This window comes from Trichomycterus rosablanca, chromosome 20, assembly GCF_030014385.1.
Source record: "Trichomycterus rosablanca isolate fTriRos1 chromosome 20, fTriRos1.hap1, whole genome shotgun sequence".
NCBI lineage: Eukaryota > Metazoa > Chordata > Actinopteri > Siluriformes > Trichomycteridae > Trichomycterus > Trichomycterus rosablanca.
In genome coordinates, this window is record NC_086007.1 from 23,273,684 (window position 1) to 23,403,103 (window position 129,420).

The 129,420-nt window shown below is 38.5% G+C and overlaps 6 protein-coding genes across 12 annotated transcripts; 5 read left to right on the forward strand and 1 right to left on the reverse strand.

The window, feature by feature from the left end:
- The first annotated feature begins 5,156 nt into the window (after nt 1–5,156).
- Nucleotides 5,157–13,583, forward strand: dhx40 (DEAH (Asp-Glu-Ala-His) box polypeptide 40). Of its 2 annotated transcripts, none has more exons than XM_063016365.1 (16): nt 5,157–5,419; nt 7,022–7,167; nt 7,460–7,579; nt 7,693–7,920; nt 8,237–8,303; nt 8,646–8,777; nt 9,733–9,832; nt 9,957–10,043; nt 10,137–10,319; nt 10,430–10,510; nt 11,399–11,556; nt 11,647–11,761; nt 11,841–11,949; nt 12,230–12,394; nt 12,482–12,710; nt 13,021–13,583. In XM_063016365.1, the coding sequence occupies exons 1-16, from the start codon at nt 5,245–5,247 to the stop codon at nt 13,137–13,139; spliced, it is 2,214 nt and encodes a 737-aa protein (XP_062872435.1). In that variant the 5' UTR covers nt 5,157–5,244; the 3' UTR covers nt 13,140–13,583. The 2 variants fall into 2 exon arrangements, with proteins under 2 accessions (XP_062872435.1, XP_062872436.1); XM_063016366.1 differs by having other exon boundaries at nt 12,233–12,394.
- A 1,791-nt stretch (nt 13,584–15,374) lies between these two features.
- On the forward strand, nt 15,375–47,809 carry cltcb (clathrin, heavy chain b (Hc)). The gene is made up of 32 exons (XM_063017217.1): nt 15,375–15,782; nt 19,504–19,711; nt 24,943–25,211; nt 26,743–26,904; nt 26,995–27,108; nt 27,298–27,471; nt 30,702–30,899; nt 30,978–31,178; nt 31,296–31,448; nt 32,314–32,436; nt 32,550–32,687; nt 32,784–32,948; nt 33,448–33,628; nt 33,713–33,876; nt 34,475–34,600; nt 34,687–34,829; nt 34,917–35,151; nt 35,712–35,834; nt 35,955–36,100; nt 36,823–37,006; nt 37,153–37,345; nt 38,110–38,267; nt 38,358–38,522; nt 38,666–38,773; nt 38,879–39,046; nt 39,773–39,922; nt 40,027–40,158; nt 40,272–40,382; nt 40,870–41,040; nt 41,488–41,709; nt 45,953–46,028; nt 46,646–47,809. Exons 1-32 carry the CDS (start codon nt 15,741–15,743, stop codon nt 46,774–46,776), a joined length of 5,034 nt encoding a protein of 1,677 aa, XP_062873287.1. The 5' UTR covers nt 15,375–15,740; the 3' UTR covers nt 46,777–47,809.
- Nucleotides 47,810–52,746: 4,937 nt separating this feature from the next.
- Nucleotides 52,747–86,673, forward strand: vmp1 (vacuole membrane protein 1). 2 transcript variants are annotated; one of them, XM_063016594.1, is made up of 12 exons: nt 52,747–52,786; nt 54,708–54,823; nt 55,670–55,802; nt 57,463–57,553; nt 57,780–57,890; nt 63,976–64,143; nt 64,901–65,032; nt 69,949–70,029; nt 73,008–73,124; nt 77,708–77,769; nt 84,625–84,727; nt 85,788–86,673. In XM_063016594.1, exons 2-12 carry the CDS (start codon nt 54,745–54,747, stop codon nt 85,929–85,931), a joined length of 1,221 nt encoding a protein of 406 aa, XP_062872664.1. In that variant the 5' UTR covers nt 52,747–52,786; nt 54,708–54,744; the 3' UTR covers nt 85,932–86,673. The 2 variants fall into 2 exon arrangements, with proteins under 2 accessions (XP_062872664.1, XP_062872665.1); XM_063016595.1 differs by lacking the exon at nt 69,949–70,029.
- A 1,813-nt stretch (nt 86,674–88,486) lies between these two features.
- Nucleotides 88,487–93,371, reverse strand: tubd1 (tubulin, delta 1). The gene is made up of 8 exons (XM_063016434.1): nt 93,007–93,371; nt 91,738–91,885; nt 91,372–91,588; nt 91,049–91,280; nt 90,430–90,594; nt 90,149–90,278; nt 89,643–89,825; nt 88,487–89,546 (listed from the first exon to the last, which is right to left on the reverse strand). The coding sequence occupies exons 1-8, from the start codon at nt 93,155–93,157 to the stop codon at nt 89,444–89,446; spliced, it is 1,329 nt and encodes a 442-aa protein (XP_062872504.1). The 5' UTR covers nt 93,158–93,371; the 3' UTR covers nt 88,487–89,443.
- A 2,312-nt stretch (nt 93,372–95,683) lies between these two features.
- On the forward strand, nt 95,684–102,676 carry rps6kb1b (ribosomal protein S6 kinase b, polypeptide 1b). The gene is made up of 15 exons (XM_063016705.1): nt 95,684–95,843; nt 97,840–97,883; nt 98,211–98,331; nt 98,418–98,486; nt 98,576–98,723; nt 99,501–99,558; nt 99,795–99,895; nt 100,146–100,236; nt 100,343–100,433; nt 100,541–100,648; nt 100,752–100,814; nt 101,027–101,104; nt 101,211–101,318; nt 101,409–101,521; nt 101,672–102,676. The coding sequence occupies exons 1-15, from the start codon at nt 95,775–95,777 to the stop codon at nt 101,916–101,918; spliced, it is 1,509 nt and encodes a 502-aa protein (XP_062872775.1). The 5' UTR covers nt 95,684–95,774; the 3' UTR covers nt 101,919–102,676.
- Nucleotides 102,677–104,998: 2,322 nt separating this feature from the next.
- snx19b (sorting nexin 19b) lies at nt 104,999–119,023 on the forward strand. 5 transcript variants are annotated; one of them, XM_063016797.1, is made up of 11 exons: nt 104,999–106,654; nt 107,016–107,154; nt 107,250–107,350; nt 107,548–107,667; nt 107,894–108,015; nt 108,115–108,208; nt 108,508–108,682; nt 109,075–109,204; nt 114,527–114,711; nt 114,887–114,974; nt 116,734–119,023. In XM_063016797.1, exons 1-11 carry the CDS (start codon nt 104,999–105,001, stop codon nt 116,855–116,857), a joined length of 2,934 nt encoding a protein of 977 aa, XP_062872867.1. In that variant the 3' UTR covers nt 116,858–119,023. The 5 variants fall into 5 exon arrangements, with proteins under 5 accessions (XP_062872867.1, XP_062872868.1, XP_062872872.1 ...); XM_063016798.1 differs by having other exon boundaries at nt 109,078–109,204; XM_063016802.1 differs by lacking the exons at nt 114,527–114,711; nt 114,887–114,974; nt 116,734–119,023 and adding exons at nt 110,367–110,453; nt 110,543–111,381.
- The last annotated feature ends 10,397 nt before the right edge of the window (nt 119,024–129,420 follow it).

Below are 129,420 nucleotides of genomic sequence, written 5' to 3' on the forward strand. Positions count from 1 at the left end.
AGTATTAATTTGTTTTCTGCAAAGGTTTGTAATGGATCAGCAAATAGGAAACTAATGTATTATTGTATAAATGTAAGGTATGGTTATACAGTAGTCAATGGAATGAGTGTAAAGATGCCTGGGGTATGAGTGTATTGGAGTCTGGGTATACAGGGGCGAAGAAATCACACTTACTGTAACATTTAGCTGTGTGTTTCCTCTTATGACCTTTATGTGGCTAAAACATATATGAGGTTTTTTTTCTAACAGTAAAAGTGCTTGTTGTTTTTCTGCACAACTGAGCCAATCAGATCTATATACACACACGTCAAACAATGTTAGTCATTTTCCAGTAGACAGAGAAGTAAAAACAGGAACTGATAAAATTACATATTAAAAACAGATGCAATAATCAAAGCTTTTGTCTGGTTTGATCTCAGACTGTTGTAAAAACTACCAAAAAAGGAAGATACCCCCAGTACAGTCTTACCACATTTTTCCACATTCCACAAAGATGAAAAATACTTCACTGCATGCCAAAGGTTTGCTTTAAAGGGAGCCAAAAAGACATTTACCTTTGACCATCCATACTGGACACCTTTTCTTTTCTACTTGATATCCTGTTTATGAACGTCACAAATAGGAGTGAAGACCCATCCTTGATGAAAAACAGTACGGCTGTGGGAGAAGGGATGTTTTGAGGCAGAGAGAGACGGAAGGGTAGGAAAGTGAAGGAAAGAGTTGGATAGATGTAGTGAGGGAGGACTTGCAGATGGTTGGTGTGATAGAGGAGGATGTTTTGGACAGGCCAAGATAGAGATCCTTAACGGGCGCAGCTGCAAGAAGCAGTCAGATATGTCCTTGAAACCTGGGTTTCATCTTCACCTCTTTGAGGAGTCATATTGTCTGTGTGGGGTTTCTCCCAAAAAAGTACCATAACAAATAATTTTATGAACAAATGCTTAAATTATTTAAATTATTTAAATTAAATTTTATTAAATGGAAAAGCAGATTTGACATAATTTGCTGGTTTGTAATCTATCTGTGTAAGCTACATAAAGCTACCATGCAAATTATTTTCAATTTAATTCCAGTGCAGTGTGTATTTATGTATTTCTATTTATGATAATCTGTTTCTAAAACTAAAATGTCTGGAAGCTAAAGTAAAAAGAAATTTGAACACTGAAGCATCATATGGTCATATGGTGAAAATTAGAGGACCTGCGTTAACAATTTCATGCTGAATGATCTTTTATTTAGATTCCTCTGGACACCAGAATCTCTCCTTTCTGCAATGAATCAAACAAGAACACAATACAGTGAAGTCGATTTGAGGTAGAAATTTGAGGTAAATTAGTCAATTAAAAGCGTTAGACCATGTTTGCTGCAGCGTGAAACATGGAGTTACACATATTTACCTGCAGGTGGCAAAGCACTTACTTAGGCCTGTATTTTTTGTAAGCACAGAAAGGAATTGCACTATTTTACTGCATGTGCTTGCTTAGCTGCATGTTTAACATAAAAACTGCATATAGATACAATTTAAACATGGACTAGTTTGCATGACCATTGTTGAGTTGTAATGATTTAATACTATGAGTTTTAATTTAGGTAATATTACACAGTGCGCATAAAACTGACTTGAATTGTTTTAAGGTTGGTCTCAGTGATTATACTCAGTGCTTTGAAAAAGATTTCAGCACCCATCCTTGGTTTTCCAAACAGTGGCATATTGTATGCGGAGAGCCACACTAAGCTCCATGTGACTCTTGCCCACCCGACCAGGTTCCAGCCCCTTTTCTTAAGACACACTTTCTCAGTAAGGCCATGGTTGTGCCAGTTGTGCCTGTTGAATGCACATCTAAAATTTTAGCTGTAAGGTCTGCGCATTAACGTAAACTTTGACGTTGGACGAATGTGGATCAAAAACTTTTTCTTTCTCTAATAAAAATCATATAAGATCATATATTCACTTCGATTACAGGTCCTCAGGCACTAAGCTCCTTTGCAAACTTCTGCATCACAATGCAAGTAAACCTAAAAAATAAAACATTATATAAAAGGCATACATGCATATGAATGATAATAATTTAGTTCTAAATAATGTAACAACAAGCACATGAGAGATTTACAGCTTTAAACATGTCCCCTGTTTCCACAAAAGTGAACATGTCAATTCAGCATCTTGTGAAGTTTGGGATATTTCAGTTCATCACCACGGTGAACCTGTAGGATTTCAACACTGTAACCGTCTACTTGAAGAGGACAGCTGGTGGGGAAAAAGTAAATATGGTAAGAAATTCCTTATGTGACCTTTGAAGTGAAAAGTTAACATACATGTTGTGAAGGAAAGTCTTGGGACTTCAATAATTCCTGCAACAACTCTCTCTAGCAGTAAATGTTTGTAACACAACATTACAAACTTGACAGGTGTCTGTTGGGTTGCAAATATATGTTTATTAAATTTAAGTTTATTAAACCTCCAACTTCAGCTGTACGACAATACAGTGGTACATGCCATTCACAATATGTAATTCACACGTAAATCTAAACTGATAAAGAATGCTGTACATTTTTTACATCAAAAAATTCATTTCCTCCCTCCCTCTGCCCTGGTATCAGCTGAAGAATGTGAATATTTTTCTAGCCTCAGCCATCTGACACTGTCCAAATTTCTTTGCTCCCTAAACCCCTTCTCTTGTCTTAATCAAAAACAGAACATCTTTACTCACCATTATGTCCTTCATATTGGCAGACAAATACTGTCTATCTTCTTTTTCTCATTTTCCCTTAAACCTGAATAAGACCAAGTATGTTATTAGTTGTTGATTAGTTGTTATTGGATGTGGACTGAGGTGTGCACCATGTCTGTTTAGGGCGCAAAGAATGCCACCCTTTACATCACCATGGAGAGAGCCCAACCTTCTAAAGCTAACAGTGTCTCAAGACCAGAGTTCACATGAAAGACTCATGACTAATGTCTGATAACGGCTTAACACAGTGGTTCTTTACTTCAGCATCCAGATTTTACAGATTTAGAAGTACATTAAATGTATCTAAGAGTCCAATTATTCACACATTTGGTTTAAATAAAAGTATGACAAACTCTCTGGCTAATTTGCTTATTAATTTGCTCATTTTTACAGACAATTTTTTTGTTTTAAAACAGTCAAAGTAGGGTTTAGTAACACTTTAAATGCTGTTCCAACTTTTCTGGAATTACAATTTGTAGTTTGTCAGATGAAAAAAGGGTCTAAGTTACACTGTGTTTCTAAGAATTTGGGTGTGGCATTAACAGACACATGGTTTTGTTAAATATATACTTTTAACCAGGTTTTTACCATACACTTTGACTATATCATAAACTTCTGTATTGGAGAAAAACTGTTTCTCCTCCTTCATGAAGACCAAAGGTAATAAAACAGTTGGCAGTAATTCAAGAGTGTAAATTCTTTCTAGAAACACTGATCACTGTACCCCCTGTAAAGCAAATTCCATCTGTACTCGTCATCTGGGTCAGGACTAGGAGTGGCCCAACACTCACTAAGCTCGAGCACAAGTTCTTTATCTTCACGCTTCAGAACAAACACCTCCACATAGACCGGCTCTCCCAGAACGTGCAGTACTGGTGCTTCATGGCTTTTATAAAAGCTTCTGAAGGAAGAGTTTAAAAAAACGTATTACCCACATCATCTCAAAATATTTAAACTATTTTTCAGCCCTACTAAAATGTTCAAAATCATATTCGGCTTTTAGATTTGCTGCATTAATATCTAGAACTAATAATTAGTTAATAAAAAATAAATACTGAATACAGACCTGTGGCAAATCTCATCTAAACCCGCAGAACTCTCTTGTTCTACTGAACAGAAACATTAGCAGATTTAGGAGTCCTGATTTTAAGATTTTAAGTATCGCTGCTTGTATTGGCCAGTGTATACATACAAAACACAGTCAGTCTGGAAAAATAAAAACTTACGTTAATTACATTAATCCATCTTAAAGAGCATATAGTTAAGTAAGTACTTATGTCACTGGACCAGATGTGACCTCATAAAGAGAATACACATCTTTAAAACATTTGATGATAAATGTAGCCAAGAAATGCTTTGTTTTCTTTGGCAGTTGTAGCCTAGTGGTTAAGGTACCAGACTAGTAATCGAAAGGTCGCTGGTTCAAGCCCCACCACTGCCAGGTTGCCAGTGTTGGGCCCTTGAGCAAGGCCCTTAACCCTCAATTGCTTAGACAATATACTGTCACACTAATGTAGGTCGCTCTGGATAACATTATGTACCAATACAAGTAGTGCTGCATTTATTGGAATGCATACCACTGCAATCACTGCTATTAAGTGCTCTTCAAGCTGTTTTTGAGGCTGTGAACTGAGATTCCTATCACATGGTTCTATATAAATAATATAATATTTGAATAATATAAAGACAGAGCATTGTTCATTATGTTTTTGCACTTTAAAGTAAAGAATTATTTTATTATTATGACTGGTATGAATAAGTGGTTGGTCAGGACCCCCAAAGGACCACCACAGAGCAGGTATTATTTAGGTGGTGGATCATCCTCAGCACTGCAGTGATGCTGACATGGTGGTGGTGTGTTAGTGTGTGTGGTATAAGTGAATCAGACACAGCAGTGCTGCTGGAGTTTTTAAATACCGTGTCCACTCACTGTCCACTCTATTAGACATTCCTACCTAGTTGGTCCACCTTGTAGACACCTCATCTATTACTGCTGTTTGAGTTGGTCATCTTCTAGACCTCCATCAGTGGTCACAGGACACTGACCACGGGGCGCTGTTGGCTGGATATTTTTAGTTGGTGGACTATTCTTAGTGAGGTGTTTAAAAACTCCAGCAGCGCTGCGGTGTCTTATTCATTCATACCAGCACAACACACACTAACACACCACCACCATGTCAGTGTCACTGCTGTGCTCTGAATGATCCACCACCTAAATAATACCTGCTCTGTGAAGAAACAAGGAGGTGGTTTTAATGTTATGGCTGATCGGTGTATCTTATGTAGTACTGTATAATACATAATAAAGGTTGTATCACCTCCTCTCCACTAGTCGGTAAAGCTGCACCACTCGGGTAATGGCTGTTTCTGTGGTGGAAGTCACGTGACGTGCATTGACACATGACTGAAGAAAATACAACATGGAGAGACTTTGTCTGGTTCATTCTGAATAATTAATCTAATTTATATTCCCTCAATTGTTGTCAAACTCACCATTAATACCAGTTAGAAAATGTCGGAGTTGGAGAAAAGCGGTTGGAGTGATAATGGAGAATCCACACAGCTGCCCATCACTCAGTACAGAGAGAAACTAATTACAGCTGTAAAGCAAAACCAGTTTCTGGTTGTAACTGGTGAAACTGGCAGCGGCAAAACCACCCAGTTACCCCAGTATCTGTATCAAGCTGGTAAGCTACTTTCCAGCAAACACAACTAAGTAGTCTCTATGTGTTATTACCGCTATTATTGTACATTTGTAACGTTACAAAGTCAAAATCTGTAACTTCATGTAGTAATTCTACAAGAAATCTGTTTCATAACGTGCCAGCCTGCTTCTCTAGCTCAACATTGTAAAATCCTTCAATTATGTCAATAATTTTATAATCTGGAATGTTGTACCATATGTTAGTCAAGTGAAAAACGGAATAAAAGTATTATTTTTAAGTGTTATATCCTTAGAAGTACTTAACAGCCAAATAAATAAATAAACAGTGAAGATATATTCAACCAAGACACCTATATTATCACTTAACTACAGTATTACTATCTCCAGTATCTGCAAAGTAAAAAAAGTGTTAGCTTTTAGCCTAACTTTTAGCCTTGTTTTACCTGACAAAATGTTATTTACATTTAAAAGTAAAAATAACGTAAAGGTGAAGTTAAAAGCACCAACCAATTTACAACTTAAAATGTGTGTGTTTGCTGCGTTATAAGATATAGTTAAAACAGTTTTAGGATTTGTAACATACTGGTTTATTTACATTTCCAGCATTTAGCAGACTCTTTTATTTAAAGCGACTTACAGTAGTGTGACAGTATTGTCTAAGCAATTGAGGCTTAAGGGCCTTGCTCAAGGGCCCAACAGTGGCAACCTGGCAGTGGTGGGGTTTGAACCAGTGATCTATCAATTACTAGTCCAATACCTTAACCACTGGACGGCACGGTGGCTAAGTGGGTTGCACTGTCGCCTCACAGCAAGAAGGTCCTGGGTTCGATCCCCAGGTGGGGTGGTCCGGTCCGGTCCGGGTCCTTTCTGTGTGGAGTTTGCATGTTCTCCCTGTGTCTGCGTGGGTTTACTCCGGGGGCTCCGGTTTCCCTCCCACAGTCCAAAGACATACAGCTGCGGTGAATTGGAGATGCTAAATTGTCCATGACTGTGTTTGATATAATCTTGTGAACTGATGAATCTTGTGTAATGAGTAACTACCGCTTCTGTCATTAATGTAACCAAAAGTGTAAAACATGACGTTAAAATCCTAATAAACAAACAAACCTTAACCCCTAGACAACTACTACTACTATTACTGTTCTATGTCATATAGTAAAAGCCACCTCATTTAGCACAACATTATTTGTCCCAAATGTACTACTAATAAATATTATTTTTACAAACTTATTGTAGGATTATGTGACTATTCTTACAGACATGTAGTAAAAACTTGTGGCTTGTCACTAGCTACATTTAGTCACGATAGCTACATCTTAGCACAGCTATCACCATCTCTAACTGTAAAGATATAAAAATTAATGTGTATACTCACAGTCTAAGCTTTAGTAAGTATTATGTTATCTAATAGTGTTTAGGATTGACAGCACTAAGTTTTTGAAATAAAAATAACAATCCAGTTTGTTTTAGTCTAGATAATTCAACAATTATCATTAGTGTTATGTTTTAATAATTAAATGTGGCTCATCAGGACAAATACAGCTGCAATGTTTAAAATGTTTGTAAGAAGTTTTGTCTGTTGTTATTGGGAATTCAATTCACAAATAAATGCATTTGTGTTTAGGTTTGTGTAAAGGTGGGAAAATCGGTGTCACACAGCCACGGAGAGTAGCAGCCATCACTGTAGCTCAGAGAGTTTCTCAAGAGTTGGGAGTCACTTTAGGACATCAGGTCGGATACCAAGTACGCTTTGATGACTGCACTACTCAGGTAAGGAAAAAAGTATTCTCACAGCATGTAAACATAGTATCTTTGAGCTGAATCTGGCATCTACGGCAGAATTTCAAGCATTTATCAAAGTACATTTATTTATTTTAGTTCAGTGTCCTATATAATAATAAACTGACATTAATATACTTACGACCACCTAAGGACTGTGTCGTAACCCACCTTAACAACCTTTACATGAACAAATTGTCTTCCTTTTTATCAACTTTTGTTTGCTTTCTAAAACTGTATGCTTATCAAATTCCTCTTGTAATTAGTGACTTTTTCTGCTTAGGACACTGTGATTAAGTACATGACAGATGGCTGCATGCTGAGAGAAATCCTCACAGACACGAGCTTAACACAATACAGCATTGTGATCCTTGATGAAGTTCATGAAAGAAGCCTTAACACGGTAAACATATCCATTAAAGCGTTTCTGATTTAAAGTGCTTCTGATTTTTAGTTCCATTCTAAGACTTTGGATGTGTTTGTGTGGTCCTCAACTTTTTTGTTTTTGTTTTCCAGGATATCTTGCTTGGACTGCTGAAAAAGACGCCATCTCGGGCCTCCCATGGTCGCAAGAGTCCTCTGAAAGTGGTGGTGATGTCTGCTACCCTGGAAACAGACAAGATTAGTGCCTTTTTTGGACAATGTCCTGTATTTGTTATCCCAGGAAGAACCTACCCTGTGAAAGAGCTATTCTGCAATATGATTGGGCCAAAGGAAAAAGAAGGTTCTGCATATGTTAAGGCGGTGAGTTGGAAATTGATCCTGAGGTTTTGAAAGCTGGTTATTCACACACACACACACACACACACACACACACACACACACACACACACAAATCTTATTCTTTAAAATGTATGTGAAATACAAGTTAAAACAAAAATAGTGGTTGATTAATCTAGTATGACAAACACAATGCAAAAAATTCAATACAGGTGAAAACGAATGTACGAATCTCTGCTTTCTTTTTCATTAACATTTCAAATACTAACCCTAAAAAAACCTGGTAACATATACGTTTTAATAAAATGTTTGATGAAAGGTCCTCTCGTTGCCTCTGTAGGTTGTAAAGATGGCTTTAGATGTTCACACTAATGAATCATCTGGAGATATTCTCGTATTTCTGACAGGTAAGCAGGGATGTTTGTGTTATGTTCAACTACTTAGAGCAGGTACTAAAAGGTTTATTGTGATTTGTACTGCAATCCAATGTGTTTTAACCAGTACTGCTTTTTTTTGGCAATCGTATTTTGCTGATCTGATACAAACATACTGTTAGTAATTATATCGTTATACAAAGTAAAGTGTTTATCTGATCAAATTCATATCATATCAGGTTTATTCACAACACTCAATGTACAATGATATATAAATTGTATCAAACACCAGCTGGGTGGTGATAAATCAGCACTTGTCTTTATTTTTTCAGTAGTTGTAATATGTATAATGTATTGATTTTATGTGTTTTTCAGGTCAGTCTGAGATTGAGAAAGCCTGTGACATGCTCTTTGAAAAAGCTGAGTCTATAGATTATCGTTACGATGTGTACGATCGAACAGTGGAAGGTCTTCTCATTCTGCCCTTATATGGATCCATGCCAACAGGTAGCTTTACTCAGAATTAGCCTTTAACCTGGTGATTAGTGTAATGTTTTGGGGGATGTGACAAATATTAGTTTTAAGGCAGGGTGGCTGATTAGGATTATATTAAAATAATTATATAAACTGATATGTATCAGCCACACTCATTGCTAACTGGTGTGTTTAATGAATTATACTGAGTACATTTTATACACATATATTTGTGGCAGTGGTTAGGGGAAGACCGTGTCCTGTTCTAGCTGCATGACATGGTTTGATAGGTTTGGTGTGAAGGAATTTCAGTGGTCTACACAGGCTATGATTCTTATTGAACACAGTGCCTGACCTTGCAGATGATTTATTGACTGAATGACCACACAGTCCCCACAGACACACTCTGTATTCTTGTGTAAAGCTTTCCTAGAAGAGTAAAGGAACTGGAAAAAGGGCCTTAATAATTCAGGATGGGATGACCACATACATTTGGCCAAATATTGTGGAGTTGGGGGTACAATCAGGGATGGTCATAAGTTTTCAATATAAGATTTAAAAGATAGAAAAAGCTGTTTAATATGGTTCCATTTGCCATAACATGTATGTATATAAGATTTTGTATTCATAACTATACATTAATCATTTTGTGGTCTACAAGACCTGATCATGTAAGAAAAGATTCTAGTGGCTAATTGTGCAAGTTTAAGAGCAGACAACCTCTTTCTTTTAGCTGACACATCAGTATCACAGCGTTTGTCACCTTAAATGTTAACCTCCACTGAACTTCTTTAATAAGTAACGATGAGCGATCTTCACACATGGCTATGCATTGCTGTTTATGCTTCATTAATGCATTGTTTTTATAGAATTTTATTTTATTATCTAATGAAAATGTCCCTACTAAACATTAGATATGCAACTGATATGGCTGATCTGTGTATAACCATCCAGTGAGATGATTTTTTCATGTTTCCTCTATTTACAGATCAGCAAAAGCAGATATTTCAACCTGCTCCTGCAGGAGTGAGGAAATGTGTTGTGGCAACCAACATAGCAGCGACTTCCCTCACCATTAATGGAGTCAAGTAAATTACAACAAAACTCTTAATACATCTGATAGCAAATGATGTAATGTCCTTATACATATAGGGTATATTAACGCATGCAACAATTACTGTGATTACTAACTGGTTTCTGTTTGTATTTCAGATTTATAGTTGACAGTGGATTTGTGAAACAGCTAAATCACAACTCGAACGTTGGCTTGGACATCCTAGACGTGGTGCCGATATCAAAGTAAGAGATAAGTCAAGCCGGTCTCGATACACAATGGCTTTGTAATTCATATATTAGATTTTTTTTTTTCCTCATGGCTGTGTTACCGTGCAGAAGTGAGGCTCAACAACGAGCAGGCAGAGCTGGAAGAACCTCACCAGGGAAGTGCTTCAGGATCTACAGCAAGGAATTTTGGGAGAAATGCATGCCTGAATACACCGTTCCAGAGATACAGCGCACCAGTCTGACTTCTGTTATCCTCACACTCAAATGCCTTGGAGTTCATGATGTCATCAGGTATTGCTTTATTTGAGTTTCAGCTGAGGTTGGTTGTTGTTGCTTGTTCTTTGTGAATCTATATCTGGGAATCTATATGTCTATAATCTATATTGTGCTTTATTGTATAGGTTTCCTTACCTGGATCGTCCAGAGGAAAGATTTATCTTGACTGCATTGAAGCAGCTCTACCAGTTTGATGCAATTGACAGGTGAGTGACATTGTTTAAATTTTTTTTTTCATATAATAATTTTCACAGACTGGTCAGGCTTGGGGTGGTCCAGTGTCACTCGGCACCATTGGACACAAGGCAGGACTACACCCTGGACAGGGTGCCAATAGTGTTCCACCTGTAGCCAGTCCACCTGTGTTTGGGTGGTGGAACAAAACTAGTATTAGGGGGAAACTCATGCAGGCATAAGGGGAACGTGTGTTTACTTTTTACAGATGAGCTACACTCATTCTAAAGTTACTTTAAAATTCTAATTTTGTTTTAGGATGGTGGAAATAAGAATTGAATGGTTGATGACATTTGACATGTTCTGAATCATGAATTGATCTTGTCACTAAGATATTGCAAACAAAAATGCATTTATCTAAATTGAATTGTTGTGATAAGCAGTTTTACATGAATCCCTTGAGGCTGGTCAGCTTTGCATAACAGCATTTATGGTCTGGGGAAAGTCATTGGAAAAGTAGGTTATAAACGGTGCTCATTTCAGCAGATTACACATGAGATTCCACATTGAATTAACTATATGGCCATGTATGGGCTTCTTGGACATAACATTCTAAAACTATGACCCAATTAATTTGAAATAAAGTAGGGGTGTTCACATCCTTTGGTCATATATTGTACTTCATGACTGGCTATGAATTGCATCATTAAAAGTGGTGTTCACATTGTTCGCAGTTTGCTTTAGACAGTCTAGGCAGATCGTTTTTTTGTAGTTCTCTCAAATTCCCTCAGGCATCTGTGCCACTTGAGTGCCCCATTAAAACAATATGTACATTTATTTAAATGGTTTTCTATCAAAAAGATGCAAACATGTTGTGTGTAAACACTCTAATTCATCTAATATATCTTTCTTGGACAAAGGAAAGGTAATGTGACCAGCCTGGGAAGACTGATGGTGGAGTTTCCTCTTCCTCCAGGACTTTCTCGTGCTCTGCTGAAATCTGCTGCTCTCGGCTGTGAGGAGTTAATGCTCCCTGTGGCAGCCATGCTGTCAGTGGAAAACATTTTCATCCGCCCAGGTAACCTTACTGACAAAAACTCAGATTACAGTGATCACAAAATGTTTTTTGGCTCATGAATGTAAATTGATTAACATACTGTCCTTTCAGGTCTTCCGGAAAAACAGAAAAAAGCCGAGAACATTCACAGAGAGCTAAGTGCTTCTGCAGGCAGCTCTAATGATTTTCTTATGCTTCTTTGCATTTTTCAAAAATGTAAAACAAGGTAAGTCTGTAAGGTTTACTTTTATTTTTGAAGAGTAACACTATAACTTTATCAGTATGTGTCTGACCCTTATTTGTAGTGACAATCCATCCAATTGGTGTAAAGATCACTGGATCCATTGGCGGGCGCTCAAGTCAGCCTTTAGTGTCGAAACTCAACTGCGAGAGATCCTTCTCCGTCTCAAACAGGTATTCTATTAATTTTGGATAAAAATTCACAAAGTTTTAAAGTTTTGTTCCACTGCTAGTGCAGACATTAGAAGTGATGGTTGCAGCTGAAATTGGGTGAGATCTGGCCTTGCCTTTTTGAGTAGCCCCAATTAGAATCGAACCTGGGTCACAGTGGTGGTGGGCTGGCATGATAGACTACTGCACCACCCAGTAGCAATCCTAATTTTATCTGCAATTAGGTGAACTCTGTGGTCTCTTTTGTTGTTTTATTTTACATTCATACTTCTTTTGTTTTTAGCAGAAAGATTTTCCACATGAGGCATTTAAGGGCAACAGTAGTGAACTTCTCCGGCAGTGTCTCTGCCAGGGTTATTTTCCCAATGTGGCGAGAAGGTCTTTGGGAAAATCATTCTGCACTATGGATGGACATGGCTCTACAGTTAATATTCACCCATCATCCTCTGTAAGGAATTTTTACAGACTTGCTCTTTAAGTTGTAGTGATTATATCTAATTTTTGACTAATCACTGTAATTATGTCTTTTTCTCAGCTTTTTGGGCAGGAGGCCCAGCTAGACTGGATCATTTTCCATGATGTCTTGGTCACGTCTCGAGTTTATGTGAGAACTGTGTGCCCAATCCGATATGAGTGGGTCAAGGACCTCCTCCCAAAACTGCACGAGATAGATGTTTATGATCTGAGCAGCGTTGCTAGAGAGGAAGTAACCGATGAGGAGATGGCACAATGGGAAAAGAAAAGAGCAGCACAAAGACAAACAGGTATACTTTTCAGAAACATAGACTGAGTTCCAGGTGGTTTACTGCTTCCTATTTAAATGCATGACAAAGGATAAATAAGCTCACCTGGTGCATATAAATAGTGGTCAGCATCCAAACCAGAATTCACTGCTGAAATCCTTACTGGACAGGACAAGTATCTGAAAAGATTTTTGTGTTGGGGATTTTAATAATGATTATTAGAATATGTATATTGGATGTGTAATCGGCTTGATATAGACTTAATTGGAATTTAATCATTACCTGTTTTAAACGCCTTTTTTATGGTACTACTTTGTTTCTCATCTAACAGATACCAGTGAAGATGCATCAAGAAAGCTTGAGAAGAGAAATGATGAAAGCTCAATCTCAGAAGCCCGGGCTCGATATTTACAACGGAAACAGAACCGACTTCAGACAAAAGATTTATGAACAGTGACCACTATTTTTATTAATAGAATCTAAATTTTTAAAATAATTTCTTTAATATTTAAAGTTGTTTTAATATTTTATTTATATTTTTTACTCTTACGCTTGGGTGGCGCAGTGGTAAGGTGTGCTAAAGTACTACTGCTGAAATCTAGGGATCCCGGGTTTGAATCTCAGTGGTGCTATCGGCTGGTTGGGCGTCTGTTAGGACACGTATGGCTAATGTCCAAGAGGGGATGTGGAGGCCAAAACAGATTAGCTCTTGGGAGGTGCACTTGTCAGTGTGCTCTCAGTACTGGTCCCAAGCCTAGATAAAAATAGGAGGTTTGTATCAGGAAGAAGATCTGGTGTAAAATTGTGCCAGTATGCAGAACAGATCTGCTGTGGTGTTTTTTAACTCTTAAAATTTTGGATACTTTTTTTCTTAATAAAGCTGTTTGTAAATAGTGTTTGTAGTTTTTATAACATTCTATTTTACAACAATTTATTCAATTTATAACCTGTTTAACCTCTATGTATCAAAACAATACATTGATTAGAATAAAGTGGAAGAAGTTAGAGAAATCAATGAATAAACTGATTGATATTACTGGATTTTTGAAATAATATGAAGCAGGTAGTTTGGAAAGAGAATCTATACATATTCACATTCATTGAATGGGGGTCTGACTTAGTAAGTGGCAACAAAAAAATAGCGCCATTATAGTTTTTTTAGTATGCAAATGTAGAAATATACCAGATTGTAAATGTACTAAAGACTCAAACATAGTATTGTCCTTTTCTCTTAATTGGGACACTTGCATGTCATTGCTGGGTGAAGAATAGTGCTCCAACTAAACATATAAATCCAACAGTGTCCAGTGGTTAGAAAGTGTCCACTAATAAAAGACTGGAAAAAAACACACTGTGCTTGTAATAGCAGGTTATAGTAGGATTTGAAAGTTTCAACAGCACTGCTGCACCTGATGCAATAATACTAGAACGACATACACCACCATGTTATTGTCATTGCAGTGCCTAGAAGGGTCCACCACCCTATGGGGTCCTGTTTGATTGATAAATGGTGTACAGGGGGGATGAAGCATATAGAGAAACAGATGGACCACAAATTGTAATTAAATAGCCACAAAGTTATGTATGGTAAGGCAGTGGTAGCTTAGTGGTTAAGGTACTGGACTAGTAATCAAAAGGTTCCCAGTCCAAGCCCCACTGCTGCCAAGTTGCCACTGTTGGGCCCTTGAGCAAGGCCCTTAACTCTCAATTGCTTAGATTGTATACTGTCACAATTGCAAGTCATCTGCTAAATGCCGAAAATGTAAATACCAGAACAACATACAACACCATGTCATTGCAGTGCCTAGATGGGTCCACCACCCTATGGGGTCCGGTTTGATTGATAAATGGGGTACATTTACATTTTCGGCATTTATCAGACACCTTTATCCAAAGCTACTTACAATACAGTTACAGTATACAGTCTAAGCAACTGAGGGTTAAGGGCCTTGCTCAAGGGCCCAACAGCAGCAACCTTTGGATTACTAGTCCTGTGCCTTAACCACTAGGCTACGGCTTGCCCTGTACACGGGTACATGGGGTGATGAAGCGTACAGAGAAACAGATAAACTACAAATTGTAATTAAATAGCCAAGTTCTGTGTGGTCGTTTAGCTTCTAAAATGATGAATGTATGTACAGGATAGTGCTCAGTGAGTATCTAAAAATAGATACACGTTTTTAGTGTATTTTAATCAATTGTTATTAACACCAGTATACGACCTAAATTTGTATATGTGTTTAAAGTAAATTATTTATTGTAAGTTCAAGAACATTTTGTATTGTTTTACAATTGAAATATTTACTGCTGTTTTGGGAATGAATCAGAGTGAATCAAGTTGAAAACCGCATACTTGCGTCCTAAATAGTATGAATATAGAAGAGGCGCTAGTAATACGGCACTATACTATGTAGTATGTGAGTGTGCTAGTACGCCACTTTAGACGCAGCGGCGATTTTGAGTGCTTGCAAGTTCACCGGAAGTGACGTTCATGTGATATGCTGAATGATGTGGCAAAAATATAAAAGAGCATTTAAATAGTTTGATTTTTATTAGATTAAAGAGCCTGAATTCAGGATTTAAAGTTTCATGTATTAATTCTGTATTAAATAATTGTTCTTTGCACTGGTGAGAATGTCAGAAATGTTTCGTCCTTGGTGGCTTTGACGCTTCCGTGTTGCGCTGAGCTGAGTATCGACTTGCGCCGCCATTGCGGGTCTGAGCGCTTCAGTACCGAGTCCGTCTAATTCCAGTCCGATCGGCGGAGAGCAGCAGCAACAACAACAACAACAGCAGCAGGCGGGCGTCAGATCCCGGGGACACAACAACAGCACCCGCGCTCGGATAATCACATCCACAAGCAGCCTGCGTTTGTGTGGGATCCGTCCTTGTGTGCTGTAGCGCTCGGTGTTTTGTCGCTGATCAGCGGGGTGTGAGTGCGCTGTGTGTCCGAGCGGGAGGTCGAGCTAGCTTAGCTTAGCTTAGCTTAGCTTTAGCTTTAGCTTTAGCTTTCTGCTCTCAAGCCTCCGGTCAGAGAGCTAATCGCTCACCATGGCTCAGATATTACCGATCCGCTTTCAGGAGCACCTGCAGGTAAGACTAATGTTATTAACTACTGTTTAATAAATACAAAGGTGGGAATCTGATGGAAAGTTCCAGGGCTGTGTGTTAGATCCGAATATGCTAGCTTATCTGCCTAGCCCGGTGCTAGTTCACTCCTGCTTGAATGTGTGTATATATATATATATATATATCACGATTATTCGGCTTAACAGTCATATAAACACTTATCTATTGTATTCTGTGTGTTAAAGAATAGATGTGCTTTAGAAATAATATTAAATAAACAGAACATTCGAGAGTTTTACTTTCTAACCTAGATTATACACCTGGCTGCCTTTAAATGTAGAAAATTGTCTTTATATTTATGTCTGATTCTTCGTTATAAACACGAATAATTGACCGACTATTTACCTTAAATATATTTCGACCTTAAATATACAGAAATGCCACTAAATATAAACTACATTTAAACAAAACGAATGAATGGGAGACCTGGACCGAAATGCACCAACTCGACAAGGAAACTGGTTACTCGACTTCTTTTAGGATCACAAATGTCGCAATCGATTATGATTAATTTAAAGATAAAACACGAATCCGAAATAAAACATTTGTTTACTTTATTTAATTGATTTGAAATGCACATTTATAATCTGTAGGATCCATTGAGTATGATTTCATTTAGTATTCGAGTTCTTTCTAACGAGCATGAATCGAATAACTGTCGAATCAATGCTGAACTTTAAGTGCTATTATTAATAAACCCATGTTACCTTAATATTCAATTAGGAAATAGGAAAACTGTAATTTATCACCCTGTCAAATGTCTAGCTTGATTATTTATCATCAAGGTTAATCGTGATCAGGACCAAAAGATGATTCATGATTCATCAGTGCAGGTCTGTGCTTTTTAAAGGCTTGTGTCTATTTAACACCCTACATCAATCTCTAAAATACATCCAGATCAGATCCGGATTCAATCATTCATTACACATGTAAACACAAAGAACTGAATTTGATCCTCATCTAGATATGATCATGTCTGTTGGTTAGCCTGTTATGTTGGATTTTCTAGATTCATTGCTGGTGTTCAGTTAGGTTCAGTTTAATAATCATATGACAAGAATTCTGCATTATTATTTGAATTCACCAGTCTGGGGCTTGGCATTGTAAGGTTATATTTCTTCAGATTACAGAAAACTCAAAATCTTTGAAACTCAACATCCTTCGTCGAGAAATTTCTACCCTTAAGCGCAACGTTTTCCGTGAACTCAACATGTTCAGTTTGTTTTTTAAAAATTTCTTTCAAATGAACAATGAACAGTCGCTTTGTTCAGTGCTCGGCTTGAGCGGTGCGGAAAAAAACGCCATCAAAGTGTTAATATGAAACGAATCTGCATTTGTGTGGAATAACTGTCAAATCCAGTCTGAAAGCTCCACGTGTACCTGTGTTTATCTGGATTTTCCTCACTGTTTCACTTTTAAACTTGTTACAGCTCGGGGTTCTGGGAAATTGTAAGAATGAGCTTTTTATTTCAGTGTTTTTATATTATATTTGTGTTATTTTCAGTGTATAAGCGTCAAAAACAACCCTATTATTTTACATAAGCCTAAAGTATATGCAGTTCCACCGGACCATGGAACGCATTAACAGGTTTCCCCTACATACTTATGGGAAAAATACCTTGAAAATTAACGCCTTTTAAACTCAACTCCAGTCCCAGAACCAATTGACGTTGAGTTTCAAGGTACCGCTGTTACGTTTTAAATAAAAGAACAGGATTGTTTTTGGTTGAATAATTTCTGAATAAATCCTAGCAGCCAAATAAACATGCCACCAAAGTGTCTAAGGCAAAAAAAGAAAGTGGGAACCTGTACAGTTTAATGCAGCATCATTAATTGATAAGAAATATGATTGTACGACTTGTGGCAACTCGATTGTTGCATTAGATTATTAGAAATTAACAATAAACACAAATAGAAATGTAGGAATCAAATTAAGAAAACAGTGTTTCTATTCTTTACAGTTATCTTTGACTAAACGCTGAATATTAATACCTATATTCTCACATAATGTCAAATCTACATGCAACAGAAGGAATGAGAACTTTGTCATTAAATATGATTAGTGTAGTTTATTACTCAGTACATTTAGCCGTATATGAATGCAGAGATCTGAATTGGAGAAACATATTCAACACAAGCAAGATAGCTAAAAGATAAGCTAAGCTGACTAGCACTATTTCTTGAATGACTATTTCAGTCTGATAATAATAGCTAGCCAGCCTCAGGATCGTGCATATCACTGTAAGTAAATGGCTGCCTGACATCAGTTATGTTGTATTATTAGATACAGTATATGACCAATAGCATGTTGACTACTCATCACTGAGTTCAGGTGGTTCAGCCACACCCGTTGCTAACAGGTGCATTCTTTATTAATACCCATGGTATTGGAATTGGGTGTTCAATCTGCTCATAATTATTTGTCTTTATACTTTGAGTTTCAAAGCTGTACTTAAAACAGAAAGAAAAGAATATGCATATTTTAGTACCACCGTAACAGCTTCAGTGTGGTGCTGTTCTTTTTAAAGATGTTTCCTCAAATACTCTTTTGGTGCTGGTGATGAGGAGCGCTTTCTGACCATCCAAAATCTCCCACTGATGTTCAGCTGAGTTGAGATCTGTTGACTTTCAAGGCCACAGTAAATGATTCACCTCATTTTTATACTCATTAAACCATCCAATGACCCTCTGCGTCCTCTGGATGTGAGAACTGTCTTCTTGGAAGAGTTGCCATGTGATCAGAATAACCACTAGTCGTAGTCTGACCATGTGATCGGTCAGAATAACCTAGAATTGACTTGCAGGGATCCTTTTATTGAAGGGGACACATGGAAGCAAAGCCAGCAAAATTCCATCCATAGTGTAACAGCCCAGGACCACTCTTGTTGTTTGGGGTCAGTCATTTACGCCTGTTCCATTTTTGGGGTCTTTGCCATGGCTGAACCAATATCTGACCTTCACTAATCGACAGTTAACTGCTTTAACAGTTAAAAGTGAACAGTTGTATGCCAGATGCCCTTACTGCGTACATGCAACCCTCATTTTATCCGGGCTTGGGACCAGCACTGAGACAAGTGCACCTCCCATTGCTTAGGCTGTTTGCCTGCCCACAGACATAGCCATTCGTGATTGTAGGACCCAACCAGATCTCAGCAGTAGTAAGCTGTCGCACCTGAGCACCTCACAAAGTCGAAATACATCATGTGGGATTTTTTAATACATCCACTGGAATACCTGACTGTAGCTGTCCCTGAATATCAGTACTTAATATCAGATCAGTACATCCCTAGAAATTGCAATGAATGTCAAGTCAATGTCATATTCCCAACACCTTATGTTTAATAGTGTTCCGTTTTAAAAAGCCGTTCTGACCCTGCTATCTTAACCACACCTCACATCTGCAGAGGTGTGGCAGGACGAGATATGTAGGTGGTGGCTTATTTATTCAAATGCACATTACACATTTCTTAGCAATAATCCCTCTTTCCTGTTCTGTGCTTTAATTGTGTCGACAGTTCACTTCAGATTTAAGCAAAAATATTAGCAAACATTCCTGCCCGTTTTTTCCTCTCACTGAATTCAGCTGATGTTAGCAGAATGTGCCAGAGCCTGAACGTAAGACTTTTCCATCCTTTCCTCTGGCTTTGTCTTGATGTCCCCCCCCCCCCCCCCCCCGTGTCCTCAGCTCCAGAACCTGGGCATAAACCCAGCGAACATCGGCTTCAGCACGCTCACCATGGAGTCCGACAAGTTCATCTGCGTGCGGGAGAAAGTGGGCGAGCAAGCTCAGGTAGTCATCATCGACTTGAGTGACCCCAACTCGCCCATTCGCCGGCCCATCTCGGCTGATAGCGCCATCATGAACCCAGCCAGCAAAGTCATCGCCCTGAAAGGTACGCCACATTCCACCAGAGTTTACACACGTGCATGACTGCATCAGTTTTTGCATCACTTCTGTGATTTGGGTCTGTATTAAATTTTAGCATAACGTATTGTACTCGTCTACCATGTTTTGTGTACTCTAGTTGTATAGCGTTTATATTTAAATACTGTCCATTTTTACTTCACATTTCTGTCCATAATCACTACCGTACCAATTTTATTTGTAAACACATTAGTATTTAACACTTGTTTGCCACTTGCAGTAATTATAATAATTATAGTAGCAAAATGCCAATTGGAATTGTCTTGCTATCATAAATGCTTTGTCTGTTTTTATTCTTTTTTTTGTTCCTTACTGCTTTCTTATGTTTGCAGACGGTGAGTTCAATTTCATATATTCTGAGTTGTTGGGTTTTATGTGAAATGTGTGAGCTTTTTATGTTTGTTGGTGAGGGGGGAAAATTGTAGTTTCCGCAATTAGCAAAATCATTTTCTTTATTTTTCTCCTTTTTTGGGCTGAATGTTACGGCATGTTATTCCTGTCCTGCAGGGGTGTCAGCATAGAGTATGTCGCAGTTTTGGCAACATAGTTTAGACCACCAGCTTAGCCTAAAGTATTCTGTACATAAATAGTGAACATACTGCTTAAGATTAATAATAATGCTAGAAATATTTACATGCCCAGGGCGAAATTTCTTACCTGACGAGAACACATTTAACCTCAGTAGCATTTAAAATGTCAGGGGAGCGGCGCTGAGGTGGCACAGGGCTAAAAAAACGCCAGCTTATTACCAACCTCATCAGTTCAGATGTCAGTTCTGCTATCGACTGGCTGGGCGTCTACACAGAACGATTGGCTGTGTCTGAGGGAGGACAGGTCGAAGGGATTCCTCATTGCTGCTGCAGTTGCGGCCTTTGCTAGCTGGTTGATGGTGCCTGCGCAGAGACTGGGAATAATAAAGAGTGCGAGTGCTTATCCCTGTGTGAACTTGCCTTGTGCAGATAAAAAGATGCAGTTGGCAAAACACACATTGGAGGGTGTGTTACATCTGACCCTCCTCAGTCTGCAGCAGTAGAGGAGATACAGCTTGATTAGATTGGGAGTAAAAGGGATAAATGCATAAATACAATAAAAAAAGCATAAAATCATGAGTCAAATTAAATATGCGTATAATGAAGTAGATCTGTAAAGATGCTTCATGGTACAAAACGTGTAAATTATGAAGACAATTAAATAACTATCAGGTATGTTAGTCATCACATCTGGAATCATTTTATGTAGTAACTGGATGTTTTATTACATCTCATCAGCTGATTAGTCATGTGACTAGCACTTGTCTTTTAAGGCTAGACCCTGTATATAGAAATGCATTTCCCAGTTTAATTCCTTTAGGTGTTTTGATTTTGTACCCTGCACATACTGTCATTTTTGATCTTTGATCTTTAAATGAATTACCTCGCTACTGTGCTTGCATGAGAAACAAGAATGAGATGTAATTAAGTATTTGGTTCTAATTGCTTCACATTACTTGTATACTTCTATTACAAAAGTATATTAAATAATTTGACTGTACATTACTAGGTAAGACAAAGACAGACACACAGTCCTGCACCCACCTATAGCAAACATTGCCCTGCTGTCTAATTCAGCTTATCAGAACTAAGACAGAATACTGGTTCATAAGACCTCAATGCCATAGACTTAAAATATAGCAACACCCCTGGTTCTATACACTATGTGGCTTAAAGTATAGCTGAGGGCAGGGCTCTGTTCAGGACACTGAAGGTTCTCCACACCAAACTTATCAAACCATGTCTTGATGGATCTTGATTTGCTAGAACAGATCTGGGCCTTTGCCATACTGTTTACGCAAAGTTGGAAGCATATCATGCATTTTCTGATTCATTGTTTTTATTGGACACTTGGGTGGCACAGTGGTAATTTATGGTAACCCACAAACGTTGTGATCCAGGTTTCGAATCCCTAGAGACATGATTGGCGGGACTGGTGTTTACCTGTCAGGGGCAGGTGCTAGTCTGCAGCTCGCCTCTGTCTGCATGCATAGGTTTGGAGCAAGCCACAGAAGAATTGGAATAGGGAATTGGAAATAAAAAATGGGGTGGGCAGGCTACAAAAAAATAATTTTCTTGTCCTTGTATTTACAGTTAATTTGGCCATTTGAACTTTAATGTATTCATGGGTACATTTTATACAAAATTTATTGTTTCATTAAAATATCTTCGCATTTAAAATAATTTCTGCTGCTTTGTTGCTTTGTAATTCAAGTCTGTTTGCTTTAACCTTTTTACAAGCAGTTTGGGTCCTTTCTGTGTGGAGTTTGCATGTTCTCCCTGTGTTTGCTTGGGTTTCCTCTGAGAGCTCCGGTTTCCTCTCACAGTCCAAAGACGTGAAGTCAGGTTAACTAGAGATACTAAACTGTCCATGTCTGTGTTTGACATTAAACTTAAACTGATGAATCATGTGTATCCAGTAACACATTATTTACACTGATTAGAACCAAAACATTAGAACCACCCCTTAATATGTGCATGCCAATGCCTATTTCGTAATAACTGCATGTGTTGGTCAGGAATATATAAAATTTTGCACTGATTGTAGTTCCTTGTGTTTATTACATTAAAAATGAAGTTGTTAGGCACTTGGTTGGCACAGCAGTCTAATGCGTTACCCCACCGCTGCAGAGACCCAAGTTAAATTCTAAAATGTGCCATCAGGCTGGTTGGGCACTCCTTTGACACAGTTGGTCATGTCTAAGCGATTCACCTACGTATTGCTTCAACATGCAGACAGAAGTGGTCAAGGGATACATTTTTTAAGGATTCGGTTGATGCGTGTTAGACGGGGCGTGCCCTTGCCTGCGGCTCTGCTCGGCCAGCGTGGGTGTTGTGCATGCTGTAGATAAATCACAGCATGTAATCGGAAATGACTAAATTAGAAGGGGGGGGCAGATAGGGGAGAAAGGACAGCTCATGTAGTGATCTTGGCAGTAATGTAGGACAGTTATTATAAATAAAATGAGCAGAAGTTTAATTAGAGTGTATTTTTAATAAGGTCCTATTTTTTATATTTAAGCCTAGTCAAAATATCCAAATTATTTTGGAAGGAAATGCTTTTGGACTGATGCTTAATAGTTTCATTTACAATTTAGATGTTTAGCATGTTCCTCATTTATGATCTGAATTAATTATACATCAGTGGTTTGTTTTATCTGACTACAGGGGTGCAGAATTCGGCTTAACACTGCTACATAAATCACTTTTAATGTTCATGGACATGCATATCAAATTGAAATAATTTTCACATCCTGCTGCCTGATTGGTCAAAATTAAATTAAATCAATACTGGCAGTTCTACATTAATGGGACAGACAATATGACAAACACCAGGCGCAACAGCTTCCAAAAAAATGAAATGATATGATAGCTGTTATTAAGGCCTGGCGGATTAAAATATAAAGTCGACTGTATCTTGTGCATCACTAGTTTGTTGATCTAAAGCTCGCATGGAATTATGCAACAACACATTTAAGCTTCTTTTCAAAAAAAATATTTTCCATCACGTCGGCTTGCAAATTTACTTGCCCTTTTAGCACCACCTGTGTCCGTTTCTTTTATTCTTAAATTTATTACCCTACAAACTTTTAGGCTTGGGTTACCCTGTCATTGTATGTTTGTACATACGCGATAGGCCATCGATTGTCCACCCAAATTAAGTGCTTAAATGAAAATGTCTGTGGTTTTTTGGGGACGCAAATTTCACCCTTCAAATTCACCCTCTCAATTCTATCGCCACCCCAACATGTTGATTGACAGATCAAGAACGCTAGTCTGTTATTTTGCCAGATGTCTGTCTTATTTACAACATCTGTGGCAATGCATGGACATTTGTTTCAATGAACATACACTATATGGCCAAAAGTATGTAGACACCCCTTTTAGTTATTAAATTCAGGTGTCTTAATCAAACCCAGAAGTTTGGAAAAGGTGATCCAACATGACTGCTCCATAAACATGTGGTTTGATGAGTCTTGACTTCAACTTCAAGGCAGTCCTTCTCATCCAGCATCAGTGCTTGACTAAATAGGCGCAATAGGCTCCAAAAACCTGAGAAACCCTTTCTAGATGGGTGCTCTGTGACTTATAACTGCAAAAGAAGCGGGGAACTCTGGCGTCTACATACTTTTGGCCATGTAGAGCACATACAAGTCATGACATTTGTTTTTATATACACTATATGGCCAAAAGTGTGCACACCTGACCATAAGCTTTTTAGACACTTGATAACCAAACCATCAGCCATAAGCTATGACTATGATTTTGGCATCTTCCCACTTGCCACAATCATCGCCAATCATGTGTAGATGCCCAGCCGGCCAACAGCTAGTCTTAAAATTGGAACCCGAATCTCTGCGGTGGACTGTCGTCATACGTCCCTGCACCATCTGAGCACCATGCAGACCAAACTTGCTAGTCATCTTGACATGAGAGGTGGTCGGTATACTGTCGTTTTCTCCTGTATACTGGCACATGATGCAAAATATCCATATCATTTTTGTGAACGTGAAAGTAAAAAAAAAAAAAAAACGTCACTCACGATGTACTGAGTTTGTACACCTAGCTGGTGCATGCACACCAAGTGTGGGCTCAAATCATCAGTCTGAAATCAACCCTCAGCTGGTAAAGAGAAATTCATAATGTATTTTTAACTGATAACATCAATCAAACAATGATGTAACATCCCTTATTTGAGCCGAGTAATCAGGAAGGGTGTTGACATGTAACGTCATGTCTTCCTGCCCTGTGAATAGTGAATGACATTAAACATTCAATAGATTGTGTTGCACAAATTTGCACAGACATTTAAATAGACTGCAAAAAAAAATTGGAGAACTCACAGATTTATGTCATAGCAGGAAAATGTAAATCCCGCCGTGTCCCGCATCATTAGAATGTGACAGGAAACAGGTCTGTTGGGTGTCTTTAAATGTTGTCAGTGTTTGGTCTTGAGTTCCTTCCTTTGTATCTCCTCTGCTTGTCTGAAGTCATGCTGTGTTTGCAGTTTGTCATGACTTCTTGGACCGTTTCTTTTAAAGCAGCATTCCGCACTAAACTTCTGTCTTGTGTGTTATGATGCATGTATTAAACTTAGTTATTTTATTAATTTATTTATTCATCCCCTTTCACCTTCGCTCAATTCTGCTCGTGTTTTTTTGAATTGCAGCCGCGAAAACCCTGCAGATTTTTAACATCGAAATGAAGAGCAAGATGAAGGCTCACACCATGACTGACGATGTGACGTTCTGGAAGTGGATCTCCCTCAACACCGTAGCGCTGGTGACTGATAACGCCGTCTACCATTGGAGCATGGAAGGAGATTCGCAGCCCGTTAAAGTCTTCGACCGACACTCGAGCTTGGCCGGCTGTCAGATTATTAACTACCGCACTGACGCCAAACAGAAATGGCTTCTTCTCATCGGCATTTCTGCACAGGTAAGACTCGATTTCAGTTGGTTTTTTAAGCATTTGTCTCCTTTTTCCAATTCGCCACACTGGCTGAGATAGCTCGTTGGTCTAGCAACTTCAACTGCCCCATATAGTGTAAAGTTGCAAGCAGCTTCTTTTACACTAGCCAGCAGTGAATTTTGGTCCTTTGTTTGGACAGTCCACCTCTTTTCCTCTGGGGACAGTGGTAGCCTAGTGGGTAGAGCTTTGGGCTATTAGTCTTTCGGCTATCAGGAAGATTATCAGTTAAAATCCAGGCTCTGCTATGCAGCCACTGTTGGGCCCTTGAGCAAGGCCCTTAACCCTGTCTGCTCCAGGGGCACTGTGCAAGCTGACCCTGCGCTCTGACTCCAGCTTCCAAACAAGCTGGGATATGTGAAAAAAGAATTTTGTTGTACTGTACACCTGCATCTTTTTGGTCCTGTCGGAAGATCCAAGCATGACCCGGTTTGAGCTTCTTAGTCACATCAGTATGCTGTCATTGCTTTGTGATGGTTGGCTGCACAGACGGGTCAGCTTTCTCCAATGCCCTCTTGTCTCGTGTTGCCTGCATCAGACTAGCCCCCTGAATACGCAATCCATGTCTTGTTGTTGCCAATCCAGCTTGCTCTTGGTCTTCTGAGTCCTTCCACAAGTCCTGTCATAACACTGCCTTCAGTGATGTCATGTGGGCACCTCTTCATGTGCCAAAAGTGACGTAACTTGTGGGACTCCATGAGATTTGATGCTGTTCTATTTTTATATATAATACCTCCTGGTAATTCATGAAGTCCAGGATGCCTTGCATCCTATCAAGATTTGTCAGATTTTTTTATCCTTTATAATATGTAGAAGTTGGGATTAAATTCCTTTCTGTAAAACCACTTAAACAGTTTATTTTTTTACCCTGTTATTTATTTTTGTTTTTTTTAGGATTTTAATATCCTACATTTGTAATGCCAAAATAATTCAGTGGTTATTAACCTTGGTTGGTTGTTTAATTTTTATTTTGGAGATATGATATAACTTGTATGATATAACCTGTTCCAATATTTAGATATATTATCATAGTAATTTGTTGTTATACATTACATATAATGTGGGTTTACTCCGGGTGCTCCGGTTTCCTCCCACAGTTTAAAGACATGCAGGTGAGGTGACTTGAATGTGTAAAATTGTCCATGACTGTGTTTGATATAACCTTGTGAACTGATGAATCTTGTGTAACCAGTAACTACCTTTTCTGTCGTGGATGTAACCAAAGACTGTAAAACATGACATTAAAAACCCTAATAAAACAAACAAATGTTACATATAATAAATATGTAATAACTAAATATTTAATATATACTACCATATAACGTAGTAAAATATAATTAGTTATATATTTTTTTTTTTGGAGCAATGATAACTGCTTCTTCTGTAATCAGTAATATTTATTAGTGTATATATCTCGATTTGTTTCCATCACATGATTCCACATCATTCTCTTGTTTTTTATAATGTAAAGATCTTCTGAGTTTTGTATTTTTCCTCTTAGCAAAACCGCGTGGTTGGAGCGATGCAGCTTTACTCCGTAGATAGAAAAGTCTCTCAGCCGATTGAAGGCCACGCCGCAGGCTTCGCCCAGTTCAAAATGGAGGGAAACGCTGAAGAATCCACACTCTTCTGCTTTGCCGTGCGCGGTCAAGCTGGAGGAAAGGTCTGCCTGCTTTCCCTCGATTACTAATACAAAAAAGCACCTGTGTAGTGACTTTTATTTAAAGTAAAATTTTATTTTCTTTATTTCTAGCTGCACATTATTGAAGTTGGAACCCCTCCGACTGGGAATCAGCCTTTTCCTAAGAAGGCCGTGGACGTCTTCTTCCCACCCGAGGCTCAGAACGACTTCCCAGTTGCTATGCAGGTACTTTTTCGTACTTTGTTTTTGCGTTGTCGACTCTCTGGGTTTTATTGCAGGATGTTGAATGATGTTCTTACAGGATGTCGATGCTTTACAAATGTAGCAAAACGCAGCATTCGTGACGTGTCCTTAGCAGCCAGCGCTGAGTGATGTTTCTCTTCTAAAATGCTGCTGCCTCTCTCTATCGTTTAGATCAGCCCCAAGCAGGATGTCGTCTTTCTCATCACCAAATACGGCTACATCCACCTGTACGACCTCGAAACTGGCACCTGCATATACATGAACCGGATCAGTGGAGAGACCATCTTTGTCACGGCTCCACATGAAGCAACTTCTGGCATCATTGGGGTCAACAGGAAGGGACAGGTAATGATTGATGTTTGTATTGTGACCAAAAGGTATGTGGATGCCTGACCATACGCTAACTGGACATCCCGTTCCAATTCTAATACCATAAAATATAGTGATGCTTGCACGCCATTGGTGTGTCTGTGGAAATTTGTGCCTATTAAGTAAAAAAAAAAGCATTTGTAAGTACTGTGAAGGTTTTCCAATTCATCCCAAAGATTTACAATGGGCTCGAGGTCAGCACACTGTGCAGACTTAAAGGGTCTGTTTGAAAACCAAATGAGCTGCCTTGCTGCCTACTGCCTACCTGGGGAGCTGCCTAAGTAGAGAAGATTCTAATAAGACATCGAACTTGTAAGGCAGGTTATTTAGACGCACTACTTAGACAGCGATTACATCACCACAGTGTTCGCTTACTAAGCTAACACAGTTAGCCTCAGGCCATTCAAACCAATGGGCTGAGGCAGCACAACCCGCTAGCATTCCAAAAACGGTTAAATTGTCACTGATGAGCCTGAATTCACAAATAACTGACACTTGTGCACCTTTATACAAATTAAAAATCAATGAGAATTTATCTACATTTAAAAAGAACTCTGTTGGTTGCTTCGCATTCGTCTGCCATATTTGTAATTTTTTGTGAGAAATGTTGTGCCGCACTGAATGCTGGGATTGTCTTCACCACTATGGAAGCACACAGAGCCTCATTATTCAGTCAGTTTATCGTTTAAAATAAGGCTCCTTACTAGGCAGCATTTTAAGGTATCTAAGAATTCAGACAGCCTTCTTCTCAGGAGCGTAGGATGACACACAAAGGCGTCTATGTAGAGCTCACTAGGTTTTCGGACAGAACCAGAGAGATCATAGACTGGTTTTTATGTAACTGGTGGTAAAAGGTGTAGCTGAGACATATAAACTCGGTAATAATAATAATTTAGAGGTGTATTCACATACTTTTGGCCGGGTAGTGTGTTAGTTCACATTAACTGATACAGCAAACTCTCTACACAACACCCCTGTTTTCCATGCTGATACTGAGGACAGACCTGGATGTGTTCTCGTGTTTAGTGTAACTCGATGCTACCAGGTGATGAATAATTTTATAGCTCTGGCTCCAGTGCATGAAATATGCAGTGAATGAGAAGAAAGATGATCACTCTTCTTTGTCACTTGGTGTTCTCATTAAGTCTACACTCATGCTAGTCTGTTTTGCTTAACTGCGTTAACCCTTAGGACTCATATGTCCTTTCATAGTTCATCGACCTTTTTATCGTGGTCAGATTGGCTGTCGGTCTGATTCCACTGGGAAACACTGAGTGCAAGGGAAGGATAACCTGGACAGGGCATTATTCAGTGACTGCCCGTCACTGTGCGGGGCTTGCGTAACAGACCGCTGCATCACCCCAGCACCAGAAATGCCCATTGGATCCTTTAACGATATTCAGCCTGGCTGATTCACCTTGTCGTAAAAGCTAGTAGTAGCCTGTAGCTGTGAGCTCACTGGCTTTGCTCTGTGATAAGAAAGACAAACATGTCAAATCTTTCACCCAGACATTCTACACTAGTCATTGTCTCTGTGTCCTGATGTATAGATAAGGGCAGTTTGCTGCCCAGTGACGTCAAACAAGAAAAGCTCAGGAATGCAATCATCAGCTCTGGTCTGTGATCCACACTGATGTTACCAACTTTCCTTTATTTTCAGGAAGCATTCATTCAGCCACTGCTTCATTCTGTTCAAAATAATAGTTGACAAGAGTTACCTTTTTTCAGCATTATTGGCAAACCAGGGTGGCACGGTGGCTAGGTGGGTAGTACTGTAGCCTCACAGCAAAAATGTCCTGGGTTCATTAAAAATAATTATTAGCAAACGAAGCTAAAAAAAAGGACTTGTGTCGGAAAGTGTAACCCGAATGAGCCAAAAAGAAAAGCAGAAAGGTTAAGACTGAAGAAATAAATAAACTCTCTTTTTTTATTTTATTTATCTAAAGATCTGACATTATCCATCATATTCCTTCATTAATAATAGCTAAACGTGGTTGTCATCCTTTATTAGGCTAAGTCCTGTGGTTTGGAAATTTAAAATGTAGGACTTTGGATACCTACATGGTGAGGAAAATGCAACCCAAGTAACGGCATGTAAGCAAGCTGCTTTGAACAGATCACATGATTGGTGGGAAACAATAAATCAAATAAAAAATAGGTAAAGACACAATACAATTGAGTGAATTATCTATAATATAAAGTCACATGGCCAAAATTCTCTGAACGTTAGAAAGTCGTGTGGTTTAATCCTTTCATTCGCTCTCAGTCTCCCATGCTTCTACACAATGACCTTGAAACCCTGATGACTTAGAAATACCAGCGGTTTTGGCTGCACATGCCTGTCAGGCTTCAGCGTCGTGCAGGCTGGTGACGGCTGCTAATCTTCTTAATGCTGTCGGCTCGCTCCGGGCTTGTTGAAAAGATGGTGCTTGCTTTTTCTGCACGCTCTGTTATGTAACAGTTTTTTTTGTACCTCACTGATGACGTGAACCATGTCAGCTCAGCATGGACAGTCAGACAGAGGTAAATGTGTGTGAGCCGTTCTCAGTGTGTGTGGGAACCCAATGTTGGCAGGTGATTTGCTGCCACAGATTAGTGGCTACAGATCCAGCTCTTCTTGATTATATGGGGGTTGTGAGGGCAGTGGATTCACAACTGGGATTTGGGAATGAATAGATTGGGAGATTTCAAGCCGATTACACTTATACATGACTTGTATAAACCAATTACTGTTAGTTTAATCAGATTGAGATTACTGGAATTAAGATATTTAAAGTATGCTGTCTAGGTGACCATCTGAATAATCAGGTTCCTTCTCAAACTTGACCCCTAATGAGATTATAAGTGGGAATGGAAATGCTGCCGTTCAGATTTAAGTCCCATACTTTGTAGCCACCTTACATTAATTGCACGGGTGTTTTGAATTCAGTGTGTGAACTACCCCCACTTTGACGTTTTAAAGATGAGACCTTGTATTTAGCCATGATAATAGCCATAGCAGCTGACATGGAGTTAAGAATCAAACAAACAAACGTTTATGCCGTAACTCACTGCTGCCGGTAGTTCCTACTCTTATACCTTTGTTTTTGTTAAGAAATCAAGCTTTCATGGTCCAAAAAAATCTACAGTGCTCCTGCTGTAGTCTTGTCTATTCTGGCACGACCTTCCCTCTCCATTGAACACCACCTGCCTGTCTGTTTGTTCAGGTGCTGTCTGTGTGTGTGGAGGAGGAAAACATCATCCCCTACATCACCAGCGTGCTCCAGAACCCCGACCTGGCCCTGCGCATGGCCGTACGCAACAACCTGGCCGGCGCTGAGGAGCTCTTCGCACGCAAGTTCAACACACTCTTCGCAGGGGGCAACTACTCAGAGGCCGCCAAAGTGGCCGCCAACGCACCAAAGGTCCGACTTGACTCCTTGACCCCGAGCTCACAGCTTGGCTTTGCGGAGTCCTTACTCTCTGTCTTTTCTGCTCCTCAGGGCATCCTGCGCACCCCGGACACTATCAGACGTTTCCAGAGCGTGCCGGCTCAGCCAGGTCAGACCTCTCCACTGCTGCAGTACTTCGGCATCCTGCTGGATCAGGGACAGCTGAACAAGTTCGAGTCACTGGAGCTGTGCAGGCCAGTTCTACAGCAGGGTCGCAAGCAGCTACTGGAGAAGTGGCTGAAGGAGGACAAGGTACAAGTTGGCTGTCATCTGTTGGCTGTGTTTCAGTACTTAGAACCAGCATGTTGTCATTAAATTTATAGTATTTATTTATTTTATATGATTTCACTGATTGTCTGTGTCTTCCAGCTGGAATGTTCAGAAGAGCTGGGTGATTTGGTGAAGTCCGTAGACCCGACACTTGCTCTCAGCGTCTACCTAAGAGCAAACGTCCCCAGCAAAGTAATCCAGTGCTTCGCAGAAACCGGCCAGTTCCAGAAAATTGTACTGTACGCAAAAAAGGTGGGTTTACTGTCCCTACACTTCAAGAGCTACTGTTTCAGCACATGTATAGTTATATAAAATCTCATGAAAATAAAATTATGAACACTACTACTGGCCATTTTAGTATTCTATTATGCCAGAGCTAAATGTGAGCCTCTGTTTTAATACATAACCAGCCAACTTGTACAAGGTCTATCCAGCACCACTATCTCAGCCTGAATAATAATGGCTTTCCAGTATACCCTTGCTCATTGGTATACGCGGATCATTTTTGATCAGCAGTTGTTAATTCAGAACAAGCACCACTGAAAGTGGACTGTGTTCTCATCTCTGTAGTACACAAGCTAAACCAGTGACAGCGCCCTCAAGTGGATTAAACTGTAATGAGTAGTGGTTTATTATTGAATTTACATACTGTATATGAACATGCTTGCCTTCTCAGCTGTGCTATCAACTGGTTGGGCCATTAGGGGGTCTCAGTGCTGGTCCCAAGCCCAGATAAAATAAGGAGGGTTAAGTCAGGAAGAACTCTGGTGTAAAAACTGTACCAAGAATTCCGACCAAAATGATCCGCTGTGGCTACTTCTTAATATGGTTTCAGCTGCAAGTCGGCTGCTCAGGCCCAGTGCTACACAACATATTACATTATTTTTTATTATATTATTATTTGGGACAGTGGTAGCCTAGAGGATAGAGCTCTGGGCTATCAGTCGAAAGGTTGAAAGTTCTATTCACTGTAGGGCTCTTGAGTAAAGCCCTTAACCCTCTCGGTTCCAGGGGCCTTGTACGATGGCTGACCCTGCACACAATGTAATATTATCTACATCTTAGTATTTTTTTCCCCCCTATATTTATATTGCATGATGTTTTCCTCTGGCTGCAGGTTGGCTACACTCCAGACTGGATCTTCCTGCTTCGAAACGTGATGCGGATCAGTCCAGAACAGGGTCTTCAGTTCTCCCAGATGCTGGTTCAGGATGAGGAGCCGCTGGCTGACATCACCCAGGTGACCATCAATCATGCATTCATACTTCTTTCCAGTCAAAAGCTCTTACTTCTGTTTCATTGTATTGAGTGAATTGTTTGTTAACAGATTTACATCCTTTTATTCCCACTCAGATTGTGGACGTGTTCATGGAGTATAACCTGATTCAGCAGTGCACCTCATTTCTGCTGGATGCCCTGAAGAACAACCGTCCCACTGAGGGTCCTCTGCAGACTCGCCTGCTGGAGATGAACCTCATGCACGCACCTCAGGTCACTCTTAGCTTGTTTCCTCAAATCTATGAACTGCTCAGTAGAGTGACACTGATTCAGGTTTGTTAATGTGGTGGTTTTTTTTCTTGCTTCCAGGTGGCCGATGCCATTCTGGGGAACCAGATGTTCACCCATTACGACAGAGCACATGTGGCACAGCTGTGCGAGAAGGCCGGATTGTTGCAGAGAGCCCTGGAGCATTACACTGACCTGTATGACATCAAACGCGCAGTGGTGCACACCCACCTGCTCAACCCTGAGGTACTGAATCATGAATCACTGAATCATGAATCATTCATTGAATCGAACATAGTAAAGGACAGAAATCAAGGGCGGCTCTGTGGATAGCACAGTCAACTTACTGCAAGAAGGTCCTGGGTTTGATTCCCAGGTGAAACAGTCTGGGTCCTTTCTGTGTGGTTTGCATGTTCTCCCCGTGTCTGTGTGGGTTTTGAGCTCCGGTTTCTTCCAACCAAAGTGTGTAAAACAGGATGTTAAAATCCTAATAAATGAATAAATACGGACAGAAAGTTGGGAAAAAGTGGAACAAGAGTCTGTGCTTACCACGTGGGACTGTTAATTGGATATTTATCACATCCCAGTATAGAAATAAAACAGCTTTGTCCAAATACATGCTTTGATAAGCAAGATGGACACACAGGACCACTGAAGGAAGTCTTTTTAATTGACTGATTCTTGTTTTATATATTTTGATGTATCCAGTTTGTGCTTAAATACGTTTTTCATGTCCGATCTGCAGTGGCTGGTGAACTTCTTCGGCTCGCTGTCAGTGGAGGACTCTCTGGAGTGCCTGAGAGCCATGCTGTCCGCCAACATTCGTCAGAACCTGCAGATCTGCGTCCAGGTGGCCTCCAAATACCATGAGCAGCTCACCACACAGTCCCTCACCGAGCTCTTCGAGTCCTTCAAGAGCTTCGAAGGTAAGGCTTAGCCTGTTTCACTGACAGATGGACAGAAGGACGTTGGTAGGAATACAGATTAATGGTTGAGTGAATGCTTTGCAGGTCTGTTCTACTTCCTCGGCTCCATTGTAAACTTCAGCCAGGATCCAGAGGTTCATTTCAAGTACATCCAGGCAGCTTGTAAAACCGGGCAGATTAAGGAGGTGGAGAGGATCTGCAGAGAGAGTAACTGCTATGATGCCGATCGTGTGAAGAATTTCCTGAAGGTATGTGGCAGGTTCCTTTCCATGATGGGTTCCAAACTTAACGTTTCGGAGTAAGCACGTGCTAGCCTGCAGGCCTCCTCGGCCAGCAGGAGTGTCATGTCGAGATGCTTCTGTCTAAAAAAACTGATACCTACTAACTGCACTGCGCTCATGCAGGCTGTGGAGAAGTGCAGGCTAGCACGTGCTTCCTCCAGCACATCTATAGACGTGTCAAAGTCCTTATTATCGTTAACATGACAGCCTGACTGCTGGAAAGTAAACAATAGGCAGTAAAGATTCCTCTGTCTTAGAACTACTGTGTTAAAGCTGTTTGTGTACTTTCCAGTAGTGAGGTTAAGTAGTTGATAAATAGTTTGGGGAGCAGTTCAGCATCATTCATTTGATTTTCAGCATTTAGCACTTTTTATCCAGAATGATTTACAGTACAGTGACAGTATACTGTCTAAGTAATTGAGGGTTAAGGGCCTTGCTCAAGGGCCCAACAGTGACAACCTGCCAGTGATGGGGCTTAAACCAGTGAACTTTTGATTACTAGTCCAGTACCTTAACCATTTTATCTGGACTATATAGGCCTGATTCTGTCTTTTTCCATATGCAGGAAGCCAAACTGACCGATCAGCTGCCTCTCATCATTGTGTGTGACCGCTTCGACTTCGTCCACGACCTGGTCCTTTATCTGTACCGCAACAACCTGCAGAAGTACATCGAGATTTACGTGCAGAAGGTGAGCTCCATAACACATCCATATCTTTAACGTGCGCGTGCACCATCATGCCTGAAGCTTTAAATAAACGCTGGCTCGTGTGACAGGTCAACCCAAGCCGTCTTCCAGTGGTAATCGGTGGCCTGTTGGACGTGGACTGCTCCGAGGATGTCATAAAGAACCTGATCCTGGTGGTCCGAGGCCAGTTCTCCACCGACGAGCTGGTGGCTGAGGTGGAGAAGAGGAACAGGTTTGCATTTCATTGATCCTCTAGGGCTAAATGTTCTGCATCAGCTCTGCATCCAGAACTCACTAAACTAATCTTTGATGGTGCCAGACTGAAGCTGCTGCTGCCCTGGCTGGAGGCACGTATCCATGAGGGCTGTGAGGAACCTGCTACCCACAATGCCCTGGCTAAGATCTACATTGACAGCAACAACAACCCTGAGCGATTCCTCAGAGAGAACCCTTACTACGACAGCCGTGTGGTGGGCAAGTACTGCGAGAAGAGGGATCCACATCTGGCCTGTGTGGCTTACGAGAGAGGCCAGTGTGACCAGGAGCTCATAAATGTAAGTGGGGCAGCGTGATATTCTACCAGCACACCAGCGCTGGAATTCTGAACTCCCCGGTTCGAATCTCAGCTCTGCTACCTGGTGGCTGGGCACCATCTAGTCGGCACAATTGGCGGTGCCTGCAGCTGACAAAATTGGCCATCAAGTCTGCTGGGTGGCACAAGACTGGACTAATAAAGTGGGTGGGGTCTTCAAACGCTGTGCAAGGACCCTGGTTAGACTGAGGCTCCTGTGCAGAAGTGGAGGAGCCTCATGTTCGAATTCAGAGTGGCACAGGCGAAAAATAAAGAAGGTGGCGAAGGACTGTGCATGCATCAGAGGGGGTGTAGAGTGGGCGAATATACCCTCCTCTAGCGCAATACGGATCCCCAGCAGTGGAAGACTAATTGGCTACTCTTAATTTGGGAGAAAAAGGCAGAAAATGCATAAATGAATAGAAAACAAAAACAAAAAACAACTGGGGTAAGCCTAAAGTGGGGGAAGGGGGTAAAAGTAGAATTTATTTTTATTTATTTATTTTTTCTTAAAACTAAATCTAAAAATTCTCCGGTTCCCAGGTGTGCAATGAGAACTCCCTGTTCAAGAGTCTGTCTCGATATCTGGTGCGCCGTAAGGACCCCGAGCTGTGGGCCAGTGTTCTGCTGGAGAGCAACCCCTACAGAAGGCCACTGATTGATCAGGTATGTGAGAACGTCTCTGTCCGAGCTGTATTTATATTTCGGCTTCTTACGAACTACACAGAGTCCTTGAAGGGTTTTTTAGAATGTGTTCCCGGTCTTAAACGACTCTTTTCTTTACAGGTGGTGCAGACTGCTCTGTCTGAGACTCAGGATCCAGAGGAGGTCTCTGTTACAGTCAAAGCCTTCATGACCGCTGATCTGCCCAATGAGCTCATCGAGCTTCTGGAGAAGATCGTCCTGGACAACTCTGTTTTCAGTGAGCACAGGTTAGAGAAACTGTCGCTGCTTTGGTTTTGACAGCCCCCTTCACCTGTCTCCCAATTTAGTCATTTCTAGTTCCTGATTGTCAAAACCACTTGCCACTTGCACAACCTTCAGTCAGAGCAAGGAGAGCTGGATTACCACACGCTCCCTCTGACACGTGTTCTGTCTATGGCCGTTTTTTATCACCTTCCAGTCTTGGGTTCCAGTCTTACTAAGCTCCATGTCACAATTTTGCTGATAAATTGATCACCGTCCAGTTCCCAATTCCAGTTCTCAACATGATTTCTGTGGAGCGCTATGTTTACAGCTGCCAAGCACTTTATTTCACCAGACAGTATTGCTGCATTGCTATTGAACCAGCAAAAACGTGACTCCCCATCTGGCGCCGCCTCCATCAGACATGACACACCGATGCTGGTGTAGCCCAGGTAAATGCTGCACTGTGCAAATTCAAATACCGAGGCGCCATCACGAGCGGCAAAGGAACGCTGAGAAAGTAGTGTGGTCCTCCAAATGTGTACTGGCTGGCGGGTGTAAATAAGTGTCTTGTGGCGTCAGGCTTGCCTACTTCTCATGTTGGGGGTTCTCAAACACACTGCATTTTATTTAAATAGCTGTTTAATGCCTAGAGATGTTCATGCTAAAGTCAGGGTTTTTATGTATCAGTAGTTAGCTAAATTAGCTGGATGTGACCTCATTGTTTGCTCTTTTGGTTGATCCTCAGGAACCTGCAGAACCTTCTGATTTTAACAGCCATCAAAGCTGACCGCACTCGTGTGATGGAGTACATCAATCGCTTGGATAACTACGACGCCCCCGACATCGCCAACATCGCCATTAGCAATGAGCTCTTTGAGGAGGCTTTTGCCATCTTTAGAAAGTTTGATGTCAACACATCTGCAGTGCAGGTCAGTCCCGAGGAACCAACTTCTAGATGGACAGATGAATGAATACATGGATATATACAGTAGATAGGTGGATGGATGGATAGATAGGTGGATAGTTAGATAGGTCTTCATCTCAGATGCTCAAATCATATTTTTTCCCTTGATAGGTTCTGATTGAACACATCGGCAATCTGGACAGAGCTTACGAGTTTGCTGAGCGCTGCAATGAACCTGCTGTGTGGAGCCAGTTGGCTAAAGCTCAGCTGCAGAAAGGCTTGGTGAAGGAAGCTATCGATTCTTACATCAAGGCTGACGATCCTTCAGCTTACATGGAAGTGGGCCATGCTGCTGCCCAAAGCGGTACATTGAATGAAGAATTAGATCAGTAGACCTTTCTTGTAACAATATGTTATTGCATGCAGTTTGTAGAAGAACATTCCTAGAACATCAGTCATGTTGTGGTCTGACCTTGGCTTTTTAGCCCTGATAAGGCACCATGCTTTATTTTTGAAGCATCACTAGTTCAATTTGGGTTCCCTGAGATCTGGCCATCCAGGACTGGAAGTGCGGATGCCTGCTCAACCTACTTAAGGGCCTTCCCCAGACTACTGCCACACAGTTAAAAGCATTGTACAGAATTTTGACCTATTGACTTCCACTTTCGGCCATTTGGTCTTGTTCATGCCACTCCATTGATTCATGAGTTGGGTCCAAGATCATATTTCACAGACGCAGTGATGTCATTGGTCCAGTTTTTTCACTCCCTCAATCCAGAGAGATTTATTTCATTTCTAAATTGTATATTTACTTTTTAAATTCTGAACAGCCCAGCCATTGGGAAGGTGCATTTGCCAGTGCGCTCTCAGTGCTGGTCCTAAGCCCGGATAATAGGGCAGCATTAGGACGGCCATCCGGTGTAAAAACTGGGCCCCAATGACCTCTAAAAGTTTACAAAAGAAGCTGAAATAAAAAGTAATGAACCTGCTATTTGAAATTGTTATGGGGAGCACAATTTCACAATTGGTTTGTTCCAATACTGCAAGTCTAATAAGCATCCAATTCCACCATTGTACTGGTAGATGTTGCACGTCTTACATGTCCATTATTATCTTGTACCCCTGCAGGAAACTGGGAGGATTTGGTGAAATTCTTGTTGATGGCACGCAAGAAGGCTCGCGAGTCCTACGTGGAGACCGAGCTGATCTTTGCTCTGGCCAAAACCAACCGCCTGGCTGAACTGGAGGAGTTTATTAACGGCCCGAACAACGCTCACATCCAGCAGGTACGAATCTAAAGCCAGCTTGTTGGTTTTATCAGCGTACAGATGTGATGTGCTACGTTGTGATACATGCATTACGTTCTCTTTTTATAGGTCGGCGATCGATGCTACGATGAGAAGATGTACGAAGCGGCTAAGCTACTGTACAACAACGTGTCTAACTTTGGCCGCCTGGCTTCCACTCTGGTGCACCTTGGGGAGTACCAGGCTGCTGTGGACGGAGCCCGCAAAGCTAACAGCACACGAACCTGGAAGGAGGTGAGATCACACCTCAAACTGTTTGCAATGTAGCATTTTTGCAACGTCCATAAAAATGAACAGTTGTTACGCCTGTCTTGGTGTACCATGTGGTTTAATGTTCATTTTGCTAGACGTTTTAGTGAATTGCTGTCTTCTTGCAGGTCTGCTTTGCTTGTGTGGATGGAAATGAATTCCGTCTGGCCCAGATGTGTGGTTTACATATCGTCGTCCATGCTGACGAACTGGAAGAGCTGATCAACTACTACCAGGTGACTTCAAAAACTGCTCATCTCATCTCATGTCTAGTATTTTTGGAACACTGTTGTATATGACAGTGTCGCAGTGCTGACTAATGATGGTCATTTCTTTAACAGGATCGTGGCTACTTTGAGGAGCTGATCACCATGCTTGAAGCTGCTCTGGGACTGGAACGTGCTCACATGGGCATGTTCACCGAACTGGCCATCCTGTATTCTAAGTTCAAACCCCAGAAGATGAGGGAGCACCTGGAGCTCTTCTGGTCCAGAGTTAACATTCCCAAGGTAAAACAGTTCAGGAATCCAATAAATTTGGAAGCAAACTATGACCTAAAGTATTTAGACACTTGACCATGAACATCTTATCCCGGAGCCATAGTTATTAATATTGAGTTGGTGCCCCCCATGGCAGCCAGTACTCTTCCAGAAAGGCTTTTCACTAAACTTTGGGGCGTGTCTTTAGTCTTAAAAGCGTTAGTGAGGTCAGTCACTGTTGTTGGACGTGAAGGTCTGGCTTTTAATTGACCTTCCAATTCATCCCAAAGGTCTTCAGTAGGGTTGAGATCAGAGCCCTGTGCTTGCCATTGTAGTTCCTATACACCAGCCTTGTTGAGTCATATCTTTAGTGACCTGTTATTGTACACATGTGGAGAGGAAAGGGCCTTCCCCAAACTGTCGGCACACAAGTCACATTGATGTGAGGCTACTATAACCCTTCGGTGGCTCAGGGGGTAGCACTGTCACCTCGCAGCAAGAAGGTCCTGGGTTCGATCCCCCAGGTGGAGTGGTCCAGGTCCTTTCTGTGTGGAGTTTGCATGTTCTCCCACAGTCCAAAGACATGCAAGTGAGGTGAATTAGAGTGTTTGATATTAAACTTGAACTGATGAATCTTATGTAACCAGTAACTAACTGTCATGTCATGAAAGTAATAAATAAACAAATAAACTGTGAACCTGTTGTAGACCTAGATACCAGCAGTGATGCTCAGTCTTGTTTTGACGTGTGTTCCAGGTCTTGAGGGCGGCAGAACAAGCTCACCTGTGGGCCGAGCTGGTCTTCCTGTACGACAAGTATGAGGAATACGATAATGCCATCATCACCATGATGAACCACCCAGCAGATGCCTGGAAGGAGAGCCAGTTCAAAGATATTGTGACCAAGGTACTCTTCTACTGATGCATCTTGCCAACATGTAGATGTAGATTATATATGCATTATTTTTTTCTTTTGATGAACCTTATTCATGGTCTGTTTACATGTTTCAGGTGGCCAATGTGGAGCTGTATTACAAAGCCATCCAGTTCTATCTGGAGTTCAAGCCTCTGTTACTGAACGACTTGCTGATAGTGCTGTCTCCAAGGCTCGATCACACACGCGCCGTCAACTTCTTCAGCAAGGCACGTTAAAGCCTCTGCTCAGTTTGACTTCCGTTTTATCTATGGATGAAAGGATTTAAGGTAAAAGAGAATATTTTTCTAATAAATTTTTGTATTTTTTATGAATTTCTTAGGTAAAGCAGTTGCCCCTGGTTAAACCGTATCTGCGATCTGTACAGAGCCACAACAACAAATCGGTCAATGAAGCACTGAACAATCTCTTCATTGTTGAGGAGGATTACCAGGTAGGTAGTTTTTCAGTCTGTTCCATACATACTGAATCTTAAAATCATCTTAAAAATGAGGGTCAAAGGGCATCTGGGTGGCACAGTGGTTGGCGCTAGCCCACCCTCACAGAGGGAACAGTTGGCTGTGCCTGTGGGAGAGTGGGGCAGCAGGGTTTCTCCTCATTGCTGCAAGTGTGACCTCTGCACGCTCTCTGTCAGGATACGGCTCTCTGTAAGAATGCACCGCTTCCTGTTGGGACTTTCCTCAGCCAGCAGAGGAATTGCAATTGGGAATTAGGAGAATTGGGTAGGTGGAGGGAGGAAGCAGGTTGTGTGTTTGTGAATGAAATCAACTCCTAAGGCCTGGAATTGGGTTCTGTGATTGATTCTTTACCTAAACAAAGCAAAGAGTAAAGAAGAATTGGGTCAATACTACGTTTTCTAAAATAGGTTTGAAAATGCTGCTCTTACAAGTTTCTTCTGCGTCTGTCTAATTTACCCACAGGCCCTGCGCACGTCCATCGACGCCTACGACAACTTCGATAACATCTCGCTGGCTCAGAGCCTGGAGAAGCACGAGCTCATCGAGTTCAGGAGAATTGCTGCCTACCTTTTCAAAGGAAACAACCGCTGGAAGCAAAGTGTGGAACTCTGCAAGAAGGACAAACTCTACAAGGTTTCTGTTCACTACACAGACGATAAGATTCAAACATTGTGTCTGAGTGTTGCTGCTACTCGTGTATGTGGTTAAGTACTTGTTACAGATGACACATTAGCTAAGCATTAGCACTGTTAGCAAAATCCAAGCGCATGAAGAGTAAAAAGTCGTTTAGAAAGTAGACAAAAACTGAACAAGAAAGACTATGTTATGATCCTTTATATATAATAAAAAAAGAAATTACTAAACGATCCTGGCATGAATGAAACCAATGTGTTGACATGCCGTTAAACCAGTAAACAAACAAACAAACTTGCTTAGTAGCTTTTCTGCTAACAGTGCTAACTTACAGTAATTCCCTGTGGAATGGGGTGGCTGGAAGCTGTTTCACATCGGGCACTGTTTGTCAAAGATAGTTTGAAACCTGTCTGCACCACATCATCTGATCTTGTGCGTCTACCACAGGATGCCATGCAGTACGCCTCCGAGTCGAAGGACATCGAGCTGGCAGAGGAGCTGCTGCAGTGGTTCCTGCAGGAGAACAAGAAGGAATGCTTCGCCGCCTGCCTCTTCACCTGCTACGATCTGCTGAGGCCCGACGTGGTGCTGGAGACGGCCTGGAGGCACAACATCATGGACTTCTCCATGCCTTACTTCATCCAGGTCATGAGGGAGTACCTCAGCAAGGTGAGCCCCCACACTGCGTCTCCGTGGTGTCACACGAGCGTGGTCCATTATGTTCATGCCTTAGGGCGCATTCACATGAGAAGCGGCAAAACAAGAGATTTTTGCGTTTGCCGTGGTGCTCGAAGTTCACCTGATTGAACTTTGTTCCAGTTTGCCGCTGACCTTTTCAAAGCGCCTCCAATGAGACGAACTGTTTGATATGGTGCGGTAAAAGCGACTCCGGTCGTACGAACAACACTTAACGTGAACAATAAAGCTTAACGTGACTTATTGTACTAAAACACCGACCAAGGAATTTATTTACTAAAGATAACATATGACCATTTAATGATTGAGAGAGGTTTAGTGTTCCTGTGTTCTTTAAATACATTAAACCTCATTTAGCTTTTTTAATGATAAGCATTTTAGACTCTCGGAAAAGCTGATTCCTGCTATTTCTCAGCATCCTGAGTTATAACACAAGTTTAAAAGTGAAACAGAGAGAAAATCCAGCTAAACATAGATTTATATGGATGCTTTCAGAGTAGTTTTGATGGTTATTTCATGTTTTGCACCGAGGCTTGTGGTTTTGCCGCTTCTCATGTGAATGCGCGCTTAGGGTTGTGTGATGCAAAGGTCAACCAGGTAACGGGAGTCAGTTTTGATTTGGCCCAATAGTAGAGAAGATGCTTTATGATACATGATTCATTACTCTCAGAACTAATTCAGTTCCATGATCCCATCACTCACTCTGCCCATGAACACTCTGCCTGTTCTGTTTCATCATTGCTTTGCCATTACAGTCTTATGACAGTATAGATCTTATTATATATACTCAGACAGACAGAGTGAGCGAGCGCTGGTGGTGTAGCAATAAATTATGCTAGCCCACTAGAATCCCCAGTCGTCCTATTAGCCAGTCGGGCGTCTACATCCAGACATGATCGGCTTTGTCTGGCTCAGGACTTTGATTCGCAATTGATTCGCGTGTAGTCTGGGTTGAATTGCTCCCAGTGATTCCAGGGCAAGTGTACCCACCGCGACCCTGACGAGTATATTTACAGAGAAAAGGCAGAATTCCTTTGTCATATTCCCAAAAATGTGCATTCTGATTCGTGACTGGATATTTACAGATCATTAGCTGTTCTTTTGTTAAGCTGATTTATCCTTGGTATGATTTTCAGCTATTGATTTGTAATAACGCTACTGCTGATTTCTGCAATGATTCTTTTCTTCTTGCATTTTTAATGCTGGACTGTCAAGTCTGCTTTATTTTCTCAAGCTGCTACTCTTAAATTCCCTTTCAGGTTGATGCAATTAAGGAAAAGGTGAAGGCTGCCTCTTATTTCTTTTTTAACCCAAGTAGTTTTGGAGGACTGAAGCTACAGAAATCTGCATGAGTTGTTTTCCCCCCTTGCCATTATCACTCTGCTGCTTTTAAACACACCTTGACTAGATTTTTCTCCTGTAGAGCACTGACCTCGTGTCTAACAGACGCTTCAGTAGAGAGCAACTCTCAACCTGTAGAGCTAAAAGAGCTAGCCTAGCGTTAACATTCACTGAACTGCAGTCTAATATCGGCGCTGCATGCCGCTACTATTAAGTCTGATGGGTTGATGGTGAGTCGTCAGTTCCGATTTGCACCGTTTGGCTAGAAGTATGTGGACACCAGACACCTGACCATTGGCATGTTGGATAGCCAATTCCAAAACTTTGGTCATTACTATGTAGTCACTCTTGGACAGGCATTTCTTTAGATTTTGCATGTGCGCCTATTTAGCCAAAAGTGCATTTTTGATATCAGGTACTGATATTAGATGAGAGCCTGGCTTGCAGTAGATGGACAATGAGGGCTCTTTGCAGGCCATTCGAGTTCCTCCAAAGCAGCCTTGTCATACCATTTGCTTAGTTCATGGAGGTCATGGAACTTTTAGAATTTTATCCACTGCAATAGTGTGGCCTAAACAGTTAGAATGGGTGTCCACATAAGTTTGACCATAAGGTGTTTATTGTTTTTGGCTCAATGAGTTTAATAATCGATCGACTATGCTTAGAGTTTCTCTACAGATCGTAATGAGACTGCATTACCAGTGATTCAGCTGTGAGGTTAGGCTAGCCATGAAAATAATGACCACACTTTCAAAATTCTTCATGCTGAGTGTGTTTACATGTCAACAATTGTCTGATAACTGTCAGAATTCAAATAAAATTCAATTAAAATGAAATAAACCAATACTTTAGGTCTCTCAGTCTACAGGAGTTGGTGCATGCAGCAATGCTTTTGGTTTAGTTTTTTCCACTAGAGGTGGTAGCACTTTGAAATCTGATCATTTTGAATCCAGCCACAACCCCCCCCCCCCCTTCCCCCCCTCTTTCCTCTCTATCTAGTCATGTCCATGTCCCCAGTTGTAACCTCCTCTGCTGCTGCAAAGCACCACACGAGAGAACCGTAGACTATCATGTGCCCCCTCCAACAGGCACACAGCTGCTGACTCCTTCTGCCAGAGACACACACTACTATCCATGAATGAACGTCCCTATACAGATGTTCCTCTCTCAGCCAGTTGGGTCTGCCAGACAGCTGGGATTTGAGCCTGAGATCTGGTGGTAGGTTGGTGCCTACCAAGCATTTAAGTAAAGCCCAACATCTACTGCGATGATGTGCTGCCTATCAATTACTCAACTATGACTTGGACCAGCTGAGCTTTTAAACATTATTAAGATTATTAAGCCACATGTAAACACACCCACTAAATCGGAAGCACTAAACCATTTAGAATCTCCAGTAAGAAGAAAGTGTGGTCCCTCAGGTGCGTTAAAGCTACTAATAAGTATGTAGAGATTTTGACACGCATGTTTGTTTTGTTGTTGTTGCAGTATTAGTATTAGCATCCTTGAAACAGAACATTGCTGTTGGCTTTGCCTGCTTCTGGAAGCCGTGAATGGCTGTATGAATCCATCACTCACCCCGTCACTCTTCTCTCTTCTATTCTGCCACTCTTTCATGCACAACTTCTCAACTAAACCAGTAACAGCTGTTCTGGCATGTTTTTCCCCTCAGCCAAAGTTGTTTGACTTTGCTGATCTTTTTCAAGCCTGCTCGACAACACACTCATTTAACCCAACGTCAACACCGGCTGTATGTAGAGAACCGAACCCAAATGGGACATGAAATCATGAAGCATGCACTTACACTAAACCAAAAAGGGAGAAACCCTTGATGGGAGGAAGACTTGTAAATCTACAGCAGAAGGATCAAGGGTTGCTTTTGTTTAATCATTTGTCATGGGCAAATAGTTCATTATTTTTTGAGGTACCCCTGAACAAGTGCTTTTAAACTGGGGGAATATTTTGGGCGTTTTTTAAATTTTTTTCCAGCATTAATGTATAGAATTCCACATTGGTCATGTTGCCTCTGCCGCATGCATCACATTCCTGGTAGTTGATTCCATTTCCCACTTTATTTCCAAACTCTTGCACCACCCTCACACTGACCTCTTTTTGAGAACAGCCATTGGTGGATTGTCAGACAGGGCACTTTCCTTTTCTTATTCTCAGACAGTCACGTGTATTTTTGTGAAAGCAGTGTAAATATTTGATGTAAAAACTAATAATTTATTAATAACACCACATTATACACCAAAAATTATTCATTTACACAAAAGGCTTTTGACAATCAGGTTCAGGGGTCCTTTAGAAATTGTATGTTTCCTCTTCGTAATAAAACACCACCAACTGTATTTACAGGAATGTCTTTGGAGCCCCCTGTTTCTTTACACACAAATAAACTGTAATCAGTAATGTAACCTCACCACTTATCAGCCATTTCAGCTCTGTTCGGGTGACGGGGTTCTGTTTTCTACATCTGCACCATCTATTAAAAGGAAATGCTCAGTGGCTGATTGGGGGACTGTCAAACCCAAGTGTGCCAAAGTCACTTGCACTGCAGTTCTCAACCTCATACTAATTTTACTTTCATGTGGTTTTGGTTTTGGCAAGCACAGAAATGATTAGATGTTTTGGTAGGACCCATGCTCGTCAGCAGTTCTGGACTGTTGCAACAAAGGGGCTTGGTTTGTGCCCTTGCACCCTGCTTGGAAAGTATTTGCACCTTGGTTGAAGCTTGGCTTTGAGCATCTTTCATGAATGGTCCCATCCATCAGTCATTTGTTTACAAGGAAGCTTTTATCTTTCTGCCACTGAGTGGTGGTTTTGAGTCTTTTCCTCATTCATGGTTCTTTTTTCTTCTTTCCGTCTCATTCAGGTGGAGAAACTTGATGTATCCGAGTCCTTGAGGAAAGAGGAAGAACAGAACACTGAGGCACAACCCATCGTTTATGGTATTTTCTATTTCCTCTACTTACCGAACGAATTTTCTGTATTTTTAGGGGGAGCAGATATAAAAGTGGCAGAATTGCATGTTGTTCTGTTTGTCTGGAGACTCAGAGAGGGACTGTCATGGCTCTCTACGCCCTCTGAGACAACATGAGCAGTTCTGATTATATTTAATTACTCACAGTTTGACAACTGGCGGCACGGTGGCTAAGTGGGTAGCACTGTCGCCTCACAGCAAGAAAGTTCTGGGTTCAATCCTCGGCTTGGGCGGTCCGGGTCCTTTCTGTGTGGAGTTTGCATGTTCTCCCCGTGTCTGCATGGGTTTCTTCCGGGTGCTCCGGTTTCCTCCCACAGTCCGAAGACGTGCAAGTGAGGTGAATTGGAGATACCAAATTGTCCATGACTGTGTTTGATATTAAACTTGTGAAGTGATGAATCTTATGTAATGAATAACTACCGTTCCTGTCATGAATGTAACCAAAGAGTAAAACATGACGACGTTAAAATCCTAATAAACAAACAAACATCATTTGACAACTAACTTTAAACAAATAAAAATCTAATCAAGTCATCCGAGTTATGATAATGTGCTCTTTATAAATGAATCGATTCTTCTTCACAGGCACACCCCAGCTCATGCTGACCGCAGGCCCGAGCGTCGCTGTTCCTCCTCAGCAGCCTTACGGCTACGGTTACGCCGCCCCCGCCGGCTACGGCCAGCCAGCACAGCCCGGCTTCAGCTACGGCATGTAAAGCCGTCCCGCCCACGCTCGTCCAGCATCGTCATCCGTCTCCTTCAGTTGCTTCCCTCGGCTCATCGTGCTTTATTCACAAAGGTGTTGCAAACTTGAGCTTATGCATTTTAAACTGTTCTCCTTAAAATGCATTGAAGGACTTTTATTTTTATTTGAGTTGTTTCAGAGTATATTCGGACCACCTTTTATTTTACATTCCATATTTAAGCGTACTTATCTAACAGAGTTTGTGTCCTTATATATTTTTTGGGTTGTTTTTTTTGTTTGTTTTTTTTTGGTTATTTTCAAGGGGGGGGGGGGGGGGATTGATCACGTATGTAAGTGGAATTGTGAGAATAGCATTTAACAGCATTTATTAACACGTTGTGAAGCATCGAATTTGCACTCCGTCACGAGAGGAAGCCCTAATGTAGAATCTCCTAATTTTGATGTGCTGTATGTGACGCTTACACTGTCTTTCTGTATGAAGCATTTCATTGTTGTATATTCTTGTGTGGGTGTGGGTGGGGGGAGGGGGTGAAAACCATTACTGGAAGTTGCGCGTAAGCACCCGTGGGTACATTTAGTAACACTAAGTAATAATCAGAAATTCTACGAAGGTATGTAGCTGTATGGAGTTTTATGTGCATACAGACCTATGATTCTAGAAAGCAATTTTAATCCCTTAGCATAAGCAGTTTCCCATCGACCGTGTCAGCGTTAACCTCAACCTTCATTCACTCCGTGTGTAACAGGTGAACTTCTCTTGTGTTCTATACAGTGCTTGTGTGATTTTCCAAAAATGAGCAAGGGATAAAAGATTATTCTTCTGACCTGTGTGTTTACTCATCATACATTCTCCCTGTATTTAAGGCTTGTGTATGCCTGGTGTTGTGATGTACTAGCTCACTATTCGGAGTGTACAGAAGAAAGGATATAGATATGGATTACCTTGCAATCGGAACAAGTGGTTAATAAAAATGACAGGATCCTGATCATTTTCTGTGGCTTGATTGTAAACTTGCTCACATTAAAATGAAAAATCATCCATATTCACCGAATCCTGTTTTCTTATTTTACATGCAGATGAGTGGTAATCGGCCATACAGTTGTCTGATTTTTATGTATCCTTGCCTTGTTTGTACACTCATTTCATATGTTTTCAGTTCCATCTACTGAGTATGTACACAATACAGTTTTTTTGAAAATTTATCGACACATTTACATTTATGACGTTTAGCAGATGCTTTAATCTGATAAGGTATCCCCTGACTAATGTGACCGAGTACAACCCAAGAAATTGTGGATTGAGGACCCAACAGTGGCAACCTAGAAGTGTTGGGGCTTGAACCAGTGACCTTCCAATTACTCCAGGGTGTCTGGACACAGGAAATATCACTAACTATAACTAACTATATGTTTACTAAATGACACACATACATATTGCATCACAAATAGTGGAAAACACATTGAAGATGTTATTGATTAATATTCTAATGAAATAAAATGCTGTAAAAATGTTCAATGTGTCCAGACTAGAGTCACCCTGTAGTTCAGTACCTGTAACACTAAGCTTCACTTAAAATGTAGCCTACCTACGTTTGTTAATTCGAAATAGCTCCTAATTTAAAGAGGAACCGTTTTGTTTTGTTAGTTTTAATAATGTGTATTATCGAAACTTAAAATGCTTTAAAATTATAATTGATATCAAGTGTTATAAGCGCATCAACAAGGACGAAGAAGCACAAAGAATCGAAAACGCACGAAAGTCCACGAAGATGCACGAAGACTCACAAACTTGCGCGGAAGCACAAAGAAGCTCACGAAACGCAAAGACATTAACATGCATCGCAATAAATAAGGATAATAATTTTCCTATAAAATTACTGTATAAGGCTGTTCACAAAGTAGAAAATCGATAAGAAAAGTTATTAGTTTAAAAGAAGTTTATATTTATCAATAGTTTTATTATTTGAAACAGAAATGTTGTAAGTGGAAAAGTTAGGTGTGTTCTCTGTAGCTTGGGTTAACTTATTTTCACTTAAAATGTAGCCTACTTAATTGTTAATCCGAAATAGCTCCCTATTTAAAGATGAAGTTTAGTTATTTCTATCATAAAAACGTGTTGTGTATTCTCAAATAATCTCTTAAAATCATGTAAAACAGAGAAAACTGACTCAACTACAATATGGTGTTTGTATTTTCAGTGATTGTTGAAAAGTGATAACATAAGCGCATACAGGAGGACGGGGGAGCACGAAAGTGTACGAAGAATTACGAGGGCGCACAAAGAAACACGAAAACGAACGAAAACGCACGAAGATATACGGAAGTGCACGAAGGCGCACGGAAGTGCACGAAGTTGCACGAAGGCACACGGAAGTGCACGAAGGCGCACAAACTTGCACGGAGGCACAAAGAAGCGCACGAAAAGCACAAAGACTAACATGCACAGCAACGAATCAGACAGGCTTGCAGTACGCTATATTTGGCTTTTGTAATTTCATTATTAAAATTCTCTTTTACAGGCTTCAAACAGCTGAGAGTACGCTGTTATATCTGATAATCTAATAACGACGCAGAAGGCTTATTAGGCTAATTTTGGATATTTTAACCAAATTTTTCATGTTGAGTTATGGGCCTCTGTAAAAAGTCCTCACTGTGTATACATTTATTTTGATTAATTTGATTAAGTTGATTAAACTGTTGACTTACATTGCAGCGGTGATCATGTGCTTTATTAAATAACCAGTAACATTTGCTATTCTAAAACCTGCTATTCTAAAACATTACTGCCATGTTAACAGCTGATGTGAACACTAACAGATCTTAACAAAGGTGGAAGAGTGGAATTTGTTTATTCATAATTTTTTTTACATCAGCCTTAATAAAATGAAGCAGCATATTAATATATTTCTAAACATTATAAAATATTGTACCAATTTTTCTTAAATATGCATTTTATACTGCTTATTTCATGAAGTAAAAGAGTGTGAAGGTTTTCTTAAATGCAGTTTGTTCATGCTTCTAGCGCCTGTCTGTGGACGTTTGCTGGTTTAACAGGAAGTTTTCTACATCTGAAATCACAGACAAGAATTTCAAACCACCACAAAAGTTAAATCCCAATAAGTCATACAAGCTACATGTGTAGTCTGAATGCCTTTGTTTGGCAGTCAGACTGATTTAATGAGGTGCCAAATGCAATAAGAGCCAGTACAATAACATTCCAATAACACTACCAATAAAACACTAAAAGGTTATACAATAAAAGCAATTTTTAAAATCTCAAGAAGTGCAACATTTAAATAAACAGGAATAATTTTATATGCACTTTTATGCAAAGAATGAAGCCATTATTTGCAGCCCAAATCACAATAATCTACAAGTAAAATCTACAGTAAACGTTGGTACAGTATGATAATTCCAAATAAACACTTTGTTTATTGCATTTAGTTTAACTTTTATTTCATTGCAGATAGTATGAACCCAAGATATTTCGTGTTTTGCCTGGTCAGGTAACATCCATCCATCCCTGCAACACATTCCAAAAAAATTTGGATATGAAGTAAAAGTAGTAAAGAAGTTTATATATATATTATAATGTTATTTCAAACAGGTGATGTCAAGAGGTGATTGTAATCATGATTTGGTACAGTATCCACGAAAAGCTAACAGTCTGAGGAGCAAAGATGTGCCGAGTATCTTTGGTTTGTCAAGATCTTTTTCAGGGACGTCCATGCACTTCTCAACAAGAAAATGAAAAGTGCATGGACGTTTTGCATCATAAATATTGAATATAGGCAGTGTAATTACATTATAGGATTTAAAAGCATCAGGTTCTCCATCTTTATGAGATCTGATCATATGCCTTCTTGTTAATTATTTTGTTTTTCCAGTGAAGCTCGAATATAGCTAAATCTATAGTTAAACATGTTTTAAGGTCAACAATACCGAGATAATTTGGCTAAATAGACAAAAATAAAAATAATTTGCTATTTTGACAGGGCTGTTTGACCTTTAATCATTAAATTGTCCGTTGGTCAGCCATCCAAATAGTTTTAGCTTTAAGATTTTTTTTAAATGTGCAAACAGAAAACCGAAAATATTCCGAAATATAAAACTGATTCTTTGACTCGAATTACATTTTGCACGATGGTATTATTATACACGTTTATTATTTAACATTTTAAATAATTTACATTTACTGGTAGTGAAACCTCTGAGAACAACTTCAGGGTCTATAATGCAACATAAACCTGTAATGTAACCTTAAGTATATAGCAGGTATCTGCCAGCTTTGTAGAAACTTGAAGAAACAAGTATTTTCCTGAATTATACATGACGATTAATGGTATTACATTTTTTTGTAACTTTCAACATTATTTGGAAATGTGTAATTTTTATAAAATCATCAGAACAGCTATCAACATTATCTGAGATTTAGAAATGTAAAGCCGCGTCACGGGTCCATGTGTAGCATCAAACATACAAAAACTGCAAAGAAATGATGTTTCTGAATATAAACTGTAAATCATTCATTCATTCATTATGTTCAGTTATTGTTTGTTTGTTGTTTATTAATGTATACAGGTTGTTATGATCGTTGTATTTGAAGTAAAAACAAACAAAGAAGAGGAAATCTAAAGATAATATTTGATTCTGTTGAGATATAAGCTGTAATGTATTTATTACAATAATAATAATTATTTTTTCTGTTTTTTTAATTCCCCTGTGTAGTGTTTTGTTATTGATAAATGTAAGATGTTATAATCACTGTAACAGTGTAATAACTGCATCAAAAATAAACAAAAAGAACAAAAAGATTTTCCTGAAATTTAAAACAATTACAAAAAAACTGCATAAACACAACATTGTTTAAAACGAATCTTTAAATTTTAGAGATCATTACAATTTTGAATTATAGATTAAAAAATGCTTCATGATTTCTTTGCACACAAGTAAAAAAACAAATAAACTGCTACGACATTTCTCTTTCTAAAAAAGTTATTTGATGATGTTCAGATTAAATAAATTTTTGTTCTGGATTCTTCTATGGTATTATTATTGGTATTATTATTTTACTTTATTATTGATTTATTTTATTTTGTATGGAAATAAGTAAACAATACAAATACGAAGAATACGAAGCAGAACATTTGTCGTAGCTACTAACGTATTATTTTTATTATTATTGTTATTATTATTATTTATTCATTTATTTCTTTATTGCATAAAGGCAGAATAACCTCCAAGTCTATTGTTAGAGTTTATAATAGTTGGCAAGCTGCGTCCCTGGAAAAAGAAAGTGTCTTACCAGTTAATTGGTATTGAAGTGATAATTATTTTATAATTTGTACTTTTTTGGTGATTGTATTGTATGATGTTATAATCATTGTGATCATGGAATATAACCAACAATACAATACAGTACAATATAATGTAATATAATACAATATAATACAATACAGTATAATACAATACAATATAATGTATAATATAATATATAATATAATATAATATAATATAATATAATATAATATAATATAATACAATACATTACAATGTAAAATAATACAGACTTTTAGTTGGAAGTGTACACGCAGGGTTTGTTCTTTTTAAGATGTGCTTGTACTTCCAGCTAGAAGTCTGGCTTGTCTTGGTGGAAGATGACTAAGGACCCACTTATTTACTAATTACTTAAACAAACTTTGCACTTACAAACGTTTTATTATTTATAAAGAAAAATTCTAAAAATCCAAGGAACACTTTTGTTTTCCTGGCCACATAATCCTCACTAGAGTTGGTAAATATTTACTAAGGAAAACATAAAGCACTTCTGTAAGTCGTGCTGAATAAAACTGTCTTGTAAATGTTGACATTTTTATTTACAAAGTAATTACCGTTAGATGACTTTTATTTATTAAGAGACCGTGTGGGAGGTTTAGTAGGAAGTGAGACACCGGTGTTTGTGTCTTCATCACATTGGCAGGATAAATCAGCAGATTGGGTTAAAGCTCAAGGAAGCTCCGGTAAGCTCTCTAACATTAATATTCTTACTTTTACATTTAATATATTTTTAACGAACTCAGATAGACATGACAGGCTGAGTATGTGTTCATATTTGGGTTGTGAAATAAAGTGCTGTTTATGGAAATGTAGAATATCAGGACAGAGATATCTCAGTGTTAGCATGATGGCTAGTTTCTCCGGGTCCTCACATGGGTGGCTTTAATTAAAATACAAGCAGCTTCCTGTAGAAATATAACTTACGTATTATCCTTAACACATTAGTAAATAAACTACCCAATTTAATACTCAGTACACCTAATAACCACTTATATCCATGGCCCAGGGGCTTCATATTCAATTATAAGCAGCTGACATGGAGCCGGTTAGCTAGCATGCTAGTCCAGGCTCTGTACTGGTAGCAGACTGGAGCTACAGTAATGTGTACTAGTGTACTAGTGTACTAGATAGTATGCAGAGTAGTACGCCACCATGTGTGTGAGCGCTGCTGGTCTGTGTACTGTTTAGTACGGTAGTATGCAGGCCTCATGTATGATAGTGTCACAATACAGACTAAAGTCATATTGCTGTTAGTGTATGCTGAGTAATTGTGAAATATGACCACTTTGCCCTTCCAGTTCTGTACTCTGTTTTACCAGTGAGACCTAACTGGTAGTTTTTTGACAAATCTTCTCAAACATTTGGGAAATTTCAATACCCCCATATCACACTATGTTGTAATATGTAAACCGTTTATTATGACAGACTGAGATTGTGTTTGCATCAGAGATCCAGAATAAGCAAAAGCTGAGCTGACTAACTTTGACCGTGCCATGGTTGTTGGTGCCAGTCGGACTGGTTTGAATATGTCAAAAAACGTTGACCTACATACATTTTTACCCCCAACAGAAAGCTTTAAAATACATAAAATGATCTGCGGTTTTACTGGCAGAAATGCCTTTTGATTAGAGAGGTCAGGGGGGAATAGCCTGCTGTGAACTAACAGAAAGCTGAAGTCACTTAAAGACCATTGGGTAAAAGGTAAGGTAACTTAAGACTGTTAGGCAGATGGGCTATACCAACAAAATACCATATTGGGTTCCACTTCTCTAACACAAATCTGAGGCTACATTGGATACAGACTCACTGAAACTGGACTGTTGAACAAAATACATTGATAAAGCAATAAACAATTGGTAAAGCTTGATTTTTGTGACACTCTGGTGGTAGGTGTAAAATTTGGCATAATAGTATCTCACAGAACCTGATTTTTTGTGTGGTTTTCTGCTGATGTAGCTCATTCACCTAAAGTTTTAAAGTTTGATGTGTTCTGAGATGCTTTTCTACTTATCATAAAAATCTCTTAATTCTCTCTCCAGTTGTGATCTTTTTTTCTGGACTTTACCCACTTTATCTCCCGATCTACACGTTTCTAATTCTTGATTGTGAATCAGCTGCTGCTTGCACAATCCCTGATCTGATCAGGAGAGCCGGATCACCACACAACCTCTTTGACACATGTCCAATCTGTGGCCACTTCTTATCACCCACCAGTGTTGGGTTCTGATAAGTGACCGAAATGGAATTGGGAGACTTTAATTTAGTCTCGTACCTCCACGATGTTTTATAAAGTAGTTCATGTGTATTACCATGATGCATCACATTGCTTGTAATTTGCTAAGCTGCAAAGATTTATTTTGTTTATTATTTTGGTATTTAATTTAATTATAAATTATGCTAGTTTAACAGGACATAAGGAGTAATTTAATAATTGTCTTTTTTGTTGCTTTGCTGGCATTTTTATCCACCAGAAGCTTGTTATATTTATAACAAAAGTACAAATGTTAAATTTCATGTGTAATAAAACCTGTGACAAGGTTCTAGTCATTGGAAGTGAAAACTTGAGATTTGAACCCTGTTCTGATATTAATCATCTGTTTGCAGGTGTTTGAAGCTAAAAGTGAGTGAGTGAGTGCGTGAGATGGCTGAAAATGCAGCGGAGTGTGAACTACCACAGAGGCGACTCGGACCTAAAGAGAACCGCAATGGTAACTCGACAGGTCGGTAAACTGCACAATAAAATATTTTGTATTCAAACTTGTTACGCTCCAAATTCCAGTTTTACTGGTCTAAGGTCAGCTGTCGAGAACACTGCTGTTAACAGATAAACAGACGGGGTTAATATCTGTGTTGTCTGTATAAATACTCACTAACACCCTTATCTGGGAAGATATTCCTCAGTGTTCCTGCATGTCAGTTCAGATATGAACATACACTATATGGCCAAAAATATGTACACACTGTTTAGTGTTTAAGTTTAGGGGTTTGCCCATTGCCAATTTTTACACAATAAATTCTATGCTTTTAAAAATTTGTTATAGCATGACTGAATCCTTATGCACAAATTAAGGTGACTTGATGGGTTTGGTTCGAAGAAACTTGGCCTTTACAGAGCTTCTACCTCAAGCACACTGCACATTTGTGGGATGAATAGGAACGACAATTTCAAAACAAACCTTCTCATCCAACAGTAATGCCTAAACTCACATATTGTCTTTTGACTAAATAGGTAAAAAATTCCCACAGACAAGTTCTAAAAGATAACAAGCTGCAAGTGGGGTAAAAAGTTCTATGGAAGGGGTGGGTTTGAATTCTTTTTTTGCATATCCCAGCTCGTTTGGAAGCTGGGATCAGAGTGCAGGGTTAGCCATTGTACAGCGCCCTGAAGCAAAGAGGGTTAAGGGCCTTGCTCAAGGGCCCAACAGTGGCAGTATGGCAGAGCGAGGATTCGAACTCTCAGCCTTACAATTGATAGCCCAAAGCTCTACCCACTAGATTACCACTGTCCCCATAAGTATGGTATTGTGTTATTCATGCATGAATAATGTTATTTCTTTTGTTTTCAGATGCATCTGTTAGAGAAAGAAAGCAGAAAGAAAGAGAAGAGCGCCTCTCTCTGGTGTTGTGGAGAAAACCAATCCAGACGCTGCACTATTCATTCCTAGAAACTCTCATGACTGTAAAGGAGTGGACATTGAAGTAAGCTTACTTTTCTGTCCTGCTTTATTAATTGAGCCAAGGTTTTTTTCTGTATCAGCTGTCATGGAGGTGCATTCCTTTGTCTGTTCTATAGGCCATTGCTGTGGTTATTTTATCTTTTTATTTAGTTTGTTTAGTTTTTATCAGTCGCTTTATCCTGGTCAGGGTTACTGCAGGTCAGTCCTTGATGGTGGAAATCACGCTTCTCCACTACTGCTGGGATCCAGGGTTCAAATCCCAAGTGGTGCTATTGGCCAATCAGGTGTCCACATACAAGCATGATTAGCTATTTCCGAGGTGGGGGGATGACAGAGGACCGGTTTGGATTGGCGTCCGTTCCAGGGTTTGTTACTGCATTGCTCCCAGTGATTCCTGGGGAACACAACTTTTGGCTGCTCCTGTAGAGCTTGCCAGAGCAGATTGTTCATACCCATATATTATTGGGCACAGTTTTTACATCGCATGTCCTTGGCACAACACTCTTATTTGTCCAGGCTTGGGACCTGCACTAAGTCCCAAAAACTTTGTTCATGTACCTTCAAGCACCTTCTGTATTTGTATGCCCAGCTTGGAATTCAAAGTACTCCCAGAACTCAGGCATTGGTATCACCAGCAGTGTGGCTCTTACCATACGAGCCACATTGGTTCGAATGAAATAAAATGAACAGAAAATCACTTTCTGACAGTCATAGTTTCACTAATGCTCTGGTGCTATGCTGTGGTACGCATGTGTGACTGAGGCTGTGCTTTATACCCCTCCTCAAGTGAATGTGTGCGCATAGTTAAAACACAAACCAAGGTATGACAGAATTTCTGGAACACGGGCACTTGCTTCAAGCATAATGGATGACAATATTTGCTTTATCAAATTTAAACATTGTGTGAAAACACTAAGCATTACATTAAAGTACAACTGCCATGTTCATGAAACCAGTTAAGTTAAGATCACTTTGTGCTGCTAGAAATAACCTTTATTACAGTAAAATTTGTCCAGAAAGGGAAGCACATGGTCAGCAACAGTACTTAGTTTGGCTGTGGTGTTTAAACAAAGCTGGACTGGTATAAGTAGAGTCAATGTGGACCAAAAAACCCATTTCCTATGCTATTACACCAGTAGCAGCCTGAACTGCTAAAGCAAACTGTGTCCATAGATTAATGCCAGATTCTGGTTCTACCATCTGCATATTGTGGCAGAAAGTAAGTTTTTTTTTTTGCCATTTTAATTGTCAGATTTCTGTAAGCCTTTGCTCATTGTGGCCTCATATTGTTAAAGCTGACAAGTGGGACCCCTTGTGGCTGAGACCTGAAACCCTAAGTGTTGAAACCTGAAGCCCTTTTTTGCTGTTGCAGCTCAAAATTTGTTTTGCATTTTTACAAACTTTTTAAATGTTTTTTTTTGAATAAGTGAGCACAAATTTCCATAGACACACTCCAAAAGTGGAGGTTGTTCTAGCCACAAAGAAAGACCCAGCCTTATATTACATAATGCCCATGTCTGACGAGCTCCTGGTCTTGTGTTCACATACATTTGGCCATGTACTGTATATATGGAGGTTAATCCAGAGCCAAAAGTATGAATGAAACAGTGTTCATGAAAGTGGTTTGAGTTTTTTTCCACTTTAGATTGCTTACAGTTTATTTTCCTGTCTCATCTCTGTAGGCTGTGGCAGAGAAGATACACAGTGTTTTTTGTCCTAGTGCTTTTTTCAGTCTTCTCAATGGCCTACTCAGTAGAGGGAGCGCATCAGAAGGTGAGATTTGTGTGTTGGTGTATAAACAAAATCCAGTTTTAAAATATATAAACATAATACATCCTTACTTAATGAATATTTCTGATAGCAAATGTATATAGATAATGGATATCGATGTGTGTGTATATCCATACAACATTCAATTTATAACACACAAGAGCAGTTACTTATTGATGAGATCTCTTATTTTTTTTATCTGATGATTGTGCTTTTCTCCACCCTGCAGTATGTACAGTACTTGGAGATGAAGTTCCTGTGGTGTGCCTACTGGGTAGGCTTGGGGATTTTATCTTCAGTAGGACTTGGAACAGGTCTTCACACTTTCCTTCTTTACCTGGTAAGAGCTTCATTCAAAATAGACAGGTGGAAATAATACAACCGCAAATCAAGTTGGGACAGTATGAAAAATGCAAATTAAAAACCTGCACAGTGTTTGTTACATTTACTTTGACTTGTATGTCATTGCATACAGTATGAACCCACAATATTTCTTGGTTTGTCTGGTCAGCTTCACTTCATTTGTTAAAATACATCCATTCTTGAATTTAAAACATATTCCAAAAAAGTGACTTTATTTCAGACAGGTGATTGCAATTACGATTTGGTGCAATAGCAATATCCACGACAGGGTAAGTCTTTGGGAAGACTTCAAGAAAGGATCAGAGGGGATTTGCATGTCTTCCTTTACATTGCATATCATCATTTAATGATTCAAGGAATCTAGAGAAATTTCAGTGCTTAAAGGGCAAGCCTTAGCTGAACGCCCATGATTTCCGATCCCTTAGACGGCACTGCATCGAGAACCAGTATATAACCACATGGGCAAAGGAATTACTTTGGTAAACTTTATAATTAAGCACTACAATCCCTATGTTCACAGATGCCACTTAAAACCCTACTGTGCGAAAAAAGAAGGCTAATGTTTACCATATCCAAGAGGGGCTTTTTTTGGAAGGTGTTTGGGGTTTGACTTGGGGTTTTAGAACAATGGGAATTTGATTTAAAAGTTTTTCTGTCTTGTCTGTTTCTTTCTACCCTCAACAACTTAAGGTTTTGATATCTGTGCCCTTCTGGTTTCGATTGAATGACTTGTGAATTTAACCAAAGAAGAAACTGTAACCACCATGCCACGTGCTAAATATAGAACTTGAACTTTCCCCATCTCAACAGTCAGCTTTTCCAAATATAGAGCTGGCATGGTACACCCCAGCTCGGAATGAATGAAACACTTCTTGCTTAGAACTATTTTTCCCATTCTGGACTTTTTTAGACTGAACACTCATCACAGAACTGGGAATGAAATGTTTCCAGGGAGTGTTAACACTGTCACTCTCACCAGCACATGTGCTTCTCATGGCTGCTTCACATGATGATATGACATACTCGTCTCCACTGACTCAGAGCCGTCAGACGGTGGTCAGACCCGCTGATTTCTGGTCAGATGTGATGAAGTCATCACGACAGAGCGATGACCCACATGTGATTAGCCTACATGCTCTGTGTTCTGACCCAGAAGGATCTGAAACTGCTGGTGGGATGTGGTTTTCAAGTCTAGCCTTTCAGACATGAACACACACTTTTCTTCCAACTCTGATGTTATGATGTTTGACAAAATTGCTTTGAACTGTGTGCCAGGCTAGTGGGAAAGCTGGAAATGATTGCTGGATCACAGTTCCAGATCCAGACGTCAGGGGGTTCACACGGTGCAGCAACCAATACCATCCAATACAAACAAAATAAAGAGTTATAAGAAGTAAAGCATGATGATGTGCTGGTATAGGAATGACAGGTGGTGTAATTCAACCTCCGTGCAAACCAGACTGCTTCATTCTGTGTACACCAGTCATAACCAATTACCCAATAGTCTCTTCTCTCCTTCTTTGACACACATTCACTTATTGACCACTTCTTTTCACCTGACCAGAGAGTCACGCACTGCTCTCTGTTATTCACGATCTCTGTGCAGGCGTATTCCACCAACCAGATGAAGAATTGCTTTGACCAGCCCTCCCGCATTAGATGTGGCTCACCAAGGGTTGCTTTCTTAAATAAAAACACAGAACAACATTATCAAAAAAAGATGCTGTGATGCTGGCATGAATGCCACTGTGACATGGACCACTACAAAAGAGCAAGTACAGATTCACCACCGTTGAGGCCAGAGCCAACATGTGACATCCGGGTATTTCAGAGCCACAGCTTTGTCTTTACCGGATATGGACATATCTAAAATCAGCATCGTCACACATGGCCGTTGGTTGTGTTTTAAACCATTTACTCTTCAACGCATTTAAATTTGGCAACATGCCAACAATCACACACTTGGATGATGAATCTCATGTGTTTTATTAAAGTGTGTTTAGGTACATTTGGGTGTGAGTCATATAGCCCAAATCCTCCCAAATCTTCTAAAGCAAAGATCAACACAGCTGTATTGTTTCTGTTGGTGACATTGCTCACCCTACATGTAACTGTTTAGACTGCTGCACCGATCGACACATTAATAATCTGCTAGCCCACCATTGTGGACTGGTTGAGCTCTAGAGTTGGAGTCTCGGCGGTGCTCAACACACACGTTTGACCTTGTGCTGGAGAAGGGAGGGGCAGGCTTGCACAACACGATCTGATCAAGGAGAGCTGGATTACCACACGCCCCTTTCTGACATGTGTCCAATCTGCTGCTTCCACCATTGTTGGGTTCCCACACAGAGCCGTAACACGTACAGAGAGACAGCAATGGGAAAAAACCCTGTCTGACCTTTTCTCCCTTAAACACAACTTATTTTGTGTGTTGCTGTGGTCACCTGGCCAGGTTGGTGCCTCTGCTGAGACTCAAACTTGCAAGTTTGAACACTCTGCAGTGGTGTGCTACCCGAGCACTTTAAGTCTTTTAATGATGTAAAAGGACATGAACAGATTATAATATTATAATTTGATTGGATTTAATTATCATTATTATTGTGATATCGCCCAAGCCTACCCCCACCCTAGCACGTTTCCTGGCAAATGCGCACACGAAAAAGGATCTTTGAAAATAGTAAACGCAATGATGCTGTCACTATTGATGCTGTCACTACTGCAGGGTGATGTCAACCCCAGGTTTTAGTACAACCAATCAGAGTGAGGTCATCAATTGCTGGGAAAAATCTTATTGCGAATCACCTTATCATGAGATCATCTCAGGCTTGTGACTGGACCGAAAACTCTCCTGACTCGACAATCCATGTTTTTAAATTAGTTGTTTCTATTGTCGAGTGGCCCGTACTGTACCTTCATACCTGTGCTACATTTGGCTACCCTTCTTGATCAGGGACAGAGCGCATCAAAGCGAATAGTATGGGTGCACAACACGGCGACAAACAGTGCTGGTTAAACAGAATAGCTACTGGAGTGAAACAATACAAGCACTACATTAAAAACAAACTGCAATAGATTTTATTAAAGCAGTGTCATCCATATTTGGATATCCATGGATTAAATTAATCACATCCATGCCGGCTAAATGTTTATTGTTATATAAAATAAACAGTAAAAAAAATATGTTATTTCTCTATATGCCTTTTAACTGGTAACCAGACCCTAAGTTTTCTCTCAAAGAGGTCAGTTGTTGACCTGTGTGAGTCCTGTGCTTTGAACCTCGAGGAAATGTGTCACTGTTTTGCGATGCCCTTGATCTATGGCACTTTCTATATGCAGCGCCCCCCACCAAGATTCCCACACAGCTGGCCGGACATCACTGATTTATTACTGCAGGGTTTTTTTGGTGGTCTTGGTTGATTGTTTAGTCTGCTGCCTTGCTAGATTTTGTGAGCAATGCATTACCTTTTTGGAAGTGACGTGCCATGTTCTGCATGACTTGTTCTGAGTTTAATGAAAGACAGTACAGGAAGCTTTTTTCATTTTGTTGCTTCCAGTTCTGCTGATTGTTTTAACCTAGACCACTTAAACTCCTGTTACTCATGGACCACTTTCTAGATGGACAAAAAAGCTAAAACAAAAACCCAACTTTATATTTTTTGTGCTGGTATTACATTTAACAAAAGGCCTTTTGCTGTCCACATTTGCTAAAACTGTCTGGGATGTTGATCAATTATTTTAAATTGACTTTTGTTGGGGATCAAATAACTTTTGGATGGTCGATTTACTCAGGTTTGTTGCCAAGTTACTGGAGCATTTATAATTATTTACAGACTACAGAGGGGTCATAAAGTCTGTGACCATTAGTTAAAAAATGCTTCTAATTTGTGTTTTACAATGTAACTCACTACAAATCATATAATCACCATTTAAAATGTGTGTATGTACAGTGTATCACAAAAGTGAGTACACCCCTCACATTTCTGCAGATATTTAAGTATATCTTTTCATGGGACAACACTGACAAAATGACACTTTGACACAATGAAAAGTAGTCTGTGTGCAGCTTATATAACAGTGTAAATTTATTCTTCCCTCAAAATAACTCAATATACAGCCATTAATGTCTAAACCACCAGCAACAAAAGTGAGTACACCCCTTAGTGAAAGTTCCTGAAGTGTCAATATTTTGTGTGGCCACCATTATTTCCCAGAACTGCCTTAACTCTCCTGGGCATGGAGTTTACCAGAGCTTCACAGGTTGCCACTGGAATGCTTTTCCACTCCTCCATGATGACATCACAGAGCTGGCGGATATTCGAGACTTTGCGCTCCTCCACCTTCCGCTTGAGGATGCCCCAAAGATGTTCTATTGGGTTTAGGTCTGGAGACATGCTTGGCCAGTCCATCACCTTTACCCTCAGCCTCTTCAATAAAGCAGTGGTCGTCTTAGAGGTGTGTTTGGGGTCATTATCATGCTGGAACACTGCCCTGCGACCCAGTTTCCGGAGGGAGGGGATCATGCTCTGCTTCAGTATTCACAGTACATATTGGAGTTCATGTGTCCCTCAATGAAATGTAACTCCCCAACACCTGCTGCACTCATGCAGCCCCAGACCATGGCATTCCCACCACCATGCTTGACTGTAGGCATGACACACTTATCTTTGTACTCCTCAACTGATTGCCGCCACACATGCTTGAGACCATCTGAACCAAACAAATTAATCTTGGTCTCATCAGACCATAGGACATGGTTCCAGTAATCCATGTACTTTGTTGACATGTCTTCAGCAAACTGTTTGCGGGCTTTCTTGTGTAGAGACTTCAGAAGAGGCTTCCTTCTGGGGTGACAGCCATGTAGATCAATTTGATGTAGTGTGCGGCGTATGGTCTGAGCACTGACAGGCTGACCCCCCACCTTTTCAATCTTTGCAGCAATGCTGACAGCACTCCTGCGCCTATCTTTCAAAGACAGCAGTTGGATGTGACGCTGAGCACGTGCACTCAGCTTCTTTGGACGACCAACGCGAGGTCTGTTCTGAGTGGATCCTGCTCTTTTAAAACGCTGGATGATCTTGGCCACTGTGCTGCAGCTCAGTTTCAGGGTGTTGGCAATCTTCTTGTAGCCTTGGCCATCTTCATGTAGCGCAACAATTCGTCTTTTAAGATCCTCAGAGAGTTCTTTGCCATGAGGTGCCATGTTGGAACTTTCAGTGACCAGTATGAGAGAGTGTGAGAGCTGTACTACTAAATTGAACACACCTGCTCCCTATGCACACCTGAGACCTAGTAACACTAACGAGTCACATGACATTTTGGAGGGAAAATGACAAGCAGTGCTCAATTTGGACATTTAGGGGTGTAGTCTCTTAGGGGTGTACTCACTTTTGTTGCCGGTGGTTTAGACATTAATGGCTGTATATTGAGTTATTTTGAGGGAAGAATAAATTTACACTGTTATATAAGCTGCACACAGACTACTTTTCATTGTGTCAAAGTGTCATTTTGTCAGTGTTGTCCCATGAAAAGATATACTTAAATATCTGCAGAAATGTGAGGGGTGTACTCACTTTTGTGATACACTGTATTTAGCAGTTGCTTTTATCCAATGTGACAGTTGTGACTGTGTACGATCTAAGCAATTGAGGGTTAAGAGCCTTGCTCAAGGGCCCAACAGTGCCAACCTGCTGAGCTACCACTGCTCTTTTTTAAGAGTCAATTAAGAGTCGATTATTTAATTTGTAATGAAACATTTTGTATTAAATTCAAGCTAAAGGCAAAATCGACCTTTGGTTTCCACTGTATATAGTGTGTCCATTGTAGGCAGATGTATGAAATTGCAAAACCAATTTTCATAGACTACAGCTCAAAAATTTAAGCAGAAATTGTGAGCGTGTGGGTCCATATCACGGGTTGCACGATCCCCCTGGTTTATAGTTTAAGACCCTTGCTTTATACTATAATAGCAGTAATTGTTACATTTACCTTTATGCGAAAATCTTTTATTATTAATTAAGTTAATTTTTTTGTTGACATACCAACTCTGTTCTTGTCTTCTGCAGGGTCCGCACATAGCCTCGGTCACTCTGGCTGCATATGAATGTGGCTCTGTAAACTTTCCCGAGCCACCGTACCCAAGTCAGATCATCTGTCCAGAGGAGGAGGTGCTTCAGGACAGCGTCTCCTTGTGGACCATCATGTCCAAGGTTCGCCTGGAAGCCTGCATGTGGGTAAGTGGATGCAAAATTTCGAAATCGCTTCACTTTCATTTGCTTTGTTCGTCCAGGTGTCAAATGGGCTAAAATTGACTTTCACACGTGACTGTAAATCTGCATTGCTCTGGCCTGTGGAGCGTTGCAGTGCTGCCACCTTCCCACACTTGTTGCTGCGCTTAAAATGAATTAAACCTTCACCCAGGTTGCTGTTGTCTTTTTCACAGTGCCGCCAATAAGACAAATTATTTGTATGACATAGAAGCGAAGTGCAGACATGGCAGAGAAGCCTGTTCTGACTGTTTAGGGAAACCCTAAACTGTTTAATTTAACCTTTAAATCTTGCTCGACATTGTGAGTAAAATTCATTATGATTTAATTTGGTCTTAGATTAACAAAACAGTGAAGTTTCATGTACACACTTGATTCATTCACTGAGTTTTATCAGAACATCTCCAGAGCGTTTTTAAAATACACTTCACGTGAATAAACTGTCAATACTGTCAATCAGTACTGCTGATGGTGTTTATTATTTCAAGCATGGCGCAGAGTGGCACAGCCAGCTGAAAGTGGTTTTGTGGTTTATCACATGATAAGCTTAAATGCTGCGGTAAGCAGTAATCAAAAATACTTAATACTTGATATTTTAAAAATATAACATAAAAATGCATATATAATTTCAACACATTTGGTAAAAACAGTTGATTTTTATTTATTGTGTAGTATTACAGTTGTTCCAGAGAGGATGTTTAAGTAGATTTTTTTTTGTGTACAGGGTGCTGGTACCGCTATTGGAGAACTCCCTCCATATTTCATGGCCCGTGCGGCTCGTCTTTCTGGAGCTGAACCGGATGACGAAGACTACGAGGAATTTGAAGAGATGCTGGAACAGGCACAGAGTGCACAAGTAAGGAATTCCTTCAACATTACTCTGCCACCAGTTACATGTTCAGTTGCTGCTGATCTTCATGCTGTCAAGTATGCTATTAAAGAAATACTTGTTGGCAAAAGTGTTTAAAATGTGTTAGCTATACAATTATTATACTGTATATAATATATACAGTGTATTTTATATATATATACAGTGTAATCACAAAAGTGAGTACACCCCTCACATTTCTGCAAATATTTTATTATATCTTTTCATGGGACAACACTATAGAAATAAAACTTGGATATAACTTAGAGTAGTCAGTGTACAGCTTGTATAGCAGTGTAGATTTACTGTCTTCTGAAAATAACTCAACACACAGCCATTAATGTCTAAATAGCTGGCAACATAAGTGAGTACACCCCACAGTGAACATGTCCAAATTGTGCCCAAATGTGTCGTTGTCCCTCCCTGGTGTCATGTGTCAAGGTCCCAGGTGTAAATGGGGAGCAGGGCTGTTAAATTTGGTGTTTTGGGTACAATTCTCTCATACTGGCCACTGGATATTCAACATGGCACCTCATGGCAAAGAACTCTCTGAGGATGTGAGAAATAGAATTGTTGCTCTCCACAAAGATGGCCTGGGCTATAAGAAGATTGCTAACACCCTGAAACTGAGCTACAGCATGGTGGCCAAGGTCATACAGCGGTTTTCCAGGACAGGTTCCACTCGGAACAGGCTTCGCCAGGGTTGACCAAAGAAGTTGAGTCCACGTGTTCGGCGTCATATCCAGAGGTTGGCTTTAAAAAATAGACACATGAGTGCTGCCAGCATTGCTGCAGAGGTTGAAGACGTGGGAGGTCAGCCTGTCAGTGCTCAGACCATACGCCGCACACTGCATCAACTCGGTCTGCATGGTCGTCATCCCAGAAGGAAGCTGACGCACAAGAAAGCCCGCAAACAGTTTGCTGAAGACAAGCAGTCCAAGAACATGGATTACTGGAATGCCCTGTGGTCTGACGAGACCAAGATAAACTTGTTTGGCTCAGATAGTGTCCAGCATGTGTGGCGGCGCCCTGGTGAGAAGTACCAAGACAACTGTATCTTGCCTACAGTCAAGCATGGTGGTGGTAGCATCATGGTCTTGGGCTGCATGAGTGTTGCTGGCACTGGGGAGCTGCAGTTCATTGAGGGAAACATGAATTCCAACATGTACTGTGACATTCTGAAACAGAGCATGATCCCCTCCCTTCGAAAACTGGCAACAGGATAACGACCCCAAACACAACCTCCAAGATGACAACTGCCTTGCTGAGGAAGCTGAAGGTAAAGGTGATGGACTAAACCCAATTGAGCACTGTGGGGCATCCTCAAGTGGAAGGTAGAGGAGTTCAAGGTGTCTAACATCCACCAGCTCCGTGATGTCATCATGGAGGAGTGGAAGAGGATTCCAGTAGCAACCTGTGCAGCTCTGGTGAATTCCATGCCCAGGAGGGTTAAGTCAGTGCTGGATAATAATGGTGGTCACACAAAATATTGACACTTTGGGCACAATTTGGACATGTTCACTGTGGGGTGTACTCACTTATGTTGCCAGCCATTTAGACATTAATGGCTGTGTGTTGAGTTATTTTCAGAAGACAGTAAATCTACACTGCTATACAAGTTGTACACTGACTACTCTAAGTTATATCCAAGTTTTATTTCTATAGTGTTGTCCCATGAAAAGATATAATAAAATATTTGCAGAAATGTGAGGGGTGTACTCACTTTTGTGATACACTGTATATATATTCTATCTATTAACATTTCCATTACAATTTATAGATGCCCATAATTGGTGCCATCAGACTTTGTGGTTTAAAGTCATCATTTGGCTTATTTGAAACTATAATTTATCCAGATATGAGAAAGTATGCTAAAAGTTTATTGTTAGACCATATTACTTTCTATCACTGCTCAGGGGTCCAAGTTTTTGTGCTTTTACACCAAGTTGTACACAATGCTGCACAATGGCTGTTTATATAAAAGGTTTCCAAATGGCAGCACCATAAATTACAGCTTTGTGAAGCTCACAATATATCGTTTCTTTTGAGATCCAGTCATGGTAGTGCTCATTTAATTATGTGGGTATTTTTGTGGCTGACTCTGCTCTCAAACGTGCCTGTACTTCTTTGCTGATCATGTTTTTCCATGATTTACATACACATGATTTTTTTTTTTAACATCGTTCTCCTTGAAACACTAAAGCATTTTACAGTTTTGTGAATCACGCAGATCTTACACAAGTGCCAACTGTCTGATTTTTTTATAGCTGATTTATGTATGTGGAAACCCCACCATAAGCTTGTTGGACATTCTGTTTCTAAAATAAGACAATTAATGCAGAGCTGCCAGCTATAAAAATTTAAATATAAAATATACCAGATTAACAGATTATGTCCAGATTAACAACAAATGCTTTATTTAACACAAAATCAAGCTTCTGCCATGCCTGTCTTAGAGATGATCCAGAAAACTAAATGATCTGAAGAGATTCTCCAGCCTTAAAATATGTTATAGGAGAAGACTAAGTGATACTTCATTGGCAGGTAAAAGTATTAAATGCAGGAATGCCAGTAATTGTCAGTTGTGGTTCTATTAAAGATAATTTTTTTTTTTAACCTTACCGTGACCAGGGATGCCAATAATTTTGAAGGTTACTGTACCTAGATTTCTCACAGTTGTATTGTAAAAAAACAGGCAATGCCAAACTGTGAGCATTTGAACTCAAAAGTATCTGAAATCAGAGAAGGGGAATTTACAGGTTCACAGGGCATTCCATATCCAACTTTTTTTTAACCTCGGAGGTGCTAATCCTGCCCCTCCTTTCACCCCCCACAGAACCGAGCAGATTAGATCCTGTCAGGTTTTTGATAGATCTCAGTGTCTGTCATCAGACCTCAATGTTGTGGTTTACAGTTCCTGGTCATGTGACCACTTCTTTGAAAAGCCCTCCCATTACTTCCAGTAAAAGTCTTTTGAGCAGCCGGTGACTCAGAAGGCGAGCTTCCTTTTAATTATGGGCTGTTAGGAGGTCTGAGTGGACCTCATAGTGCCCGTTCTCCTCACCAGCAGTGATTTAATTGGTTAAATGCTCAAAGCAAAATTCGGCATGGCAGCTGCTAGATCAGCAAAAATCCCCTATTCGCTGGCCTGGAATGGAATGCAGTCTTAAGAGTAAAGTAAATAATGGCATCTGATGAGCCATGTATGCTGTGAAACTGGGTAATGTTATTTTATTTTGGAGCATTGCCTGGATTGGCTTCATTGTTTAATGCTATTCCATCATATTTTCTGCCAGATGTGTACATCTGCAGTTTCCAAATTTTGTGGTCTAAAAAAGCCACCATGTTGAATCATTCTAACCAGGAGACCTTTACTTATCCACCGAAACGTGCTTGTGTTTTTTTTAATCTGCCAAGTTAAAACCCAACAAATATTTTTTAACCTTAATCAATTACAACATTAAACATATTTAAATAAACTTATAAGGCCAAAAGTATTTGGACACCACTTTTAAATAACGAGTGCATGTATTTTGGCCCCATCAATTGCTGTCTATTGCCAGTCATGTTCTATGGCACTGTGTGCCTGACCTTAGAATTTTTTTTTTTTAATAAAATGGGCTTAAATATTTATAGACACAGTTTAAAAGCCCATTAAATGGCTACAAAGAAAGTTTGGGGAGGAACAATACTATATTAATGCCCATGCTTTTAGAATAGGATATCCAACAAGCACATAGTCAAGTGTCTATGTACTTTTGGTCAAACAGTGGTCACCTGAGAACTTAGTATGCTTTTCATTTTAGTAAAAGGGGGGAGTAAGTTTAGGGTTTCGGTCTTGGTTTATCTACGTCACAATAAACCTCAGTGTTTTCCAGAGGCGTGAGAAATTCTGTTGTACCGTATTGTTTTTTGACACTCACTTAGCGTCATTTTACCATCTGATGTGACGTAACCAGCCACCCTCCTCATTCTCAACAGGTGTGATAATACATCAGAGCTGGCAGGCTCTCTCTAGCATCCATTTTTTATTATTCTTCCTTAAGACTTCTTCTTTTCCGCCCAATTTAGTACTATCCAATTACATTTACATTTACATTTTCAGCAATTAGCAGACGCCTTTGTCCAAAGTGACTTACAGTACAGTTACAGTATACAATCTGAGCAATTGAGGGTTAAGGCCCTTGCTCAAGGGCCCAACAGCAGCAACCTGGCAGTGGTGAGGCTTGAACCAGCAACCTTTTGATTACTAGTCCAGTACCCTAACCACTAGGCTATGGCGTGATCATGAACTAAACCTAAATTAATCTGGAATGCAACATCTACCCATTCAGCATAAGATGACTCGCCACAGGCCTTTTGGGACATCTCAGTAAAATCCTTATATCCAAAAGAACTCCCATATAAAGTTTAGGGTACCAATGTTACCAATGCCTCAGTAGGTCAACACCACCGCACTGTCTCACAATTAGCCGGTTGTATCTCCTCTACTGCAGCAGACCCCTACCTTCATCGAAGAGGGCCGTGCCCTCTAAAACGTGTGTAGTAGCCAACTGCTTTCTTTCAGTATTACATACACAGTCACACACACTTCTCCATTATTCCCCATCTCTGTGCCCTACCTAATTTACATTACATTCACATTAAATTTTTTTTTTGTTTGTTTTTATCTGCCAATATTGGTAAGTCTCTGAATGTGATGACACGTCTAGTGACATACAGCTTCCGAATAGCCTACCCAAAATTGTTTTAAAAATATATTAAAAAACCTTAAGTACTACCTGGAGGAGCTTGTAAAACCAGTGAAGTAGAAAAATGATTAGAACTTAGTAACCAGTTTTTAATGTTCTATTGCGATGCAATTAATATAGTTTGACCCACAATCTTTTTTTTTTTCTCTGCAGGATTTTGCAACAAGAGCAAAACTTGGTGTTCAGAACATGGTTCAGAAAGTTGGATTCCTTGGAATCCTAGCATGTGCTTCAGTAAGTTTATTTCCCATCATTGGTATGTGCTGTATAGGAAAGCATGAATATGCTCTCTAAAATTACGTCATCCAAAATAAATTGAATTTTTATTACACTGCAAAATGTAACTACAAACTGTGGATTGCATATAGAATTGGAATTATTCCATTTAGACCTAAATCTCAATCAGCAATTTTAGCTTTTATTTATTCACATTATAGACGTTTTAATGTTACATTGGAATATTTTTTCCGTGTAGCCATATGTTAATTAATGCACCCAATTCAAATGTAAAATAAAAAAATCATTATATATCCTATATTTTATTGTTTGATAGGAAAAAAAAATTATGTAATTTAAGGTAAATATAAGTAAAATCAAGCCAGGAGTTTCATTTAGAATGTTGCTATTTTTTAGACATTTCCGCATCTCAAAATTAGAAAATGGGAAGTGGCATGTTTAAATATGTCATACGTAATGTAGTCATAAAAATCTAAATATGATTGTTGTGCAGAATTAATTAGAAGTGAATAATTTACTGACAAAAGGATAAATGTTGGGTTCATCACTTTCCAATGGCAGGAATAAAAATTCTAACTTGACCATGTGTATAAAATATGATCATAAGTGTATTTTATTATTATTTTTTATTGAGGCGTAATATCAAATACGGTTATAGCAACAACATAGGGAATTATATCAAATACAAAGTCATAACAACTGCATTAAATCACAACAATAAAAAAGGAAAAACGTAGTCCACAGGAACAATCTCCTCAAAGTTTTTTATAATGTTTAAACCAGGCAAGACACAGACAGGAGACAGTCACAATCACACCAGAAAGGGGGGATGAATGGAGGAAAAAAAGGAAAAAAAACAATAAAATGAAATTAAAATGGTTTAGATTTTTTTTCTAAAAGTTTTATGATTATTCCAGTTATCAATTTTTGTGTTTTACACACATTTGTGTTTTAATTCCTGCAAAATTATTGGGCCGTGTAATGGATCTTTTATTAACCACACCACTATGAAACTATGAAAAATAAGTACATTAAATAATTGCACATTAAATGTAATGTCATCAAATAATTACTGCAGTCCACACTTACCAGCCATTTTATTAGGAACACCTGAACAACTGCTTATTCATGTAATTATCCAATTATTCAGCCATGTGGCAACATAGCAGTGCCTTAAATCATACAAACACTGGCCAAGAACTTCACTTCATGTTCACATTAAACATCAAATTGGAGAAGATGAAAAGAGACTGGCATGCTTGTTGGTGCCATGTGGACTGCATTAAGTATGTGAGGAACTGCTGATTATCAGGGATTTTCCCAGGGATGCACCAAAATCTGTAGGTTTATGCACAATAGTTAATGATGCAACAAATGTAAGATTTTTACAACTGCCCAAAAAGGTTGTCTAATTTTAAGAAAGAACTGACTGACAAAATTCTGAGTCACCTGTGTTCACATATTCATTCATTTTTCTATTTAGAAGGATAAAAAAAGAAAAGTATTTATGCTGATTGGCAGAGTGTATACAACAAAATGGCACTAATGAAAAGGTTACAGTAAATTTATTTTTACAGTAATAATAATATTATTTTTAAAAATTTACAAAATGAAATGCCTGATTTCCTCAATTTTTTTCTTAAACTGTACATTAATAAACAATTAAAAGAAAATCCAACAATTAACAGTAAAGAGAAATGTAAACAAACAAGCTGCTCTAAAAATTAAATGAACTCTAAAGGCTGTGATTCCATGAGCATACAGTAAATCTCTTGGAGAGTGAATGCATGATTTTACTAAACAGTGCAGATCAAACAGAGATGTGTTATACGGCTTTGATGTGCTTTTAGTTTATTTAGGAGTCACGAGGATGTGAGGGGCATGTGTTTTTAACATAAAAGATTTCAGATGGTTGGGAGGACCACAGTGTATCACAAGTAACTAATATATACTTCTAAAGAACACATTTAATTACCTTATACTGTCTAAAATCTACAATTTTAAGTTATATTTTACTAAAGCTTGTACATTTAACTTTTTATCACTTATCAAGCATGACATTGTACTTACAGTATATAATAACTAATAAGCTTTTTTTTCTTGCAGTTTTTTTTTTTTTGGAGGGGGTTCTCTGTAACTATTAATTAAAAGAAAATGACGCTATAATTTATAATCTGTTTGAAAAGCATTTATAAAGCAGGTGAGGAATTCATGGGGTGTGAGGACACAACCTACGGAAAACAAGGCAGTCTGTTGCATCATAAAATAAACTGCTTAGTGCTGCTTTAACATGCAGAAGCTCTTCAAGTAACTTTAGCAAAAGCATCATTGTTAATGGTTTACAGACTGTATAAAATCTTATGTTTATCTTACTTTTCTACATTACTGCCATGTTAAAAAAAAAAACCAACTAGGTAATATGTGATGTGTTTATGTTTTATGAGACACCGTCGAATGTCGGTTAAACGAAATCGGGGAAAAAATGGTTTTGTAATTGTAAATATGTCTGATAGGTATATTTATATGTATTTTACGGCGTATTAGGGCCACTGTTATTTTTTTACTGTATAAGTTTTGATTTTGAAAGTATAATTTTGAGAATAATGTCATAATATTGTGGCCAAATGATGACGGACAAAACGGCCCCTACCTGCAAGTTCTGCTTCGGAAAAAAAGAGACATTTTCCTCCAAGTCCATTTGGTTCTTTCTTCTAAATAAACACAGTTTCAGCTTGTTATATTAATAATAAACTGATGCTGATGTACCAGGATATTAAATATTTTTTTATTTCGATATGAAGATATAACTTTATTAAATTCCTCATACAAAACGTCCCTCATTTTAACACGGCGAGTCGGCTAGGATCACAATATTTCTACATTATTCTCAAAATTATTTTGACTTTATTTTTTAAATCCTTTTTAACAGTAAATGTAATAAGACGTTGTAATATTTACCTGTTTTCTTCCCTTAGATTCCAAATCCTCTGTTTGACCTGGCTGGCATTACATGTGGTCATTTCTTGATTCCATTCTGGACCTTCTTTGGAGCAACATTAATTGGAAAGGCAGTCATCAAGATGCACATTCAGGTACAGCAAACAAACACTGTCTTAATATTTCTACAACTTTCAATGTGTTGTATGTTTATTAGGTACACTAAAAGTTTTAATTCTTTGCACGACAATGATACTGACATGGTAGTTACGTGGTGGTGTGGGTGGTGCGGGTAGAAGTGTATCAGGAGTTTAAACATTTTAAGATACAAAATTTGGTTCCTAAAAGTGGTTATTAACCTTTTTGTCACTCATCTAAAACATTAATATTTATTATTAATATGTTTTAAATATAAAAGGATGCATATTAAATGATGCTTTAAACAAATATAAAAAGTTTATATAAGGAGTTTTTCTTTATTATCAGAGTGTATCACTAGAGACTGTACAACAATCATACTCAAAGAAATTCTGCAGTTAACGGTGACGAAGGTCGGGCGGGGTCTCTTCCTGATGCCACAGAGATATGCAATCTCTGTGACAGATCCGGGTACCTGGGTGAGGGGGGAGAGTCACATGGAGCTTAGTGTGGCGCTCTGTGTAGGGACCAAACACTGCCAGGTGATAAGCGACTGCAGATTGGACACGTGTCAGAGGGTTGTGTGGTACTTCGGGTCTTCTTGATCAGATCAGGGATTGGGCAAGCGATATGGGAAGTGGAAATGACTAGATTGGGAGATAAAAGTGGAAAATCCAGGAAAATAGTGAAGAGGAGTATACACAAAAAGCTGCTCTAATAGTTAAAGGAACCAAGTTAAAATGGACCAGGTTTACATGAGCATACAGTAAAGCTGTTGTATGAGACTATAGTTCTGACTAATTTCTTTATTTATTATGTCGTGTATATGTAGCTATTTGAGGGTAAAAGTGGATCAGGCCTAGCATTGTGGCTTGGTTTGACACACGTCAGTGTTGCTGTTGATTTAGAAATAGATCACCAAGCAGAAATATCCAGCCAAGGGCCTTCCTGTGGTCAGAATGCTGGTGGATGACGAGCACAAATTGTTGGTACAACTTGATGGTTTACAAGTTAAACTGTAGCTCATTTTCTTCCTTGCACAAAGTAGGTGTGTGTAGTATAAGTGGCTGCAGTGCTCCAAATTCACAACAGTTACAATTCCTTTAATTAGCTTAATCACAGTAAGTAAACTGCATGCATCACCTCAGAGGTTTTTGGACTCTTGCATCTTTGCATCTGATTTTGGACTCATTGGTGGGTAAATAAAACAATGATGCATTAATCCAAACTATATGTTCTTAAGTTTGTTTAACATCCCATTAAAAAACGATGGCCCTTCATATGGAAATGGCCCCCACTGGTAGCTGACTCGGCTCTCCACTATTCTGGGAAGGCTTTCCTCAAGAGTTTAGAGTGCGCCTGTGGGAATTCAGTCAAAGGAGTATTTATTGGTACAGGTCAGGCATTGATGTCAAACAAGAAATCTTGGCTCATCGCTAACGTTCCAATTCATTCTAAAGGTGTTCAGTGGGGTTGAGGTCAAGGCTCTGTGCAGAGTTTCTTCATACCAAACTCATCACACCATGTCTTGCTTTGTGCACCAAACCATAGTCATTCTGAAACAGGAAACTGTTAGCAATGGGTGTGGCTTTAGGGTCTAAATGTATTCATTCAAAGGGATCTCCACATACTATTTTTAAGGTTATGAATGTAGACATAGATGTAATGTTTTAAATCCTACAAAATTTATACTTATTTCTTTTCTTCTCTATTATTTTTTATCCTTTAAATAATCAAAACATACTGAATCATCTGTAGAAAAAATGTTCTTGGGCTTGTATAGTATCATGCAAAAGTTTCGGCACCTCTGGTCAAATGCCATGTTTCCATCTTTAACAGAGAACAAACTGCACATTTGAATGCACAATTGCCATTTATTTGCTCTATTTAACATATCAAGGGCAAAAATAGAACAAAAAATGTAACGTTATGCCAAATTTAATTGAATTATATTTCTAATGTTTTAATCATACCTTCAGTAGATGAAAAATGTACCTCTAAATTAGCACATCATGTCATATTTAAGTTCAAGTTAGTTGTAACTTATGTAATGTAATGTAATTTGCGTATGTCCCTAACATTCTGTGTACTTCTCTTATCCTGAGGGTAAAAAAATTACCCCCTGTACTAAACCCCTAAAATAAATCCGCTCCATTGAATTTTAAACCCCAAATCTATTTTGGTGTGAAGTAACAACCTGCCACTTAAATTCAGACAAACAGTTATTATTTCACGTGGAGGGAAAATCATTTAGTGGGCGTTCTCTGCTGTTAATAATAGTGCTGGGGTTTTTTTACTCTGAAGACAACAAAAGGATGAATGCCAAAACTAAATTCACTTAAGACACGTTTACTTGTGACAGTTTGTTTTTTTATTTTGTGCAAAAGCTACTGGAATAATGAAGGTAATGGCATGTTAGCATTGCTCAGCTTAAATGCATTAACCACACAGCTGTGTTAAAATACAACAGGCTGTATTTGGCTTTATCTGTGGTCTAATGTGCTAATTCTACCTCTGAAAAGACCTGGGTTCAGGTATTAGTTGGGCCATCGGGCTGGTCAGGTGCTTTGCAGACACAAATGTCTGAGCCGGAAAAAGGCTTGATGGGAGTTCCCTCCTTGCCATGGCATAATCGATCATTACAGACTAGAGTATGGACAGCATAATGTGTTCCAGCTTAAGCTTGTGCTGTGAGGAATTGGGTATGTCTAAAATCGTTGGGAAGAGGGGCACAAATGCAAAGAAGAAGAAAAAAAGACTTTGCTTGTGCAAGTCGTGTGATTTTAGTATTAAGGTGGCTTGACTGCCTTTCCTAGCTCTGAATTTCTTTTTATTTTGTTAATAGTGTCAAATGTTGTAGATAACGCAGTAAATAGTGGATTTTTGTGAAAAAGGTGTGCAGTATTTCAGGTGTCTGCGGTGGCTGCAAGACTTTTGACCTAAAATAGGTTACATGAGTCATTTATTCTTTATATTACTAAACAGTGTCACTCAGACTACACTTTCTACAGCTTTTAATTCTGTCTCTTAGCATACTTTATTTAAATTATGTAATAATTTGCTATTAAACGATGCAACAGCTATTATTAATAGAGGTTTAAAATTTGTTATATTTTTTACTTTTTGTAAAACAGTATTTTAAATGTCAGATAATATGTATATACACAGTCTCCTCCACAATTACTGGCAACAAAAAGTTGATAAGAAATTCAGTTCTTTGTGATTTAGCTGAATTTTACTTTGAAAAAAATGAAAGAAAAAAGAAATCCAACATTTAACGGAAGTTTACTAATTTCAGTAACAATGCCTTATCAAGGAAAATCTTGATAAGGAATTGATCAAGAATACTCTGTACCATAGCAAAGTTCCCAGGGTTTTTGGATGAAAACAACCCTACACCATATTTATCAGTGGACTTCAGGTTCTTTTCAGTATAGTCATCCTCCTTAATATAACAAACCCACCTTGAGAGTTTGTCACAAAAAAAGCTCAAATTTCGTTTCATTTGACCATAAAACACGGTTTCAGAAGTCTTAGTAGTGATAAGCAAACTCCAGGTGCCTACATGGTTAAATGTGGTTAAATGACAGGAAAGGCTTTTTTCTGTCAAGCCTCCTAAATGATGGTAGTTTTGGAGCCTCCAAACTCTTTGACTCTTTTACTATCTTCTGCTCTGTACAATCTTGGGTCATCACCCAGTTAAGTTTGTCACAGCTCCAGTTGGTTGGAACTGTAGATCTGTGCCTTTTCAGGCGATGAGGTTTTTATAGCACTTTTCCCTTTGAATTGTGAGTGTTCTCTTGTCTTTCCCATATTGAACATTAATTAAAAGGATTTGACCTCAGTGTCACCTCATTTATATACCTTAGTGAAAGAGGACGACTAGAAAGTTCCTAGACAATCTACTTAAAAAAGTAAAATGGGAACGTAAAGGTGGTCACACATTTTGTATATAAGAATTTCTATAGTTGCCAATAACTGTGCCACATTTGGTTATAATTATTTTCTGGTGAAGGACTGTTTTAAATTGAATTTTATCTTAGGTAGATCTGCCTAACCACCGGATCAATGACCACAGTTTATCTTGTATAAAATAATATATTTATTTAATAGTATTTTTTTTTAAATAAGAAAAGGGTGTTCACAGTTCAGATGCTACTAAGGACCATTTACCTTTTGATTCTGTTTTTACCCAACAATCAGTTTAATTTATGGTAATGTTTCCTTAAAATAATGTTTTAGAAATAATGTTTTAGAAATAAAAGGATTGCTATAGGGGGTTAATGGGAATACCAGCTCATAGCAAACAAAGCTGATGACTACATGGTTTCTTGACGGGGGTCAGAAAAGTGAACATCCCTCGAGGTGCTTTTGTATTTATCAAAATAACACTAAGCTTGTGTCAGCCAGTGAGCTCAGATCTCCTTCGGGAAGGGGGTGATGTTTCAGCATCTCCTGCAGACACATTCTGCCTGAAGGACTCTGTGTCATTCCCTTTCCTCTGTGTGTCTGATTGTATCGGAACCTCCCGTTTATCTCTTTCTTCCTCAGGATCTTGATTCACTGTCTGAAATTCTGTCTATTTCGTCTCTTTCCATAGAAACTGTTTGTTATCATAACGTTCAGCAAGCACATAGTGGAGCAGATGGTCTCTCTGATCGGGTGAGTAATTAAGCTTCCCAGCTACTCTGGTGGAACAAAACATAAGTGTCAAGTTTTAAATTTTACAGTTTACTAATAAAGACACCCAAAAGAAGGAAAAAAGCCTCGCCCAGAACGCAGGAAATAATTTTAAAGCCTTTAGGGCCAGATTATACACACTACCCAAGTTGAAATATAATTTCTCACTTAAAGCAGATTTCTAGTAATGAACAAAAACTAAATCAACAAACATACATTTAATAAACTAAAATGAAAAACAATTAAAACAAACTAATTCAAGAAGAAATTCTGCCTTTCAAACAAACTAAAATAAAAACCTTTTTATTAGGTCAATATCTGTTTTAGATGTTCTGGAAAAAATCAGATATCTACAGACTGACATTGAACTTTTTCTGGACTATTACTGACATTATCAGTCATTTATTCCCAACCAAAATAGATCAGACAGAAACAAAGCTCCAGCAATCTGTCCCAAAAACTAAAACTACTTAAAAAGTATAAAAAAGAGTGAAGAAATTAATAAATAAATGAAAAAGCACATCACAACAAATTACACTTAAATTAAAATATGAAAAAAACCTAAATTAAATAAATTAACTGAAATGAAAATATGAAAATTAAACTCACAATTTACACAATACTCAACACACGAAACTCAAGTGTAATACAACAAAAAAATAAATAAAATTAACATAATTATAAAATAATAATTATTATAATTAATTTAAAAACTGTAGTTCAATACAAAAATTGAAGGAAAGAGGTAAGAGGACAAACAGGGAGGAATAAGATGAAAAATGAAAGATGAAAATGAAAAAGGTAAGTAGAAAGTGACGAGTCAATTAAGAAAATATTACAGTACATGCACACAGTTTTTTTAAATACCAGTTTGCTTTTAATAAATATATATATTATTTTTTCTAGCTATTTTGATTCATTATTTTATTTTGTTGTTTTCTGTATTAGTTTAGATTTCCATCCAAGTCATCATTATTTTTTCTGTTGGTTTATAAATATTTTAATTATTTTAGTGATTACTTTTTTATTCAAGTGGCGCTTCTTGTTTTTTTTTTATATTTTATCAGCTATTTTAGTTAAAACTGTCAACAATTGAACCATAATTTTATATAGCTGTGTTCTGTTCTGCAGTCTTTGTCTCTTTGTAATTATTTACTCTGAGTTCATTAGTAAGAATGAACCTACTTTTGATTATTACCAGCTACAATATTTTTAATTATTCATCATCCCAAACCTCAGAACAACTGTTCATCCTGTTAGAACTGCAACACCTCGTAACACTCACCATAAATGCACAGTAGATTTTATCTGTAGACACATTTAACATTGATCATGAAATCATACTGAGAAAAGTCTCAGCCTAAAGGAACGAAAATGACTTCTACTAAATAAATCTAAACTAAAAAACTTTAATTAGTTATGGCCAAAAACAGAACTTGAGTCAAAATACACACACCTACTCTCACACACACAAACCCCCCAAAATCTACAGTGAATTGTAAAAAAGATTAATTATAAATAATGTAAAATATAATCTAAAATTTTTTAATAAAAACAAAACTTAAATTTCTGGAAATGTTTAGTTAATCCTTTACTCATACAGTGTAACGCATCATTTCAGAAATCCCATTTCAGTTCCTTTATTTGGTTGATTTTCTACTATTTGATGTGTTTTTTATGTGATAGATTATAAAGTCATTTTTTATTTAAATGTTTCTGTTTAAATAAAATCTGTTTTATTAATTTTACTTTATTTTATTATAAAAATTTTACAATACAAAGAATGTGACCAGGGGTGTCCAAACCTAAGACTATGTGAGATGGGTATAAAGTATAAACAGTATATTTAAACACATATAAATGTTAATATTAATTTCATTGTAATACAATTATATTATAACATTATAACATTAATTACATTTCAGTGATGTTGTTAACAATTGTTAACAATTATTATTAATTAACACTAAATATATTTTTCTGACAGAAGTATATCACAATTTTATATATATTAATTTTAGATAAGCCAGGTAAATAGCACATTTTAAATAGTTTTTACTGTTTTTAGTAGTTTATGGCTGACACATTTGACTCATTTTCCTGTTACACCATGTGCAGTGTGTTTTCCTCTCAACATAAAAAATCCAACCTTTAATATATTTTTTAACATTTTATTACTATTATTTTTAAATGAATGGAAAATAGATTTTTTTGCTTTTTAAAAATAATTTATGATGCAGCTGAACACTTAAAGGTAATTCATATTTTCCCCTTTTTGATTGAAACATGATGCATTCTATACAGTCTGGGTGAAAACCAGGAACTACAGTACAAACATAATAACCAACATAACCCACTTATGCTTATTATTTAAAATAGTCTCATCTAGAACCTAATCCTCAATTACTGAACACAAACTTATTGAGTCTAGTGCAGTTTTAATGCTGTGAATCAGTTTGTGTAAATTTTCTTGACTTGATTTTTTTAAGAACTATTAAATAAAGACACATAAAACAAAAGTTAAATAAAATATTGAAACCTCGGAAGAGAACCTGTGGTGCAAAAAATCCTAAATTAAAATAGAAATTAAAAATAGTCAAAAGTAAAGCCCTCCCTGATGATTAAAGTATAATCTGTTCTTGTTCACTAGAATCTGTAAAATTCCAGTAGTGTATTTTATTCATTTCATGTCTCTAATGTTTTTTAAAGTCTGAAAGTCAGATAAAAATGTACTTTTTTCACTTTCATCTTTGTTTGTAAATGACTGTACCATCAACGACCAGGTTCACCTTATGAGTGGTGTAAACTCTATATGAATCATAAACTCCACATAACAACGATTTGAATGACTGTAATCAGAGAACATTTCTAACTCTGCTCTGTTAATGCTTTACAGTGACAAAAAAAATACAAAGTAAGAATAAAAAAAATAATTGGTTGATTTGAATCCAGATTCACTGTCAGAAATGACTGTTGGGGTGGTCGCGTTATGGGGACACGTTTTACTTTTTAGTTTGTATATTTTTATGTAGGAGGAAAAATTACATTTATACTGTTAAAATACATAATACACGTTTGTATAAAATCAAACGAGCACCATTTAAAATTTTTTTTTATTTTTGTAAAAACTTTTGTACACATCTTCTAGAGGTTTGTCAACTTGAACCTGGCATTTTTACGGCACCATTTTTGATTTTTATTAATTCTACTATTAAATATAAATTACTAAAATAAATGTAAATGTCAGCGACTTTTATTTAAATTATTTTTTTCCAAATTGCCCTTTTTTTTTTTTGTTGCATTATGTTACATTTATCTATTCAGATGTTGAATTTTAGTTCACCGATGAGGACTTGCTAACTTATTTTCATGTGGAAAATCAAAAAATTTAAATAATTACACCAGGGATGTAAGCACATAAATGTTACAAATATAATGATAAAATATTTATAAATACTAATAAAATATAACATTAGCTTTCCTGTTAGATTAAGCAGATCTTAAAGTCCCAAATATCAAACTACCCAGTCTTTGGGTAAAACAAAACATGGCAAAGTTTTATTTGATATGTACCCCTTACGAAGACAATTATTGTGGTTTAAAATATTACTGAAGAAGTCAGAAAATATATCTATAAGATAAGTCAATCAGAGACAGAAGAGTAGCTTCTTCATTCATTTACATTCAGCTGATTAGATTTAAGATTTTTAAGTAAGAAATTTAGTGTGTTTACCTGACACCTTTATTTCAGTGTTCTGTTCATAGTTTATAGTTTTAAATATATTGTCTTGTTTAATCATTTACACCAATTCTCCTTTACCAATTTATCAATAAACTAAGTCTATAGGTTAAATTAAAGTATTGTATTGTGGTGTAATTTCTTTATCTTGTGATTTCTTATCTATTATTTGGCTTATTATCAAATCTGCACCAGATATTAACCAGCATTTTTATTATAATTAAAAACCAGAATATTTTAAAACCAGTTTAAAAAATGGAGCACTTAGAAAGTATGACACATTCTCAAAAACCATGATTGATACGGTTGAGGGTGAACATTTGCATACCCTTAAAATAAGTAAAATTTAAAGGTTTCTTTATCTCTTTAATATTTCTGTTTCATTTTCCACTCAGCTGGACTTGTCTCCGATTTGAATTAGATACACTATATGGCCAAAAGTATGTGGACACCTCTCCTACTGATTGAGTTCAGGTGTTTCAGCCACACCCACTATTAACACCTATAAAAAACCCCTACAAAATCACTTATATAAAATTTATATTTATTTTTTAGCAATTTGTATGGAAAATCTTTCCCACTCTAAGCATGCCTCCCACAAAGCGAGTTCCATGAAGACTTGGTTTGACGAGTTTTATGTGTAAAAACACCAGTGGTCTGAACAGAGCCCTGACTGAATACCTTTTAGATGAATTGGAACGCTGATTGCAAGCCAGGACTTTTCTCTCAGTATCAGTGTCTGACTTCACAAATGCTCTTGACTAAATAGGTAAAAATTTCCAGACACTCCAAACTTGTGAAACCTTTTTCCCAGAAAAGTGGATGAATGTTCAAGTATAAAAGGTCCATGTACAGTACAATTGTGTATCTGTTCTTAACTTACAGTTTATGGACCAATGTCTGTTAAACCTTTTTGGTGGATTTTATAACCTGGCAGCTTTAAATTATTTAATTTGTATTATAAAATACTTCCTCTCAGTCAAATATCATGGGGATGCAAATTTACCTCACAGTGAGCACTGCTCGAATCTAATAATGTAATCAACTTCATTCAAACTGTTGGTCAATGAAAATGTGAATGAATGAGAGAGAAATGCATGTAAATACAGTAAAAAATTACAATATATTTACCAAACTGTCATTCTAATCTAAAATACATATTTGTGTGTAGATTAAATAATTTGAGGTACATTTTATTGTTTTAGTGAATACAGTGTTTAGGGTAAATTTCTGTCTGACCAAAATCAAGCATAATGAATAAATCAATTTATTTATTAATATAATTATAAGTTAATAATTTAATGATACTTTTACTTTGTATTTATTATTCAGATTTGCTTTGGTTTTATTGTTGGTTTGTTGTTCCTCTTTAGTAAATCATTTTTGATTTTCTTTTAATTTAAGAAATTAAATTTGAATTACATATTTTTTATATATTGAATTTTGAGTTAGTTAATTGTAAAGTACAAAGTAAATTCTTTACCTGGCTAAATGTAAATGTGTAACATTCAAATTCTACCTAAATTACTGTACATAAAATGAATTATGTCAGTACAGTGAATAAATGACTGAATGTCTTCTAACCTAAAACACTTTTGGGTTTAAAATCTAACACAATTAATTAGTTTAATTTATTAATGTTATTAATTTCTTAATATTAGTTAATGATTTGATTCTATTTTTATTTACTGTTTAATTTTTTTTTGTTTCATTGTGAGTGTTAGTTACTAATTTGTAAAACCATATATATTTTAAAAACACAAATTACATCTTTATCACATTAATATATAAAATAATTTTGTTTTGCTGACTTGTTTAAAATCAGATCATAGAAAAATCTGCTGAATAGAAAGTGCTTAATATAATTTGACCAAAATTGAACCAATAGGTAAAAATAAAATTAGATAAAGAAGCTACTCCTAAAAACCTTAACCTTTATGGCCAAAAGTATCTAGACACCATAACATAAACTTGTTAGACTTCCCATTCCAAAACCTTGAACATTTAGGTGGGGCTGCCCCCTTTTTTATGACTGTAACAGTTTTAAGTCTTCTACAAATGTGCCCATTTAGTCAAAAGAGCATTCTGGACGATGTTTTAGCAATGGGTGTGGCAGAAACAATGAAACTTCTGTATAGTTTATCTTCATGATTTCTTTGTGCTGTAATATTATATTTAACATAAAAAAAATACAGGTGTCTTGAAACAAATGCCTTTTTTTCTGAGAATTGTATCTGCATAATGGTCTGCATTCATAAAAGCATGAAAAGGAACTTTTCACAAGGGGAGTTTTCCCAGATTCAACTTCCTTTTCTGTTGTATGTTTGCATGCCATTTAGTTTCTCATGGTATTAGTCAGATTGTTTGAGCAATCTAGTGTGAATCATGAGTTGAAGAGCACACAGCTTCGAGAATTTCTTTTCCTTTATAACGGTTATGCTAATAAGCTCGCATGCAATACAGTCTGAAACTCCTTTTATGGAGGTGGCTGGTGGTTCAGCTAGAAGCAGATGCTGACTGAATGATCAACCACAATGAGTTGAAATTAGATATTGGGTGTTTGTATCAAGCTTCATTTCTCTTTACACTTCTCAGTAATGGAGCTTATTGTTTCACATGTACAGTTGGGATTAGACTACAGCCTACATTTGGTTCTTGTATTTAAATTTTGCTCCATTGGGTTTAGGTTCTCACATGGTCCGGAGGAGGTCTAGATTCTTTACAGATACCTTTAAAAATTTGGGAACAATAAGCTTAAAGCCAGGTTTATACAGCACAATGAATAATTTTCAGTGTTCGAATTATAAGATACGTGTCACTAACGGTCACTCCTTTGAAACTGGGCAGTTCTTACCACATGGCACTGATGATGCAATGGCGAGTCACTTCCTGATTAATCGCTCCAGACCAGTTCTAACAGGAGCCAGGCTTATATAATGAGCTTTGGAAGCTCTTTCTTCAGTTTGCTCTGGCACCTTGACTCGGATGCCCACTTCTCATTTAGATATATAGCAGACTTTCTACTGGAGTGTCTTCAGCATCCTGTCCTGCCTGGTAAGTACTGACTGATCTAACAATGTATTTAACTGCATTCACAGTGCCATACCTGGGGTGGGAGCGTCCTTGGAGAAGCCTTTCCGGGAATATCTGGAGGCCCAGAGAGCCAAGCTTCATCACCCAACTGGAGATGGCACGCCTGCGGTAGGAACCTCATTGTTTGCTCAATGTTTTATTACTGTTAGTTTAGGAAGCTTTATAATGCTGGGGAGCATCCAGGATTTTTATTTTTGGTGTTGTAACTGCTCCAGTATGAGCTTGGTTTGAATTTTGGTTTAAAATAGAAGCAGTTTATATTAGAATGGAAGTTAAAAAAGAACTAAAGAAAAAAGATTTTTAAGCAGAGATTTTTAACCGACTTTCATTGAATGCATTTCCTAGAGAAAAAATGTGTACAAAATTTCATCCTACCTCATTTTCATTTACTACAAATATTGAGTAGCCTTTTCCCTCCATTTTATTGTACAAAGGTTAAAACTGAATACATGTCCAGATTCTTATTTAAAAAGTATGGGTCTAAGAAGTCATGAAACCTTATTATTAAGGCGGGGATTTTAATAATGGTAAAAAAGTAAAGGGGAAAAAAATCATTCCCCCAACTAACTTTTTTGTAGAAAACATTTTTGATGCACTCTTGCTCTGATCAGTACAGATAAAAAAAATAATAATAATTTGTAATATATAATATTTATATTCATTAGAATTTTGGTTCAGATTTGATTTAGTTTTAGTGTGGGTTTGTGTGGGCGTTTTAGTGTGGTTTTAGTTTTAGTGTGGGTTTTGTAGACGTAAGCTATGTATTACTAATATATTATATTAAATTATTTAAATTATATATATATATATATATATACTGTAAATAATTAAATATAATGTATAATTACATTGATATATATATATATATATATATATATATATATATATATATATATATATATATATATATATATATATATATATAAAATACATTTTTTATGTATTTTTATTTAAATTTAATTCCCTAATTTTCCAACTGACTAAAATGTTTTTTTCTTCTACTTTTCATTAAGCACTATAACAATAAGAAATTTAATGCGTTAAAAAGTTACACCCACTCAGAATTTGTTTAAGCAGTTCCTGCATGACATGAATGGATTGTTGTACAACACAATGCTGGTTGTATTGGTGTAGCATAATCTGGGTTCTATTTGCTTCTATTGTGCAGGGTGAGAACTGGCTCTCCTGGGTCTTTGAGAAGGTGGTGCTAGTCATGGTCTGCTATTTTATTCTATCCATCATAAACTCCATGGCACAGAGCTATGCCAAGCGCCTGCAGCAGATTCAGCACTCAAAAGAGAAAACCAAGTAATGAACTCATTCGAAATCATCTCGGACTCCCGTTCTGGAGGCCAAGGAATAATTACTGGCTGAATGGGCACTATGAACGTGCACTTCTGTATGTTCTATCATGTAGAATCCACTTTTTCCACTCGTCTGTAGCGTTTGACTTTTAAATTGAGATGTCCCAACTTGTGATTTTACCTCTGTAGAGTTGAAGCAGTCTGATAGAGACTGGACGGTAATACTTGTTGCGATGCCTTATGCAACATTGCAGGGTCATGCTTCCATTGAAGTGAATGCATTTGTAATCATATAACATAATTTATTTACTGGATTAACCGTGTGAATGAGCAGGGGTCGTTTTTGTAAGACTGGGGATGCAATTGGGTTTTTCAGGGACAGTTTTTTTTTTTTCTTTTTTCTTTTTTTTGAACAATCTAATGGCATGTCATTCATTTGTTATACAAAGAGCAATATCAAAAGATCAGTGGATTCTTATTAGGCCGCACATTGTGTAAATAATATTTTAAGATACATGTGCGTAGATTTATTCAAATATTCAAAAATAATCTTCTACCAACATGTGACAAAACTGACACTATTAATCCTGGTAAACTTTAGAACTAGCCCTGCCTCGTAGACTGTGTAGATGTTTATAAGCTGCCTTGATTGTTTTTTTCTGTCTTAAGTTTGTACTAAGTGTAGCTAATCGTAGGTCTTTCATGGACCTTGTTGACTTATGTTGGACATTAAAATGAACTAATGCATCATTGATGACAAATCTGTTTTTACATCCTTGATGAATGTGGAATTCCTTCAGAGGTAAGTGTTCATCTAGAATACAAGCAGCTAATCAATGTTCTGTGATTAAATGAAATAATTTTTTCATGTTATACACTAGTATTTAATGGAAATGGACTAAATACTGAGGTGCTTGCTAAAATGTGTTTCAGGTCTGATTGGTGTTCCTGCGTTTTATTTTACATTTATGTTTAATTAACATTCCCCAGGATCTGAGACTACAGATTATTTTTATTGTTGTTTTATATCACCACTATGTACTGTGTGTTCACATATTACATATTTCCAGGAATGTTATTTAGCCTATAATGGTCTACAGTTTCACCCAGTGGTCAAAAAATATGCTAGTGTTGGTGCTCGTCTCTCCTGGAACTTGGATTTCTACCCACCCTCCAACACAGCATGTCAGTTTGTGGATTGGCTGCTTCAGGTTGTTCCTGGGTGCATTAGTTTTGCAGCTTGTACACTGGGACACTGGGGAGTGTGTATCATGAGATGTATTGCTGGCCAACACCCAGTGTTCCACCAGGATAACGGTCGCTAAAGATGATTAAATACATTTGCACTTCCTACAAACTGTTGCAACAAAGGAAGTTCAGAGTAAATGGGATGTAATTAAATAAAACTGGTTTTCGTTTGCCAGCAGGGGTTAATGCAAATTTAAAGGTTTTGCATAATCATTGTTAGTCTTTCAGCAGCTTTGTGTTCTCGTGCTTCCATCATGTCAGCTAGCTTATCAGACTGGTGTTGGCTCTTAAGTTGTAAGGCGACAACAGTCTGTAGGCTGACTGAAATTTTGGGTTGATCACCTTCAAGTAAACGATGTTCCAGTTTTGCATGGCATTGTTTTTGTTCACGCTGACTGATCATGCTTTTTAGAGGTCAGAGTATTACAATGAATTTTATGCTGCTATGCCTCAACAGTCTGGGTTCCCAAGGCATCACTGGCTTGACTTTGAAAGGAAGTTCAACAAAAGAAATGGTGTATTGGGTATTGAGTATTGGATTGGATGTACACTATACAACATTATGTAGACACCTAAACATTGGCTTGCTGGACATGCCTTTTCAAAACCATACACATTAATATGGAGCTACAACAGCCTCCATTTATCTGGGAATGCTTTTTCACTAGATAGTGGAGTGTCTACAGGCGTCTTTGCATATTCAGTCAAAAATGTCTGTTGCTGGATGAGAACGCCTGGCTGCCAATATATCCAAAGCTCACCAAACCATCGCATTATAAAGATCCGTTTGTCCAAAGGCACAGTCATGCTGGAACATGACAAGTTTCTTTCTTTTATATGCTCAATTTTGGCAGCATAAGGTATCACACACCCCTCAAAATCCAACAAAAGCATCCAAATCACCTCTAATCTTATTTTAGTTCAGATTGTCATTGTATAAATGGTCATTATTTTGCATTTTCCCTTGTAGTGAAAACATAAATTCTTGAGCCCTGGTGGGATTTTGGGCAGCGCAGTGGTTCAACAGGTTCTGCACTTGATACCTCACGTTTACTGTTATTGTTGGCTTTCTTTGAATATGCTAGTTTCCTTACAAAGTGACTGGCAAATTGACCCAAGGTGTGAACAGGTGAGTGTGGAGTTCCCTTTGATGGACTGGCATCATGTCCAGGTATTACAACCTTGTCTGGTTTTTAGATGTGCTCTGGACCCATTGTTACCCTGACCAGAACGATCAAGCATGGCTGATTATGTAAGATGAATAAACAGGTACCAGTAATAAATAAACTGAAATACAAAAGCTTGTTTGGTTTTGTCTTTTTTTTTTTTAATACACTCTACATGACCAAATGTTTGTGGACACCAACAATCAGAAATTGGGAAATCGAGAAAACGGGACTTAAATATCCTACAAAAAAATCATTTTTAAACCAGTAACAATTACAGCAGTGTGGAAAATTTTCCAAACTCGTATTACACAGAAGGAATTAAAAAAAAAAAAAAACACTTTTTGTAAAGCAGTTTATTTAAAAAATACATTATCCAACCTACAAAACACACCAGAGAAAAATAAACAGCCCTTCTATTTACTCAAGTTTTTTTTTTTTAGACATAGCCCAGTAGAATACAGATCTCACACACAAGCCTTAGCACCAAGTTATTCAAATTGATGGGTTGTCAGATCTTACACACAAAGATTTCTTTAGATTTTCTAAATCTTTTAATCATTTTATGGACTGTAGATAGCAAAATTCCTAAATCTGTTTCTATCGTGCATTGACAAATTTTCTGAAACTGTTTTCTGAAACTGGCCTGTTTTTGCAGTTTTTTTACCAAGTGGTAAACCACCCAACCTTGCTCAGACCATTAAATATGTTTGTGCTGTTTGTAATTAAATACCTGTAAACACAGCTTAAAATTAACTGCTTTTGTTTTTACTTGCATTTTACCTACAGTCCAAAATACATTTTCAATTGGGTTAATAGAATTTAACATTCCAAAATGAATCTGGGATACAAATTTGGGCCCTACCAGCATACAAAGCTTAAATTAAATTAGAACCTGGTGTCATTGGTCTTCAAGCTAAAACATCACTTTAGCTTAGTTTAATAGTGGTACTGAGTGAGTCTCTGCATTGTGATACATTTGGTCCCAACATCATCCATTTATTCACTATTGTCCATCCATGAGGTTAACTCATTTACAACTCAAGTTTTCAGTTCAGGACTTGAATCGTTCTGAACAATGTGCAATTTCTGGAGATGAGGTAGCATCAAAGATGTGTGTAGCTGGAGATAAGCTGTTCCAGCATGGTGAAACTGTCAAGAAAATCTTCTTCTGAAATTCCAAATTTAGTATACTGATGAATATAGGCTCTGTTGAGAGAAAAAACAATAGACTTATTAACCGGTTTCCAAAGCAAAATTATTTACAGCATGAGATGTAATGATTAATAGAATTCTGAGCTTTACCTTGATGTAAACATGTTCCAAGCCTTCTTAACAATATTGTCCATAGGGTTTAGCAGTGACTGGCTGTTGCTAACTAAAGTTGCCAACTTCTCATAGCTGTTGAATGGCACAGGAGAGTGCCACATGCTAAATGTGCCATCTGTTGGAACCCATGGCACGTAGATTCCAGGCTCCTTAAAAGCACCTGTTGAGCAAAATGATCATGTAATGAAAGTCTGAATCCCATCCAACCTAGGCATTCCTTTTAAGAATTACTCTAAAACAACAAACAAAAGTCTGAACACTCCTGGTCAAAGTCCATGTCTGGTTTACTTTTTAAGTGGGTACAATCAAGCTATTAGAGAGTCATGCTATAATATTAAACAAGATTACATAACTTTCTACGTCCTAAACTTAATAATCTACATTGTTCTACATAAATTATTGACTCAGCAAATAACATGTTACATGTGTATGTAAACTTTTCACTTCTACTGGATCAATAAAAAGGGCAGAAAATCTACTTTCCTGTATCAGCAGATAAAATATCCTTCCCACGCAGTATTAGTAGATTAGAAAGCGATTTGTTAAAAGTTATTTGCTTGGTTCTCGCGCCTTCGGGTTGATTCATTGGCACACGCACTTTCCAGTCAATACCTAGAAGAAAAACACTTACTCATAGTGAACGTTGAATCTTGGAAAACCACAAAAGAAAACCAATCCCAGTGTACACTAGATGTCATTTATCACTTGGTCATGTTTACTAAATGTTTCTGAACTAATGCACGGGTAAATTGAACTCGCCCACCTTCCTCCATCCTGGCATTAGCAATGAGCATTTGTCTCAAGTGCTTGAGCAATCCGGGCCAGGTGTAGGCACTGTAGGCGAGAGACGTTTGAGACATCTGAGGAATGTTTAACAGGCTGAGCAGTTTGTATTCGGGATGACACACAACAGAGTTCAGCAGTTCACCTAACAAAAAGATGAGTCACAGGAAATTTAAACTTACATGAAGTGACTTAAATTGCATCATATTTTACACTTTTCGCAATATCTGAGAATTGTAAAATACACTATAGTCTTAAGTATGTCGTTTTTGAGTTCAGGTTTCAGCCACACCCATTACCAACAGGTGTATAAGAACAATGATTTAAAATAAATGATATGCTTCCAACTAAGAAGGTGGTGAATAAAAACATGGTTTGATGAGTTAGGAGTGGAGGAACTCCAGTGGCTTGCACAGAGCCCTAACCTTAACTGAGACAGGACTTCAAACTCAGGGGAGCTTTCCATGAACAGTGGAGGCGGTTCTAGTGTCTAGATTTGATACACTTGTTGGTAATGGGTGTGGCTAAAACACTTGAACTCCGTAATCAGAACAAATGTCAACATACATGTGCCATATAGTGTGTATGATGTTTTTTACCTATAGGATTTCTGCTGTAGTAAGCAGGCGAGTCTGTAGTATATGCAGGCTGCAGAACGCTGCCCAGTTGATGGGCGATCACCTTATTGACATCAGCGATGGAGATATGCTTGATGTTCATCAGCTGGCTGCAGATTTTATGGACTGTGTCATTCTCGTGTACTATGAGGGCATCAGATAATGAGTATAGGCGTGACAGAGTGAGAACAGAGTTGTAGTTCTGTAGGATCACCTGCAGAGCAAAGATACAAATACTTTCGTATCAAAACAACTTTCATATTACAAGTGTGCATAGTTCTAAAAAAATCAATATCTCTTTTTACCTCTCCTGTTCCATAGGGCCACGTGAGGTGGTTAAGAATAAACGAGTGAGGATACATGTCCCGTAAACACTGTGTGACATAGGTGCCAACTCCAGAACCTGTACCTCCTGCCACACTCATCATGGTGAAGATTCCTGCCAGGCGATCACAGCGTTCCACTTCCCGCCGCAAAAGATCCTCAACGGCGTCCTTGTGCCGAGGGCCATGAACGCAGTAACTACAGAAATGCAGGTGTATACAATTAAATTAAATATAAATAGAAATCATATACTTTCAATTGTGTGGCTCTAAAGAGGTGTCAAAAGAAAATGATCAAATAACTAAGTAGCCTCAGAAGAACTATGTAAAGACATTTACTGCTCTTACCCATTTGCCCAGTTGTTTCCAGATCCTTGCTTTTGACAGAACTGGGATTTGTCCCCATATCTCCATTTTCCAGATTTTGATGCCTTTGCTATCGCTTGTGTAATAACTTTAGGCTCCATGTCGATGAGAACGGAACGTGCCACCAGCACTACAACAGAAACACAGCAGAGTATTACATTTCTTTTACAATTTAATGTCCAGATATTATAATAATGGTGGACTAATTTTAGTACAGCAGTGACAGTGATTTTTAAACTTTGTGTACGTTTAGGTACCTCATACGGTTCCTCAGGTTTGCAACCGAAAACAGTTCAAAGCCAAAGCAGACAGCTTAAATTAAATACTCTATGTGTGCACTACCAAAATAAAATGATATAGAGAAAATTAAAGTTGTATGACACTCAGAAGATTGTTATTAGTCTAAAATGAAATAATGTGACCATCCCAAAATGAGGAAAGGCAGTTAAGTCTCAAGCTCTTCCCAAACACAATATTGATTCACTAGTATTCCAAAGTATTCATTTAATGTATCAACTAGTACAGTAGTATGTAGTTTGGGACAACGTATCTGCTGCGGGCACTTTAAAATAGTGACTTTGTCATTGTGATTTTTGCCATCTAAAGGTAAAAGAAATCAGTATGTCAAAAGTCTGACTTTTCAAACAATAGATAGATAGATAGATAGATAGATAGATAGATAGATAGATAGATAGATAGATAGATAGATAGATAGATAGAGATGCTATAAAGTGGAATTAAATTAAGTTAAACTTTTTAATTAATGCAAATTTATTAGACAAAAAGCACATTTAACAAATCTGTTAAACTGTTTATCTAAATTTTAAGTTGGCAGTTTAATCTAAAACATTTTGCCTTTTAATACTATTAGTTAATAATAATTCAATAGTTACATCTTAAGTACATCTTACATCTTTTTAATTTAATAACTCAAATGTGGACATTCTGCTGCTGTTTTATATTCCTCTAGGTGGAGGTCTTTGAAAAGTTACACGTCTGGTATGTTCTGGGTTCCTAAACCTAGTAACAGTATTCCGCTCGTCAGGTCATCCTGCGAATATTAACTTTTATTTTAAAATAAAACTTGTCGAATTTGAACGAATCGAGGCTTGAACTGAAGCTAGGATTCTCCTGAGAGTTTTAGGCATTTACTCCAGCTATTTTATCGTCATACTGCAAAAGCGTGAGGATCTGTAAATAAGTGTACGGAACACTGTGACTGTATGAGTATTTGGTGTATTGTGAACGCACCTCCATCTGAGCTCTGGCTGAAGAAGCTCTCGTGGCTGCAGTGCTGGTAGGATTTAGCACGAGCCGCGGCGGAGTCTTCATACAGAGTGCTGAACAGTTCGGTTCCGATTTGATTCCCGCACTGTCCTAACTGCACTGTCACCACCGACATGTTCAATACATCAGTACAGACCCGGTTACAGCGATATAAGTGAATAAACAAACGCTCGACTCATTTACAGATTCTCTGTCTGGTTTGTTTACATGTTAGTGCCGTTATATTGACTAGCTAGCAACAGGTAGCAACAAAGCTCAAAGTTGGCTAAGCTAACGCTAGCTGCTGCTGCTGACGTTCACTGACGCCAAACTCAGTCTGAATGGAGAACCTGTTCGTAAAGCAACATAGAAAATTACTCAGGTTCAAGACTAGACCATCTGAAACACCGTTTTTAAACGGCTGTAGAGTTTTTTTTAAGATTGTTTTTATTTATACTAGTTTGTTTCTTATGTATACGCTTAGCAGTGTAGTTCACATATATTTATATTTAATTATTAGGATTTTAACGTCGTGTTTTACACACTTTGGTTACATTCATGACAGAAACGGTAGTTATTCGTTACACAAGATTCATCAGTTTACAAATTTAATGTCAAACACAGTCATGGACAATTTAGTATCTCCAATTCACCTCACTTGAAAGTCTTTGGACTGTGGGAGGAAACCCACACAGACACGGGGAGAACATGCAAACTCCACACAGAAAGGACCCGGATCACCCCACCTGGGAATTGAACGGCGGTGACAGTGCAGTTCACAGATACCACACACATGCCATGCTTAATGGTGTCCGATGGACAAAAGGTCAAATCAGGGGTTCTTTGGTCTATAACCCCATTTCAAGGGTCTGTAATTTTTTTATTTTCCCTGGTGAATTACTGTAAAGAAGCTAACGTTTCAAGAAATGTTAACTATGATGTATTTAAATATTAAAAGTGACCCTTTCTACAGATGTAACTTTGTTTACATGGAGATTGACCATGTTTTGGTTGTCTGAAAAGAAAACCCTGTGAGGAAGACTGGCAGCACAAGGCAGGCATTAACACATGGTGGGTAGAAGGCTGGAGCTGAAGAAGTTTAAGAAACTAGTGGCACCATGCCAAAGTGTATATATGTGGTTCCCGGGTATAAACAGTTGATAAATGCCTTCAAATCCATGGAATTATGTTTATCCATAAACAGTCTGCAAAACCAATAAAATGCCTTTATTGGTCATAATACAAAGTAATAAACCAGTTGCCCTTAAAGTTTGGAAATGATGTAATTCATAGGTTCCTGCTTCCAAGTTTTGAAATAAGTTCACACAGCATATGTGCCAGCACAGTGGCACAGCTGGTAGAGTGAGTGCAACACAAGCAACAGGGATTAATCATTGCCTAAAACACAGAGAGGGTAAATTGGTTGCTTTGAATTGCAGCCTTTTTTATGGAAGCATCTGAATTGCTTGTTCTTTTTTTCGTCATTTTGGGATGGGACTACAGCAGCTCTTTCCTGGCAGGTCCACCCATGTGTACCACCAAACCTGCAACTTATTTAGAATCTAGCTGTACATCTGGTTTTAATCTGCATAAGCACACATCCTGGATCTGACTACATGATGCTTGCGTACAAAGCCAAAAATGAACCCACCCACCTAAAGGCGCTGGTTAAACCCTGATCTGTACCACTAACCATCTGAATCACAAATCCAGCTTGGCTTAACCCATTAATGCTCAAGGAAGACAGGCATCAGGTCTGTCTTGCTGTCTTTACTGTCATTAAAGGGAAAAAAAAGATCCACCTCTTCAGTGAGCACCTCATAAGAAGGTTAAAGCTAAATGGTTTGCAGGGGCAAGCTGTAGCCTAGTGGTTAAGGTACTGGACTAGTAATCCAAAGGTTGCTGGTTCTATCCCCACCACTGCCAGATCGCTGCTGTTGGGCCCTTGAGCAAGGCCCTTAACCCTCAGTTGCTCAGACTGTATACTGTAATGTAAGTCGCTTTGAATAAAGACGTCTGCTAAATGCCGTAAATGTAAATGCATAGTCTGGGTGGCACAGCGGCAGGAAAATTACTACTTAACTGTCGGTGTGTGTAAGCTAGTTATGGGTGACCATTGTGTATTCCGGTCTTGTGCCTTCAGAAATTACAGAAGATAAATACTGATGTTCTTAGACTGTTGTGTACTGGGTACTAAAGAAAGACCTCGTATAATAAGAAAAATACAAAGCATCTCTTATAAATCTACTTACATGATTTTAAGAGATAAGATAAGATCCTTTATTAGTCCCACAGTGGGGAAATTAACAGTGTTACAGCGGCGAAGGGATAGCAAGGCACTCAGGACAAAGAATAGACAAATAGACAGTACAATGTAAAACAATATTTACATTATCAATAATAAAAAGTCAAAAAGTGATTGCACAAGAAATCTTAAACTGCACATGGGAAGTGGAAAAAAAACAAAAACATGATTATATTGATATTTATAAAAGGGTTTTTTATTAGTGGGTCTCTTGTAACCCCCTCTTGTCACACATAAGGCCCTACAGTGAATGGGTGTAGCATGATCTGGTTACTAAAAGAATGCGCATGTTCTTATTCCTTCCACGTGGGGGCGTAGTTTACTCTGTGGCGAGAACTGCGCATGCTCGTATCGTAACTGGTCATGGCGACGGTGCGTTCGCGTCCATGAGGCGGGAAGCACAATCTCTACTCTCTGTACAAGTGGATTAACAAGCAGAAATTAAACAATGGCCGGCGTCTTCGATATTGACCTTGATCAGCCGGAGGAAAATGTTTCCGACGATGAGCTTGAGGAGGTAATTCTAATTTATTCCGAGAACGTGTGTTAGTTCCACGCCTGTCAGCTGGATGATTAGCTTGTTGCTAAAGCAGGCCTGCTTTGCTTAATGCTGCGAGACAGAAGCTTAGGCCTCAGCTGTATTTGTCAACCGCAAGTGCTCTTTTTTCCGCCTGTTTTCAGATAGATCACGCCTTCTGAGTTATGATTGGCTAATCAAGAACCGTGTCGGTTCGACCAGCTAGCCAATCATAGAGCAGGAGGCGGGATCTTCGCGTAGGAAAATGGGTGGAAAAAGAAAAGCTAACGGAATGCCAGCTTGGGCGAGAACAGCTGTACAGCTAGCATGCTTAGCATTAATGTCTACTACCAGGATCAATGCAACTGTTATATTTTGTATTTTCTGCCTGCAAATATGCTTTTGAATGTATTCAGTCCTTAAACGGCAGACCCCAATTGTTGTCAGTTAAATTAGAAGTACATACTAATTATAGCTGAGCTCTTGAGTCTCATGTTAGGGATTGCCCGGTTACCTGATACCTAAGTAACGGCCCGTTTGAGTATGCTTGCGTTCCTATTGGCTCTGGGTTGTTTGTGTAGTGCACTACACAGTGTGTGAAGGTCTTTATTTTAAACCACACCTAGTGCACACATGTAGGAAGGGCACGTCTATTTGGGACTCTGCATAGAAGTAGGTTCATTGGAATGAAAACCTGCATTAAAAGAGATTTAGACAAAGCTCTTGTACACAATTTAGACAAAAATTCTCTATATGTTTAAGATGTTTAAATGAGATATTTTAAGTACATTTAGTCAATGTAATCGTTTTAGTTTTACAACTTATAAATAATGCTTGGGAATGTGACGTCACGCCCTGGCTGGCAGCTCTGTGGATAACCACTGCTGCATTCAACTTATCTTAAACAGGGAGGTTAAGACTTGCATTTACATTATTTTCAGCATTTAGCAGATGCTTTTAATCAAAGTGACTTACAGTACTGTGACAGTATATTGTCTAAGCAACTGAGGGTTAACCCATCAGTGCAACAGTGGCAACCCATCAGTGATGGGGCTTGAACCAGCGCCCTTTCGATTACTAGTCCAGTTCCTTAACCACTAGGCTACAACTGTCCAGATGAGCATTGAGTAATTAACAGATATTTAGAAATGCAGAAAACATTTTGTTTTCTCATCGTAAAATTTAGATTATGAAATAATTATTTGCTCAGATTTATTTATCTGCCATACAGACACACAAAACAGGCACTGCAGTGACATATTTAGTTTGTAGCGCCTTACAGACAATTGAGACTGACTTCCGCAACATAGCAAACCGATCTGGAGTGTTCTGTAAAATGTTAACATATACACTTCAGCAACCAATGTTTAAAGAAGGAGGGATGCCAATTTTACTAATTTCTGCTACAGCGTAAGCGCCTGTCATTCGTCAGCGGTTAACCAATAACCGACAAGCTTATAGCATCCCAAAATAATGCAAAACATATTAGTGTTTCATAAGTCTTTATGCTTTTATCTAATAAAACATGGTGTTTAATAGTGGATGTGGCAGTTATGTGAAAGCATATGGCAAAAAAATAATGTGTATATAACTTTTTACCTTTACACAGTATATATATATATTCACAATGGATCTTTTAACAAATTGCACAAGCAAAAGGCTGCTGACTCCTAGTTCATATATTACTTATATAGCTGGAAAGAACTCCAGTGGAAGTATATTGACAACCTCATGTACTCACCTCATCACTTAATAGAATTAGGCAATGTTTTATTTAAACACATAAAAAATTGTGCCAACATAGTCACGCCACCAGCCAGCTTGCTCACACATTGACCTTGCTCTGATGTTTAGCCTAAATATGTAGTAAGACATAGCCATTGCCAGTTTTCTTTCATCCAGATATCTTGCTTGTTATTCATAAGCCATTATTAGCCATTCATAGTGGAATACAGTTGTGTAATTTACTGCAATATCTACCATTGTATTCCTGTAGGCTCAGATCAATGACATCATGGATCAGCGCAGTGGCTTTGAATTGTAAGTATATTTTCATTGGAATTAAAAAAATGATGGGCAGTATTATGGAGATAATAATGCAGCTATGACCGCCTCCACTAGGAGGACTAGGAAAGGTTTAGGATTGAACAAGTCCAGGCTTGCAAACAACCCAATGCCAGATCATCTTAATAGTGTCTGGTGAGCTTTAGGTCAGGGCTCTGGAATTCCTCCACCCCAAACTCATCAAACCACGTCTTTATAGACCTCTTACTGTATACCTGTTTCCACTGAGAGGAGCTAATACCCCAGAACTCCATAATATATACTTTTGGTTATCCAAAATCTGTCCATTTATTTATTTTTCAGTAACATGGACGACTGTGAAAAGATAGAGATATCAGAGGACAATGTAAACCAGGGCACAGAGAACATACGTCCTGAATGCTTTGAGCTGCTGCGTGTTTTAGGGAAAGGTGGCTATGGAAAGGTACACTCAGATCCATTGTTTTGCTTCCAATTATGCAGTTTTTACTGGTGATTATTTTGGCTTAACATGATCTGAATTTTCTACAGGTGTTCCAGGTTCGGAAGGTGAGCGGGGCAGGGTCTGGAAAAATATTTGCCATGAAAGTCTTAAAAAAGGTTTGCATAGGAGTGAATGCCAGATCTTTTATCATTCTAATTCAGCATTTTGGGTTATTTTAAGATTCTTTTCTCTTTTGACTTTCTAGGCTATGATTGTGCGCAATGCCAAGGACACAGCTCACACCAAAGCTGAGCGCAACATCCTGGAGGAAGTGAAGCATCCTTTTATTGTAGATCTCATCTATGCCTTTCAGACTGGTGGCAAGCTTTATCTCATCCTTGAATACCTAAGTGGTCAGTACATTGTGTTTTTGGCTGTAGTCATAGAGTTGCTAGGAGGTAAATCCTTACCCCAATCTCCCAATGTAGTAATTTCCATTGCACAACCCCTGATCTGATCAAGGAGAGCTGGCTCACCACACGCCCTCTTCAACACGTGTCCAGTTTGCATCTGCTTCTTATCACCCGCCGGTGTTGGGTTCCCTCCCACACAGAGTCGATACAGACAGCCACGCTAAGCACCATGTGACTCCCCTGACCACTCGTGCAGGTGCCCAGACCAGTTCCGGAGACTCTGCATATTGCATCGGGAAGAGATTCCATCCGACTTTCTCTCCCTCAAACATGTCCAGTTGTGTTTGTGTGGACGCCCGGCTTGCGAGTTTGAACACTGTAAAGTGGTGTGCTTGCGTACTATACTGCTGTGCCACCTGTGCTTCCCAACCCACATAATTAAAATGACTGCGTGAAAAGCAATGAAACAAGTGGAAAGTGACATTTTAAATTCCTGTTTGGGCCACTTACATTTGTGGTGCTGAATACTCATCTGTGTCAGATCTGCAGCAGTTCAACCTCTGTAATTTTTTTTACATCATCATAACTCATTTGGAGCAAATTAAAACAGTAATATGAATAACTTAAAAACCAAACCAGTAGACAGTTGTGCTATCATGTCCAGACAAGTGGACTATGGTATTGGCTGGCGCTTCTGATTGGTGCCAGTACAGCTGACATCTGACATCTGTGTTTTACAACCTTTCACATGAACTGAGAGTCTGTGGTCACCCACAGGTGGAGAACTTTTCATGCAGCTGGAGAGGGAAGGTATTTTCATGGAAGACACAGCTTGGTAAGGAAAAAGCTTTTCTTTGAATTTTATAGTCTTAGCTTTATCTTAATTTTTATTGATTGTATGTCCTTGTCTACTAAATATTATATTAATAAAAAAGCAGAAATCACCAGTGATTCTGCAATATTATACTAAGGTCTTCACTTTCAGACATACATAGAAAGATCAGATGAGCTCTTGACTGGCCAAAATAAAATAAGATCACCAGAATGATCCTGGAGGCTTTTTACTTGCAGCTTTTACTTGGCAGAAATTTCTATGGCCCTCGGTCACCTGCATCAGAAGGGCATCATCTACAGAGACCTCAAACCTGAAAACATCATGCTCAATAGTCAAGGTAAGGCTGATATTTATAGGCTTTTAGAAGCTTACTCCAGTCATGTAGACTCACTGGCCACTGCATTAGTTTATATTTATTTTGCACGCACAATTATTGGTCATTTGGACTATTTGCCATCCCCTATTATCCATCCACCAATATGGATGCTTGCTGATCAGTTATTATTTGTGTGATGGACCATTTTCAGAACACTGGCTGACACTGTATGTCGGTGTAAGTGATGTGTATTTATTTATTCTTTTACAAGGCCATGTAAAACTGACCGACTTTGGACTGTGTAAGGAATCCATTCACGATGGCACCGTCACGCACACTTTCTGTGGCACTATTGAGTACATGTAAGTCCTTTCAGCTGCAATTTCCGCAGATGCAACCTTTTCTTAAATGTTCAGGTTGTAAACCATAGTTCAAACTGTGATTGACAGGCATTTCGTTTCTATTCAGGGCCCCAGAGATCCTGATGCGGAGTGGACACAATCGAGCTGTTGATTGGTGGAGTCTTGGAGCTTTGATGTATGACATGTTAACTGGGGCAGTAAGTGCACATTCTTGTTCTTATTTCCCACATGTTTAAGATGTCTTCATGATTTTGGCCTTTCCATGTATGTGTGTAAATACTGGTATACTGTGTTGCTCTTCTAGCCACCTTTTACTGGCGAAAACCGGAAAAAGACCATTGACAAAATTCTTAAATGCAAACTGAACCTCCCACCCTACCTCACACAAGAAGCCAGGGATCTTCTTAAAAGGGTAGGGCACCAACGCTATGCTGGTTTTTTAATGCAGGGTTCTGGTGGATGTTGTAAAGCTTATTGAAATGAAATGTACAAACTTTACATTTGTATGTGTTCAGCTGCTAAAAAGAAGTGCCTCATCTCGACTAGGAGCTGGACCAGGTGATGCAGCTGAAGTGCAGGTCTGTACATTTTGTGAATAATCTACTTCAATATCAGATTTTTTTGGGGGGTGGGGTTTTTTTTGCCACCCCTCTGACACTTGTGTCGTTGCCAACTTTTTTTTTCACCTGCATGAGGCGGGTTCACACAGGGTCATGCACTGATATTCATTATCCAAAATCTGCCTACTGTGTCTCACCTTAATGAAATGTATTATTTTTGATTTTTCCAGACTCATCCCTTCTTCCGGAACACTAACTGGGAAGACCTCCTCGCCCGGAAAGTAGAACCACCGTTCAAGCCTTTTCTGGTAAACATGTTCTTCTGCTCATGCCTTTGCTCTGCCTACTCAGACTAGCACACTACGTGTTGTGGATCAATGTAAAATTCCATGAGCTTTCTTTTTGCTTCTGTAGCAATCTGCTGACGATGTGAGTCAATTCGATTCGAAGTTCACTAGCCAGACACCTGTAGATAGTCCTGATGACTCCACACTCAGTGAAAGTGCCAATCAGGTCTTCCTGGTAAGCTTGTGTTGAATTTTCATAAACACATAATTTAACAGACTGATTGTTTTCCTTTTTCTAACTTTGTTTTTTTTTTCTTGCTTGTAGGGCTTTACATATGTAGCTCCATCAGTGTTAGAGAACATTAAGGAAAAGTTCTCATTTGAACCAAAAATTCGATCACCTCGCCGCTTTTTAGGGAGCCCAAGAACACCTTTGAGGTAAAGTTCAATATGTGTGACAATCAAAAGCTTTGTTTTTAAAAATGGGTTATGTTCTGCTTTAATAACATTATTTATATTCCTTCATATTCTGCCTATCTTAACTACTTAAAAGTAGTTGATCAGTTATTTTTCTTGCTCTTTTTCCAGCCCTGTGAAATTTGCTGGCGATTGCTGGCCACGAGGTCCCAGCATGCCCGGCCCTTCCTCTTTGCAGTCTCCCTCCGAGCAAGCTATGGATGTGTCCACTTCCGAGCAGATGGAGATCTCTTCCAGCACCGAAGTCACCGCTCCACTACCTATTAGGCAACCAGGGGGCTCCACCATGGGCGCGTTCACACAGCAGGTGTACCCCGTGATAGCAAAGCGACCAGAGCATTTACGCATGAATCTATGACCTTAAACCGATCACCTAGAGAATGTACTCCAGTTTGCTCTCAGTTTCTTTTTTTTAAGAATACTAGGGAGAAAATGGAATTTGCCACCATCACAGAGACTAGGCTGTCGTTCACTGATCTGATGAGCATGTGCACATCAGTGCGCTACTATTTCACTACTTCAGTTCCTGACATCCCAAAAACTTCAGACCACATGCTTCCCGTCATATCTGAGATGGAATGTAAGGATCAGGCACTCTTTTTGGAAGCATTTTTTTTTTTCTTTTCTTCTTATTGTTTTTTTACATTATTGTGTCAACTGGACATGAAACACTAGACGAACAACAATCGAATCTGACTGACACTGTTTGCTCAGCGTGCAGACTAGGTGACGTGGTGCTCCCTGCGAGATGATCGGGTGTCGTTAAAAGATGGGATGCTCTGTGGTTTTACAGTATTGCTTGGCAAGCCGAGGTGGATTTCCGTCTGAATGAGAGGTCACTGTTATTTGAAAAAAAAAAAAAATGAGGGGGGATTCCATCAAGCAGACGTCGATAAACTGGCTTAAAGTCTTATTCTCCCAGTGTGGTGTGTACGTCCCACTGGGATGTTTAGATGATGGATCATTACATAAAAGCCTCAATAAAGACAAAGACATTTGACTTTTAATTCTCTTTTGTGTTGTATGTGCTTTGAAAATCATGAGGTGTGATGATTGAGACTTTAAATTCATTTTTTTAAGAACTTGCCTATATTCAGATTAAATTAGTCCAACTTATTTCTGTCTGTGTGATGTTTGTCTGTTTCTGCAATTCCCTGAAGGTAATGAACAATTATACAACCACTTGTGTTCCTCCAGTGCATATACCCACTTAGCTTACACAGTTTGTACTTATAAATATGAACATTTTAAATTTGTGCAGTATTATTGACCAGCTGGGTGTCTGGGTGGTGGGTTGGAAATGGCAGAGACCCTGTAATGGATTGGCTTGAGCCCAGTATTTACCAGGATTGAAAGTGTTTGTCTTGTCTTCATCTGAATTCTTTTCTGAACTGACTGTATCACATTTAGGGCATTTAACAGACACTTTTATTCAAGCCACCTCCAGTTGTGACTGAAATGATGAAAGCAATTGAGGGTTAAGGTCCTTGCTCAGTGGTGGGGCATCAAAAGCAACCTTTTGATTACTAGTGTAGTATTTAAACCACTAACCTACTGCTACTCTTGGTAGTGAAATCACTTTCTGTTTAAACAAAAAAACACGCACAAAAAGTTCTCGGTCATGAAGTTAATATTAAGTATTTAAGTCAGTTATGAAGAAATAAACTTTAGTGCCAGAAATTTCTATCAATTTCAAATTGATGTTCCAGCCTAAGCTCTCGCAGTACTTCCTTCTTCATCTTTTAAAGCTGGAGTTTATACTTCATTTTTCCATGCCTGTAGAAATGAATTAGTTTTGAAGGAGGTAAATGAAAATTGTGTAGTGTAAGTATGTAATTATGTGATCCAAATACAAACGTGTAGGATGCAGTAAGTGTAGATCATCTTACCAGAAATACTTTGGCGCACCTTCAGATAAAAAATAAAAACACAAAATGCAATTGTAGATTTTCTGCTATACCCTGCAGAGAACATACATCGATCCTTGCTGTAAAGCTTATCCCTGCCTTGTACATGAACCAGCTTTTTATTTATTTATTTGTGATCTTTTCTGGAGTTCCTTCAGTCCTTTTTAGCTCTCTTAACTGATTCATCAGCTGCTTCTACAAGAAGAAAAGACTGATCCAATAGTTCTCATAAAAACGTCATATGAAATGAAATTCTTACATTTTTCTCACAGTATCAAACTACATTTAGGTACAGAAGAGCTGTTGTGTTTAAAATACTCTTATCATCCTTTTTATTGAATAGTTATGCTAAATTTAATTTCGGTCCTACTGACTCGTCTTGAAGCTGATTCATGATGTCGAATCGATTCTTTTTGTTTGATTCATTTAGGAGTCGTTCATAAGAATGAGTCGTTCATCAAAACCAAAACATAAAATCCGTCGGTGATGTACAACAGTCTGTACAACATGACGATTATTTTTCTGCATTAACTTGGATAGCTACATTTAAACAGGTACTTATATATCACTTTTGATTTAGAATTTATATTAAAAATACGTTATATTTGTATACATTCGACAAGCTAACGGCGTTCAATAGCTGTCTGACCCTAATCAGATGCTGATGACAGGAGCCAGGAAATGCTAGTGTAATTTCTCTTTTTCATTTTGTTTTATTTTTGCTAGTAACGGCTGCTATTCTTTTATAACGGCCAACAAGAACAGCTAAATTCTATTAAATGTGTCTTTTTGCTTTTCTATTCAATAAGTTTAGCCAGTTAGCTAGCAATATGCTATGGTTGCGTCTCAAATCGCGTAGAATGTACGACATCACATTAGTCAAATTAGTTCCGACACCACGAGTCTTTTATTATTGATACAGACTATTTAGTACACTAGTACGCGGTTTGGGACTCAACCTACGTTTTACCTACCTAGACAGTATGAAATTGAAAGCCTGTGTTATTCAAACCTGCGGCCATTTGTTTATACGTAAATACACTGAATGGCCACAACCATTTTTATTTCAATTAATTTTTAACAACCAGTTTATCCTGGTCCAGGTCGCGGCGGGCCGGCTCCAACGGTAAACACTGAGTGCAAGACAGGAACACCCTGGACAGGGCGTCCCCCATCACAGGGTTTTGGCCACCCCTTCTGGCATTATCCAGTTATGTCTAGCATAATAGACCCCTACACCACCCAGGCGCCCGGCCACGTTCATGTTCACTCCGACATGTGTCCAGTCTGTGGCCACTTCTTATCACCTGCCAGTGCGGAGAGTCATGCTAAACAAACACACCAACTTATCTTAAACCCCTGTTTGCAATGAGTGTGTGGCTAAAACATCTAAATTTAAAAAGAAGGGATGTTTTTAAATACATAGTATTACATTTATAGTAATATTTAATATTTAGTATGTATTATTACTAGTAATAATATGCTAATTGACATTTTATATACATCTCTTCCACAGAAGCTTGTTTTTGCCATGTCCCAGCCAGATCGCATCTGCACACCCCTTGTAGCCATGTCTGAATACTTGGTGCAAAGAAAACTTTTCATATTTGGTGCACTCCTGGCCTGGATGATTCTCTTTCACATACTGGTCAACGTTTGGCTTCTCTGTGTGTTTACCAGCCTTTTAATAGTCACTGGTGGTTGGCTTGGCTTTCAAGCTGTCATTGATTTGGAAAGTGTTATTCACCTTGACCGTTTTATCACGCTGGAGGAGATCCGGCCTTCGGCCAATAGTGAGACACAGCTGGACAATGAGATCCGGGACACAGTTGGTAAAATAATCAGAGACTTTGTCTCTTCTTGGTACAACATAGTGTCTTCTGAGCACAAGTTTGAGGATGATCTGCGAAATTCCATGATTGAAATGGGAATGGAGCTTAAGCGGCGAGCAAAGAAGGTGGACAGGAAAGCTTTAACTATGAAGACTTTAGATCTTTGTGGATGTCATTTGCAGTGCTACTTAAAAGCCAAGGAGATAATGGTTGAAAAAGAAAGCCAGAAAGAAAGTGCCAGTGCTGATACTAGCCTCTGGCAGGCATACAGCGTGTCATGCTCTCCTCACCCAGCTCTGCAAAGTTCTGCTGAAGAAGTCAATTATGCTCGTGCGATTGTGGATTTGCTTTTACATGTTCTTGTACCTCCACCACATCTTGAAACCAGAACAGGGAGATTTGTGGTGTGTGAACTCATAACGTGCAACGTCCTTCTGCCTTTAATTGCAAAGCTGTCCGATCCAGACTGGTTAAATATGTTGATCGTGAATGTGTTTACTAAATCTGCTAAGCCAGAATCCAGACCTACAGAGCCAGTGAACTTACCATCTCCACCAGTGGCGGTTTCAGCTGAAGAACAATCCCACCAGCATTTTGAGGTTCCATCATCTTTAACCTTAAAGGACAAACTGGAAACTCCATCTGTGACCGACGCATTACCACCAGAATTGACCAGCAATGATGTTCCTGAATCTGCAGATCTTTACTGTCTGCAGAACCAAGAGGATGAAGAACCAAATCAGATCAGACCATTTTCCTCAGTCCATCCAGATTTTAACTCCACAGATTACCCCCGACTTGCAAAGTCCAACCCTTTCTATCAAGAAACAGACTCTGATCTTGAGTCCCCTCAGAATGATTTCAAAAGGAGCTCATTGGAATCCCTGGTTCTAATAGCCACTGAGGAAGCAACATCAGATCGAACCATTGAGTGCCCCACACTTGTAGATGAAGAACCGGACCCAGAGGATGAGTTACCCCTATGTTCTAATGCCCCCAAGGTTGTGGTCTCTGAAATTCAAGAAGAACCGTCTGATATTCTGGATGAACCAGATGAACTTTTGTCAAGTTTTTGTACTCTTCAGGATCTTGAGAAGGGTACATCAAAGGCGGAAATGGGCACCACTGGTGTGGAGCAGTTCGGGGTGGTGAATTCTAATGAGCTGACTTTGACAGAACCCCTGCAGGCCTCCTCTCCTTCGGGCGGGGCCATGCCACTTTCTCCGTTTGCATTTGAACCCCTAAGCAGCCCTGAAGGCCCAGTTATTATTCAAAACCTTCGCATCACAGGCACCATCACAGCTAAAGAACACAGAGGCACAGGCTCGCATCCTTACACACTCTACACTGTGAAGGTGAGATTCAGTCTCCAGACTAGGTCATTTAAAATGTCTGTTGTTTAAGTATTTTATGTTCCCTTTGCATACAATTAGAGATGCTCAATTTTCCTCTGTGTGTCTCCCTCACTGGCCGAAAATGAGTTTTGTAGGAAATCTAATTAGAGCCACTGACCTGGCTGGGCATTCACACAAACACAGTTAGCTGGACAGGGTCTCTTCCCACCTTGCCGCTAGTTTGCAATCAATTATGCAGTTCTACGCATATGTACAATACATTGCTAGTTAAAATGTGTAGTGATTTCCTGTGGTTAGTAGTACAACTTACTTATTATTTTGTCACATTTATTATTTTGTCACATTTGGCAATGCTTTGCAGTATGAGACATCTGTGGACTCTGAGAATCCAGGCACAATTCAGCCAGTAGCCTATCACATGGTGAATCGGCGCTATAGTGAATTCTTGAACCTGCAGACTCGTTTAGAGGAGAAAACTGAATTACGAAAAATTCTGAAACGTGAGTTCTGCTGACTGGCAATGCAGCACTAAAGTGTTTTCATCTTTCTCGTGCAGCTGTAATCCTTTGCTGTGGGGTTTTGTTTTTTATTTTAGATATTAAGGGACCTAAGAAAATCTTTCCAGACCTTCCTTTTGGAAACATGGACAGTGACAGAGTGGAGGCCAGAAAAAGTTTGTTAGAAACCTTCCTTAAGGTAAGAGGCTGATTTCAGTGGTCTAATGTGAATCTAGTTCTGCTGGGAGTTAACACTGATTAAAACTTCAACAACCTCTGGTCTTTACATGCAAGGTTATCAAAATGGTCTCATTTACAATATCTAATTTTTGTAATATGTGTGTGCTTTGGCTCTCATTTTTATTGCTAGCTGACTTGATCCCTCCTTTTTTGTAGCAACTTTGTGCTATACCTGAAACTGCCAACAGTGAGGAAATGCAGGAGTTCCTCGCCCTCAACACTGATGCAAGGATTGCTTTCGTGAAGAAGCCATTCATCGTCTCACGAATAGACAAGGTGCTTCTTAATGTAGTTTTAATCACAGCAGCAGGAACAATGAAAGCACTCTAAGTAGGCATCACACAGTTTATGCAGTCAGTTAGTGAAAGAGTGGGACACAGTCCACAGCTACTGATGGAATTTTACCCAACAGGGTTGGTGCTTATATTAAGAAATAATCAATTATTTAGGACAAAATGACATTTTGGTATCTGATTACAAATAACCAAGTGTGATTTGTCAGATTGTCGTAAATGCAATAGTGGACACGCTGAAGACAGCCTTCCCCAGATCAGAGCCACAAAGCCCCACTGACGAGGTGGATCCTGAGCCTGAAGGAAAACTGTCCTCTGACAAAAAGGCCAAGTATGAAAATAATGTTTGGAATGCAAGCAGTTCTGTCATGGCTTTTTTTGGTGGTGCCTGTTTTAAGTAGCTTCTGATTTTTTTTTTTTCTATTTTCAGATCCAGAATGCGATTCTCCAGTAAAATTGCACCAGCTCTTAGTGTGTCTGACATGAAACCCAAAGTAATATACTGCTTTGATGACAATAGCACAGTAAGTAAAATAACACTCATGGGAAGTCATCAGTTCATGCATCACACTCTAAGTGAATTGTGATATACAGTAAATGGAATGTGGAATTGGCCATATTAGAGAAGCAGCCCTGTCCTGAACATCCTCCTCTGTCAAATTAACCATGCGCATGTCCTGCCACAACACATCTATAAACCTCTCATTTGCCTTCCTCTCCTTCTCCTGCATGCTGACCTCAGCACCCCTTTCCCCACAGAACTCCCACAGTGTGTGTACAGTGTATGTATTCTTGAGTTTGACAAGTGTTTTTTCATTTTCAGGTTTTTAATGGTCTCACCTTTGATGGCCTAGAAAGCTTCATCATGGAGCAGGAGCGGCTTCCGAGTAAAGTCCGAGACGGAGACGGAGAGCATGACGTTAACCCTGGTCCCAGATTTGATACAGAGTCCTGCACATGTGCAAGAGGAAAATTACCAAATATTATTCAGAATCAGGGTATGTAGTGCTCTAAGAATAGCTTGTTGTCTGCCAAAATTCCAAAAGCTGAAGGCCTGGCTTAGAGTTGACATACAGATGTATTCCAAAAGGGCCACATTGGACGCACGATTAATGCATTCATATCTTGTAAGGGAGGAATATCTCTTACTAAATACTCACATATGACAATTCCTAGCAATACCAAAGACTATAACAAACAGTTTACGAGCTGGGAGTTACTCATAGTACTCATGTTAAGTGCAGCAGACATGATTGAGTTTGATAAGTGCCACATCATTATGGCCATACGACTGGGCGAAAGTATCTCTAAGGGAACAAACTGCAGTAATTTTAACCTTATTAGACATACCAAATCTATGTGTTTATTTACACCATACTTGGTTGTTCAGCAGGGGGGACTGTAGTTGCTGACATGGCTCTGAATATCCTGTGCCTGTTGATGAAGGACCAGTGGAGTTGGCTGTGCACTGAGAATGTCCAGAAGAGCATCAGGATGGTGTTTGGGACCCTCATAGAACGGTATGCAAACAACTGCACAAACCAAATTTTATATATGAGTCACTTTTGAGCTGAAACCGAGAAACCCAGAATGCAAAAGTCTAGCAAATCGTTACAGTTCGAAGCTACATGGCTTGTGTACACCAGTAGTACAAAACCATAACCTTCTGCAATAATGAAAGCTTATTTTGTGTACAATTTATATTACTGCCATAATCTGCAGTTTCGTTAGTAGTTTTTCTCCAGTGTGGTTGGAAAACATGTCATTATAATACAGTGCTTTTCAAAAAGAGATCACAGCAAACTCTTGACCTGACGTGATCATTTAGTTGACTGCAGTTATTTTCCATTTAAGTCCGAATGAGAATTAGGTGTATTTTAACCTGGTCAGACTTGCGGCAGGTCTGGAAACGCTGGACACAGGGCAGGCGTACCCTGGACAGAGCACCAATCCATTGCAGGGCTTTAGCTTTTTTGCTGATATATAGCCAATCATGTCTGTATAGACGGTTGACAGGCCGAAAGTGGTGGTCTAGCATAAGCCCTGTGTCTTGTAGCGATAAATAGGTGTGCCCTGTGGGAAAGACCCTGTACCACATCATGACCTATTGGATGTTCTTATGCAAACTCTTAATGCTGGCTACATTTTTACCACTAAGTGGTGCTGTGGACTAATGCATGATTCATAAATTTTTGCATTGCAAGTCATTAACAGATTAAGGGTTCCTTTTCCTTGACTGGCCATAGCACACTGGTCATGGCACATTTCATTTAATGAGATGGATAGCATAATAAAGGTACCCTGTGGCACGAAGGAATATACTTTTAAACACTGGATACAGAACATGCACAAAATCCTTTCTAAGCATCAAGCAAGTATTGTCCATCAGAATACTCATTAATGGTTTATTATTTTAGTACTTCCATTCCTTTCCATCATTTTCCTGTTTTTACTACTGCTTTATCCTGGTCAGGGTTGTGGTGAATCCGGTTTCCCTAGAGTCACAGCTCAATGCAGTAACACACCCTAGACAGGGCGCCAATCCATCACTTCAGTAAGACCACTTACTTTAGGCCTTATTGTAAATAGTTGCACAGACTTGTTATGTAAGGGTATACATTCAATAATTTATTTATTTCTGCTGTTGGCTATGACCAAGGCCTCATCTTGTTGTGATTTCAGAGACATGGAATTAATTGGAATCACTCTGTCAGTCAGAGTCAGCACAGTGCCAGCAAAGGAATTACCGGGACTCTACCAGAATTGTTTGTTTGTAGAATTCACCCTCCACTTGAGATATTTGTATTTCACTGATCTGTCACTTGGCTCATGTTGATAGTTCTTCATTCCTGTCACAGGGCTATTGGAAAGCATGATTCCTGGAAATTTCATGACTAGCAGCTAGTACTGGAATTAAATCAGCCTGATTTGATAATCCTCCATGCCAGAAACCACCAACATCATATTGCAGATTCAAACACAATTAAATTTTTCTAATGTATGTTTTGCCTTTACCAAAGTAGGCCAGCTTAGAAGAGATTTACTGTCACAAATATTGTGGCGTTTTTTAATTAAAGGCATACTTTGGTCCTGACTTTAGGTTTTCAAAGATATGCATGGCTTTATTCGCAGAATTAGATATGCTTTTAAGTGGCATATGTGCATAATTAGTTAAAATATTCAGTTGTAGATGTGTTTGTGGAAATGTGTTGAATTTACACTAAACACAATTAGTTAATTATAAAATGACTTACACTATATAGCCAAAAGTATGTGGGGCACCTGACCTTGATCATACACTTACCTATTAGATAAAAAGAACATTAGTGGGGTCAGGTGCCGATGTTTGATATAGACCTGGCTTACAACCGACATTCCAAATGATCCCAAAGGTGGTCAGTGGAGTTAAGGTCAGGGTTATTTGCTTGCCACTGGAGGTTCTTCACACTCAGCTAATCAAACCTTGTTTCTAATTTATCTTCCTATTCCCCAAATTTAGTCATTTTGAATTCCCTAATGTGATTTCTTTGCCACTTGCATTACCTTCACACTGGCCAAGGAAGGCAGCTGACCAGCACCCATCCCCTCTAATGTGTAAAGTCGACAGTCGCCAGTTTTTCTTTGCAGTGTGCTGTAGCTTGTCTTGTTTTATGTATATTAGAAGAATCTGGGGGGATCTATTAAAATGTGTATACTTTTTTGCCTCCTCTGTGTATTTATTGGGTGTATAAGGAAGGGAAGCAATGACTTTCCTATCAAATAATCATTTAAGTCATTTGATAGTCACTGTGATCCTGGCCGGTAAAGCGGTAGCAAAAAAGCGGTGGTTTGTTTCAATTTTCAAGTACAACGTGAAGTAAATTTGAGGTAAATATATGCAATAAAATTAGGACAAATAAAAAAGCAAAAAGTGGTTTTCCTTGTACATCATGCTGTTTCATCTTAAGTTTATTCAGTTGTAAATAAGCTGGGCTGTCATTTATTACCAGCGAAATGTTTGGCATCGTTAGCTCATGAAAAACAAATCCATGTAATTACACAGATATATTGTTATTATCCAACATGTGGAAACTCTTTTTATTCAGTGGGGTCAACCAAAACCACACATTATAATAATAAATTTCCTTCGGCTGGATTTACAATTGTTAACAGCTGTTTTTAATATCTGATTCCGACTCTTGGCATGAATATTGCTGCTTATTTTTGCATTGCATAATAGGGTTGAAGAGCGGATTTGGTTGGGTTTTAAGACAGGTAGGACCTTTTGAGAACCTCGATATTGTGTTGATATTGTGCACAATCTATTTTATTTGGAATATGAGTTCATTGATGTGTAGCTGGTAACGATGGTCCACATGGTCTAAAACAGATATGGCACCTTTAAAATTTTATTTAAATTCCCAGTGTTGTTTGCAAAAGTATGTATTTTTTTGCAGTAGTTACGAGACTTGTTTTGTTTGTCTAATTATTTGCATACATTTGCATAAATTGTATGTATTTATTCATTCCATTTCGACATCATTGCCATTAGAATGGAGTTAATAATGACGATGGTTCCCTGTCAATACAGTCGAATGAGTGTTTGTAAGGTTAGACACTGAAGGTCTGGCTCACAAGCCATAGTCCATAAAGACATGGTTTGTTGAGTTTGGTCCAGAGGGTTGCCAGTGACCTGCACAGTGCCCTGATCTCACAGTGCCCTTTTGACTAGGTGCATTTTCCCAGACACACCAAAATCTTGCCCTCGTTGTAGTACAACCATGGTAAAATCCCCACGCCATTTCTTGGCACATTAAATATTTAACTTCATGCTGTGACAAATTTCCCAGCCATGACAGACTGACATGCTTTAATCATGCAGCCGCATTATTTCTCATCGCTCAAGTATTAGCCTCTGCTGGGGTTTTCATTAGTTCTGTCTGTTAAAAGCAACAAAAGAAGCTGCTGAGTGTTTGTGCTCAGGTTCCTGCTGTCTTTTCTTCTTCTAGTCTACCCACTGGGCTACATACAGAGGTGGCAAAGTACACAAATTGAGCTATTCAAGTTAAAGTTTAAATATTCATTCATTCATAGCATATCCAGGTTTAAATCTCGGCAGGTGTCAACGGCCGACTGGGCGCTATGTCTAAGAGGTGGATGGCCAAAACCCAGCAACGGATTGGTGCCTTGTCCGGGATATGTTCTTGACTTGCACCCAGTGTTTCCAGGGGAACCAGTCCCACCGTTACCCTGACTTGGATAAAGTGGTGGTAAAAATGGAAATGAAATGAAAAATTATTCTAGCTAGGCACATTAAGTGGTGGCAGATGAGTATTTGTAACAATTTGTTTCTGGTGCATGTTACTTAAAACAAACAAACAAACAAATTAATTCACCAGTAGCTTTGCCAGCTTAGGTTTTTGTAGATTCTTTGCTATTAGAGGTGTGTTTTAAACCAGGGCTTAAAAAAAGATGCTCTGTTTTTTCCAACGTTACCCCAGGTATTAAAACAGTATGTAATGGTTTGCTTATAACCCAAGCTCTATTCATAGTTTGATTATTCAATAAGATGAATGGCTGCAGCCCTTGGCGGCCCAGACAGATCAACTTGTTCCATTTGGTAGGAACGTCAAGTCTGAATCACTCTCCTTATTCCTTGTATTTGGAAAGGACCACAGTGTAATTAGTTCATGCAGACACCTGCTATAGGCACCTGCACTGAGCCAAAGCACCAAATTAATCATTCCACTTTCCGAAATAGAGCATGGCTCACGCTATAGTATCAAGTGATTATTTGTGGCTTGTTGAATTTGGAAAATGGGGACTTTTTTAATGAAAGGAAAATGCTAGGTAAAGTTTGTTAGGTTGCTCTAGTGGCTTCGTGATCTGTCACTGTCTGCCACTGATGCCCCACTGCTTTCATATCATCATCACATGAAAATGTTCTTCCCCTTAAAGGTTCTTTGAGCGTTCCAAAAAGGTGGAAATCCGATGCCGCTAAATCCGGGCTATAAGCATCTCTCTCAGTCTCTCAGACATGACCAATTACTACTCCTCCCACCCTCACCCTGTTTATAAAATAATACACAAAATATGGCAAATAATAAAGCACATTTATTTTGTTTAATTGTCTTGTGTTTGTTTCCTCCCTCTTTTTTTTAATACAAAGACATTTTATTTTTTCTTTCCCACTCCAAATGCAGCTTTCATTCCAGTTCTAGTACGCACCCAACTGACTACTGCAGCTGTGTCATGTTTTCACCAGTGAAAATCCTGATGTCAATTAGGCACGGCTCCATATGAAATATACTTATCTTGTTTGTGTTTTTGGAGTGTCAGAAAGAATTAAGCCATCAGTTTTTCTTCTTTTAGCCTAAACAACCCAGTACTTTTCATGTTCATGCAGATTCCCTTTTTTTTCTGAGACCGCGCCAGTGAAAATAAGACAGCTTTTATAAACTGCTGTAATGTTGTTACTGGAATGAAATGTGCTACTGTGCATTTACATTACACCAGCTTACTTCTGTTTTGAGACTGAACTACATAATTTGATTAGTTGGGGAAATAAAAAATGAGTTGTGTTTAAATAGATCTTAAGTCATGGAAATATTATTTTCAAAGAGGTACTGTAACAGAGTAAAACTCTTCATTATTATTATAATGTAATTAACTACTTTTAGGGCTGTTATACACTATGAAGTATGTGAATACCTGACAGTGAGCTTGTTGGACATCCTATTTTTTTCTCCAACAATAGAATCAATTTTAATTCCTAGAATCTATTACAATTCCCTATTACATGCCCTATGTGTTCGTCCACTTCTCAGTAGGTTTTAAGGGTGGTGCATGTTGTGTTTGTGCAGGTGGCTGGAGGTTGGTGTAGCAAATCTGATGTGTACGCAGTACTGGGTGACCTATTTGCGGGTGATCCAGGAGGCTGTGTGGCCTGGTGGAAACCTTCCTGCCCAGCCAAGACCTTTGCGAACTCAACAGCAGAGAGATGATACCAAACAGCAGTCCCTGCAGTGCTTGATGAAGTTACTGCCAGGTAGATTCACTCTGCCTACACTAAAGTAACTGCCACACCAGAAGCTTTCTGTTTGCTTTGGAAAGGTGGTGCGGTTGGTGTGGTCTGTTATCAAATAGTTTGTCTCACTGTTTATGTGTGTGTCTTTTTGTGTGTGTGTGTGTGTGTGTCATTGAACTGTATGTTGTGTTATCAGACCTTGTCACTGATTTGCTGGGCTCAGAAAAGTACAAGCTCTCCTGGCAGATCGTGCTCGACTCTTTTCAGGATTCCACCATAAACAGGTCTGTCTCAGGATATTTAAAATTATTATTGTATGTAAATTGTACATATGTTCATAGAAGATATACACATATACAGTGGTGTTCAAAAAAATAGCAGTCCAACACCACTGACCTGATAAATCACTGTTTTTAGTAGAAATGCTAGTGTAGTAGAAGTGTAGTAGAGTAATGAAAACAAAACAAACCCAACAATTAGGACATGCATGCCGCTCATTCTGAGTAATCGAAGCATTGATTGAAAGGGGGTTGTTCAAAATAATAGCAGTGAGGAGTTCAATTGGTGAAGTCATTCATTCTGCAGAAGAACGGGTGTCAATTTTGGCCCTTATTTAAGGTAGGAGGGGGCAAATGTTGCTCAGGTTGGTCATAGCACATTTCCTTTTGAAATACTGGGTAAAATGGGTTGTTCCAGACATTGTTCTGATGAACAGCGTACTTTGATTAAAAAGTTGATAGTAGAGGGAAAAAACATACAGAGAAGTGCAGCAAACTATAGGCTACTCAGCTAAAATGATCTCAAATGCCTTGAAGTGACAACTAAAACCTGAAAGATGCGGAAGGAAGCGTGGAACTACTGTTTGATTGGATCGAAGAATAGCCAAAATGGCAAAGGTTCAGCCAATGATCACCTCCAGAAAGATCAAGGAACATCTGAAGTTACCAGTGAGTACAGAAGATGATTAAGTGAAGCCAATTTACCAGCAAGAACTCCTTGCAAAGTCCCGTTGTTAAGAAAACGACACGTCCTGAATGGGTTCAAATTTGCCAAGGAACACATTAACTGGTCCAAAGAGAAATGGCTCAACATTTGTGGACTGGTGAAAATTTTTTTTTTCTTTTTGGGTCTAGTGGACGTAGACAGTATGTCAGACGACCCCCGAGCACTGAATTCAAGCCAAAGTTCACTGTGAAGACAGTAAAGCATGGTGGTACAAAATGATGATATGAGGATGTTTCTCATACCATGGTGTTACGCCTAGTTATCACATACGAGGGATCATGGATCAATTTAAATATATCAGAATACTTGAGGAGATCATGTTGCCCTATGTCGAAGAAGAAATGTCCTTAAAATGGGTGTTTCAACATGACAATGACCCAAAACATCTTGGTTACAGACAAACAAGATTGAGGTAATAGAGTGACCAGCACAATCCCCTGACTTCAATCCCATAGAGAACTTGTGGGCTGATATCTGAAATGCGTTCTTTTGAGGCAAAACCCAAAATTGCAGAAGAACTGTGGAATGTAGTCTAATCATCCTGGACTGGAATACCTGTTCAGAGGTGCCAGAAGTTGGTCGACTCCATGCAACACAGATCTCGGAAACAATTGTTATGCCACTAAATATTAGTTCAGTAATTTAAAGTAAAGTAAAACCTCAAACATTTTTAGTTTATAGATAAATTTTTTGAGAAAAATGCTGGCACTGCTATTTTTTTGAACAGCCTAATATTCATTTTTCTTAATTTTCTGTAAATGATGAACACAAACTGGCTAAATTTTGTTAATGTTTTGATTTAGAATTAAAAGTGTAGTATTTTCAGTGCATTTGCATTCATGGAAATAAAAGTTATTAGAATGATTTTGTGCTTTATTCACTTTTTTAAAATCACTGCTATTTTTTTGAACACTACTGTATATACCCACAATTATAGTAGTATGCTGTAAATTGCATATCAGTGCATAATTATTGTTGTGTATGTGTTTGGGGAACGTTTCTGGTACATCCACGACTCATGACTGTGATTATGCACAGGCATCTGGTGTACTGTGTTTGGGACCTGCTCATCGAGTTCCTCGTCCCCGAGCTGTCTGAAGACGACTTTCAAAAGACGCTGCTCCACAGCCTGTCCAAAAATGCAGAGAAACTACCACCCTAGGAACTCAGCAACACTTTACACTTTCACAAACCTTGTACACACATGTTTGCCCAGTCATTGCCTGTTTTTGTGAAATCCTGTCAGCGGTCAGTCCTGAACATTTAGGCAAGTGAATGAGGTGAAATTGGATTTACTGATGGTTTGCTCTGGTCCTAATTTAGCTCTTACGTGTCTGGGTCTCGAACACAATATGCACATCTGGCTGAGCTTTGATTACTGGCCACCTGCTTTGCATTTTACCAGCTTTTGTCTGATCTCTAAGACACCACTGGACCGGATCTGAATTCGCAGAAAGCCGTGTTTTCAGGTTCTCCTCCTCCTTCTTGTCTTGAACTGTGGATAGACTCTGTAGAGATGGAATTACATGGTAAAAAAATGAGCACAAGACAGATTGGCAAGTGATGCATTGTTCTGTATCATAACCATGTCTATAGAAATTTTTCTTTGTTAACTTTTCTGCCCTTTGCTATGAGCCCCACACTCATTCTGCTTAAGGCCTTCCTCGGAAATCACCAAGAGTTTTCAGCTTCCTGTCTTATCTGATCTTCGCGGGTATTCCATGCAATGGCTGTAGACTTGTAAGGCTTGTTTTATTGGTGCCATGCAGAAAGCGTGCGTGCTTTCTGGGGTTTCAGCTGTTTACTAACAACAGCTTGGTCTGTGCGCACATTGTGACTTGGCAGTTTACTGCCAGCATACAGTTGTCCTAAAATGACCCGGAGTAACTGAGTAAAGGGGCCAGTTGCCTTTTTGTTCAAGTCTGTTTCAAATAACTTTACAGCCATAAGGTTGAAAGCTTAGAGCTTTTAATTTTAATGAAAACAATGTAGTGGAAATGAATAGGTGGACCACAGACATGCACAAATAATAAAGCCGGTATCTTATCACAGTGCATACTCTGTGCTCAGTTAATGCACTATACCTTTCACGTTCACATACTAGTTTTTCCAGTTTCGATATACCCAATTCTTTTTTGCACTCTGGCAACCCCTGTGTCTTGCACAATACCCTGGCTGGCCAAAATTTCCTTTTTATTGGATAGTGGCAGATTATAAATGAGAGATGCAGAGTAACACATGCTAAACATGCTCTTTGTAATCCTCCACCATTTGTGTGCCCATTCTGAGATATAGGCAACCCAAACTGTATGCACACGCAAATTTTGAATTTTCAGATTATTATACTGCACATTGAATAAATTATTTATTTTGGCTCTTTCCGTCAGGGTTTGCCCCAGAACTCCTACTATCATGCCACACAAGCTCACATATTTATTTACATAAAATATATAAAAATAACTGAACTTAATGATTAAGAGTAGTGTCCACAAACATTTGGCCATGTAGTATATATTAGGTATTTTTTATAATTGTTTGTTTAATATTAATGTTATAATTATTTATTTATGGCACTTGAACTTGAACAGATGTCTTAAGGCCTTAACATCTTGTTTGTAAAGCAGTGAGCAAATAGAGGTTTCAAAGCCAAGGCCCTGAACGTCTGAAAACATTCCCTAATATGAAACATTCCCTAATTCTTCATCCCTAAGGAGACTAACTGGTCTTAAAATATTTACTTTAATAAACACTATGTTCTGGCACATTTTCTTGCTGCTGCTTGATGTTTTATGCAGTGTTGTCCTTTCTGTTTCTGTTCTGACTTGAACATTCTGTCACATAACACATTAAGATGCTTTAATCTGTGAAATCTCCTAATGCAGAACAGTGGAACCTGTTCAGTGTTGGTTGGTATTTTACATCGGTAGTATTTATTGTTAGATATCAATACTTTAAATGTTGCACTGTTTGTAACGGTCAGTAATTGCACTTGTAAGAATTGTGTTCTGATCGTATTAAATGTTTAAATGTACGGCTTTGATATTTGGATGTTTGCTTCTCCAAATTCCAGTGGCTTGCACATGATGCCACATTATGAGGAAATTCAAATACAGATATGATATTGGAATCTACCAGTCTGGAGAGGGATACAAAGCCATTGCTATGGCTCTGGGACTCCAACGAACCATAGTGAGAGCCATTGTCCACAAAGATCCGCAGTGAGGCAAAGCCTGGTTCTACCTCCTGTTAGCACATTTAAATGAATATATTGTTACTCTTTTATAATATTTTATCCACCACATTTATTAAATTGACTACATTAACTTGAGTACGATTTATATGGTTTTGCTTTGTGATACAGGAATAAGAAAATGTTTTCTAATAAGTTGACATCTCAGTACATAGTGAAAAAAAGTATGTAATCATCTTGCCTGCAGAGAGGGGTCTCTGTCTAACATCAACAGAATTGAACAATACAGACCTTCCATTATTAAAATCAGATCAGTCTCTGTAAGCAATTTTTGGGACTTCTATGATAAACAGATATTTGGCTGACATTTGTTACTGCACTGTAATCTCATACAGAATTATTAGAAGGATGAACTGCCCAAGTCATATGCTCCAGTGAGGCCTTCAATAGGGATAAACTGGCTCAAAAGAATACGTGTATTCGTCTTTAACAATATTGTTCTTCATTATCAGCACTTCACTGCAGGCCACTTGAAGATACAAGAGACAAAGGGGGCAGATCTTTAAAGCTTTAACACAAAAACATTTGATTTGCATAAAAACCTTTTAATTAATGGTTTTAAAAATGGTTAGTGTCACAGGGTCTCTTTTTGGTTCCACAAAGAAAACACTGTTTATGGTTCCTTACAGAAAAAAAGTTTATTCAGGTGATTCTTTAACAGCTTTGATGTGAAACCAGACACAACATTTACATGTTTGTGAAATGCACGAATATCCAGACTAAACAATGAGCAAAATCTAAACATTTTGTAGTTTATTTTTATTCTGATTCCATTTGATGTTGGTTTTGAACTCACTAGCTTGGTAGCTAAATAGCTCTTATAGTTTTGTTTCTTCATTAGCTCAGTACTATCACTGTGCAGATGTTTTTACAATAACACCTACAATAAAACCTCATTTGGAGCATTTTTGTTCAGTTAAAACACTTGTGAATAAGACAATTCAGTCTACTTCAGCAGCCTTTATTAGAAACACCTGTACATCTGCTCATGTAATTATCCGGTCAGCCAGTCATAAGGCAGCAGCACAGTGCATGAAATCATACAGACATGGGTCAAGAGTTTGAGTTCATTTTCGCAACAAAGATCAGAACAGGAAAAACTGATCAGAGTGACTTTGACTTTTGCCGTGGTTCTTGGTTCCAGACGGGCTGGTAAAAGTACATCAGAATCTGCTGATTGGGAATTTTTTATGCAAAATGGACTGCAGAATGGTACAACAATCTGGAAAAATATCTAGTGAGCAGAAGTTATTAGAGCTGAAACATCTTATGGACGGCAGAGGTAGCTGATTATAGAATGCACAAGTTGGGCTTTAATAGAGGAAGACCATATCTGGTTTTATTTCTGTCTAGAGCAGGAAACAATTAGCACAGACTCACCGACACTAAACAGCTGATGATTAAATAAACGCTGATCAGTCTGATTATGCTGTGACATGCAAATTGTTTAGTTAGAAGCAGAAATCCACAGACCCAAACTGCCTGGTGTCAACATATCCAGCTGCAGGTGGTGGTGTAATGGTGTGTGGAATATTTTGAGCTCCCTAGTACTAATCAAACATTGTTTTAATGCCAATGAGTAGTGCTACTCAGCATATGCATCCAACCAATTTACAATTTACAACTCACAATGGCTACTTCTGGCACGATAATGTATATTTTTGCAAAGCATCGGCTTTCTTAAACTGGTTACATGGGGTTAGTAAAAAGAGAGCACTGTTCTGATGTGAAAGAACAGGAGATTTGCAACGAGTTGTGCAGCTGACAAATCTGCATGTCTGCATCTGCAATTATGTAAAGAACACATCAAGATGGACCAAAATCTTGAAGGAAAGCTTTCAGCACTGTGGGATCCTTTAGTGAAACGTCTGTTTTGAGAGCAAAACAGTGCTCCCGGTGTATGGCAGTGAGTGTATTTAGCTTTAAATATTGTGTATAATCAGTGATTCATTATGTGACTGGTGATAGCAGTATATAACATTTGAAAAGATTAGTGGTTCCTCCCAACATGCCCAAATTGAATAATTTATATAGCCATTTTCAAATGCTAATGAAGCTAAATACACACAATGATTTATGTGAGCTTCTTTAAAACACCATCTTTGACCAAAGTTCATTAAAGCACATGCTTTTTATTTAGCTCTCACGCTGATTGTAACCAGTTTATTATTGTCTTTACAAATAAAATAATACAGTCAGTCATAATTATTAACAACTTTGGTTAAAATGGGTAAATCATAATATGAAAAGTGTGAGTTGTTAATTTGATTAATCTTACACTGGAATTAGAGAAATGTACTTTGAAAAACCCACTGATTAAACTAATAATGTATTTTAACACACTAAACTTGCTTTAACACATTTTAACATAGAGAAATAAAAGAACATAGAGAAAGAAAAACCCTTATATAATTGTGTCACAATTATTGGCACGCTCTTACAAACAAAACTTTACTAAAGAATGTTTTCTTTTATATCCTAATTAAGTGTTCAGAAATGCACAAGTGGTCATCTTTAACTTTCTGGGTATAGTTCAGTTAACATAGGCCAAATAGAGGAGATAAAACAATACATAATAAAACAGCCAAAGTGTTAACCTTATAAATTAAGCAATGCTTTTAAAAATAATTAGCATGAAGAGTTGGGCATATGAGCCCAATAACAACATATAAACAGTAAAGTATGAAGGTGGGAGCATAATTATATGGGTCTGCTTCTCTGTGAACAGCGAATTTCCGTGAATTTAAAATGGACTGAAAGACCTACAAAAGAGTTACGTGGCCACCCATGAGCATCTGCACATTTACATTGTTCAGCTGAAGTTTTCAGGACAACATACTTAGAGGATGGTGAGAGAAAACCACCCTCAAAACTTGAGATCTGGCTCTACCCTACCACCAGCTCACATATTTGGAACGAATTTGCTGTTACTCAGGTGAAAAGCCCTTTTCCTCTCCACAGGTTATTCAAAGCAAGTCTAATGAAACGCTGTGAGAGTGAGGGCTTGTTGCTGGGCTAGATGAGACTCATAAATAGGCCTCAATGCCTTCAAACAGAAGATTAGAGCTTTACTTTTCCTTTAGATGAAGCTTATAACTCAAAAATGTGCTGAAGTGACATCCAAACATAATTAATAGTCAAAATGATTGATAGCAATAGAGTCATATTTTCATTATTTATGCATTGCTGTTGTTGGTTACGTAACTTTTAGTATTACACTATATGACCACAAGTATATGGGTGCCTATATGCTTGCATTCCAAATTCCAAAACCATTAACATTAATATGGAGTTAGAAAGTGTAGTGATTTTTGGAACAACTTGACCTTGTAACTAAATAATCAATAGGCCTTAGAACGAACACGCCGATCCGCACGTACGCCGATAAAAAGCGGAAGATACAACTTGGTAAACAATATGCTAAATACCTAAAACAAGAAGTGTATGCTAATTCAGACTAACAACTTGAGCTAACTTTGAAATCTTCCCGGAGATAGAATGTTCTAGAGATCGCCGTATAAATCGCCATATAAGGTAACAACTAAGACTTCGACCAAAACACCATGGTGGGCATAGCTTAAAAGGGACGGATTCTAACAATTGAGAGAGAGATAGATGGAGACAGACAGAGAGAAACTTGGAGCGATCGATCACTTCAAGGGCTCAGAGACTTCCTTTCTTCTTTTCTAAATAAACAATTATATTTTAATTGCTAATTCTGAGGTTCCTGGTCCTCATTTAATAAAAGATTTCATCGAGATTCTAACAAAAGCCTTTTGAAGATGTCATCTGAGGAGGCCTGACTTGTAGTTGACCTTCTAATTCATCCCAGAGGTGTTTATTTGGGTTGAGGGCTGGTCTCTGTTCAGGCAACTGGATGTCCTTCATCTATTCATGTCCAAATACTTTTCCGACATATAGCCGTAACAAAGTAATAGTTGTGTCTGTACAGCTTTTGACTAGTTTGTAGTGGCATCTGCTGCCCGCCTACCATCTGAGACAAAAAGCTGTCAAAAGCAGATTTACAGTATTGACTGTACATGATTTTATACACTGCTGTGAACCCCGAAAATATGTGTTGAATGTAGGCAGGATGAAAATAATTATTTCAGTAACATTATTTTCATTCCTATGACACATTTTTATTCTTCACTGTAATTTGTGGCTGTCTCTTTTAAAATGTGCCCATTGCAGACTACCAGCCAGCACCTGCCATGGTATTGTATTTAGTGCTTTTGCAGCCACTATTTCTAAGCTCTTAATGTATTAAAAGTCTGGCACCTTCTGGTTTAAATTTTCCAGTTATGCAATTGATTAATTCAAATATTCCTCTAGTATATTTCTATTGCAGGTTCTTTTCCTGAATTAACTGACCTTTCCTGACCGTCTGCAACTGCTTTTGTCTTTTGATTTATGACTCAGTGAGATCGCAGCTAAGTTTTTCCATCACACCAACATAACAGCATTGAAATTGGGGACATGTTTACTTGTGTGATCTACAGGGGGAGCCATGGTCCTAACTGTGTGATTTCATGGCTTTTGTAGAAAGCCACAGAGTGGCAGTACAGTTTGCCCAAAGATTCTCTTCTAGTTACTGCAGTGTTCAGGCACTTTTGTTTTAGTTATTTAATTTACATCGACTGCATATATTCACTTTAAAATGACACACATATTTTCTTTTAAATTTGTACTTATGAACAAAACATGTACTGGTATAAACACAAATATGAAAAAGAATTAATAGAATCAAAATTAAAACACAATAATAAAATATATAGATGATATATAGATTTATATAAAAATAAATTAAGTTGATTATCAAACCCAAGTTCAAAATAGTGGGTAAAGTAGGTGAAACGTATTGGGTAAAATTCAAAGCAAAGCAGTCATCTGAACATGAAAAATGTTTTATGCAGCCTTACAGAGTTTATTTTAAGACTCAAAAAGTTTATTCAGGTGGTTCTCAAACAGGTTTGATGTAAAATCAGACACAACATTTAAATGTTTGGAAAATGCTGGATTTTAACCAGACTAAACAATGAGCAAATTCTAAACATTTTGTTGTTTATTATTATTTAGACATCAGTGGTTTGTTTTGAACTCACCAGCTTTGTAGTTAAACTAAATACCTGTACAGACTGTTTTACACCTACAATAACACTTCAGTTTGAGAGTTTTGATCAGGTAAAGATGTTTCTGTTCCTTACCAAGTTCAAAAAAGTGGGTAGAGTAGGTAAAATAAAACAGGTGATGCTATCATCAATGAGTATAAAAAGTAGTATATAGGCATTCAGTTCTAGTTTCTTTTGAATTCCACCACAGGCCCAACTAATTTTGCTAATTAAATGATCACCTGAACCAAATATGGAAATAAAAATAATTTAAAAATTTACTAGCAGAAGTGGTGCTAGTGGTGAATGTCCGATTGCTTCCATCCTTAAAATTTTAAGACAATGGATTATAAGATCAAGGTCAAGTAGCCAACATTGGGGACAGCAAAGATGACTCTTTACTGATTGGGATGACCACCAAATCATTCAAATGTCATTGAACAACCATAGAATGGCAAACAGCAGCTGTGGTAAAGTGAATGGCCGGACAGTTTGAAACAGGCTCCTAGGGCAAGTAAAACAAGTGAAACTGATAATTTTGCACTGGTCTCTTAGTTATTTTTGTGTATATACACTGATGAGCCAAAACATTCCACCAGCCGAATTTGATTTTAAAACCGATTTGACTTGCCGAGACATGGATTCCACAAGACATCTGAATTTTGTATATGCTAGTAGACCCTCACTTGAGGTTTACTAGAAGATAAATGATGCATCAAGACGTGACTCAAAACTCTAGTAATTAACGACAGAATTGTTTACTTAAGGAATGTATCTGGGAATGATCAAGCCAAGCCTAATTTAATTAAGATGCTGTGGTATGAGCTAAAGAGGTTGAGGTTTAAAATTCCAATGTATACAATGTATACACCTGATCAGCAGCTACAGCAGTTACACCTTTTTTCTTGTAACCGTATCCACAGTGAGTGTTATTCATTTCTTTGTAGCGTGAAAGTGTAAATGACTGGCTTGTTCTCCAGATGTCAGTTTGATAGTGATGAGTGGTCATGCTGTCAGTTACATGTTTACACAGATTGAAGATACCTGGATACATAACGACACACCGAATTGTTGTTTCTGTATCTGCATAGAGTAGGTGCTTTGTGCTTTGTTTTAGAGTGATTCACCGCAGCAGACATTTCAAGCTTTATCTATTTGCTTTTTATTTTACCAGAATAAAAGTTATAACATTGCCTCAATAGGTTAATGCCTCAAATCAAAAGGTTAAAAGTTCTTGGGAATAGTGTTGTTTGGATACAGTTTGTACACTATATAATTTTGCAGGCCATCTGATTGGTTGTAACACAGGTATTGACAGGAGCATCTGTGCAAGGGAATGCTTTCTCAGGAATCTGGTGTGTGTTTATTAAATTCCAGATTAAGCTGCAGCTGCTGTTTGTTCCAACTGTATTTTCTTTCTCTCACACCCAGCTGAGTGCAATGTAAGCTCACAGTTCATAAGAGTGTAAAAGAACACAGTGGTGGTGTCACAGATTGTAAGATTTTTTAGCACAGTGTGGCTTATCAGAACACAGTTTATAAAGTGGCAGTTTATTTATATTACAGATTATGAAAGTATGAATAAATTAAATTGTGTATACTGCTTTACTCCCTCAAATGTACTGCAATATAATACTGTATTCTGGCTGTGTTTGGTATTTATTAATAATATTATATTTATGAGTTGTAATATAATTATTATCTACAGTATATGCCCTTAACATTATAGCAACAGTTTAAAGTTTATAGAATCAGGGACTGGAGTGTAACCTAGATCAGATTCATTGGATGAACCTAAGGATGGTGGTTATGCAAGACCTTTCTGCTCCTCTATGATGTCGATTCCAGTTTTGTATTGATGTGTTTTCCAGCTTTGGTTCTGTTTACTGCATCATAGGATTTATGCTCATTGTAATTTACTTGAGATTATTTTGTATAGACAAAATGGTTTGTGTTTTTAGAGTGGCGATGTTTAGACCTCAGCGGTGGTGGGCTAGCCTAATAGACTGCTGCCAAACCTGAACGTTTTGACTCAAAATAAAAAAAAAACTTTTGTGCAGGGCAGCTGTAGCCTAGTGGTTAAGGTAATGAACTAATAATCAGAAGGTTTCTGGTTCAAGTCCCACCACTGCCAGGTTGCCACTGTTGGGCCCTTAACCCTCAATTGCTTTGACTGTATACTGTCACAGTACTGTAAGTCGCTTTAGATAAAAGCGTCTGCTAAATGCCAAAAATGTAAATGTAAGAAGGACATTTCTATTTCAAATGGCCAATTTAGAGACTAGACCTTAGAATTAGATGAGATACATTCTGTTCTTCTATGATGTTTGTTCCAGTTTACGTATTTATTATTCTTTTTTATTCTGTTTACTCTATCCCAGGAACCGTGTGCTTGCTTTATGCTTGTTATGACTTATTTGAGATTATTTTGTCTAGACTGCTTGTCTTGTTGTAGAATTGTGCTGTGACGCTGTCCATGACAACAAACTGGTATATTCTAAAAACAAACCAATGAGAAATACACATTCAATTAACTAGGGTTTCTTTGCATTGTGTTGTAGTTTACATTCGCCCACACATTCCAAAGATGTGCTTTGTAGTTATAGCTGTGGTTGCCTTTGACTTGACTTCTTAGAAAAATGGATTCTTCCAGAAAAAGGTTGTGAAGGTTGGCAATGGCTTTGAAAGAGTTTTGACATAATAGTCATGTTCCCCACAAATAATTCCTGCCTAGATGTCTGGCTTAAGAATATGGAGCCAGGATAGGGTTACTAGACACAACTGTTTTGGTTGTGGGTACCGAAGCTGGAAGACAGTTGTGGTGGCAAAAACTGTCAAATCCTTACCAGTAAGCAACCCCAATTTTGTTGTGAGCAGACCACTTATGTTTTGTCTTGGATGGCTACTAATAAGACATGGTTTGATGAGTTTAGTGTGGAGAAACGTAACCTGACTGAACACCTTTGGGATAAATTGGGAGTTGACTGTAAACCAGGCTGTGTCAAACATCAGTGTCTTTACAAATGTTCTTTCTTTTTGTCAGTTACCCCAATCCATCCCCACTTTTGGTTTCCCTTATTCCGGTATATTTTCAACACTTTACAAGTCTGAGTAAGATTAAAATGCATTTTCTAAAGTAATTTAGATGTTGCGTTGCTCTTTTGCTTAAAGACGTCATTTATGTGTGGTCTACCATATGTTAATCTACTTGTGATTCTGTAAAAGCTTGTTATTGAGCCATTTCCCTGTGCTTTCTGCTTCTGATTTTAACAAGGATTTAAAGTTGGAACATGTCAGCAAAACAGATCTGGGTTCATTTTTACTTCAGGAAGAAGGTCAAAGTATGGATCATTTAGTCTGCTGTTTCTTGAAAAATTTACAAGGCACTAGTTAGTCAGGGACTGGCATAACCACAGCTCACTGCGGTGGACCTACTTTGTTGCCCTACCCTTACCATACTGTAGACATTTCAAAACTGCATTTATAATTCTAACCAGCAACTGATATGCTTTGTATTGTATATAGTTTTTACTTACTTACTTTTGTTTAGTTATATGAGCTCCATCTCTCAGTACTGTTCAAATTAAGCTCAAATGTTTACATATGTTCATGGGGTGTCCTAACTTTTTCACATGACTGTATGTCTTTGTTATTGTGGCAACAGGTTGGGAAAGGCCAAAGACTGCTTCCCTGTGCAACTTATGTGTGTAGAAACACCAGTGGCCTGCACATATCTACAACCTTAACCCCACTGAACACCTTTAGGATGAATTAGAAATTCAAGTGTAAGCCAGACCTTTTTGTCCACCATCAGTGCCTGACCACACAAATGCATTTTTGACTAAATGGACACAAATAGACACTGAGACACTTCAAAATCTTTTGCAAAATCCTGGTCAGATTTACAAGGCACATACCTTAAAAAACATGATATATTTCTATAAAAAAGTCACATCCTGGACATTTCTGGCTCTATAGAGGATAAAAGCTGAGATGGTGAAGTTGACTCTAGGGACTGAGTTTGTTTTTTGCACATTCCTTGGACATACCACTTGCTCCACAGGGCTTATTAACCATCCAAGCAACAGGACCTCCTGCCCCAGTGCCAATAACATCTGTTAAAAAACACAACATTGAGATGGTGCATTTTATTATAAAAAGCATAGTAGCGCTTATGTTAACTGATGTTAGGTAAAGCTGCTCTCTCTGATACCTTAACGTGTTGCAAGAATTTTGTGCTTGGGTTCAATTCCTGGGCTGGTGACCATTCTGTGTGGAGTTTGCATGTTCCTTTTTTGTCTGTGTGGGTTTCCTCTGGGTGCTACGGTTTCCACCCATAAGTCCAAAGGCATGCTAAAATTCCCAGTGTGAGTGTGTGTGTGTGAATGTGTGTGTGTGTGTTTGTGTGGCTGTCCTGTGATGGACTGGCAACCTGTTCTGGTGTTTTCTGCCAAAAAATCAAACCCACTGTGACCTTAACATGAAGCAATGAGAATAAATGAATAAATAAGAAACATTTTTATAATAATGTAGGGATCTTGACAGTAATCTTCACTATCATAAAAATGCAGATGTAGATTTTACAATTTCAAGTACATGAGAATTTCATTTCATTCTATAGTAGGTAGGTGGGTAAGTAGGTGAGTGCATGAGCCTTGTCACTTTTCAACTGTCCTCTTCTTTAAGTGATTAGCTAAATGCCAAAAGAATAAAAGCATACTTGTGTTGGAAACAAATCATGCCTTTCTTCAAAAACCACTCTAAAGTGACATGTTTTTGTGAAGTGATTGCACCTGCTGGGACTTTTCTGCTGTTTTGTGGGAAAATGCTTTTATATTGCGTCATGGTCCTTGAGGAATCTAAGAGTCATTAGTGTCTATTATATTACAGCCATTGGCTCTTTTAGCTCATTAATGACAGGAAAGCCATTTGAGCCAAGGAACCCCATGTTTCGGTCCAAATGCACTGAGTGATAAGTAAAAACACTAAAGGAGGACAAACCCAGTCAGGTTTATTATTTGTCATGACTAGCTGTAAATCAATGCATTGTTTAAGTGACTGTATAGAAGATAAAAGAAGTTAAAGATCACGCTGTAATTTTCTTTTGCAGGACACATATTTATTATGTGGCAGTGGTGGGTTAGTAGTTAAGAGACTTGGCTATTAATCGAAAGGTTGAGGGTTTAAGCACTATTTTTGGGCTCTTCAGCATGTCAATGAGGTCTTCAATGTCTATACTGCCAGTGCTTGTTTCTGAGGATCGCTTGGCTCTATGCTTTAAATGATCCACCTGGTAACAATGAATGTAACTAAAACATTTATATTGAGCCAAAATACATAGTGACTGGCAATTCCATTACAGAA

Coding starts and splice junctions, on each gene's coding strand:
- tubd1 (XM_063016434.1), bottom strand. CDS start 93,157: ATGTCGGTGGTGACAGTGCAGTTAGGACAGTGCGGGAATCAAATCGGA. Junction 91,886..93,006: donor CAGCCAGAGCTCAGATGGAG/GTGCGTTCACAA, acceptor TTTCTGTTGTAG/TGCTGGTGGCACGTTCCGTT. Junction 90,595..91,048: donor CTACAGCAGAAATCCTATAG/GTAAAAAACATC, acceptor TCTTTTTGTTAG/GTGAACTGCTGAACTCTGTT.
- vmp1 (XM_063016594.1), top strand. CDS start 54,745: ATGGCTGAAAATGCAGCGGAGTGTGAACTACCACAGAGGCGACTCGGA. Junction 57,891..63,975: donor ACACTTTCCTTCTTTACCTG/GTAAGAGCTTCA, acceptor TGTCTTCTGCAG/GGTCCGCACATAGCCTCGGT. Junction 73,125..77,707: donor TCATCAAGATGCACATTCAG/GTACAGCAAACA, acceptor CTCTTTCCATAG/AAACTGTTTGTTATCATAAC.
- dhx40 (XM_063016365.1), top strand. CDS start 5,245: ATGTCGGAGTTGGAGAAAAGCGGTTGGAGTGATAATGGAGAATCCACA. Junction 5,420..7,021: donor CCAGTATCTGTATCAAGCTG/GTAAGCTACTTT, acceptor ATTTGTGTTTAG/GTTTGTGTAAAGGTGGGAAA. Junction 9,833..9,956: donor CTCACCATTAATGGAGTCAA/GTAAATTACAAC, acceptor TTTGTATTTCAG/ATTTATAGTTGACAGTGGAT.
- cltcb (XM_063017217.1), top strand. CDS start 15,741: ATGGCTCAGATATTACCGATCCGCTTTCAGGAGCACCTGCAG. Junction 35,835..35,954: donor GAAGGCCACTGATTGATCAG/GTATGTGAGAAC, acceptor TTTTCTTTACAG/GTGGTGCAGACTGCTCTGTC. Junction 37,346..38,109: donor CCATGCTGCTGCCCAAAGCG/GTACATTGAATG, acceptor GTACCCCTGCAG/GAAACTGGGAGGATTTGGTG.
- snx19b (XM_063016797.1), top strand. CDS start 104,999: ATGTCCCAGCCAGATCGCATCTGCACACCCCTTGTAGCCATGTCTGAA. Junction 107,155..107,249: donor ATTACGAAAAATTCTGAAAC/GTGAGTTCTGCT, acceptor TTTTTATTTTAG/ATATTAAGGGACCTAAGAAA. Junction 108,683..109,074: donor AAATATTATTCAGAATCAGG/GTATGTAGTGCT, acceptor TTGGTTGTTCAG/CAGGGGGGACTGTAGTTGCT.
- rps6kb1b (XM_063016705.1), top strand. CDS start 95,775: ATGGCCGGCGTCTTCGATATTGACCTTGATCAGCCGGAGGAAAATGTT. Junction 99,896..100,145: donor CATCATGCTCAATAGTCAAG/GTAAGGCTGATA, acceptor TTCTTTTACAAG/GCCATGTAAAACTGACCGAC. Junction 100,649..100,751: donor CCAGGGATCTTCTTAAAAGG/GTAGGGCACCAA, acceptor GTATGTGTTCAG/CTGCTAAAAAGAAGTGCCTC.